The sequence below is a fragment of the Bidens hawaiensis genome, unplaced genomic scaffold (assembly GCF_021521415.1).
Source record: "Bidens hawaiensis isolate Kalapana, Puna unplaced genomic scaffold, B.hawaiensis_p1.1 tig00018669_1, whole genome shotgun sequence".
In the NCBI taxonomy this organism is placed as follows: Eukaryota; Viridiplantae; Streptophyta; class Magnoliopsida; order Asterales; family Asteraceae; genus Bidens; species Bidens hawaiensis.
Window position 1 is genome coordinate 137553 of NW_027492830.1, and position 144179 is coordinate 281731.

A 144179-nucleotide genomic window follows, 5' to 3' on the forward strand; every position below is an offset into this window, starting at 1 on the left:
ACATATACAAATGTGTTCGGTTAGTCATCACATTAGATTTCTCTAATCATTAAAAAACACTCGTTTTCTCTCAGTTTCTACAAACATGTTTACAAATTCTTAAATTTCCACAACTACACCATTTTTCACACTTCATCAAATTATGTTATGCCTAAATGAAATATGCAATATAAAATTAACCATAAAATAAGCAAATAAAAATTAAGCCATAAATAAGCAATAAATAATTTAACCATAAATAAAATAAAAAGTAAAAAATCCAACTACAAAAATAAAAATAAAAGTCTAACAATAAAACAAAGTATAACATAGTATAAAAATTAAAAAAAAATAATCATAAAACAGACATGATATCAGGTGTTTCCACGTTGTAAACAGAAAAAATCACGCGTAGGTATATAGAAACACTGTGGTTTCCTACTTTTGTACTATGAATACTTCCATATCTTGCTTTGTGTTTGTGATAGAGACGGTTGAATGGGTGTGCTGGAATGGGTTGAGCAACATGTCAAAACGGTCAAGTTTTAAGTGTTAGACATAACGGGTTGAGCCAACTTACAGTTCCCTTATCAACCTGGAGACTAGTTTGAAAAAAATATTTAAATAACTGCTCATAGTTATAAATAATCCTGCATGACATAGCTATCCGTTTTAGTTATTTGGTTATTTGCCAATACATGAACCTTCTGGAGAACCATTGCATTTTAGTCTTCGGGCGCTACCTGCATCCACAGTTGATGTGTATTACAAGCTATTTGTTTCTTTTTATCTGGACAGTTTTTTAAGGTAATTTTTTGTTTGGATATAATGCTATAATATACAAATTTGCACCCTGTTTCTAGAGATGATAGTTTTGATTATTTGATAATGGATTAGTTGAAGGGGGACTTGGGGATTGGTAGACGGCTAGACGCCCAATGCGTGTTATAAAGCATTATAGCTTTCAAACCACTCTATCCAATGAAGTAATAAAATAAGAGAGTGTTCCAGTCCAACCAATTCGATTTGTTTTGGCCCGTTACCGAGCCACTTGTTTAAGTTTTGCCACTTCTCCATGTTTTTCATCCATATTGACTCGCTTATTCGTGTGTTCTATGTTGGTTAAAATCTGTAACAGTTTTCAGCCCCCTAGAGGTCATGAAGCTAACAATAAAAGATGCATTAAATGCCATGAAGCACATGTTTGACAAGCAGCATGTAAGATTTGTTGGGAAAAACGACCACCTAGCCGCGAACGGTAAAAATTGAATTTAAATTTCTCTCAAAATCAGAAAGATTAAAGGTAGGCTTTAAACAAGTAATGTGGTGCAACACTCTAAGGTAGCGTTTGTTATACATGAATGACAAGTGGAATGGAATAGATCATTATGATGGAATGAAAAAAATGGATGTTTGATTGGTCAATGGAATGAAATCAACGATTACACAACGTTTGAAAAGCATTAAGTACATGTTTGAAAAGCATGTAAGTTTCATTTAGAAAAAGCTGCCTTTTTAAGTAGATTCTTTACTAAAAATAAGTTAAAAGTTCTCTTAAACACGCTTACCGTAAAAACGGACCAAAACATTTTTGACCAATATGTATGACAAACAGAGACGTATAGGATTCAGAAAAATATAGTATGATGACACTCCATTTTACCGTATCTTCATCTCCTTATTCCGTTTATATTAAAGTGAGCTCACCCCCATTGTCCAAATGGGCTATAAAGAGTCCAAACCAGGGGTAAAATGTTCCATGTATTAATTTTTGACCGTTTAGTCGCAATTGACCAAAGTCAGATTATGGTTTAATTTTGAAAGATTTGACTTTTGTAGTCAAAATAGACAAAGCCCTGGTTCATTTTTGAAAGATTTGACTTTTTTAGTCCATATTGTTCACTTCAAATTGCTTAAGATTATAACATATACAAAGGTGTCCTTGTTAGTTATCACATTAGATTTTTACTAATCAATCAAAAAAACTCATTTCTCTCAATTTATATAAACATCTTTACAAATTTTTACGTTTCAACATCTACACCACTTTTTACACTTAAAGCAAATTATATTTTTGTACCAAATTAATGAAATAAGCAATAAAAAATTTAACCATAAAATAAGCATATAAAAATTTAACATAACCGGGCTGGGTGAGTCATTTGACCCGTTTTCGAAAAACCCGGCCGGGTTTGGCGGGTGGCCCGGACCCGGTGACCCGGCGGGTCGACCGGTAAAACCCATTTTTTATTAAATCTAAAATGAAATGTGTATGGTGGGATTCAAACTTGGGTTATTTTCTAGATAGAAGCTTTAATAATTACCCATGAGTCAACCAACCAAGCTTCATTGATGTCTTTGTTGATAAAATATATATCATATATATTCTAAAAACAATGTATGAAACATAAATAAACATTAAAGTTTGTTATTATTATTATTTTTTGTTACTATTAATTTTTATATGTATATGAATTTTATATATAAATATATATATATATATTTAAATTATTTATGACGTCATCCGGGTCAAACACCGGTCCGTACTCCCGGGTCGGTCCGACCTTTGACCCGGTAAGACGTCCGGGTCGACGCCTGGGCCGGGTCTGAAAACATTGATAAATAAGCAATAAAAAAATTAACCATAAAACAAGCAATAAAAAATTTAACCATGAATAAGGGATAAAAAATTTAACCATAAAATAAAAGGTAAAAAATCCAACCACAAAATAAAAGATAAAAAAATTTTAGCATAAATTAAAGTAAAAAAGATTCAGCCAAAAAAATAAAAAAATGAAAAAAAAATTACTCACCAAATAGGTTAATAGTTAAAATAATATTAGGGTTAGAAAAATAAAATATGATGAAAGAACACGTAATAAATAGAAGTAACCAGATATGGAAACAACGTGGTTTTATGCTTCTGATCAAATACTTCCATAAATTGTTGCTGCCTTTGCTCATGATTAACTACATGCAAATAATTTCCTACGATTAATTCAAGCGTCTTCACCATTTTCTACGGTATTTATAATTTTCTTAATTTCTTATAAAAGTTAAAACCATACTCATGAGTTTAAACTTCTTTGCTTCTCAATTAAAGGTTTCAATATTTCACTTGATAATCGTAATTGTGGATTTGTTAATTCGAATGACGAATTTAAGTCACAGAGTTCGTTTATGGATGAATATGTAATTGTGTGATAATTAATAATATTATTATTGTACTTAAGCATGCATTGTACTTTCATCTTATGAAATTGATTATTTGTTTATATTTTGTTGCATGCAGGCACATCTTTCTTTTGCATAATATGTCTTACACAAACATCATGTCATCTTCATTCGGTTCCTCTTCTCCGGACCATTCACTGTCTGCTTTTCCTTTAAATGAAGAAGATCATGTTTTAAGCCAAAGAACTCTAAATGATCCATCTTTGACACCAGGTACTTATGATAATATCTGTTAGGATGAATTAGTTAAGTAAATTATAGGGACATATATATGTTTTTATTGTTGTAATACTGATGATGATGATGAACTCCATCTTTTGAGGTTAGATTTATATGGACAGCAACAGTACTTTAATGCATGTTATCAGCAGCAGCAACAACAGCATGCACTACCAAACACGCCTCCGGTGAACTGTGGACTTTTAAATCAGGCGCCACAAAATGAATTTTTTGGGCATAACCTTGTAAGTTTCTTACACCTTATGGTTGGTTATATATTATGAGTGGCAAAACAGGCGTGACGGTTGGATAACATGCCGGATTGGGTTCGGGTCAAAACGGGTCCTTTTAAAAAGGTATTGCTTTGGCTCATGTCAAAACGGGTCATTAAAAAAAGTATTACTTCTGTTTCGAGCCAGAACGGATCATTTAAAAGGTATTAATTATGGGTCAATTTGGGTTCACATATATTTTGTTTGGATTCTTGAGTCTCTTCAAAGTTCTTGATTGCTTTGACTTGTACAGGGGTGTGCTCCATATCCGTGTTATGGTGGAATGATGGGAGCTTACGTCAGCCCACCTATGGTAAGATACACGATTTCATCTATCTATATATGTTTGTATATCTTCAAAGATCATCACTCTCACTGTATGGACTTATTTTGACTTTCTTAACAGATTCAGCCTCAATCTATGGGTGTGCCACCAAGGATCCTCTTGGCAACTGAAACGGGCCCAGGGCCTGTTTATGTAAATCCCAAGCAATACGATGCGATCCTGAGGCGAAGGGCATCGCGCGCAAAAGCAGAGAATGAAAAGAAGTTAATAAAAACCCGGAAGGTGAATTATGACTTTATTATATAAAGATGAATTTGTTTGTGTAAAATGGCAAATAACATGTTATGTTGGTTTTTAACTTTTTATATACAGCCGTATATTCATGAGTCACGCCATCTACATGCAAAGAACAGGCCAAGGGGTACCGGTGGTCGTTTTCCCAAGAAAGAAGAAGTTGATTCCTCAAACACAACCGCTTCTGGTTCATCACAGCGCGTGCAGCCAAAGCCTTATGAAACACCAAGGCAGAGTAACCATGCATCACCAGGCTATCATTTTCTATCTTTGGATTTAGGAAATGATTGGCAAATCATATCATCACCTAACGACGGTTAGGTGTAGTGTTGCTTATTGTGTGCGGGTTGATGTCGAGACTCGAGAGTATTGAGGGGATGCAGGTGCATGCGTTTATGAAGAATTGAAGTTAATGTAGTTTTTGATAGAGAGAGGAGTTAATGCAATCTTGATGTTCAGACTTTTGTATGCATGTAGAATGTAAATAACTTTTGTATGTGCATGAAGAGAGATGAGAAACGATTATAAAAAATTAAATCCATCAAATTTCATTGCCTATCTTTGAAAGTAACTTAGCTTAGATGGATTTTCTGTGATATCAACATTACTCATTGTATAACCTTTGCTACTAACGCGAGCATGAATTTATTTTCTTTGTTGCAGTTTCATATATTTGTTTACTAGGTTATAAACCCGTGTATTACACGGGACTGCTTACAAAATAGCTAAACTTAAAATAATGTTTTTTCAATATCTTAGCAAGTTCCTTAACCAAATTCATTTATTAAGATGTTGCATGGAACATTGAACACTATAAAAAACAAAGCCATAGAAGTGGTAAGTGTGATGTCAAACAATAACTATTGATGTCAAATAATATATCAATTTTCAGATTGATGTCCCAAAGGAATGTGCCCATCAGTTAGAAGGCCACCGGATGGTTAAATTTTTGAAATGTTAACAATGATATGTTGCACACAATTCATTCATTATAAATAAGAATGGGGGCTGCATCGATTGATAAAGAACTAAGAACTTATAAAAGATGTAAATGACCAAAAGACGATAACTATACATAGATGTTCAAATCATTTACTTCCCCAGATCCAATATATTAACATCACATCTTCCATACATACATTGTCCACAACATAAAAACTTAACATTGTGGCAAGATGAACAAAAAGAATCAAAATTTAACATCACATCTTCCACACATACATTGTCCAAAACATAAAAACTAAACATTGTGACAGGATGAACAAAAAGAATTAAAATACTTAGAGCTACTAATAGAGTTTTATCATAATTAACTTCAAATACACAAGGGCCATGAAGTTACTTGGTCACCTGAGTAAGCAACAATGAACGTTGGTTTTGGTTACAAACTAACATACATTAATCTCCAAAAGATAAACTGAATTCCATTTCTTTAACCTGATGTATTGATAAAAGTTGACCAGTTTCCTTAAGCTTTAACCATTGCTATCATTATCATCTAAAATATATAGCGGTTCCCTCAACTTAGCTCTCCTGTCCTGAATCCACTATCAAGTAATTTATTTTTCCCTAAACAGCAACGTATCAAATATTAAAGTAAATTTTTGGTTCTAGAAGATATGTAAATAATTATAATAACTATAAAAAAAAATAACATTACTTTTCTTTATTTTTTTTAAGAAATGCAACTAATGCCACATTACACCCATTCGTGTATTTAACTAAATGAAAAAAGAGCTTTGTTCATGTTCGTTCATCTATTAAAGCAAAACGGTTCACTCAAACTTTGGTTCGTTAACAAGCCTACATTGTTTAAAGTTGTAATTGTTTACAGTTGTACTAATTAAAAAAAATAGTATAATCATGGCGAATAAGGACAATTTTGTGAGAAATGCGAGCAAATGCCAACTGTTAAGCTATTATAAAAGTCAAACCTGCAAATCAAGCAACCCTTAGAGTCATATCAGATGAAGTTTAATTCGTGAAGCCTGCCACTCCTGCATATTTAACACAAAGGAACACAAATTATTCACTTGATTAAAAATAATAATTTAAAAAATATATATAACTAACCTAGGATTTTAGATATACATATGTGGCATGCATAATATACGCATAAGAAATCTCATTATCAAAATATATCTAATCATCTACATGAACACAGAACACCAACCAGTTTCGTATGGTACATATGCCTTCTAGTAGTAGATTATGACATCCAATATATATAAAATAAAGAAATGTATTTAGTCAACAATATATCATAACTTTAGAGTTCATGCAAATATGCACCTGTTTTGATTTAAAACGATTCCAGGTAAATGTATACAATATACCGTCAAAATTTAGCAGTACCCTTTAGTTAGACGGATCTTTCAATTACTAAAAGAAAGATTGTAGAGTATAACTGGTAAATCACAAAAACGGATATATACTTGCTGTTTAAAAGCATTGATTACCTTAAAAAATCCATAAGCGTCACAAATTTGGCAAATAACACATGGGATACGCAAAAGAATGCTGCTAATAGACTATGACCACCACTTTAACATCCTGTCACAGTGTTCAACTTCACACATTAGGCACCAACTTTTTGCACAATCTAATTTAAAAGAAAGATACAGAATAAAAAGAGAAATCAATGAAAACAACAATCCAACTCCAATAAAAGTGAGAGAACTAAAGGTAGTAATTACATGACGTTCTTGAATGTGATCTATGAAGCAAATGAATAGTCATAGGCTTTGTAGAGATCAAGCACTGTATAGCAGCTGCAAGAAACACAGTCAATGAGAATTGAATTTGTCCTGGACGACAAAAACTTATAGTTGAGATGAGTGTAAATTACCTAAATACCCCCTAACATAATGGGCTTGAATTTCACTCATTTTTTTTTGAAAAAGATAGATTTTAAAATATGCATTATAGTAAAGTACATGTTTCCACAAGTCCTCTTGAAGGGAGATCTAAAACTTCATACTCGAAGAAGTTAAAAAATTCATGAATTGGCACAAGTGTTTCCGCCCTCCTTAACAATAATAAATTGCTTCAAGAGGCAATCAAGAAGATATGAACTAAAATCAGATTGCAATAGTTATGTAATTGCCCAGTGACAAAGAAGTTAAAGCCTAACAAAAACACAAACTAAAATGTGTGTAGAAAAGCTCCGGTTAATAAAAAATACACAAACCAAACATGCTTTCTCAAACCAGAATTAGTAATAGGCATGAAAATAAACCCTTGATGTAACATTTCTTGTAATATAATATATGATCATTGTCACATCTATTTCAGTTATGAAGGTAATTTAAGTTATGGCTGCAAAATGCATAAGCCCTAAACGAATTACATATATAAAGTAAAAATCCTAACAACATATCATGTTATTTTTTTTGTTGATTGTTTGACTATAAAAGTAAAAAAAATAATACATATTATATATTTCAATAGTTTTTGTTTCTATTCTTAATGCAAACACTGAGCAGGGATTAGGTGGAAATAACTTTGCTATTCAGGATTGTATATGTTTGTTTGACTATAAAAGTCAAAGGGTAATCTAGTTTTGTATTTGTTTCTTAATGTTAATGCAGACCGTAGAGCTCGATGCTGGTCCAGGCTTCACTACAACATCTGAAGGAGCTCCAATAACTGACCATGAGAAAGGGTTGGTTGGGTTTGGAACACCGTTCGTCTTTCTTTAGTTATAACTAACGGGTCATATGATTGCCAACAATCACATTATATTGTCTCAAATTAAATTCATCTTGTAGATTTTTATGCATTAAGTGTACACGCTGACTCGCTAGAACTTAATTGATTTTATCCGTTAGATAAAAGCACAACTCCTATAGAAATTGCCCTCCTCTACTTTACGTCTTTACATAATTATAATTGAATTTGTGGATGAACATATTCTAATCGTTTTGTCTGATGGTGTGTAACGCAGAATCTAGATGACGTTTTTCGCTCATTGGTTGACCATTGTCATTGAAATATTGGTTTGGGTATGTTCTTTTGGCCCATTAGCTAAAGGATGATAATGAGACTTATGATATTTATTTTAGCTGAATATTTTAAAATTTTACTGAATTAACCGAAGCCCACCCATGACTAAGATCACTAAAAACGATTAACCAAAAACAAAAAGGTGGCATTGCACTTTTGTAGGCTTTTGAGTAAAATAACAATTTTGGCTAATCCAAGCGCAACAAGAACATTTCTAAGAACAGTGCATTGTGACAAACAAAGTAAAACATGACCAATATGAGCAACATGCTGTTACCAACAACGATTTTCTCCTAACCATGACAATGAGCAACATCATAAACTACAGAAGAATAAGAACTCATATGAAAAGTGCCATTCGAGTCAGAAATCCTTAACCCGAACTACACGAAGAAGACCTGAGTGACTAGTGAAATAGTCCAAAACAACACGTTGAAGGTTTATAACTATAAAAGAAAAGACGTTAGTATGGGTGTAAACTTAATTACTAACTCTTTAATACTCAGAAATATGTCCAACTCTTAATAATTTTTTCAAAAATTCTTCATAGACAGATAGGCAGCCCAAATACTTTGTGGCCCTTTGGCCAATCTCAAATGGATTTCTATACCTTATTACAGATGGTCAAGTATTTACTACACACTTGAATGTGACTTTAAACAGCTTGTGCAATTAAGATAATACTAATTACATTAGACCAAAAAGGGTAAACTTGATAACGAGGTCGTTGTAGTATAGTGGTAAGTATTCCTGCCTGTCACGCTGGTGACCCGGGTTCGATCCCCGGCAACGGCGTTATGTTCTTTTTTATTTGACATATTTTGGTGTAAATATCACCAAAGTTAAATCAAATTCCAGATGAGCAGCACTGATCAAAGCAGTTCTGCAAGGTCATCAACGAATAATGATTATTCTAGTATCAAGAAATTTAAATACATGTATTGTTCTTAGCAACTAGTATTGAGTCTCGACCATCATAGCTTGAGCTTATCTTAAAGAAGATTTGAGCATGAGTAGCTCGAAAATATTAGGAAGAAACAATGTTTAGTTAAGTGAGCACAATGTAGTTTTGTCTTCCACTTTTTTGGCATCAAATACATGTCGAAAATATTAGGAAGAAACAATGTTTAGTTGCTTGACTCAGTGTTGTTATGGTGGAACCTATAAGCTGAATAAACTCGAGTGAAAGGTATTCAATATCAGCATATCTACATTTTGTTTTGCTTTCTGAACTACAACTTTTCAAATATTCTATAATGGTCACTAAATATTTTTAAACAAATACTACGTATTAAGTTGAGTTTGATGAAGAAGACAAGGTTTTCCAAGGGTTAAACTACTAAGTGCAAGAAAGTCGTTTTGATCCTTCTTATTTGCCTATCAAGGTATTATAAAATCATTGATTTTTTTTATTAATAATCATTGAATTTGTTCATTAATAATCATTGTTAAAATTTATTTAACCATGTTTTTTTGGCAGGTGAGAAAGGTGTGGCCCGAACTCTTTGCATTATGAGCCATCCAATCCCAAACATGAAAGAATTGCACTTGGTTCAGGTTATTCTTTCACAAATGCAGTTGGGTCACCGATCCGACATGTGGTTTGTTCTTTATTCTTGTGTTGTGTTGCACGTGCAGAGCATTTCTAGGATGCTTATTGAATGAAGAATTGCCATCAACACTATCAACCGCATGAAATTCTCGAGGTAAGAATGATAAATTCATTGTTTCTTTAGGATTTTATAAGATAACACGTGAATCGTTTAAACTAGTCTAAAAAATACAGCTACATGCATCATAATCATTTTGAATGACCACTAAGCTCGAACTCGGCTCGTTTAACTTACACAAAGCTCGAGCTCGACAAGTGAAGGATTTTATATACATTTATTAATAATTATATGTATTATAAAAATTATAAAATGATCGTTTAGGCTCGCTCGACAACTGAAGCTCGGGCTCGGGCTCATTTATCAAATGAGCTTACTTTTAGGCTTGAGCTCGGGCTTGGGCTCGTTTATATTTGAGTATTTTTATTAGTCAATTACTGGTCTTTAGGTGTTACATATTTTCCTGTTAGGTTACCTTACACCTTTTCTTGACTTTTCTTCTCACCTTATCTAAGTTTAGGGGTGTGCGCCATTTGGTTTGCGCCTTAACCGAAACAGAGATGAAGTTAAAGTTTAACAAATGTATTGTTCTTATATATTAATGTACTTGAGTAGACCTGTTTGTTTTTAAAAGTGCAGACCCAAAATTTTAAATGTACGAAAGCTGCATTTCATGAGTTGTTCCTGTTTCTCTTTAATGGACTTAACCCATTTGATTTCACAGAGTCACCCATTTGTTTCTAAACATGCAAATCCACAATTTTTATTAACAGCTTTAAAAACGAATCTGTTTTTAACCATGCAGACACACAAATTTTGGTTCATAGTCTTAAAATCGATTTGTTATTTTTTCGGTTCATTTAATTCACTTATAGTTCAGTTAAAGAGTATACATATAATTTATGGCTATGCACCATTCAGTTTGCAGCCCTTTTAACCGAAACCGGCCAGAACTTTTAACAAATGAGTTGTTTTCTAATGAACTTGACCAGATTGTCCCTCGCCCGTTCACTCTTTGAGTCATACACTGTTGTTCGCAATGCAAATAAAAGTTGTTAAAAAGTGGACATTGTTCTGTTTATAGAGTATAGACAGACATATAAGTTAGATTCATACATAGATGCCTTGATTAAAGTAACATCATATACAAAAACTTATATCTATTTGGTTTTAATGTGTGGCGATGGTATCGAAGCAACAGCTTCCTTAAATGACAAGGAATACTTCATTTAAGGCATACACATGAACAGACCTGCTACATGATATTGAATCTTATATAGTTATTCCATTATTTAGCATTGAAACTTTGTTTTAATGTTGTATATTGAATTTTAGGGAAAGAAAAGTTCAGGGCGTATCCAAGGATATCGAGATTGACGCTAACTATTCAAAGGTATGTTGTTTTTGTTTTTAATATATAACCGTTGGACCCTACATTTTTATCTATGGCCGGTTCTCGGATGGTATAACCTTTGCTTTTGGTTCTAACCATTTTTTATGTATATTATGTATGTACATGAAAATGGTGATATGGTGAAGTGAAGTAGATGCACATTTCTCCATTTAATTGATCAATAAGGTAAACATCGTGTTTAGAATGTCAAGTTATCTTTATGGGCTATGTTCGTTAGTCTAGGATTAATATCAAATTATTTGTATCTTATTATAGATTAACACGTGCTTCCAACTAGCCTCTGTTACAATGGCCCTTTTGCCGCCCCAGTTTGGTACTCAGGAAACCGGGTCATACCTTACATTAAGGTACTTTTAGTTAACTCTTTGGGTGAACCTGAACCACCAAATGATTGCCTCATGGACTGCCATGTTGTTGAATGCAAGTTATATTTTGCAATAATATATTAGTATTTATCGTTGTATTCACCAATTATTACACTTATGTTTCATGTTGTTAATTTTATTTTATTTTTATCCTCAGGGAGCCTACTGTTGCAAGTATCATGTGGAGGAAGTTATTAGTACACACTCTTGATTAAGTGTGTTACAAGATTATATATTCATGCACAAGACACCATACACTTTGTTTTGAATGTTTGGATAACTTGGGTATTTGACATTTTAGTCTAATTTCTTTTGTGGATATGTATAAAACCTTGAAATTATTATATATGCTTGGATTTTAAAAATATGAGCATATAGCAGGTTTGAAATAGAAAACTGCTGAAAAAAAAAAGTGACTGTCACAAAAGCGGTCGCAAGTTGTAAAAAAGGCAAGCGGTCGAAAAATGGTTGCAAGTTGTTAAAAATGCAAGCAGTCGCAACATTTGCGACCGCTTTAATCCGGTTGAAAAATTTGCGACCGTTCTAAAGCTGTTGCAACATTTGCGACGGTTTTTTTAGTTGCAAAAATGGTCGCAAAAGCGTAGAGCAGTCGGAACTTGGTCGCAAAAAGGCATTTGCGACGCGTGTTTTTCCAACCCCATCTGCAGTCGCAAAATGGTCGCAACAAGGAAGTTGCTACCGCAACTGTGGTCGCAAAAGCCCAATTTTGTAGTAGTGGTTAAATTTGTTATGATTCATATAATATTGTCGATTTAGTATCAAGAAAACAATGTATGATTAACTGAAACACAATTTCTTGGTTTGTATAAACTTAAAAGTCAGTATGAAGTAGGAATCTAGGATAATTAGGAGCATGAACAAAAATGAAAAGATAGCTTATAGAAAGAACTAAGTAAAAATTGCCAAATAAAAACAATTGCATAAGCCGCAATTATGACTCAGTATTATAACTAGCACCACGTTGTCGTCTCTGTCAATTTCACTTGAACTACTCCAAATACAACAACTCCAGGCCCAAACAAGAGAAACATTAACTTAAATAACTTAAATTAGGTTAGCCAGAGGATTAGCAAACCCCAAACCCTTATATGTTGTTCCAATGATCACAGCTTGAGCTCATCTTAAAGAAGATTTGAGCATGAGTAGCTCGAAGATATTAGGAAGAAACAATGTTTACTTAAGCGAGCACAATGTAGTTTTGTCTTCCACTTATTTGGCATCAAATACCTGTTAGCATTCAAGTCAATGTTATAATTTGTTATGATTCATATATTGTTGACTTAGTATCAAGAAAACAGTGTGATTAACTGAAACACAATTTCTTGGTTTGTATAAACTTAAAAGTCAGTATGAAGTAGGAATCTAGGATAATTAGGAGCATGAACAAAAATGAAAAGATAGCTTATAGAAAGAACTAAGTAAAAATTGCCAAATAAAAACAATTGCATAAGCCGCAATTATGACTCAGTATTATAACTAGCACCACGTTGTCGTCTCTGTCAATTTCACTTGAACTACTCCAAATACAACAACTCGAGGGCCCAAACAAGGGAAGCTTTGACTTAAATAACTTAAATTAGGTTAGCAAGAGGATTAGCAAACCCTTATATGTTGTTCCAATGATCACCCTTCAGTTAATAATTTGATATATGGCAAGCATAGTGTGTAGTGTTCGTAGTTTTTAAACAATTACAACCATGGATCAAATTTCTCTCCTTTTGGTACGCAAAACTCAAGATTACTTTGAAGTAATAACGAGTTAATTTAAGTGAAAATGAACGTATACACTTAAGACAATTGCTTATTTGGTTTTAAAAATCAATACATTAGAAGTACATAACTTTATAACTACTTTATAACACATCTTAATACTATCATAATAAGTGAACTCTCTACTATTAGACTGTTCTAACACGAAGATAATAACCCATAGTAAATTCTCAATTAAACGAGGTAAAAACAGGGCACTTATTTCCTAAAATAAAATGAAATGCTACCAATCAAGAAGAAGCTTTGACTCAAAATCCCCAAAACTACAAATCCTTTTAAGACAACTTCCACCATTGACCTTACGTTGACTTCTCTATTGAACAATAAATCTTTATCCATTTCCACTTCCTCTTTGGATTGAGTATAGATTTTTAGCTATTACACTTTCACATATACCACTTTTTACATCTAATCAAATTACTTTTTATACCAAATTAAACTACTTTTGAAAATAAGATATAAAATATTTAACCATAAAATAAGCATTACAAAATGTTGCAACAAAATATTCAACCATAAAGTAAGCAATAAAATTGTGCCATAAATAAGCAATAAAAAAAACTAACCATAAATGAATAAGAAATATAAAATTTAACTACAAAAAATATCCAGCCTACAAAATAAAAAGTAAAAAATCTAACCATAAAATAATATATAAAAATTAAATCAAAAAATAATAAATAATAAAATAACTTAATAATTAAAATATTAGGGTGAACACCTGTAAAATAAAGAAGTTACACGTAGTAATATGGAAACAACGTGGTATCTTGTTGCTTCTGATGGTATACGTCCATAAATTGTTGCTGCTGGTGCTTCGTTTCGTCTTCAATTACATGCAAATAATTTCCTCCGATTCATCTCTAGAGTTTACCATTCTCTCCATCATCCCGGTAATTTTTGTTCTTATTATTATTATTAACCCTCAATTCTTTGTTTCTCGCTTTCAAATCAAACATCAACAATTAATTACTTGTATATATATTGTAATCGTTCATGCATGCATATGTAATTAATTGTGTGATTATTTATACTTATTTGGTTATTGTTGCATGCAGGTACAACATCTTGCTGCTGCATTATATATTAATTAATTGTGTGATTATTTATACTTATTTGGTTATTGTTGCATGCAGGTACAACATCTTGCTGCTGCATTATATATTGCTTAATAAACACCATGTCTTTCCCTAACATGCACCCATCTTTATTCGGTTCGTCTTCTGCAAACCATTCACTAGACCGGGATACACGGTCTGGTTGTGCTCTAATTGAGGAGCATGATATTGCAAACCAAAGAACACTAAATGTTCCATAGGTTCCTTCAGGTTTTTTAATGTTTGTTTGGATGAATTAGTCAAGTAAATTATGTGGTCATATGTTTTTATTGTTGTAATACTGATGATGATGATGAACTCTATTTTTTGAGGTCAGATATATATGGACAACAGCATTTTTATAACGCTTTCAGCAGCAGTCGCAGCCACTACCAAGCATGCTTCCTGCCAACAACAGTGGATTCCTTAATCAGGTTCCACAACATGATTTTCTCGGGCATAACATTGTAAGTTTCTTACACCTTATGGTTGGTTGGTTTTATATTATGAGTGGCAAAAGCGGGCAGGTTGGGTTGGGTTGGGTTGGGTAACGGGACGGAATGGGTTTGGGTCAAAACGAGTCAAATTTAAAAAAATATTAATTTGGTTCCGATCATTTTTAAAAGGTATCAAATTTGGTCAAGGTCAAAACGGGTCATCTTAAAAAGATAGAAATTTGGTTCTGGTCATTTCAAAAATGATATTATTTTAGTTCGGGTCAAAACGGTTCATCTCAAAAAGGTATCAATTTTGTTCAGATCAAAACGAGTCACTTAAGTGTGTGTTGATTTGATTCGGGTCAAAACGAATGATGGGTATCAATTTGGTTTAAAAAGGTATCAAATTTGGTTCAAGTCAAACCGGGTCATTTTTAATAGGTATCAGTTTGCTTCAGCTCAAACATGGTCTTTTTAAAGAAGATATATATCATTATGTTTCGAGCCAGAACGGCTCATTAAAAAGGTGTCAATTGGTTAGGGTCAAAATGGCTCATTTTAAAATGTATCAATTTGGTTAGGGTCAAAACAGGTTATTTTTAAAAGTATCTATTTGGTTAAGGTCAAAAGGGGTGGCCAACTTGGTTTACATATATTTTGTTTGGATGCTTGATTTTCTTCAAAGTTCTTTATTGTGTTGAGTTGTTTAGGGATGTGCTCCATATACATATTATGGTGGAATGACGGGAGCTTATGGTGCACCTACGGTAAGATACACGATTTCGTGTCTATATATGTTTGTATACCTTCAAAGATCATCACTATAAGTGTATGGATTTATTTTGTTTGTCTTAATAGATTCCACCGCAATCTTTGGATGCGTCAACAAGGGTACCGTTGACACCTGAAACGGGACTTGAGCCTGTTTTTGTAAACGCCAAACTGTACCACGCGATCCTGAGGCGAAGGAAATCGCGTGCAAAAGCACAGAATGAAAAGAAGTTAATAAAAGGCCGTAAGGTGAATTATGACTATAATTTAAAGATGAATTTGCTTGTGTAAAACGGTAAATAACATGATATGTTGGTTGTATCCTACAGTCGTATGTTCATGAGTCGCGCCATCTGCATGCGGTGAACCGGGCTAGGGGTGTTGGCGGTCGTTTTACCAAGAGTGAAGAAGATGATTCCTTAAAGACAACCACCTCTTATTCTTCAACGCGTGTGTCTTCTGAAACGCCTAGGGGTGAATCTGCCAATTCACAGAATTACCATGCATCACAGGGCAATTATTTCATGTCTTCAGATTCTAGGATTTGCTAAACATATCTTCACCTAACCAAGGTTAGGGTTAGGTGCAGTGTTGTTTCATATTCTTGGAAGAAATGAATTTATAACATGAGAGCGGGTTGATGTCGAGACTGAAAGTATTGAGAGGATGCAAGTGCACGCGTTTATGGAGAATTGAAGTTTATGTTGTTTTTGGAGAGAGATGAGTTGATGCATTCTTGATGTTAAAACTTTTGTATGTATAAATTATGTGAGTAACTTTTGTAGTTTGTATGCATGAAGAGAGATGAGAAATGTCTTAAAACTCTAAATCCATCAAAACTTTGAAGTACTAATATTGATAGTAGTTAACTACTGCTAACATAAAGTGGTGGAAAAATATCAGATAAAAACACTGTAATTCATTTATTGTTTATAAAGAAACAATAATTGCAGCTTAAATGCTTATGCTCACCATTGTAACTTCAACAAGAATGCAGACATCCAAAACATCAGGTTTAACACCAGCACCAGTTACCTTTTATCTTATGAGGTCCTTCATAATCCAAAATAAAAATAAAAATAATAAAGCAAGAAAATTTACCTGTCTTTTACACTGGAGCAGGGTTCTATAGCTTCCAACGTGGCAGCGATAAGCGCACCACAACCGTCACAATCTTTTTAAGATAAACCATATGAGGGATAAAAGCATCAGATTATGTCAAAAATCTGAATTAATGTGAAATTAATGCATTCAAGATTGTTAAGGAATGGAATTACTTCGGTAACGTCTTCTGCAATTCCAACGTTGGATCCCATGTTTCTTTTGAGGTTACTGAATGATGAAACAACCGTATAATCAGCTGCATAAATGAATATGATATTCAAATTTCTAGTGTGTTTCTCATATTAATGTCAGTATCAAGAAAGTCAAACATAAACAGCTACTAAGAAATCATAATGTCAAAGTCAAGAAGTCTGATTCAATAGACCAGATTAACTGTGTTATTCCTCAATCCAAATAGGGCATCAAAACAAATTTTAATTTAAAAAAAAAAAAAAAACTCAAAATAATGTGCGTAATACAATAATTAAAGTAATTGTAATTGGTATATTTCCTTTGTGCCTTGACAGTTATAATGTGCTTGTCACATTTGCATTGTACTAGGGGTACAATGGTCCATGTATTAGTTTTGAAAGGTTTGACCGTTTAGTCAAAGTTGACCAAAGTCAGATTATGGTTCAGTTTTGAAAGATTCGACTTTTTTAGTCAAAATAGACAAAGTCAGTACAGTAGAAACTCGATAAATTAATACTCGATTATTTAATAAACTCTCTAAGATAATATTTTTTGCTGGTCCCAACTCAGGGATAGGGTGCTAAATTAATAATTCGCTAAAATTATAAGATAATACATTTTTGATAATTTCTTTAGATCCCATATAAAATATAAATTAATAATTCCTTATATATAGTATATTACATGAATGATTTATGATGGTTTCTTGAAAAATGACTCAATTGTCTTTTGTTTTTTGTTGTAATAAATTTCCCCTTGAATCTCGTCTTTAATTTTCCTTAGCATGGTAAGAACTTTTGGTGTTGTTTTCTCATAGCTCAAAAAGAAATTGTTTAATGTGATTGCCGCTTTAATAGCTTCGTTTCGCGAAGGGGGCTCCATTGTAGAACTTTCATCATCTTCTTCATCGATATCATCTTTATTAATTCCAATAACGCTTTCAATAATTTCTTCATCAGTCAACAACTGTGCAACTACATTTTCTTATGGGTGAGTCAGAACATCTTCGACATCCATTGCATTGCGATAACCCAACTCTTTGATCAAATTCTGGAGTTCTTGAGTGCTTTCACCACCTTCATCTGAGTTCTCAAAAGTCATGTTATCTGTTGATCGAAGTTTACAATGACGAAAGCAGTTCGCAATTGTATTTGCACGAACATCCATAGTCCATGCTGAAATTGCAAATTTACAATGCATTGTATATAATAATTAAGTGAAAGCTTTGAAAGGTGTTTGTAAACTAAGTATTCTCCTATAAATTAATAAAATATTAATTAATATATAAATTAATAATTATTAATTTATCGATTAGTTAATAACTCTTTTAATTAATAAATTTTGATGGTCCCAAGTGTATTATTTTATAGAGTTTCTACTGTATATGGTTTAATTTTGAAAGGTTTGACTTTTTTTAGTCTATATTGTTCACTCCATATTGCTAAGCATTAAAACATACGCAAAGGTGTCCGGACAGTCATCACGTACATTAACATTAGATTTATACTAATCATTAAAAAAAACTATTTTTTTCTTAATTCCTAGTTCCTACAAACATCTTTACAAATTTTTACATTTACACTTCTACACCAATTTTTACACATAATCAAATAATTTTTGTACCAATTGAAATCAACAATAAATTTTTTTAACCATATAATAAGAAAATTCAACCCTAAAATAAAAATAAAAATGTAAACAAGCAATAAGAAATTTAAACCATAAATAAGCAATAAAAAATTTAACCTATCAAAAAATAAAAAAATCTAAACACAAAGTAAAAAAAAAATAAAAATAACAATAAAATAAAGTATAAAAGATTAAATCATAACATGAAAAAAAAAATATATATAAACAATTATAAAATAACCATGATATCATGTGTTAACACGTTATAAACAAAAGATTAATCATTAGCCCATAGAAATGAGACCTCGTCATAAGCCCTTCCATATCCTTTATAATAAAGTTTGAGCAGCCTTAGTAGCAACGGTACCGGGACGGTAACGGTGAGGCTTCTTCACCCCTCCGGTTGTCGGGGCAGATTTCTGAGCAGCCTTAGTAGCAAGCTGTTTCCTGGGGGCTTTACCACCGGTGGATTTACGAGCAGTTTGCTTTGTACGAGCCATTACCAATCAAAAACAAATACTAAAACAGCAATAAAAGCAACAATTAGAACTGAAATTAACTAATTCAAGCAATTACAAAATCAATTTGGTAAAGTATGTACCTGACGATTGGAAGGTTGAAGAGAATTGAATATTTATAAAGGTGGAAACGTCGGGTTCAAGTCTTCAACGGCTCTTTGTGGTGTTTGAAATGGTCAATGATCCCGAGGCTTTGTTTTGATTGGGTGTAAATGTCTACGTGGAGAGTTGTGATTGGGTAAAAGGATTTCCCATGGATCGAAAATTTTTGTGTTTTTAGAAATATTTGGCTTCTATGGCGTAATATCGCCGTTTTAACGGTCTAAGGGGGGTGTTTGTTTACCTCTTAATGGAGCTATTATTCAGATGTAAGGTCTTACTCGCTCAGAGTTTAATTTGTTTGGTTGATGAAAAAGTAACCTCTGACAGCTAAAAACTATCGCTGAATGAAATAAATCAGACCTAATATACCCCACCGTCGGACTCCGCCGTCTCTCACTACCGGGCCTCGCTGCTTCTGTATTCTGTCTTCAGGTTTTCATCTTATCTTAAGCTTGATCGTCATATAATCGGTTTGTTGTTTCCAATTTCTTTGATTTTAATCGATCAAAAAGATATGGTTCGTTTTGCTTGGGTTCTAATTGTTTTGAATTGGTTAAACTGGGATCTATTAAATATGTCTGTCTGGTAGAGTGTATGCAACTCTTCAAATAATATTCTTTCTTTCATTGTGTTTGGTAGTGGTATATTATTTTATTTAGACTAGTCCTTTTGATCACAAAACTTGCAGAATTGCTCCAACTCATTACCTTTCCTTTCAAGTTTGTTGATTTATGAATGTATATATTAAAACTCTGTTGTACATCAATATGCATAAATATTTATAATCCATTTTTTTATATAATACTTGTTAAGATTTGATTCATACGGTATTTTGTTTTTATAAAGTTATTATGAAACCAGACTTATAAAGTACCTTTATCTCTTGTTATGTGATTTGCATATGCTAAAGTAATGACAGATTGATGCAACAATCATACTATCAACATATATCTTTTGAAATCGGGTACAACGGATGGGCCTGGTGGGTTGGGTTTCATCGTGGGATGCAACGGATTGGGTTAGGACTATGATAGCCTTCGTTAGGCTGCAGTATTCTGAAAAGATGGGCTGGGTGGGTTCAGTTTGTTTGGACAGTTCTAACATACTGTCACGGGCTGGTTGGGTTAGGCTGGAATGCGCATGGGAATTAGGGTGGGTTAGTGGCATAACATTGGAAGCAAGATCTGTTGAGCTGGATTGAGGTGTAACATGGAAGGAACGACATATAACGAATACTACTACTATGAAGATTGGTAATATTAGTTGTTGCCTCAACTAGAAAGAAAACGAAACTGTTATGAAGCCTATCTCACGGGAATACTATTTTATGGATGGGAAAATGAAAGAGAAGAGTATGGAATGTGTTAAATTCTCAGTGTTATTCAGCTATATTTTTCATAGATTATTCTATTTTACAAATTAGTCAAGGCTCTAATGATTGTGTTTCATGGTTACTCGGTGCTTTTTATGTGTTATAAGCAGGAGCGTAGCATGCGCGGCGTTGTATGATATTTTGCTCAAAAAAGTAAAAAATGGGCAGGTGAAGTAATGGGTCAAAACAAGTTCATATTAACCTGAGTTTGTTGTATCATGTTTGCATCAAGTTGTTTTGCTAATCCTTAAGGTGAACAACATGACTTTCTGGTCAAGGGCTCTATGCTTGCTCAACATATGTGCAAATATGCAATAGAAGTTCCAAAGCTAAATATATATGCAAGATGTTTTTGGTTGTATTAAAATAGGTGCTATGTTTGTTCGAAGGGTTTTGTCTACTTGTGGTTGTATTGTTAAGTTATTTGTGTCAGTGTTTTGTTGAACTATTTTTAAAATGTATTTGGATTTATTATAATAAAAGTTTGTTTTACGATGTATTTTGCTTGGTTATAACGAAGTTTGATCATTTAGTGCAATTATTATGCCTATGACTAAACAGATATATTTTATTTAGCACAAAATAGTTCAAAAGGGTAAAATAGTTATTCAGCACAGTCATTAAGATGTTCAACCAAACAGCACTTACTGGTTCAGAGTCTCTTAACCATTCAGACCCCTTAATGGTTTAGCACTTGCCAAACAGCCCCTAACTCATATAAGACATGTATTAACGGGTTATGGAGTGGTATTGTTTACTTGAAAGTTAAAATATGTGTCGGATAAGGTTTTTCTTATTATGTTTGTCAAATAAAACTAGTTTCTACTATATAATACTTTTGTCAAAATTTACAATACTCTGTTTTTTATAGTTGTGTTTTTATTTAAATATATTTTCTCGATACCTCACTCTTGTAACTACACATATTATTAATTTTGATCGAAACCTAGTTAAAGATGTCGAGCTTTAACATAAATTACTTTTACAATTTGTTATTATGCTTGTATTATTGTATGTATATTAACTATTAAGTCTACCCTACTATTGTAAACAACAATATATTTTTTTGGGGTTTTGATATCTCGTGAGTTGATAAAATGTATGTAAAAATATTTGTTGTGTACGCTAATAATAATTAATAGACAAATATGTAAAGAATTTAAGGTAAAAAATACATAACCAATTTATAGAGCTTCAAGTGAAACTTAACAAACCCACTCTGCGTCATCTTCCTGATCCTCCAATCAAGAGTAGCTTCAAGTGAATCTTAACAAACCCACTCTGCGTCATCTTCCTGATCTTCCAATCAAGAGTTTTTATCACTATTCATTTTTCTATAAAGGACTGAGGATCACCATTACATCGTCTCTCTAATCGAAGGTAGAGATCACATTCTTCAACACGCCATATCAAGATGACGTGTCATTTCAAATCTTTAATAGCCAAAAGTAGCGAGCACATTCTTCACAAGTTATACCAACTAACTAGCTTTACACGTTTTCACCAGTCTAACTAGCTTTGCACATTCTTCACAAGTTATATCAACTAACTAGCTTTACACGTTTTCACCGGTCTAAGATAGTGAACACATTCTTTAACATACCATGTTAAGATAGTGATCTTTACACTTTTGCGACACCTCACTTTATCAAGATAGTGAATTCTTTCAACTCAATGTCACCTTATAAAACTTATAAAGAAAGCAAGAAATAAAAAAAAAAAGAAGATTTTTACGAATAATTCCTCTAATGATGGACATCAAGATAGTGTATTCTTACAATTTAACTTCATATTGTATCAAGATTGTGTTCACACAAATATATATAAATGTAATATTATATCAAGATAGCACGTATTTCATAACCCAACATTATATCAAGATAGTATTTCACAAATACCCCTTTAAATATGGATGTAGCACAATCCTTTCTTTTTCTTTTTGGTAGTTCTTTTGATCTTGATCTTCTCTTCTATAAATGCCGTATGAGAGAGAGAGAGAGAGAGAGAGAGAGAGAGAGAACCTAGACGAGTATGTGCATTTTAGAGAAAATTCTCATCTGATGATGGTGATCTAGAGGCTGCTTTCCACTATCACTTAAGAAACCATGGACGCCCGTCCATGCCTCTTTAATATTTATATTTTGAACCTTGTGTGTAGTTTTTATCACCATTTTATCACAACATGATAAAAATCACATGGTTTCACCTTATTACTTTCTTTCAAGTATTAAAAGTTGGTTAGTTGTTTTTGTGTTTGACCATAAAAATCACTATACAATCTCATTTTGTCTTTATCCATTTGGATGCTAGTTTGGTTTCTTTTGAGGATCTCATAGAGGACCAACTCCATGTATTTATTACTTTCTTCCAAGAAGGTTTCTTTTTAAATTTCAAAATGTTTTTCAACCTATTTCGATTTAATTTTTCTAGCTTGTAAATACTTATTATGAATATTTTATATAATCTACTTTGGTTCTGATGTTTGTTCTAGTGATGTGTGATGTTTCTTGGTGTGGTTTATTAATTGGATAGATTGTCATTTTAGCTCTTTATTTGTGGTTTGTGCATGAGGATGTTACCTTCTAGGTGTCTCTAACTAAATTTCCTTAATCTATATGCCTTTAATAATATTAGTCCTAAGAGACATATTTAATCATCAATTCAAAAATATTAGTGTTCCCATGTGATGTGTAATTTACTTGACAATAATATATAATGCTCTCACAAATTATTTTGCAACATATATAGGAAAAAGAAAACTAGTGACATATTGCTTTCATCAAAAGCCTTAAAGAAACACAAGTATGTTTTTATATCTTTAATAATGTTAGGATGCACCATGCACAATCTCAATCAATTATGTTGTAGTCTTTCCTGAGTAAACTTTGGCTAAAAGACACAAGTCTTCCTTGTTGGTCATGGTTAACCCAGGCATAACCTCCAAATCTATGTCTTCCTTCTTAATACCATCTGGCAACCCCCAATCAAACAAGTAAACAAGATTAGCAAGCATAAGCTCCACTTCAAGAACTCCCATTGATATTCCGGGACAAATTCTCCTAACGGCCCCAAACGGGATCAACTCAAAATCACTCCCTTTAAAGCCAATATCACTATTCAAAAACCTCTTGGGTAAAAATTCCTCAGGATTCTCCCATGATCCGGGGTCTCTTCCAATGGCTAGCGCGTTCACATAAACTATGGTTTTCTTCTTGATATTGTAGCCATGTATAATTGTATCTTCATTTGTTTCTCGAGGTATGAGAAGTGGAGCCGCGGGGTATAATCGCAAGACCTCTTTTACCACCGCCTTCACGTAGGTGAGCTTCGAAAGATCATCCTCGTCTACTTTACCCTTGTTTCCAACCGCATTTCTCACCTCTTCTTGTACTTTCTTCATTTCTTTAGGGTTTTTCATTAGTGATGTCATCGCCCAAACCAATGTAGCCGCGCTATTATCAGTTCCGGCTACCAGTATATCCTAAAAGAACAAAGGATACAATTAGATAATTAAAATGAATGATATGAGAAAAAAAAACATGGTAATACCAATATACTGTGGTTAAAGGAAAATAATGTCAATTGATATTCATATATTTCATAAAGATAGCATTTAGTAATTACTGTAAGAATGGCCTTTATGTGATCATTAGTTAGCTCAAAGGGATCCAAGACTTTATCTTTCTTGAGTTGAATCAAAATGTCAATTAGGTCTTGGTCTTCCTCATTAGACTTGGGGGTTTGAGGGTGGAGGTGTTCATCAATTAGTTCTTGGTAAAATGAATCTAAACCTTTGAAGCACTTCTCTAGCCGATAAAATTTGCTCATCATCCTATCTATCAAACGAGCAAATATTGAACCAGGCCAAAGATCCGAAAGGAAGTAGTTCGTTATCGTTGCCTGGAGTTCATGAAGTAGTCGAAGAATCTTCTTACTTTCCTCTCCATCTTCATACCTCTTGCCAAAACCGACTCTCGTTACAATAGTACTCATCACAATGTGGGAGATTACACTCAAGTTTACATGTTTAGACAAAAGTGCCAATTCGTGTATCTTCTTCATGGCGCATGAGACCTCGTCTTCACGAATGTACCTAGAAGATTGTATCCTTTTTGGGCTAAAAAGATAAACACTAAAAACTTTTCTCATCTCCTTCCAATTCTTATTATATGGTGATAAAGCCACATCACGGCCATTGTAACCGATCGTTTTTATGCCATGAAGTAAAGGCCTACTACAAAAGGTAAGATCTTGGGTTTTTAAGATTTCTTTTGCTAGACTGGCCGAAGAAACAATGATGGCTGGGATAAAACCTATGTTGAGAGATAGAATTGGACCATAGGATTTGGAGAGGTTCCATAGGGAGGTATGGAGGCTTGAGTTATCGATCTGGTGCATGTTTCCAATGAAGGGTAGTCCCCAAGGGCCGGGTGGACGACTAGTTTTTGATTTGCTTTTGACGATTTTTGGAAGAAGGTAGATGAAAGATAGGAGGAGAAGTGACACAAGAAGAACCTGAAGGGAGTCCATGTCTGATATGTTGTTTTTGAGTATTACAATGTGTTATATATAGACTACCTAGAACTTATTGCAACTAGATGAATTAACCGAAAGTCTATTTGAATTTCAAAAACGCGTGTCACGATCGAGTTGAAAAATATGTGTTTAAAATTAAGCGTAGAGTTGTGTATCTTAATTATCCAAGAGTCAGGATTTTCTAAATAGAGGTCTTTACATATACATGCTTCAATAGACATAAATTTTTTTTTTCCAATATTTAGATGCTTATCCTAGAAAAAATGGACTAGATGAATGTTTAAGTTAAATAGTGAAGTATATCTGGATATTTTTTTGGTTAAAAATGCATGGAAACACCAGCACAAATAGATTGGTTTGGTTTGGTTTGATTTGGTTTAGTTTTGTGTTTGAAGTATATCTGGATTTAATGCTGATAATTACAAAGCATACTTACTCAAAACATATATTCTAATTGGTCGTTTTGGTACTAAGGGGGTGTTTGGGTGAGCTTCTAAAACTTGTTTATTTACTTTTTGTTTGTTGAAAAGCAAAAGGTGTTTGATAAAACATTTCCAAAAGCTTCAAAATGTAGCTTTCCAAAAGTTGCCTTTGTTTTTCAAAAAGCAAATAAGCAAAAAAACAATTTAAAAAGCTTCCCCAAACACCCCTAACTATATATAAGAATATGTAGTAATTTCTCTTTGATGCAAAGCCCCTCATATCTTTGCGTTTTAGCATTCGGGATATCCCTAAGCTACATAAGTGTTCAAAATTCCCTAGGAGAAAGGCGAAGTACTTTCATGCGGCTTGTCTTGTCTCGTTGTGCTATTTTTGGAGAGCGCGCAACGATATGATGTTTAATGGTTCGACGGTGACGCTGAAAAGTGTTGTGAGCGATATTAAAAGTCCTAGTTATCTTTGGGTTAAAAATAGATCGGAGGGTCTCATTTGTCATGGAGAATTGGTGTAGATTGAAAGTGTAATTAGGTGCGTTGTTATGGTGGTGTCAGACAGTTGGTGTGCGGGCTAGCTCCTTGCTATTCCGCCTCTCTTTGTACTTGTTCTTTTAATATAATGCGTTCGTTGACCGTTAAAAAAAATCTTATTGATCGTAAATAGATTAGATCGTGACTCATGTAAAAAAAAAAGTTCGGTCGCAGTTGCAATCTTGGTCAGTAAAGCTTTAGTCACAAAATAAGTTGCATTTGGTCGCTAAGTTTGGGATGGTAATTTCAATCCGCAAGAATGTTTCAGTCGCAAGGTGATTACTAACCAAGGTCTAACCACCATCAAATTAAACGATCCCAGAAGTGCATTTGTGACTGTTTGGCAGACTCAAATGGTAGATATTTCAAAGTTAGGATTTGCCAAATGGATGAATTCAATGCCAGGAAACAATTGTCAATATTCGGCTGCATATTTCTTGACGCCTATATTTAGGATCTACTACTAGCATTGAAATGATATTACGGCCTATATAATCCAAAAATTAATACACTATTTTGTCTTATATAATATACTAGCTTTTATCCTCCGTATTACGGGCTGATTTTACATTATTCGTTTATAGTATTTATATATTTATTGGATTTTAATTTTATTTATTGTACAGAAGTTAATAATATACTTAGTATTTGATGATGAAAGAGTTTCACAGATAAATGAGAAGTTGTAATCCGATTTAAAAGCTATTTGAGTTTGGTGAGACACATAACCCGCTTATTTTTTTTTACTATGAAATTGTTTTTTAATTATAAATAATATATATCTTTTTTTTAAAGAAATCATATATTATTTTTTATATCCCCCGTATTACAAGGTTGTTTTACATTATTCATTCTAATATTTATATTTTTTTGATTTTTTTAATTTTATTTATTGTAAAGGAGTTAATAATGTAATTAAGATTTGATGATGAAAGAGTTTCATATATAATGAGTTGTTATAACCAGTTTTAAAAGCTATCTGGTTTTGGTGAGACCCATGACCCGTCTACCTTTTTTACTACAAAATTGTTTTTTAATTATAAATATATTTTTTTAAAAATAGGATATTAATTTTTAGCATATCCTTATTTTATAGGAATTTTCATATAAAATGTTAGGTGAGATTAATTTTTAATTTAATGAGATGTTATAACTCGTTTAAGGTTATCTGGGTTTGGTGAGACTAATACCCGTGAATTCGGGTCAAATGCATGAGTAATCTTCATTTACAAATAAGGTAATCTGCTGCCTTAAAAAAATAGGAAGCAACCATAGAGCTTTTAAACGTTTTATTTATATATATTATAGATATTACCTATTAATAATTATATTTGTTATTTGAGAGTTTGTGTCATTGCCACAAGTTGTTACATATACACATGAACACTAATTCTCTACTACCTAAAGAAAATGTTGAAGGCTTAGATGTCATACATATATTCACTCCTAGTTTAATTTTATCTTCAAATTTTTAATATTTTATTATATTCGTCCTAGTTATTCATAAGTTATGAGTGAAAACATTTTGTCGATTTGATTATAACATAGTTGGGTGGATCGTATTCATTATTCAAATGTATATAAATGTCACATTTATAATCACCCTTCAAAAAAATTTATATAATTAGTTATTTAATTAACATTTATATTAATTGTGTCCGTTCATTGTTTTCTTTTTATATAATATTTGATAACTTTTTACACCAATTCAAAATTATCCTTCAAACCGTCTGTGTGAACCCGCATGAAATAAACAAATGCTCCGCCGATTTCTCATATTCCCCAATCCCCAGAGACAACCGAAACATTTCATCTAGACAGTGAACCCCTCGGTCTCATTAAAAATGTCCATATTTTTTCTTTATTACAAATTTCGAGTTTCAAAATTTATTACCCCCAATTTCCAAGCTCGTTGTACACATCTCCTTCTCCTTAGTTCATCACAACCCTAGCAAGAAATTGGTTCAATTAAATTAGTCGGATTTGGGTAATCGAGGTAAGAACTCATTCCACTTGATTCATTCTCATCCAATTGACCTAATTTTCATTTGCATAACCAGATTCTCGATCCATGTGACTATGCCTGTAACCGATCCAAGTGAACTATACCATGTTCCAAAACGGACCAGGTCACCCGAGTTCAGAGGGAACACCTCTGTACATGCTGATGCCAGAAGGTAGATATTATATTACTTGAAATATGTAATTTAGGGTCTTTCAATACTCCATATATCAGACTGTTATTATCATGCAGTGCCTGTTGTTTTACAACATAATATTAATAATAATAATAATAATAATAATCTCTTCTGGTTTGTTGTGTTGTCTAGGCCCTCTGTATCTCCTCCCAGATTAAGCACGAGGCTCGGAAGTAGTCGTGTCTGGAATCCACCGTATGATAAACCTGAAGAAACTAATTCAACCCAATTTCCGCTTCCAAAACGCAATAGGTCACCCTTTTAGTATTGTATATATCAGCTTGACTCACCTTTCTTTTTTTATATATTCATCTGGTGGACGATATAAGCATCTCTTGAAAGTTTTTGTTCCTGTTTTGTGTGTAGGCCTTCTGCATCCCCTCCCAGATTAAGTACGAGGCCCGGTAGTCGTGTTTGGACTCCACCGTATGCTGATCTTGATAAACCTGAACCCGATCCAAGTGAACTGTCTAGTCCAAAACGGACTCGGTCACCTTTATCAACTGATCCAGGGTCGCGGGGGCACAACTCTGTACACGATGATGATGATGATGCCGAAAGGTATGATGCTATTAAATAGGTCCTGTATTAGAATAAACTGATTCGTTGAGATTTCTTATCGTTCCTGGATAATCAACTGCAGAGAATTGCAAGCGAAAGCGAAGCGGTTGGCTCGTTTTAGAGATGAACTTAGTCAACCTGAGCCATATGAAGCTGTCAGTAGAAACCAAAAGCCACAGCAGGCTGATGTTTTGGGTGTGGATAAAAGAAAGTTCATGGCTGAAGTGTCGGATACAACAGCAGGGCATTTACGTAATAGCAACTTACAAGCTGATGGTGAAGATCAAGTTTCATCAACAGTTATTATTGGATATTGCCCAGATATGTGTCCAGGTATGTTTTCGTGTCTTCTAGCTGAGGCTAACTGTATAAACATTAAACACATGGCTTTAGTTTTTGAAGCTCAACTAATTGGCACATCTTGCATGCCTGATATACTTTCTTATGAGTAATGAAAATTCTAGTTAGGATCATACTTTTCTCCTTCCGAATAACAAATAGTAATTTCAGTTTTACGACATAAAGACGCCTCTGTTTGGATATAGGGGACACATATATTTAAGGCTTGGTGAAAGTGCCACATAGGCGGTCTAGTTAACCGCTCACTCAAGGAAACCGTTAATGGTTTCTTTTCATCTAGTCTTTTAGTAGAGCACAAATAGCTATGCATTTAAATACACAATGTTGATAATGGCATAAGGAAAAATGGATATATGGAACTGCATGTTAAGTTCTATTCATGTAAATATATCACATGTTTATAAGTATCCACTGGGTCGGGTCAACCCATCTGTTACCCACAGCTAGGGCTTAATTAGAGGAGAATCAAGTCAAGGAATCAAGAAGGGCTAAAATAATGGAGAAGCTTGAATATTTATTAGAATAAATAGGGTTAGAGTTTTATCTTTTTCTTGGTCTATGTCTTGTGGATTGTTTTTCCGCAGTGACATTTTTAGGGACTGCAATTCGGAGGTAGGTGAAGGTGAGATGAGCCAGTGACTTGAAAACAAGATTTATGTTTTATCTTGAATACTAGATGGCTGGTTAAGAACAGATTGATTCAGATGGTTTTGGCTCTGATACCATGTAAATGGATATGAGAACATATTATAACCATAGATTAGAACAGAGAATTGGGAGAAATAGACTTGTATTACACACTTCGAACTATAACATTCATTACATATTTATACTAGATGAAAACTAATATAATACTATACAAGTTGCCACATTATTGGAGACACTTGCTGGGATAATAATATTCTGTATTTGAGTTTGTTAAAACTAACAGAAATTGCTGCATCTTGCATCAGTCTGAGCTCTACCATGGGCCATGTCAATATTTTGGTATTATGAGCATCTAAACTATGAGTGAGTTGACCAGCCAGAGGTTGTGAATGTATGGTTGAGATTTGTATCAACCAACATTAAGTTATTTGACTGTCAGTTATATGGAATAAAATTAAATAATACGCAAGAAGCAGTGTTGCTTACATTCTTAGTAAGGGCAGCTCATCCGACGGTGTAAGGTGACGAGGGTACATATAGCTTTTTAGGTTATACATAAGAGGTTATTTATATATGTTATATCTAATTTTGCGTGTGATGATAGAAGCTCTTCATAATATAAAAATGCTAAATAAAAAGGGATAGACGTAAACCATTTACAGTATACACACACACACACACATATTGTGTACGTGATGTGTGCGTCTTCTCCTCTCTCCTTGGCACCGGGGAATCGGGGATACTATTGCCTCGGTGCATCTCGTGCTTTTAAAAACAAAGGGCACAGGTTGTCTCTGTTCTCCTTCCTTCTATGCAGTTATAGTCTGCCTTCTTTGTGGAGACTGGAGTGGAGAGTGAAGAATACTTTCTATTTGTTAATTATATATATTTTTTGGTTACACCTATCATTCAGTGTTCAAAACCAGCTCATGTTGAATTTTTAAATGATCCTCTTTTCAACAGCTTTTTTGTGTTAGAAAAGCCCTTTTGTTTTAGTGTAAAAGGTTTACGTCTATCCCTTTTTATTTCAAACACAGATTAAGAATAACACAAATTATGAAGCAGGCTCTATATTTCACCTAAATTTTGATTTAAATTGTTCTTTTATTAGTTTAGCTAACTGAACCTAAAAATATCTTTAGACTTCTTATTTATTTGACTTTTTGCTCTATTTGATTATCTAATTGAGGTACTTATTATCGATTGATAAAAAATAAATGTTTGGTGTTTACTTTTAAAACTTTTTATACCTAATATAAACATATTATCGACTGATAAAAAAGTCTCCAAGTTTAATCAAACAAATAGTTAATGCCTTCTGTTTCGAGTTTTAGTATGTTTACATGTATAGTTTCTTTTTTTTTTCTGAAAGACTGAAACACCATATCTTTGTAGTTTTCCAGTCACTTATATATTTATGTTTTTTTTGAGAGGGCATGACTTTTGTTAGTCACCATATCTTTGTAGTTCCAGACTTTTAAGTGTATTGAAAGCCGTTTAATATGAATGATCTTTAACAACCTTGCACTTATTATTTGCTGATTACGGTTTCAGAGCAAGAAAGAGCAGAACGAGAGAGGAAAGGAGATCTCGATCAATATGAACGTTTGGATGGGGATAGGAACCACACAACTGAATATCTTGCAGTTAAAAAGGTTAGCATGTTGGGCTTGCTTTTAACATCGGGCGGTGGACCCACAAACATTTTGTTGCTCTTCTACGCTTTCTTTTAAATCATCAATGCGTTAACTATGACTAGAAATATAATATTATTACAGTAGCCCAGTAGGTATGATCTTAATCTATGAATAAGCATCATTTAGAGGTTTACATTAAATACACTTTTCTTTCAACTTGTTTTGCTAATATTTTTGTTTGTCATTTGAGGTTAAAAAAAATTCCACACTTCCTTCTTTAATGAGTTCTGTTTCTATATATTGTTTAACGAGTAACAAAGTTTCGGTGCAATTTTCAGTACACTAGAACTGCTGAGAGGGAAGCTGCACTTATACGACCGATGGAAATCTTGCAGAAGACAATGGATTATCTTCTGAACTTGCTGGATCAACCGTATGATGATAGATTTCTTGGTTTATACAACTTCCTGTGGGACAGGATGAGGGCCATTAGGATGGACCTCAGGATGCAGCATATCTTTAATCTTGGAGCTATACCTATGCTTGAGCAGATGGTTTGTTCTCGTCCTTTAATCTTTTGAATAAATCAATTTAAACAACACATTCTTTTACAATATTATTGTTGTTAGACGCGGTGCTTTTAACTATTTTGAACCATTGAAATTTGAAACATATACTGTACAATGTATCCATACCCCGGTGCTATAATATGTAGGGTTAGGCTATAATACAAAGGGTCACAAAAATGAGAATGGTGAGAAGGATTTGTGACCTTAAAAAAAACCCCTCAAAAAGTTCAAGAAAAATAGAAAAAAAAACCATAACTCGAATATAAATTAAAAATGAAAAAATTAATTTAAATGTTTCCCTGTCGTCCTTGTTCATTAAAAAAAGACACGACGGAAAAAAAACACAATGATAAATAAAAAAGACACAATAGATTGCAAAATATAACACAATACCGAGAAAAATATAACACAATGTTGAGTAATATAACACAACATCTAGGAAAAAAGATACAATGTCAAGGAAAAAAAGACTTAATGACGAAAATAAACAAAAAACACAATGATAAATAGAAAGACGCAATCATCTTTTTTTTTATTTGAACAAGGATGATGGGGCAAACATTTTAGTTTAGTTTTTTTTTTTTAAACTTTTTTCATTTTGATTTATATTTTGAGTTATGATTTATTTATTTTTTTTGAGGCCACAAATTCTTCTCATCTTTCTCATTTTTGTGATTTTTTGTAGAATAAATCAACCCATATATATGTGGCAAATACAACATATTTACTTATGAATTGGCCAATGCAGGCTAATATTTTTGTTATAATGGGTCAAGCATGTAAAATAAAATAAAAAAAGAAAATGGAAAGCTTAAAAAGGGAACAGGTCAAAATGTGTTGAATGAATTAAAAGTGATTCATGCATATAACCTTCTAAACCATTTTATAAGAAAATGAAAATTTTGGAGAAAGTTGTTTTTGATGAACCTAATCCGTACAAAAGGTATATGTATGGCCACCTCTACGTATTGTATTGTATTGTATTGTGAGCTTAGTTATTACTTTTTACATTATGCTTTTGATGAATTTAGATCATGATTGGATTTCCGTTTGTCAATAACTTATTTGCTGTTTCTGGATGTCAGATACGGCTTCATATTATTGCGATGCATGAATTATGTGAATACACGAAAGGAGAAGGTTTTTCAGAGGGATTTGATGCGCATCTTAACATAGAACAGATGAACAAAACATCTGTTGAGTTATTCCAGTTGTATGATGACCACAGGAAGAATGGAATAGAGGTGCCCACAGAAAGAGAATTTAGAGGTTATTATGCACTTCTCAAATTGGACAAACATCCAGGCTATAAAGTAAGTCATCTGCAAACATGTTTATGCTACGTAGTTTATGTAGCCAATGGTATTTTGACACGTGGAAGTCATTGTAGGTTGAACCTTCAGAACTCTCACTCGATCTTGCCAAGATGACACCTGGGATACGACAAGCTGAACAAGTTCTGTTTGCTCGTAATGTAGCTAGGTTTGTATAATCCATTAGATTGTTAACATGTATGTTCTTTTAGCACGGCTCATTATATTTTCTTGTGTTGTTTCAGATCATGCAGAACCGGGAATTTTATAGCATTCTTTCGTCTGGTTAGAAAGGCTAGCTATCTTCAAGCATGCTTAATGCATGCTCACTTTGGCAAGGTCTAGTCTTCTTTTATTTATTTATTTTTTATATATATGGGCTTGTAGGTAACACGTTGAAACAGGTTTAGATCTGAATTTTTGAATAAAGTAGTTTAGGACGTTTGTCTTAAAAATAACCCAAATCGACCCATTCATAAGTAGTTAAGGGGTGCAATCATGTCTTGTTGGTGGGTTGAAATGTTGAATTGATGAACCAAACATGACACGTGTAACCCATTTATCTAAACGAGTCATACGGGTTGGTTGTAAATAGGTGGGTGGGTACTGGGTAGTAATCGGGTTGTAATTAATGTCATCGTGTTAACAGGTTGGCGTGCTATAGTGAATGGGTTAAACGGGTTGCCAGATTGAAGTGCGTAAATGGGTTGACCTATTATATTAAATTGGTTAAACACGACCGTTCTGTTTTTTTCTACTTGTGATGATGTTGACCCAACTGTTTCATAAACATGTGATGTTATCTAGTGGTGTCAATCGTGATGGGTTGGCGGGTTCGCGTGTTGGGATTTTTCAACCATAACCCAACCCATATAGTTATTTGCGTCGTGTCATGACGAATCCAATTTAATTTGTGTCATGTTCCGGTCGTCTTTTGTGTTGATCCGTTCAATGTTTATTTGGTAATATGAGTTACAACCAGTGACATCGTAGTAATTCAAACATTCAGTTACTTCTGAGTCAAATGAAACCTTTTGTAATTGGTGTGGTTTAATTTATTTTTTTTATTTCTTTACTTCTCATCTCTAATTACAAACTTTGATATATATATTTTGCTCGATATTAGAAGAAGTGAATGAAAATGATTAGAAAATGAGAAATTAATTAACTAGTTAAATAAATCTGTTGAAAGTGAACAGTTAATGAAAGAGTTCAGTAGGAAAAATTAATTTCACTTGTAGAAGTTAATAGCTAGAGGAAATTTATAAATCAAAACATTTAGCTTTAAAATAACATTTTTCATCTTCAAAATCGAAATATAAACTTAAAAAAAAACCTTTAAATGGGTTGACAGATTAACCCACATTTAAACTTGTATTCGGGTTAACCCATTTATTAAACTGTTAACAAAACGGGTTTTGCTAGCCAAACCAAAAGCTGTTTTGTTTTTTTTTTCAGAATTGCCACCCATGTTGACCCATTTATGAACTTTATTTCTCCAGTTACGAACTCAAGCACTTGCTGCTCTACACAGTGGCCTGCAGAATAACCAAGGAATTCCCGTTATCCAAGTCGCCAAATGGCTTGGAATGGAGGTAATTTTTCTTTCACTAATTTAGTTTCGTTAACCATTTGTAATCATTGTTTTATAGTTTTTGTATTTACTTAAATTCAGGAGGAAAACATGGAAGACCTTTTGGAATATCACGGATTCTCTATAAAGGAATTTGACGAGCCATATATGGTGAAGGAAGGACAATTTCTAAACGGAGACACTGAATACCATTTAAAGTGCTCAAAACTTGTTCATCTAAAGAGATCCACAACTATTGTGGCGGACGTTTTATCTTCTCCCACTCGTTTAATGGAATCTTTGCCTCCGAAAGTTTTCCCGGTTGACCATATGCAACTAGAATCACCCGTTTCTCATAAAGAAAAGATTCCATTTTTTGCAAAGGCCGTTGATAGCCAAACTCCAATTTTTTCAAATGATATGCAACAAGAATCATTCGTCAAAATCGACACACGACTGCGACCAGTGTTTTCCATTCCAGCAGTAGTTGACGGCATGAAACTTTCAAGTTCCTCACCACGGGATATTTTCAAAACTAGTAGTTCGTTTAAATCTCCCAAATCTGTGTCTACAAGTTTCACAAAACCAAGTTTTGATAAACCGTTTAGGAACTCTCTTGAAAAGCATAACCAGTTAAACATGTTTGCGAAGAATGTATATGTAGAAGAAACATTGCCAGATGTACAGCCTGTTGAAGAAGATCCAGTTATCCTAGAAGTGGCGGAACTCGAACCTGAAAACATGATTCAACAAGCGGGAAATGAAAATGAAAATGAAATTGATACATCCGTAGATGTACAAGTTGCAGAGGCAAAACTTAAGCTAATATTAAGGTACTAGTTTGTACTTTGTACCGTTGATTTAAAAGATATTTTCATGTGATGCATCTTTAAATATATTATTTTGATGTAGGCTATGGAGACGTCGTGCTTTTATAAAAAAAGATTTGCGTGACAAAAAACAACTGGCAGCAACTGCTGCATTAAGTTCCCTTTCACTGGGCCCTCCAGTGCACCAATGCAAAGAGGTGCACTTGTTTTTTCACTTTCATTTCATCTTACCATGTTTTCATTCGATCTTTTTTGTTCGTGAAGCAATTAGAAGTTGCGGGTGACTTTGACTTTGACCGTGTAATGCATGAGAGATACGAGAAACAACTACAATTGCGGTCTAGACTTAATGTTTCTAATGCGGTAGCCGCTACGCTCGGTAAACGTAACAAGTATCCTAATTGCATTTGCTGGAAATTGTTATTTTCTTCTTTGGATCGGGCTTCATGGTTGCTGTATAAGCTTATGCCTGAAAATATCAGTAACAATGATGAGGAGATAGTGGCTTCTTTGCCAGGTGTCACAATATGGAAATCATCTAGTGATTTGACTTGTTATTTTTCGGTGATTAGAAACATACAAGCTGATGATGATCTTGTTGAAGAAGCAGTTTTGGGTGCAAGTGCGGTCATGTTCTTAGCATCTGACTTGTTCTCATGGGAATCGCAAAAGATTCGCCTTCATAATATTATATCTTTAATTCCTCATGCGTCGCGGTTGCCGCTGTTGGTCTTAAGCGGTTGCAGCCCGTCAACTATAGTTGAAAATTTAGGGCTCAATCGAATTGATAAATCAAAAATCTGCTCGGTTTCTGTTCTCCCAATCGACAGTGACGAGAGTTTAAAAAAGGCACTGGATTGGCTTGCAAGTGAGAGCCCGGTACAACCCGTTGTTCACTATGTTAAAACAAGCGAATTAGTTATGGACCGCTTACACTTTAATCCTCATAAAACCAGCCCAAAAGAATGCATTTCAGCCATCAACAAAGCTGTAGATGAATCCGTTAAAGAGATTTGTGATGCTGTGAAGTCAAACCCTGCCAGCTGGCCCTGCCCTGAGGTCTTGTTACTCGATTACCAGATTTTGGAATCTTATCTGCCTAGTGTCGGATGGAGCTCGGCTTCAAGAATTGAGCCTCTCGTTCAAGCTTTGAATAACTGTAAGTTACCAAATAACAACTCTTGGTGCTCTTTGACCGGGTCTGATATCCACAACCAGAAAGTGCAACTCGAGCACCTGTTGGTGACGTACTTGAGTCCTTTAATCGGGTCACACATGGCCCAAAGAGAAGCGTCTACGTTGATACAAACTTGCGTGAGGCTTGAGCTGCACGGTTCGACCTACTACCTGGTTCCAAAGTGGACAGTAATCTTTCGGCGGATATTCAACTGGCAGCTGATCGGTCTATCTAATGCAACTGCGTATGTGTTGGACCGACATGACGATTCTTTACAAAGTTTTGAAGATGAATCGTGTAATCTGAAATCACCGTCGCTAGATGAAATGATGCAAGTTATGATAAGGCCCAGGTTGGAATGGGATTACAAGGATTTGGAAGCGGAGGCTCCGGTTGAAGTTGAAGAAGTTGAAATGGCGGTTGATTATGAAGAAGAAGAAGAAGAAGAAGAAGAAGAAGAAGAAGAGAGAAGGTGAATGTGAATGAGAGGAGTCTAAGCAGATTGTTGGAGCAGTGTAACATTGTGCAGGATATGATAGATAAGAAGTTATCCATATACTTCTAATAGGATGCTGATGCTGATGCTGATGCTGATGCTGATGCTGATGCTGATGCTGATGCTGATGCAATGTGAGTTATTTGGTTACTTTTGAAACAGGAAAATTTTATATCATCTTTTACTAGAGTTGAGAGCATTCACAAGGTTAATCTTTATTTTAAAAAAAAAATAGATATTTTCTATTTTTAGGATCTTCTATGTTTATCTTTATAAAATATACGTCTTTGTTTATTTGGTTAAAACGAATCTGGCTGTAATGGGATAACGAAAGTCAGAGATACAAGATAGAATCAATGTGCTTTTCTAGTTTGTGTAATAGTGCAAGCCTAATGTTGACGCACAAGAGAATCATCCTACTTTTCGATAGTAAAATCATAACTTTCGACAAAGATATTAACTAATTCTCACTTTAGTTTTCTGGTAAAATGACTACTTGCCAAACATTAATCATCAAATTAAACCTATTCAAAGAGATTCAAGCCCTGAATACTTGTAACTGACAAACTCTCTTAACAGCCAAAAAAGTGTACTTACCAACAACAGATTCAGAATGATGTGAAATATGAATGGAATCTAGGGTTTATAGTTGCAACAAATTTTATAGGTGAACATTCGAATGTGCACCTAGATCAGTGAGAGCAATCGAGTTCGATTTCAACGATAGAGAAGATTTCCATTGTGAGGGAGTCTGGCGAGGGTGCGGGGCGATATAAAGGCCGGACTTCTGAAGTTCTCTTGTGGGCGTCTCCCGTCTAGTTAGGCGAATGAACGAACTCCTTGATTTCTAAAACTTAAACACTGTATTACAAAAGCGTTTAGAAAAAATGAGGATTTCATACATACGTCGCCCTATAAATTTCTTAGATATCATGCAACTGTATATTTTTTTATTTGGATATATTATTTAAGAAATTTCACCAATCCAGGCAAATCATTATAATGGAAGTTTCTTACGGACTTGTCGTATAATTCCAGCTTTGATTTGATTGATTGTTATGAGTATACATTGTGTGATTTAGTGATGCTTTTAATATTGGTTCATGGTTCAATAATACTTGCCCGAATAAAATTTAACTAATTCTCAAAATTAGGATATATTTGATATGTAAAGTTTGGATTGGATATCTATTATATTTAATAAGTTTACAGGGATACTTATCAAAATTAGTTTCTTACGGACTTGTCGTATAATTCCAGCTTTGATTTGATTGATTGTTATGAGTATACATTGTGTGATTTAGTGATGCTTTTAATATTGGTTCATGGTTCAATAATACTTGCCCGAATAAAATTTAACTAATTCTCAAAATTAGGATATATTTGATATGTAAAGTTTGGATTGGATATCTATTATATTTAATAAGTTTACAGGGATACTTATCAAAGCCTTCCAAAAAATGTGTATTGGGAGAGGTTTGAGCCAACTAACTTATATAGGGTTTGGATCAAAATCTCAAATACAGATAAAAATAACGTGCTAATTGTGAAAATCAAGTAGAGTAATTATATATACAAGTAGAATAATTATGTAATTACATCATAATTACTATTATGATGTAATTACATAATTATTCTACTTGTATATATAATTACTCTATTTAATTCTCACAATTAACACGTTAATGTCATTTGTATGTTGACTTTCCCCTACCTTTTATTATAAAGCAAAGCCTTAGGGGTGTGTTTGTTTAACTCTGAATGGAATCAACATTCAGAGCTTAAGGTATGATTCGATCATATACATCTGTGCATGGTTGGTTACAGTAAAATCTCTTGATGGTTCAGTAAACATCTGAACCATTTAGCTTTAAAATATTTCTGAGCCAATCAACAGACAAGATACACTCTTCACCACCCATCTTCATCATGGATCTTCACCTCCGTATCGTCGACCACCACTGCCATTTCCATCCTCGTCGACCATCATCTTCATCACACAACGTCTATTTATGCTACGTTGATTCCATCTTCATCCCTAACTAGGTTCAATTTCTATTTTTTTTATTCGATCGATTCTAGAATTGATTTAGATTTAATTGATTTTTTATTTCTATTTAATCAATTGTTTGATTCAGTTTCTGACTGTTTTAGTGATAAATTCATTCTTGCAACACTCCTACCATAGATTATTTAAATTGTAGATTAGTTTTAGTGATTACAATAGTTGTTATTATTATTATTATTATTATTGAGGTAGTGACCTTTTGTTAACTCATAAAATATATAATAAAATGACAGGTAAGTGGGCAACAAGTTGCGCTGCAACCTCCCTTCTAAAGAGAAGGATAGGAAATAAAATCCTATTACAAAGAGAAGGCGACCGGGATTATAGACTTTCATCAACAAATTTAATCAAGCTTTACTTTACACAATACTTTATTCTTGTTTATAACTAGAACGTTTAACTTGTTTGGGGCTGCGCTAACCGGTTAACTTGGGCTCTTTGGCTGGATCGATTGGGCATTTAGGCTTAGATCAATATTCAATAGTGATCAATATTCAGTATATTTTTTTCAGCTATTAATTAAATAAGATATCAATTAACTAAGGAAGTTCAAACCATGTACTAAATCAAGAAGTATTCTTCTTAAATTTTATTTAAAAGCACACATGAGCTAGAAGGCAAAGTTCATTTCTCTTATGCATAGTTACTCCAGGCATAACGTCCAAGTCTATATCTTCCTTCCTCATGCGATCCGGCAAACCCCAATCAAACAAGCAAAGAAGATTAGCAAGTAAAAGCTCCACCATGGCAACCCCCATCGACATCCCTGGACAAATTCTTCGACCAGCCCCAAAAGGAATCAATCCGAGATCATTACCCTTGAAGTCAATGCCACTATCTAAAAAGCGTTCCGGGAAGAAGTCCTCTGGATTCTCCCAAAACTCGGGATCTCTTCCTATAGCGTATATATTCACATAAACTACGGTTTTCTGCTTGATTTTGTAGCCATGTAAAATAGTATCTTTAATCGTTTCTCGAGGGACTAGAAGTGGAGACGGAGGGTATAGCCTCATGGTCTCTTTCATCACTGCCTTTAGATAAGTAAGCTTGGGAAGATCATCTTCATCTATTTTACCCTTCTTTCCGATCACATTTCTCACTTCTTCTTGTGCTTTCTTCATTGCATTAGGGTTCTTTATTAACAATGTCATCGACCAAACCACAGTCGCTGCACTTGTATCTGTCCCGGCCACGAATACATTCTAAGATAAAGCAAGCAATTAATACAAGGAAACTATGAAAAAACTAAATAAGAATAAGTTCAGAATGTGTGGTGTAGGCCACATGTTATATGTTCGTAAGACAGAAGGTGTTTGTTGTAGCTTTATTGGTGTGATAGTTTAATTAGATAAGGGCATGTGATGTAGCGGTAAGACGATAACGAGATTAAATCATGTTGATTTTTGGAATACCCGTGATGAATTTCCCAAAAATCCCAAAATCCCACCCAAATGTCAAGGAAAATGAAGAGAAAATATTTTATTACTGAAATTCAAGTCCGTCCTTTCACATTACATAAACATCATATAAATAGAGTTTCTAATACGAAATAGGCCCAAAAAAGGCCATGGGCCAAACACAAACCCAAAAATAAAAATGTAAAAACTGACGAAAAAACATAAAAAGACCCATAACTTTATTTAGGAGGCGTTTTTGGGCTTCTGACGGGCTCCTTGTCTCAAGCTTCGATGACTGGTCGTGGGCTTGAAACGAAGCTTCGTAGGCCAAGTTATGCCCGTTTTGATGGGTCACCTTTGGAAGCACGAACATAGGCCTCCAAATATAACACGACACACTCCTTAATACTTGGGCCTAAAGGCCTCCATCAGCATGTTAATGGTCTAACACCCCTAGCCATATCATCTCCTAAAACACCCCAACATTACACACCTTTGTGAACTGGGCGTTGCCTCAAAGTTGGAGTGGGGTGTTGCCTATTGCCTCATTAAATTGTTTCATGCTTTTATCCAATGCGAGTAGGGATGACAATGGGTCGGGTTTAGGTATTCCCAAACCCATACCCGGTTATGAAAAACCGTCCCAAACCCATCGGGTTTTAATCGGATAATTACCCGTCGGGTTTCGGGTTTCTTATCGCGTTTTGATAAAATACCCGTCGGGTATACCCGGCTCAAATCCCGCTGGGTTTCTACCGAGTTTTGACAAAATATAACTAATCGATTACAAAGATAATTACTATAAAGTTAAAATGTCTCAAATATATTGACATAAATAAGTTTCGACAAATAATACATTTGGAATATAGTATATATATAATATAATAAGCTATATCGGGTACATCGGGTATATAATCGGGTAAATGGGGTTATGTTATCGAGTAATCAGATATATTAGAAATTCCAAACCCGTCCCAAACCCGCGAAAAATTTCAAAACTAATCCTAAACTTGTCCCAAACCCTAATGGGTCGGGTATTACCCGTCCCATTTATGTTGGGTTTCGGGTTTTCCCATCGGGTTTGGGTTACGTTGACATCTCTAAACGTGAGTCACTAATCACTATATCACTTTCTTTTTCTAATTAGTTATTTATTTAACTTACAAAAAAAAAAAATGGGAGAGTGAAACCATTATAGGAGATAGGGATTACCATTAGCATGGCTTTTATGTGCTCATGAGTAAGGTTGAAGAGTTCGTCTTTTGTAAGTCGTAGCAGAATGTCAATAACATCCTCCTCTTCCTCAAGTAACTTCAGGTTTTGACGGTTGATGTATTCATCAATGAGTTGTTGGTAAAGCAAATCAAAACCTTGGAAGCATTTCTCTAGCCGATCCAACTGGCCCGTGAACCTATCAATCAAACTTACAAAAGGCATGCCAGGCCAAATATCGGAAATATAGTTATTCACTATGGTCTCTTGGAGCTCACTAAGTAGCCAAAGAACCTTCTCTCTTTCATGTTCATCTTGGTACCTCTTGCCAAAAGAGACTCTCATCATGATAGTACTTGTAACACTCTTTGCAATTTCGCTCAAGTTTATATTCTTAGACGAAAGTGCTAGCCCATGTATCGTACTCATGGCACGTGAGACTTCGTCTTCACGAATGTACCTAGAAGACTGTATCATTTTTGGGCTTAATAGATGAGTTACAAAAATCTTTCTCATCTCTTTCCACTTCTCATCGTACGGAGAAAAGGCTACGTCTACCCCCCATACGAAAATTTTTGGGCGCCAAGCAATCTTGGCCTGCTACAAAAGATAATATCTTGGGATTTCAAGACTTCTTTAGCTAGACTTGCTGACGAAATAATGATAGTTGGGACGAAACCAAAGCGAAGAGATATGATTGGACCGTAGGATTTTGAGAGCTGCCATAGTGAAGTATGGATGCTTGATGGATTGATTTGGTGCAAGTTTCCAATGAAGGGTAGTCCAGGAGGAGGAGGACCTGGTGGGTTGATCAAGCTTGATTTGTTTTTGATGATTTTGGGAAGATTAAGGTAGAAGAGAGATAGGAGGGAGAGAGACAAAAGAAGAAAGAGAAAAACTAGTTCCATAGTTGAGATTATGAACTTGCACTCGTAGTTGTTACTATATTGAATAAATATAACCTAGCTAAGATCATAAGAATGTGTTGGATAAATGTTGGCCATACAATTACATTGAAGCCGTATGGTGTTTTGATTCCTAAGAATAAGTGGGTACCTTTGATCGCTACCAGGCTACGTGGGAGAGCATCAACATGTTGGCAACAATTGATGTTGACACGAAATAGACTCGAGAAGTCACGGATCATGACATGGGCCAAGATCAAAAAGTGTTTGCGGACTAACTTTTTGCCTCACAACTTTCAACGGTTGATGTATCAACGGTTGCAGAATCTGAAGCAGGGATTCAGATCGGTTGACGAATATACGACCGAGTTTTACCATTTGGTTGCTCGAAATGATATTCAAGAAACTGATGAGCAACTCACTGCTCGGTATATTGAGGGTTTAAGGATTCAGATTATGGACTCTGTAAATCTTTTTGATCCGCTAACAGTCCCCGAGGCGCACCAACGGGCCTTGGCTTTTGAAAAACAAAACCTCCGGGTGGGCGGTTCGTATTCACCAGCCCCTCCTGGAGGAAATTTGTAACATCCCCAAAATTTTGATCCAAATTTGACAACTTAGGAAAGTTGAGGAATCAAAAATAATCTCAAAGATAAGTAATGAGAAAATATTATATAAGGAAATATAAGAAAAATAAGAAAATAAAAATATTTCCTAAGTTAAGTTTACTTACATGAAAGAAATTTCATCCTACATGGAAAGATGTAAGAAAGTGGAAGCCTTACACCAAGGTATAAATAAGGAAAATGGAATCCATCCCACATTGGAAGTGGTAAAAAAATGGAAGCTCTTTATAAGAGATAGAATTTCCGTAGTTATATTCTTTTATGAATATCATGCACCAAGTGGTCCTAGCGGAGGGTGCGTAGCACCCGACGCGCACGAGCTCGGGCGATGGCGACGGCGACGGCGAAGGGCGCAATGCGGCGCTTTGATGGCGCACTTTGCACTTCGCACGCTTTAAGAGCCGCCTTAGTATTTTTGGATAACGAGAATTAGCCTAGAAATGACAAGCTATCAAAGACGAGGGGCTAAAAATGAAAAAATAATATTCAGGAACCCATCGCGCTACGCGATGAGTCCAAGAAGACGGCCATCGCAAATCGCGATGGGCCGTGATGACGCATCAACACGTGTCACACTCTGGTGACATGTGTCAGCATGACAGGACACGTGTCAGACCACGTGGCGACACGTGGCAGACGTGTTAGGACACGTGGCAACGCCTGATGACATGTGTCATCGCGATACGCGATGAACATGAAAAAGGAGCCAATCACATATCGCGATAGGATCCAATTTTGGCTATAAATAGGGAGGCTCACGGCATTTCCCACACACACATTTCCACTCTCTCTCTAGATTTTTACCCTTTCTCTACCTCGGTTTGCGTGCCGAACATCGTTTTGCGTGCCAACGACCCGAAAATCATCACCTCGTAATCCGTGCCAAATACCCGGTGTTTTCCTCGAAGTGCGTGCCATCCAAAAATAACCCGACGTTCCGTCTCGAAGTACGTGCATGACCCGGCGACCGAACATTGCCTCGATTTGCGTGCTAAGAAAAGGTGGATCAAGGACGCCTCGATAAACGTGCATAGAGTAGAAGTGCTGCCCGTATAAACTTAGGTATATCTAACTCCGAATACCCGTGTGAGGTAAGGGGTTCTGCCTAAGTTATTATTTTATTATAAATGGCTTAAGACCATAGTCGAAGTTATAGCCAAATCTTGATTACGATTAAGAATAAAATAACTTTTCTTAAGCAAAGGTTATAGTTAAAATAATATTTCTTTATGACTAAGAAATATAACACAAAAAGATTATAATTATGAAATTAATGTTTCTTCTTGAAGAAGAAACTCAGAATAGACGTTTCTTCCTGAAGAAGAAACATAGCATATGATTGGTAAATAAAGAAAGGGACTAGAGGTCCAAATGTTTTAAATAAACAAATGATTTTATCAAGGTTGAAGTTATACCAAACTAGACTAAAGGTCTAAAGCTAGATCGCTGATTTTAGTTATTTATACAAAGGTTATTCTCGTACTATAGGTCCGAGGTAACAAAACAAGAAGATGAGAATCAGAAAACAGGAATCAGTATCGAAAATTGATTATAAACAGACAAGGTGCATACGCCCCAAACCTTTTATATTGAGTCAGAATGTTTGCATAGGATTTACGAATCCTTAAAACTTTGTGTACAATAATAAGAAACGGACACTCTAATTAAGAGTATACATGTGTCTGGATCCAAACATACATGGTGACTCGGCATTTCCCCGAGGCCATGCATATCATCAACATGCCTCTGAAGGTCTACGGGACTGTTCAGAGAAATGATATTGTGTATATAATTAATTGTACATGGTACTTGGGGTAATTTGATCCCAATGTAGTTGGGTGCCTAATGAGTAGTCATAAAGGTATTATTGTTGGTTTCACAAAGGTATTGAAAAGAGATTTTAGAGTCAGCGTTATTCACCAGCTTTGTGCTGACGTATTTTCCCCCATGTTACAGGGAATCAAGAAAGGTTAGACTATACAAGCAAAGAGGAATAGAAGATTGGAGTTATAGTCATTAGATGCTATCTGATGGCTCAGATATTTTATTTTAAAATATTATAAAATAAATATGTTTTCGAAAGAAATGTATTTGAAACATTGAACGGGTATTTAAACCCGAGAGTTTAATAAGTTTTCAAAGTAATAATATTTTATTAAAGACTTCCGCTGAAATAAAATCCGCAACTCTGATTTATTTACAAAACGGGTACCAACTTACGGTCACACACTTAGGCCCTAAAAGTGGGGTGTGACAAAATTCGTGGTCGGGTGGTGGAGGACCTCGTGACGGGCCTAATCAGCAGAGGCCGGGGGTTAACAACACTGGGTCAACTTCTAAAGGGGCTAGTAGCAGCGGGGTTAAGTGTTTCAAGTGTGGTGAGACAGGCCATCGGCAAGTTGATTGTAAACAAGCGGGTAAGAGGCATTTGTTTGTTGAATCTGAGGATGAACAGTATGAAGAATATGAAAGGCCCCAAAATATGATGATGAACCCGAGTATGAGGAGGAGGTTGTGACTGGTGATGTGGGGTGAACTTGGTGGTCAGGCACTCATGTTATACACCAAAGGCTGATGGGGATGAATGGCTTAAGCATAACATATTGCACTCCACATGTACCATCCTGGGGAAGGTTTGCACGTTTGTTATCGATTCTGGAAGTTGTGACAATCTGATTTCTGAAGAGGCAGTCCAAAAGTTAGCCTTGAAGACGGAGAGTCACCTGAAGCCTTACAAACTTCAATGGCTTAAAAAGGGGGAGAGGTAACGGCCTCTAAGAAGACCCTTGTTTCTTTTTCTATCGGGTCCACATATAAAGATGATGTTGTGTGTGATGTGGTTCCTATGGATGCGTGTCACTTACTGTTGGGTAGACCTTGGGAGTATGATCGAATTATAGAACATGACGAGCGGTCCAGTTCTTATAGCTTCCTCTTTGGTGGGGTGAAGATAACTCTTGTTCCTAGCAAGCCCAAGCAGTTAGCCACAAAGCATTCGGGGAAGCAGGTGCCCGATGAAGTTCAGATTCCTAAAGCTATGATTCCTTTACTTGAGGAATTTTCTGATGTTTTCCCTGATGAATTGCCGGATGGACTGCCACCTTTGCGTGACATCCAACATCATATTGATTTGGAGCCTGGTTCACAATTGCCAATAGGCCACATTACAGGATGAGCCCGAGAGAGCATGAAGAGTTGCGTAGACAAATTGTGGAGTTGATTTCTAAGGGTCATGTTCGTGAAAGTATGAGCCCTTGTGTTGTTCCTGCTTTGTTAACTCCAAAGAAGGATGGCACCTGACGTATGTGTGTTGATAGTCGAGCCATCAACAAGATTACTGTGAGGTACATGTTTCCTATTCCTCGACTTGATGATTTGCTTGACCAGATTAGTGGTGCTACTATTTTCACAAAGTTGGATTTGAAGAGTGGTTATTACCAGATTCGTCTTAGACCTGGGGATGAATGGAAAACGGCCTTCAAGACTCGTGAAGGGTTGTACGAGTGGCTGGTGATGCCTTTTGGTTTATCAAACGCGCATAGTACTTTTATGCAGGTGATGAATCAGTTGCTCAGGCCTTTTATGGGAAGTTTGTGGTGGTGTATTTTGACGATATTCTTATTTATAGTGCTTCTTTCAGTGAGCACGTTGTGCATGTCAAGAAGGTTTTGGCCTTACTTCGCAGAGACAATTTTTATGCAGCAACAAATAAATGTGTGTTCATGGCCCCTAAAGTTTTGTTCTTAGGGTATGTTATTTCAGGTGATGGGATACTGGTGGATGAGTCTAAAATTGCAGCTGTTCAGAGCTGGCCAACTCCTACCACCATTACTGAAGTCCGCAGTTTTCATGCGCTTGCTTCTTTTTATAGACGGTTCATTCCACACTTCAGTTCCATTATGGCCCTATGACAGATTGCATGAAGGGAAAGACGTTTGTATGGACAGAGGGAGCAGAGTTAGCTTTTCAGGTTATCAAGGAAAAACTCACTACCGCACCAATTTTGGTATTGCCTGACTTTTCACAAGTTTTTGAACTTCATACTGATGTCTCAAAGGTTGGGATTGGAGGGGTCCTCAGTCAAGGGGGTCGACCTATTGCTTATTTTAGTGAAAAGTTAACAGGGGCAAAGTTGAGATATAGTACATATGAACTGGAGTTTTATGCGGTGGTCTTGGCTGTAAAACATTGGCGTCACTACTTGTTCCATAAGGAGTTTGTTCTTTTTACGGATCATGATTCCTTGAGGCATATTCGTAGTCAGGACAAGGTGTCTCATAAGCACGCAAGATGGATGGCTTTCTTGGAAAAATCTACTTTTGTGGTGAAACACAAGTCTGGGGTTTCAAATCGGGTGGCAGATTCTTTGAGTAGGAGGAGTAATTTGCTTGTCTGTATGAGGGTTGGTGTGCCAAGTGTAGACACCTTCATGGAACAGCTAACGGTGGACCCTTATTTTTCTGTTGTTTTGCAGGATGTGCAATCTGGGAAGAGGTCAGATTTTCTAGTGCATGACGGTTTCTTTTTCAAGGAAATCAACTATGTATTCCAGATTCAAGCCTTCGTCTTCAAATCATTCAAGAGATACACGGTGAAGGGCATGTTGGAAGGAACCGTACTTTACAATTGGTGCAAGTTTCTTACTTTTGGCCAACTATGCGCAAAGAAGTAGACCAGTTTGTGAAACGTTGTAGGGTCTGTCAAGTGTCAAAGGGAACCGCTACTAATGTTGGGTGCTATATGCCTTTACCGGTTCCTTCAGAGCCTTGGATTGATATTAGCATGGATTTCATGTTGGGATTACCGCGTACTCAGCTTGGTCATGATTCGATCTTTGTTGTTGTTGATCGGTTTTCTAAAATGGCTCACTTCGTTCCTTGTAAGAAGACGGCATATGCAGTTAATGTAGCTCAATTGTTCTTTCGAGGTATCTACCCGTTGCATGGGTTACCCGCCTCAATTGTGTCTGACCGGGACACTCGTTTTTTAAGTCATTTTTGGCGTAGTCTGTGGAAGATGGTGAATACTCAGCTCAATTTCAGTAGTGCCTACCACCCTTAGACAGATGGGCAGACTGAAGTGGTTAATCGTTCACTTGGAAATTTACTGCGGTGCCTTGTGGGTGAACATGTGAAGGTCGGGGATCAAAAGCTATGTCAAGCTGAGTTTTCTCATAATCATGATGTCAATCGAAGTACCGGGTTTAGTCCTTTTCAAGTGGTTTATTATGCTCAGTCACGGGACCCCTTGACCTGATGTCACTTCCTGTTCCTGGTTCTGTACCTAAGAATGTGAAAGATTTTGTTGAAGGGCTACATGAAATTCATAAAGATGTGCATGACAACCTGGTTAGAGTCAATTCAAAGTACAAGCAGGCTGTTGATTAAAAGCGACGACATGTTGAATTTGAAGAAGGTTATTTTGTCTGGGCTGTTTTGACAAAAGATCGTTTTTGTGTTGGGGAATACAACAAATTATCAGCTAAGAAGATTGGACTCGTGAAAATTGTGGAGAAGATAAACTCAAATGCTTTTCGTCTACAGTTGCCGAGTCACATTCGTTGTTCTGATGTGTTTAATGTGAAACATTTACTACCTTATTACGAGGGCACTTCTGATGATGAGGGTGCTACTGATTCGAGGTCGAATTTTTTTCTATCCAGGGGAGAATGATGTGGGCCCAAATGTAGAAGACCGGGCCATTATGTTTCTAGAGGCCCAAGATCGCGCTACAAAAGGGGCTGCACGAAAATGGGCATAACATGGTCACACTGAGTGAAACCATTATAGAGAGTCACTAATCACTTTCTTTTTCTAATTAGTTATTTATTTAATTTACAAAAAAAAATGGGAGAGTGAAACCATTATAGAGAGGAGATAGGGATTATTATTAGCATGGTTTTTATGTGCTTGTGAGTGAGGTTGAAGAGTTTGTCTTTTGTAAGTCGTAGCAGAATGTCAATAACATCCTCCTCTTCCTCATGTAACTTTAGGTTTTGACGGTTGATGTGTTCATCAATGAGTTGTTGGTAAAGCAAAACAAATATATATATATATATATATAATTTTTATTTTTGAAGTTTTATATGTTAGTTAATCTTAACAAAACAAAATAAAATTATAAAAATGTATGCAAATCGCATAAGTATATATATAGCTCGTAATTACATAATTTTTAAAAAAATATTATTTAAAAAAATTACTAGACATAAATGAAGTTTTTTTTTTTTACTTTTACTTTTAGTTAATTAGTAAAGTATCATTATATTAAAAAGGTGTTTTTTCAATCGAATATATATGGTCTGGTTGAGGTTGGGTCTCTCACCTATAATGGTTTTCCTTCTGGGGTTAAATGAAATGATCGGGTAGGTCAGTGATGACTATCATAAAAATAAATAGAAAAAAGAAGAAAAAGTGGTCGGGTTCAAAATGATTTTTTAATTATTCCGATATGTTGTTTTAATCAGTTCAACATGATGCCATAATACACATTCATGTATAATCTTATCAGCCAATAGAGAGGAGATATGGATTACCATTAGCAAGGCTTTTATGTGCTCGTGAGTAAGGTTGAAGAGTTTGTCTTGCATAAGCCGTAGCAAAATATCAATAACATCGTCATCTTCCTCATGTGACTTGAGGTTTTGACCGTTAAGGCGTTCATCAATGAGTTGTTGGTAAAACAAATCAAAATCTTGGAAGCATTTCTCTAGCCGATCCATCTTGCCCGTGAACCTATCAACCAAACTTACAAAAGGCAATCCTAGCCAAATATCCGAAGCATAGTTATCCGCTATAATCTGCTGAATTTCACCAACTAGCCAAAGAACCTTCTTTCTTTCATGTTCATCTTGGTACCTCTTGCCAAAACCGACTCTCATCATGATAGTACTTGTCACACTCTTGGCAAATTCGCTCAAGTTTATTATGTTATTAGACGAAAGTGCTAGCCCATGTATCGTACTCATGGCACGTGAGACTTCGTCTTCACGAATGTACCTAGAAGATTGTATCCTTTTTGGGCTTAATAGATGAGTTGCAAAAATCTTTCTCATCTCTTTCCACTTCTCATCGTACGGAGAAAAGACTACATCTATCCCCCATACGAAAACTTTTGGGCGCCGAGCAATCTTAGCCTGCTACAAAAGTTAAGATCTTGGGTTTTCAAGACTTCTTTTGCTACACTTGCTGAAGAAACAGCGATAGCTGGGACGAATCCAAAACGAAGAGATATGATTGGGCCATAGGTTTTTGATAGCTGCCATAGGGAAGTATGGATGCTTGATGGATTGATTTGGTGCAAGTTTCCAATGAAGGGTAGTCCAGGAGGACCTGGTGGGATTGAATCTTGATTTGTTTTTAATGATTTTGGGGAGAAGATAGAATAAAGATAGGAGGAGAGACAAAAGAAGAAACATAGAAGGCAGTTCCATAGTTGAGATATTATGAATTTTAAGTCTAACTTTTGTTATATGGAAGAAATAAACTAGCTAAGATAAGAATGTGTTGGATGCATGAATGCTAGCCATACAATTAAATAGAAGTCGTACTTTATTTTCCTATTGTTCTTAATATCTATAGACTATAGTGATTAGTGAGAATGATGTGTCCTAAGAACATTTAGTCCAACGTTTATATAACACACATACGATGAGAAAAGATATTTCATTGCATTATTGAACCATGCCAACGTTGTAAAACTACTCATCTCGCTTCATACGTGTCGTTCTGGTATTCGTTGAACCCTCTTATTAGGAATCAACACATTTTGTGTCTCTCACATTCTCAATCTCTAAAAATGAAAACCGAAAATTCATTACTTTCAAGGGGGGCCTACATACAAGATTTGGGAGGCGGTTTCCTTTTATTTGCTTGATCATAAGTGGATTAAAACTGATTCTCCAAAAAACAAAAAAAAAACAAAAAAATTGATATAATATCATGTTAATATAATTAATATAACTTACTTATTGTTGCTATATCTTTGCTTTCTAACTTAATTAAGGAAAAGTATTCAAAGCTGAGTGGAGATTGGAAAACACAACAGAGATAACAACATGAATCGCGTGCAGTGAGATAGGGATTACCATTAGCATGGCTTTTATGTGCTTGTGAGTGAGGTTGAAGAGTTTGTCTTGCATAAGCCGTAGCAGAATGTCAATAACATCCTCCTCTTCCTCATGTAACTTCAGGTTATGATGGTTGATGTGTTCATCGATGATTTGTTGGTAAAGCAAATCAAAACCTTGGAAGCATTTCTCTAGCCGATCCACCTTGCCCGTGAACCTGTCAACCAAACTTACAAAAGGCAAGCCAGGCCAAATATCCGAAGCATAGTTATCCACTATAGTCTCCTGAAGTTCACTAAGTAGCCCAAGAACCTTTTCTCTTTCATGTCCATCTTGGTACCTCTTGCCAAAAGAGACTCTCATCATGATAGTACTTGTAACACTCTTGGCAATTTCGCTCAAGTTTATATTATTAGACAAAAGTGCTAGCCCATGTATCGTACTCATGGCACGTGAGACTTCATCTTCACGAATATACCTAGAAGATTGTATCCTTTTTGGGCTTAATAGATGAGCTACAAAAATCTTTCTCATCTCTTTCCACTTCTCATCATAGTGCGAAAAGGCCACGTCTATCCCACCATAAGAAAACTTTTGGGTGCCAAGCAATCTTGGCCTGCTACAAAAGATAATATCTTGGGTTTTCAAGACTTCTTTCGCTACACTTGCTGATGAAACGACAATAGTTGGGACGAAACCAAAGCGAAGAGATATGATTGGACCGTAGGATTTTGAGAGCACCCATAGGGAAGTATGGATGCTTGATGGATTGATTTGGTGCAAGTTTCCAATGAAGGGTAGTCCAGGAGGACCTGGTGGGTTGATCAAGCTTGATTTGTTTTTGATGATTTTGGGAAGAAGGTTGAGAAAATATAGAATGGTGAGAGACAAAAGAAGAAACAGAAAGATTGGTTCCATAGTTGAGATTATGAACTTGCACTCGTAGTTGTTACTATATTGAATAAATAAACCTAGCTAAGATTATAAGAATGTGTTGGATAAATGTTGGCCATACAATTACATTGAAGCCGTATGGTGTTTTGATTCCTGTTGCTCGATCGATCTATCTATCTATCTATCTATCTATCTAGAGTGAGAATGATGTTTCGATGTACATCTTAAGAAAATCAAATATTCTCTCACTTATCTACATATCGTTTTTGATTTTTATTTACATTCTTCTCTTGAGTCAATTCTTTATTTATTTACTATGATGATCAGTGTTATTATTATTACTTTTGCAGCGGAAAAAATTGATAATATACAGCATTTTAAACATTTTATAAAGCAACCACTTAGATCCAGTTGCAAAAATACTTAATTAAAACCAAAAACAACCATATTATGATGTTATAATAGCTACAATATTTGAAGGGAAATGATAGTAGATGGAACAAGCATATCCTACGCTACACTACTAGAAAGCAGGGTAGTTTCTTGCAAATACACGAAAATGTTTATATGAAAATCTCCCTATAGCTTGAAACAAGCCTTAAGAAACTGGTATCAAAAGTTTACTTCGGTGCGTACTTCTTGAAATTGGTTTTACACAATCAAAGGGAAATCAATCTTTTTTCTTCTTTCGTACTAAAGGCATCTTCTTGGTAACTCTTAGCTTGTTGACATTGTAATCATCGTGGGAAATAGTTCCACCAACATCGATCAGACAAAGGATTTTCTCAATACCAAATGTGGGATGTTGGGTTGTCGGCCTAGTGCATTTCATATGGAACAAAATTTAAAGGTCGACAAGTTTGATGTAGAATGGGTTGATTATGGCCAATCATGTTGTCTTGTCGGACGACTTCTTTATCTACAAGCAACCATACCGGATATTGCCCACGCAGTAATGTTTTACTTTAGTTTGTCGTCGATCCTCGACAATCTCATATGGATGTAATCACAAGAGTTGTGCGTTTTGCTGTTCAGGCTCGAAGCTCGAGCTCGTGGCTCGCTCGAATAAAACTAGCTAAAAAAACTTGATTTGAAACATCCTGAGGTGAGTTGGCTCATTTTTGTAACCGAGCCAAAATCGATCTAGGCTCGGCTCGATCATGGCTCGAACTTAATCTCGTTTAACTTCAAAATCGAGCTAGAGCCTTAGTTGAGTTGCCCTATTTAATTTTAAGCTCGAGCTTGAAACCACCCTGGCTCGACTCGTGAACAGCCTACTTGAAAGCAACTCCAAGGCAAGGTATTCTTCTTCCCATATCCGGGGGAACTGATCTTGTTGCATACTTTGATTCGGGCTAGCTCGGGTTTCCTGAGACCAGAAGAGCCCGGACAGGTAATTCACTACTTCTAGGTAGGGACCGGCTTCATGGAAATCCAAGAGGCAATCTTTCATGTCAAGATCTTCCACTAAAGCTAAATATGGAGCTATGGATATGGTGAGTGAAATCATATGGATGCGTTGGCCATTAATAGACTTGGGTTTACTCAAAACGGTACAACTACTCTATTTTGTGACACTCTTGCCGTCAATCACATTACTAATAACCCATTTTTCCACCAAAGTACTGAACATGCATAAATAGATTGTTGCTTTGTTCGAGAATGGGTTGAGTCTTTTAAAATCAAGCCAATCCATATCAACAACCAAGTTGTTTACTAAAGCTTTGGGCTCACCATAGCAACCTTTATTTGACAAATTGGGCATTCGTGACTTATGTGCTTCAACTTGAATGGGAATAAAGAAGATATCGAAGATCCTATTATTTTTACATTTTTACAATTCCTTTTTATATTGAGGTTGTATATTTTTCAAGTTTATCTTTTTCAAACATTATTTTTACTTGTAATCCCCTTTGGTTAATCATTCAGAAAATAAGAAATGAAACCGAATGAAACCGATATCAATTTCTTCATATAACACCATTACTTCATCTAGATCATAAATGTGAGCAATGTGTGTTTTATCACCTACTTGAAGTATGATAACAAAATTAATAATCTTTACTTCTATATTGTATTCCAAAGAAGTTCAAACCATGTACTAGATCAAGAGTTATTGTTTTTTAGGAAATATCATAAAACTAAGTAATAATATCTTAAAAGCAAACATGAGCTAGAAGGTAGAGTTCATTTCTCTTGTGCATGGTTACACCAGGCACAACATCCAAGTCTATATCTTCTTTTCTCATGTCATTCGGCAAACCCCAATCAAACAAGTAAAGAAGATTAGCAAGTAAAAGCTCCACCATGGCAACCCCCATCGACAATGCTGGACAGATTCTACGACCAGCCCCGAAAGGAATCAACTCGAGATCATTACCCTTGAAGTCAATGTCACTATCTAAAAAGCGTTCCGGGAAGAAGTCCTCTGGATTCTCCCAAAATTCGGGATCTCTTCCTATAGCGAATGCATTCACGTAAACTAGGGTTTTCTGTTTGATTTTGTAGCCATGTAAAATAGCATCTTTAATCGTTTCTCGAGGGACTAGAAGAGGAGCCGGAGGGTATAACCTCATGATCTCTTTTACCACTGCCTTCAGATAGACGAGTTTGGAAAGATCCTCTTCATCTATTTTACCCTTCTTTCCAATCACATTTCTCACTTCTTCTTGTGCTTTCTTCATTGCATTAGGGTTCTTTATTAACAATGTCATCGACCAAACCACAGTCGCTGCACTTGTATCTGTCCCGGCTACGAATACATTCTAAAGACAAAGCATGCAGTTAATACCGCGTGGAAATTATGAGTAAAAGACAAAATAAATAAGCATATGTTCAAATTTTATGAAGTAGGTTACGTGTTATATCTTCTTAATGCAAAAGGTGTATTTGTTGTGGCTTTGCTATTGGTGAAACTTGCATAATAATGTCGTGCAACGGAGATGTAACCTGATTTTCTTACACAAGGGTAATAAATAGTGCAACCTATATGGGTTGTTTCATGTTAGGCATTTGTAGTGGAGCCACGACAAAGTAAATAACGCTTCTCACGTTGTTGTCATGTAGGTGAAAATGTCCCACAAAAAGAAGTATAATGGTTTCACCATCTATATAATTAAAATAATATTTAATTAAATAAAGAAAATTTATAAATCAAGTGATTTTTTTTACTTTTATTTTAGTTTAGTAAAGTATCGTTATATTAAAAAGGTGTTTTGTCAATCGAATATAAATGGTCTTTATTAGATCGGGTGGGTCAATAATAACTTATAAAAAAATTAAATAGAAAACAGAAAAAAAAATTAGTCGGGTTCAAAATGATTTTTTAATTATTCCGATATGTTGTTTTAATCATTTTAACATGATCTCATAATACACATATTCATATATAATAAGCCAATAGAGAGGATATATGGATTACCATTAGCAAGGCTTTTATGTGCTCGTGAGTAAGGCTGAAGAGTTTGTCTTGCATAAGCCGTAGCAAAATGTCAATAACATCCTCCTCTTCCTCATGTGACTTAAGGTTTTGACCGTTAAGGCGTTCATCAATGAGTTGTTGGTAAAACAAATCAAATTCTTGGAAGCATTTCTCTAGCCGATCCATCTTGCCCGTGAACCTATCAACCAAACTTACAAAAGGCAGACCAGGCCAAATATCCGAAGCATAGTTATCCGCTATAATCTGCTGAATTTCACCAACTAGCCAAAGAACCTTCTTTCTTTCATGTTCATCTTGGTACCTCTTGCCAAAACCGAATCTCATCATGATAGTACTTGTCACACTCTTGGCAAATTCGCAAAAGTTTATTATGTTATTCGACGAAAGTGCTAGCCCATGTATCGTACTCATGGCACGTGAGACTTCATCTTCACGAATATACCTAGAAGATTGAACCCTTTTTGGGCTTAACAGATGAGTTGTAAAAATCCTTCTCATCTCTTTCCACTTCTCATCGTACGGGGAAAAGATTACATCTATACCCCCGTATGAAAACTTTTGGTCGCCGAGCAATCTTGGCCTGCTACAAAAGATAAGATCTTGGGTTTTCAAGACTTCTTTTGCTACACTTGCTGATGAAACAGCTATAGCTGGAACAAAACCAAAGCGAAGAGATATGATTGGACCATAGGATTTCGAGAGCTCCCATAGGGAAGTATGGATGCTTGATGGATTGATTTGGTGCAAGTTTCCAATGAAGGGTAGTCCAGAAGGACCGGGTGGGTTGATCAAGCTTGATTTGTTTTTGATGATTTTGGGGAGAAGATAGAATAAAGATAGGAGGAGAGACAAAAGAAGAAACATAGAAGGCAGTTCCATAGTTGAGATATTATGAATATGAAGTCCAAGTTTTGTTATATGGAAGAAATAAACTAGATAAGATAAGAATGTGTCGGATCCATGAATATTGCTAGCCATACAGTTAAATAGAATCTTTTTTTCCTTTCTATTGTTCTTAATATCTATAGTGAGAATGATGTGTTCTAGGAACATTTAGTCCAACGTTTATATAAGACACAAACCATGAAAAAAATTATTTCGTTTATATTGAACCACGCCAACGTTGTAAAACCACTCATCTCGCTTCATATGTATCGTGTTCTGGTATTCGTTGAACCCTCTTTTTAGGAATCAACATATTTTGTGTCTCTCTCACATTCTCAATCTCTAAAAATGAAAACCCAAAATTCATTACTATCAGGGGCGGACCTACATATATAAAAGATTTGGAGGCGGTTCCATGGATCCACTGGGTCCGCCACTGATTACTATTGAAGATTAAGCTGATATGATATCATGTAATATAGTTATTATAACTTAGTTATTGTTGCATAACCATCCCTTGCAACAGTTCATGCATGCTTAGACTATATATATGTCAACAGATACGTAAACATTCAATACTAGTGTCTTACGAGATGCAGAATGGTATTTGCTATATCTTTGCGTCCTAACTTAATTAAGGAAAAGTATTCAAAGCTAAGTGAAGATTGGAAAACACGACAGAAAGATAACATGAATCGCGTGCAGTAAGTAAAACTGACAATTGTTATTGTTGGCTAGGAGATCTAAAAGACACATAATTTCACCTTCTTGACTTCATATTCAAAAAATACACTACACAATAAACAGATGTGGAACATAAAACTGACACCTTTAATTCCAAACCATGTACTAATCAATCAATAGTTATACTTATAATTTATTTAAAATTAGTACACATGAGCTAGAAGGCAAAGTTCATTTCTCTTATGCATGGTTATCCCAGGCATAACGTCCAAGTCTGTATCTTCTTTCCTCATGTCATCCGGCATACACCAATCAAACAAGTAAAGAAGATTAGCAAGTAAAAGCTCCACTATAGCAACCCCCATCGACATCCCAGGACACATTCTTCGACCAGCCCCAAATGGAATCAACCCGAGATCATTACCCTTAAAGTCAATGCCACTACCTAAAAAGCGCTCCGGAAAGAAGACCTCTGGGTTCTCCCAAAACTCGGGATCTCTTCCTATAGCGTATATATTCACATAAACTACAGTTTTCTGCTTGATTTTGTAACCATGTAAAATAGCATTTTTCATCGTTTCTCGAGGAATTAGAATAGGAGTCGGAGGGTATAGCCTCATGGTCTCTTTTATCACTGCCTTCAGATAAGTAAGCTTGGGAAGATCATCTTCATCTATTCTACCCTTCTTTCCAATCACATTTCTAACTTCTTGTGCTTTCTTCATTGCATCAGGGTTCTTCATTAACAGTGTCATCGACCAAACCACTGATGCGGCACTAGTATCTGTCCCGGCTGTGAATACATTCTAAACATAAAGAATATTGCAATTAATACCGCAAGAAAGTTATGAAATAACTGAAATAAGAATATGTTCGATTCTATGAATTAAGTAGGCTACAGTTAATGCAAAAGGTATTTATTGTAATTAGTGATTAGTGATGGTTTAACTAGATAAGACCATGTGTAGTCAAAACGCCCCACTCTTAGGCATTTTGCGCCATGTGGCATCCCCGTCATTAATGGAGAGTTTTGCAAAATGTGGCGTAGTGGCAAAACGCCACAACTCTCCTACAATAATTAGCTATATTCCTCTCTTTCACCCCTCCCCCACACAATTTTATCAAGATTCGTGCCATCATCGCGTTTTGTAGGAAACGCCAAGCCCAAAACGCTATGCCAAAAAGGCGGGGGGGGGGGGGGGGGGGTGCCCCGACGTTTTAAGCAAAAATGCCACAATTGTGTGCACTACGGATGGTCTAAGGGCATGTGTAACGCCCTTAGCCACATCATCTCCTAAACCGCCCCAACGACATTACACAACTTTATGAACTTGGGTGCTAGTGCCGTCTCGAGGGGAAGTAAACCAAAGCTAGCGTTTTAGGCTTCCATTAGGATAAGGCCTTTAGTTTGAACCAAAGTTAGACAAAAAAACAATTAAATGATGAAAATGATATTTAAGTTTTTTGAAAAAACAAACATATTCGTGGTTACTTATTGTGCTTTGCAATAATAAAATTCGAAAACTTCCTTGAATTCTCGTTTCATTTCGATTTCGTTTTAGGCCTCCTATGAAACGTGATTTTTTTTAATTTTTTTCATTCTTTTTATATGTTTTATAATCTTGAACAAAAATTCAATATATGTAGATCGCAAAAGTACATGTATGCAGATCTTGATCTACATATATTTACTTCGTATAAAACACATATATGTATTTTTGCGATCTACCTATTGTGTTTTGGTTTTTATAAAGATTAATAACATATGAAAAAAATAAAAAAGTATAAATTATAAAAAAAAATGTGTAAAAGTGATTCATTTTCACAAGTTTTGTAAGTTAAAAGTAGTTTTCGCTGAAGCTATTCTTAAATGTATGTATGTATGTTATATATATTATATAAATACATTAATTGATTACTTAAAAAAATGATAAACTAACAAAGCATGAGTTTAAAATTTTATTAATGAGAGGAGCTCAAGTGCTCAACAAGACATTAGTTAGCTACCACACACATAAGAAGATTAAGAGGAGTGGTCACGGGTTTTTAATTCCCGGTAATCATCATTTAAATATTAAATATAAATAACCTTTTTTGTACGTTGTTATTTTTTTTTTAATTATTATTCATAAAATGAAGTATTTTTATTTACTTTTAGTTTTTAAAGTATCATTAGATTTAAAAAAATGTTTAATAATCAAGTATAACTAGCCATTTTCAAAATACTTTTTTTATTATTTCGGTATGTATGATGTTTTAATTGTTTTAAAATGATGTCAAATACACACATTCATAATTAGCCAAAAGAGAGGAGATATGGATTACCATTAGCATGACTTTTATGTGCTCGTAAGTGAGGCTAAAAGGTTTATCTTTCATAAGTCGTAACAAAATGTCGATAACATCCTCCTCTTCCTCATGTGACTTAGGGTTTCGACAGTTGAGATGTTCATCAATGAGTTGTTGGTAAAACAAATCAAAATCTTGGAAGCATTTCTCCAGCCGATCCATCTTGCCCGTGAACCTATCAATCAAACTTACAAAAGGCAAGCCAGGCCAAATATCCGAAGCATAGTTATCCACTATAGTCTCTTGGAGCTCACTAAGTAGCCAAAAAACCTCCTTTCTTTCATGTTCATCTTGGCACCTTTTGCCAAAAGAGACTCTCATCATGATAGTACATGTCACGCTCTTGGCGATTTCACTCAAGTTTATAACATTAGACGAAAGTGCTAGCCCGTGTATCGTACTCATGGCACGCGAGACTTCATCTTCACGAATATACCTAGAAGATTGTATCCTTTTTGGGCTTAATAGATGAGTTGTAAAAATCTTTCTCATCTCTTTCCACTTCTCATCATAGAGCGAAAAGGCCACGTCTATCCCACCATAAGAAAACTTTTGGGTGCCAAGCAATCTTGGCCTACTACAAAAGACAGTATCTTGGGTTTTCAAGACTTCTTTTCCTAGACTTGCTGACGAAACGACAATAGTTGGGACGAAACCAAAGCGAAGAGATATGATTGGACCGTAGGATTTCGAGAGCTCCCATAGGGAAGTATGGATGCTTGATGGATTGATTTGGTGCAAGTTTCCAATGAATGGTAGTCCAGGAGGACCTGGTGGATTTAATCTTGATTTGCTTTTGATGATTTTGGGAAGAAGGTTGAGAAAATATAGAATGGTGAGAGACAAAAGAAGAAACATAAAAATTGGTTCCATAGTTGAGAATTGAGATGTTAGGAACTTGGAACTCTAGTCTTGTTATATGGAATAAATAAACTAGCTTAAGATAATTAGGATGTATTAAATGAAGGTTGGCCATACAATAAAATGAAAGCCGCACGTTTTTTTTTTTTTTCCTTTTTTTCTCTTGTTCTTAATTTCTGTGGTGAGAATGATGTTTTCTAGGAATATTTAAACAAGGTTGACAACACAAAAACCATGAAAACCGATAATATATGCATTATTGCACCTCGGAAACGTAAAACCACTCATCTCGCTATGAGTGGCGGACCTACATAGTACATACAACGTATAGGCCCCTCGACAATAATTTATTTTAGTGTTACATACCTACTAATAATTCCAATAGCACCTTATAAATTTTGATATATTGATTTCTCGAATATCATCTTTTGATTGTTGTCGGTTGCAATAAAAGAAATGGTTAGTGACTGTCTTACATTTTAACATGTTTGTTTCAAACGATTCACAAAGCGTAACTTCGTTAGTTTTCGGTCGTCGAAAAACTCAACATTTCAGATCCAAACATTTTTGAAACCTTAGATCAGTCCTTTAGCTTCATTATTTTAGTAAAACCCTCAGTTATTGAGGTCAGTGGCGAAGCTTGGTCGGAGATGTCGAGGGGGGGGGACGAAAATACACATTAAAAAGCCGTAACCGGAGGGGCCGGGATCAAATTTTCGGTTGAAAACGGATAAATTTACACTACGTATAAAAAATGTCGAACGAAAACCGGTAAAAATTTAGATTAACGCGCGAAAAATCGGAGGGGGCCGGGGCCACCCCTGGCCCCAACTAGCATTCGCCAGTGATTGAGGTTGTTGGAACCCTAGGTGATGGTCAGTCGAAAATCTTTTTCGGCCGGAAAGCTCCTTTTTCAGGTGGAAACTAACGGCGGTGGTGTTCGGGTAGTGGTGGTCAACGGTGGTGTGGCAATGGTGGTTGTCGTTCGGTGGCGATGGTGGTGTTTATGTGGTGGTGTTTAGATTGAATTTTCTGACGAAAAGAGGTTTTCGACAAAATAACGTTTTTCAGATGGCCGGAGACTTAGGAGTTCACTTTCATTTGGAGTGAGTCGATCAGTGGCGGATCCAGGAATGTTTTTCAGGGAGGGGTGCACTATTTATAAATGCTTCAATTTCATATAATCGGTTATAATGAAAAATCGGGCAAGGTTCATCATCAATTTATAAAACCCAAAAGTGTAGTCATAAAACATCCATATTATCGTTACCATTTTAGCATTTCTATCACTGGTTTGATTTTGAATAAGCATTGGCAGACTTGTTTGGGGAGTTTTAGATTATTAAACTCATCAAATGGATAGGGAGGTTCCTTTGCACTCCAATTTTATAAAGGGTTGGACTCCTGATTTAATATATAGCATTATATTATAATTTCAAACTCGAAAGTTTTCTGTACACCCCTTATCTAATGTAAATCCGTTTATGGAGTCAATGGAAGCAAACATGTTAAAAGGTGTGACTATTTGTTAGTTGGATAAACGTTGGCCATACACTAAAATGGAAGCCGCACGTTTTTTTTTCCTCTTGTTCTTAATTTCTATGTTGAGAACGATGTTTTCTAGGAATATTAAATCAAAGGTTAGCGTTACACACAAACCATGAAAACCGATAACTTATATTTGCATTATTGCACCAAGACAACATAAAACCACTCCTCTCCCTATAAGTGGCAGACCTACATAGTACATACAAATGTATAGGCATGAAAAAAAATGGCTAGTCCATTAATTACTATAGAAGATTAAGCTGATAGCCTGGCATAATATTTTGTTAATATAACTATTATTACTTAGTTATTGTTGCATAGCCACCCCTTGCAACTGGCGTGTACGGTTTGGTTTAGGATAAAATTGTAAGTTTTTTGACTTTTAAAATTGTTTGGTTTCAATTTTCGGTTTTCGTTTTGAATTCAGTATTATTTTGGTTTTAACATTTGAGCTTGAAACTTTTAGTTTTAAAATAATTTGGCCCAAATTAATGAATTTAGGTCTCACTTATTTATGTAAATTAATAAGTTTATGTTTTGTCTCACAATAGTTTCTTAACGGTTTTTTTTTTCAAATATAAAAGTTCATTCACATATTAAAACTAAACAAAATTATGACAAGAAATTTAAAACAATTTGGAACAAACAGTCGATGTTATTTTTGGTTTATCCGGTTCATTTTATTCGGTTTCGAATTTAACATGTGAGTTGACTTTAACATGTAAAAACTTTTAACCTACTTTTGTGAGACAAATAGGAAGTATGTTAGTTTTTTTATGTAAAAAAATGTGGTTTTTTGAACATAACAAAAATCGTGTTAGTTTTTTATGGTATTTGTGTTAAGCATATTGATTGCAACTAGAGATGCATAGCCAAACCTCTTAACCAGCCAATACCTGGTTTGTACCCGAAATCCTAACTGGTTACTAACCAATTCCCAAGAAATCGGTTGCTACCCAATTCAACCGGTTAGTTACAAACCTGTTTGTAGTATTAAGCTCTAAAATCATTTATAGGCCTTTTCCTTTTCTTTTTTTAATAAAATACCGGTTCTTTGGTTATTTACCGGTTATACTGGGCAGGGGCTTCCTAATTGAAACCGGTTAGTACCCGATTCGGTTATTGACCTAACCGGTTTTTTGACCGTGTTGACCATAACCGGTTAACTAGTTTTGGCACTAGAGGTGCACAAATTAGGTTTTTAAATACCCGGATTTGGGTATGAAACCGGGTTCGGGTATGATTGGGTATTGGTAATAATCGGGTCGGGTTTGGGTCAAGTATTGTCTCTAAAAACCATACCCTATTCATCAGGTTCGGGTCATGTATAGAACCGGGTATTCTAAAACCGAGTATTTGAGTACCCTATTATCGGGTATTGAAAAAAACCCTATTTACGGGTTTTTTGGGGGTTTTTTTCCAGGTATTTTTCGGGTATAGATTGGATTTTTTTTTAAAGTTTGCACTTTTTAGGGGTATTTTTCGGGTATACATCGGGTATTGGAAAAACCCAGTTCCGGGTATTGGAAAAACCCGGTTCCGGGTATGGAACCAGTTTGGGTTTTCGGGTATTACCGGTTACAAATCGGGTCCGGTTCGGGTTCGGGTTTTAGTGCCAAAATGCATACCCTATCTGTACCTTACGGGTAGGGTCGGGTATTAAAAACCCAGGTATTAAAAAACCGGTTCCAGATTTTTGTTTCGGGTTCGGTTCCGAGTTCGGGTTTGTTGTGCACCTCTATTTGGCACCACTAATTGCAACCAGTTCTTTCATACATGGGCTACTTTAATTCACAGTAAAATAAAACCAAGCCCACCAGCCCACAATAGCCTTTCATTGCAAACCCTAATAATAATAATAATAATAATAATAACTCATAACTCTTGTGTTTCAAAACCCTAACAATCCCATCATCAATGGCTCCAAAGAAAGGCGTGAAGGCAGTGGCAACGAAGAAGAAAAATGTAAGCTTTACGACAATTAATTCATGGGTCTGTGATTATTATGTAATGGGTTTGATTTGATTCATTTTGTTGTTCAGGAGAAGGTTGTGAACCCACTGTTTGAGAAGAGGCCAAAGCAGTTTGGGATAGGTGGAGCATTGCCGCCAAAAAAAGATGTGCATAGGTTTGTGAGATGGCCGCAGGTTGTTCGGATTCAGAGGAAGAGGAGGATATTGAAGCAGAGGTTGAAGGTCCCACCGGCTTTGAATCAGTTCACTAAGACACTTGATAAGAATCTTGGTAATGGTTTTATTATATTGGTTTAATTGTCTATATTATATTTTGTTGAATATTTGGAATAGACTATAGAGAGTGATTTGGACTAGAGGTGTGCGTGGTGCGGCTCGGTGCGGTTTTAGGATAAAACCGAACTGAAAACCAAATTTTCGGTTTTTGGATTTTTGAAATCGTTTGGTTTTGGGTTTTTGGCATTTGAGCTTGAAATTTTTAGGCTTGAAAGTAAGTTTACTGAAAATAATGAATCTAGGGATAAATAATTTTGTTAAATGTTTATTAATAGATTATTATACATTTGGCTGAAAGTATTTTAGTTGCATATTTATTAATTTTTTTTAAATTACTTAAAATAAAATTTTGAAAATTAAAAATCTAGAAATTCGGTTTGGGTTTTTCTGTTTTTATTACGTTCAAAACCAAAACCGAATCGTTAGTTTGGGTTTTACAAAAGCATAAAACCAAACCGACGGTTTTTATTTTGGTTTCGATTTTTCGGTTTTTTTGGTTTTTTGCACACTTCTAATTTGGACTAGGGATGTTTATTATTTATCAAGTTCGAAGCAAGTCGGACGGTTTTGTTGGTTTGAAATGTGGACGGTTTAGATTATGGTTTGGTTTTTTTAGCGGTTAGGAAGTTGGAAGTGGGCTTAAACTGAATTTTGATTTGAAGGGATCATTTCTATGTTATGGATTTTAGATGTCATCTTGATCTGCATACTTGCAACCAAAGGCGGAGCAAAAAATTTTGAACTTGTATTCGTGTCTAGTCTTGTGTTTACTAGGTGGGTAGATCGGTACGTTGGTGTGTAGAAAAAATAAATAGAGATGTTGGTGGTTTTGTCTGGCGGGAGAGGGAGAGAGAGAGAGGTATAAAAGGCTTACCATTTGTGTTGGTAGATAGTTGGTGGTTGGTGGTGATGATGTGTTTCCGGCGAGTGGTACAACTTGTGTGTTCATGTTTGTAATTTTTGTCACGTAATGATAACCTACAAATGATGACACATAACTGTCTCACACGCCTGAAACACATCATCACTATCTACTGCTGGCAGACTAGCAAACGGTAAGGTTCTTTTATTCCCCTTGTTTTTTTCCACTTTTTTACTCTCTTTACATTACCTCCACTCTCTCTACTCATTGATGGCAGCAAACACCTACATTTAGGCTCTACCCAAAAACCTGCTAATCAAAGCTCTATACTCACAAAAAAAGATATGCTAGACCCAGTCGCCGTTTCTTTGTTTTTTAGGTTTGATTTTGGTTACGTGTGAGCAGATTCAGACAACGTTTTTTTGTCTGTATTATATATATAATCTATCCTTTTGAAATTTAATACAAAATTACAGTTTTGAATATATATTTTTTCTGAAGCCAAAACTGTATACAGCAATTTGACCAATTTTTTTTGTCAAACCGGACAGTTAACGCCCTTTCTTTGGACATATCACGTATGTGTGGATTTTGGTTTGTTACTAAACCAACTAGTTGATACTTGTATACGTTTAGAAACATGAAAAGTTACTTACGGTTACTTTAGTTCCTCCAAATGGCCAAATCTCATTTGCATTAAACCTTTTCTTGTTTAAAACCAAAACTGTAGTCGGCGTTTGTAAATGAGTCGAAACTGATTTTTTATCAACTTGTTAAAGGTATGAAGCTTTTATTTGTTATTCCAATACGTATGAAAACTTGCATTGGTTGTTGTGGAGTAGCTGTTCGTCTTTCATCCAACTTTGTGAGCTTATATTTTGTATTTTCATCATTTGGTTGACTGTTATTAATATTGATTTGCAGCAACTACTTTGTTCAAGATGCTGCTTAAGTACCGACCTGAAGACAAAGCAGCTAAAAAGGAACGCCTTCAGAAAAGGGCACAGGCGGAGACTGAAGGAAAGACAGTTGAAGCCAAGAAGCCTATTGTTGTCAAATATGGTCTGAACCATGTCACCTATCTTATTGAGCAGGTTTGTCGTTTTTACCGACACATTCTAACATCTTCTGACAGTTTTTTTAAACCAAAAACTTATCTTTATTTTTATGTCCTGTTCTAGAACAAGGCACAATTGGTCATCATTGCTCATGATGTGGACCCCATTGAGTTGGTTGTCTGGCTCCCCGCGTTGTGCAGAAAGATGGAAATCCCATATTGCATTGTGAAGGGAAAATCTCGATTAGGAGCCGTAAGTATTATAAACTATTTTTTTTGTATGGTTTCATAAATTCACGAGGCTGAAGTAACATTTTGTTTTATTTCAGATTGTTCATCAGAAAACCGCAGCAGCTCTGTGTTTGACTACAGTCAAGAATGAAGACAAGATGGAGTTTAGCAGAATCTTAGAAGCAATTAAGGTTTTTCCATATAAAAAATCTTTCTTTAACATAAAGTATATAGTTGTTTGGTATGTTATTGAATATTATTGTTATGGCAGGCGAACTTCAATGATAAGTATGATGAATACCGAAAGAAATGGGGTGGTGGGATTATGGGATCAAAATCTCAGGCCAAAACAAAAGCAAAGGAGAGGGTTCTTGCGAAGGAGGCTGCTCAGAGGTTGACATAAGAGTTCTATGTTATCGTTAGTTTGGATTCCGGAGACAGTGCTTAAAACCTTTTTCGATTACTTGAAAGTTGTAGAAGACGAGATGCATGTGTTTGTTTACATGTTGCTTGTTTATGTCACAGACTTGGTTTATTCAGTTTTGGTCGGTTATATTAGTAAGAACACTAATTTTTCTTTTATGATTTCTGTTTTTTATGCATTTTTTGGTTAAAGATTATGGTTGCAAATGTGTGTTACTTATAATGAGCTCGTTTTAGTTGAGCTCTAGCAAATTAAATTGAGCTTAAAATATGTAAAGATGTAAAAGTAGCCCTGTTAAATGTAAATAATAACTGGTACAAACTGGTTTGTAACTGATATCAACTGTAGCTTAGGGACCGGCTAAGAATTATTAATAAGAACTGGTTAGCAACCGGTAATAGGTTAGCTAGGTTATTAATAAGGTTTATTCTAAAGTTTACGGATTGTTAAGCTAAACTAATTGGTTACACAAAATCTCTTAACAAGTTAGAGATTTGTCACTGAAAAAGTGGTTAGGAACCTAGCCGGTAACTGTTAGTAGCCGATGTTTTTATAACCAGTATTTGTGTCTCTAGTTATGTTGTATTCTTGTGAATTAACAAGAGAACTGACCAAATATTGTTATCAATTTAATAATTAAGTTTTTCATCCAAGTTATAATTTGAGTTGGCTAACGCGTTGATGTTGACCTTATCATTTCTTTTATATATTAACATTTAACGTGTCGTCGAGTCAACTGCTTATATAAATGAGTTAAACATGTCAATCAAATATGACCCCAATAAATAGCGAGTTATATTTTTTTAATTCAGTGTCTGATTACTTTTACTTTGTGTTTCGGGTGAAACAAAATGTATCACCCCAAATAAGTATATAATTATTTCAAAAAAGTTATCCAGTAGATATTATGTATTTTGTTCCACGCTAAAGTCTAAACCAATTTTAATCTATTTAATGTGTTTTGTTTTAAAATTTAAAATTGAAGTTATTAATGGACACAAGGCATCTTATTTGATTTAATAATGGAAACGAGGCAGTTTACGTGATTTAAACACATACGTTCAGATTCCGTCCACTTTGTTCCCATAGATGCAAATATTTTTATTGTCACGTTTTAAATGATTTTTTTATAGGAGGAAAAGGCCAACTAGAAGAGAACATATATCATTTACATAATTACAAGTTACAAGAAGTTGAAATTATATGATTACAAGTAATTTAAAATGATTTACTTAGATTACTAATTTCTTGAATTATAATTGTGTTGTCTTTGAGTTTAGCATCACAAGTTTTTCTTACTTTTCGAGATAGATGTATTCTAGATGCATAATGCATTTAAGAGGGCACATTCGTCTCTACTGAGGAAGCTTTATGAAAGCGGTTACTGTTGATGTGAAAAGCTTGATTGCTAATAGTATTGATACATGCTTGTTTCGGGTAATATGTTAATTACTCTATATGAGTCTATTCAAACCAAGTGAAGAATAAAAATAGACTACTTTCATAAACAAGTCCAGATAGGCAAACAACACACGTAACTATTGTTTGACATTGTAGTAGGAACACCATAGTAGTTTTATAATTATATTCAATAAAGCGAAAAAAAACAGATGCGTGAGCAACACAAGAGATAAGCACATGTCAAAGCAAGTTAGCATGCTAAATAAAACTGAGGTTGCTAAAATGAGTTACTAAATGGAACTGTGACACCAACATCCTTCTTTATACTATATAGATAGATAATTGCATTATTTATATAAGTGCATCACTGGCTCTTTTTATTAGCATATGAATCATTTATTAATTTCTACGTTTGATTCCATTTTCAGAAGCTCAACGAAATAAATATTTCATTAATCAAAAGTTGTACCAAAATACACATGACTTCTCATTAGTGAACTTTGACTAAATACTAAATAGACTATTGGAATGTGGACAGTTAGCATGAATCAGCACTAAACCAACAATGAGCCAGCAACCCATAAACAAAAATTGACTGATAAGAATGCCCTATGTAGGCACAATACATCGGTGGCTAGAAAAAAAGTGGACACATTACGTTATCTCGAATCATCCTCTAGCTCAACGAGCCATTAAAACCCTTCATTGAGCGCACACTTAGCTCTCTAACTTGCCCCACCAAACCAACAACTCATTTTGTCGCCAATGTCTTTTGAGAGTGAATAACTCGTTCAGCTCACCTACCCTACCTACTTGCTCATCAAGTCGCTCCCACATTCTCAACTAGTACAATACACCAAGCTCACCTACTCCGACTCTGTGTGCACCCCTCTTCTCATATACACGATTTCTTATTGTATTTCATGTAATCTAGTGTAAAAAGGTAACTGGCTAAAAAAATTTTAAAAGATACAAATAAGTGATTAAAATAATACTACTTTGATTTCTCCCAGACATTATCATTAGTTGTTTTTTTGTTTATCAATCGGCAAATGTGTTGGTCAAAATTATGTGGTGTGCTTTTATCAAGGATAGAGCCACATGTAAGTATGGGCCCGTTCATATAATAAAGACTAGACGACCATCATTCCTTATCTCGTTCAATATGAAGGAGAAATTGGAATAAATATTTTCAATCTACAAATTAATAATAAAATAAAAAAACAAAACCCATACCATAATTATGATGTTTGGGCATGTACCAAACCAAGACATCTAGTAAATTAATTTTATACTTGTAAATTGATTGAATTTGTGAGCACACTTCAATACTTCATATATCCGTATCTACATGACTACATCACATATATATATATACAATAAATGCCTAACAAAATAATTTATATAGTTTTTTTTAATCATATAATAATACATTAGACGGGTAAAGATTATTTTGAAAGCAAAAAATATACAATGCTAATGAATATCATAATTCATTCTTCTATATACCAATTTTTTTCGGGTGTGTTTGGAAAGTCGTGAATATTAGTTATCATAAATAGGAAAACATCTACGATCTACACCTAATCTACCCTCGCTCGGCTCCCTAGAATCTTACCTCTATGAATAGTTTAGACGTCCGCACACAACAATCAACGTCATCTCATAACAATTAACAAATGTGTTTAATATTCAAAAAGGGTTTGCAACGCAGCTTGTTGCACATTTATCCTATGTCTTACTATGTCTTGATGTAAACGCTTCATATTTAGACGAATTTAATAAATGAAGATTTATCAAAAAAATGTAATTTTTCTTAACAATCAATTATTTGTTGGATGTCTTTAACTTTAACAAACACTCTGTGTCTAAATGAGTTTCTTAAAAATAACACCGTCATATAAAGATTACTAAATGTAAAGGCAATTATTCTCCGGGTCCAAACTCCAAAGTTTTCAACATTATGTACAACCCATCCTCTTTAGGGTACAAAGACGACATAAAATTAAATAAACTAACATGATCTCCCGTAAAACATACCGAACGCTCAACCAATTTATAAAAGATGTGTTATTCTACAAGGCGAGCTTATTTGTATTTTTGTTTAGATTTGTTAATATAACTATATAGAATCAACTTTTACATCGAAAATTCGAAATAGAAGGCAAACATACCACATGTTGCATCTATATCCCTTTTGAATTTTAAAATTAGGTCTTTTGAAAAATACATTCATAGGTTTTTGTGGTTATAGCATTACCATGCATGACCTATTGGACCCAAGTAACTAACTCCACTGCCTCAGGCGCAAGGAAACCAAAAGTATCAAAAACTATTGATATAAACATATGTAGTTGGCAAAGTACATTTTATCATGTTTATAACTTTGTATGTAGCAACTTTTAAAGCAGTTTAACCCATCATGAAACCACTACTACCTATCTAGGCGAAACCATTGTTAGTTTCCCAAATTTTCACATAACGACACATTTCACACGGATAAGCCCCACTTCATTTTAAAACCCGCGTGGGCCCCATTCAGTTTTCCTTCACCGACCGAGAGACGATAAGAACCGGCGTTGCTTTTATTATTATTATTATTATTATTATTAAGCAACACCTGCCTTCTCTTACCCGCCACGTTTATTATTATCTGCGTTCTCTCTCTAAAACCATACACTCTCATTTCAATCGACTACAATAATAATCCGTTTTTTTAGGGTTTCGTTATCGATTTCGATCTGCTGGTTGGTTGGTTGGTTGTTTGTTTGTTTGTTATACTACTACTACTACTACCATTACTCATAGCCACCAATTCAATCTAATCTAATTTAAACATCATACATGATGCAACGGCTCGTTGACAACTTCCTTGCTGTCACCAAAGAGTTAGTTTTTTTTTCCTTCGTTTTCTCTCTCATTCGACTCAATTCAATCGTATTTGTCAATCGATATTCATGATCTGTGTAACCGTTTGCTTTATCATAGATTCATCGGTCTAATTTGGAGATAATTTGACGAATTTGGTGGATTTAGGGTTTGATTCGTTACGAGAATGAAATTAGATGTTTGTGACGGTTAATTGGATGATATACGTGTTAATTGATCCTTTTGATTGAAGGTTAATTTTGTAATTTATGTTAGGGTTTAGTGTTAATTACGTTTGAACTTTGAACATCCAGATTGTGCTTTAGTGGATAATGCAGAAGTTATTCTTCAATAGATGCTTTAATTTATTATTATTTTCATGGAGAATTTTGCAAATTAATTTTTTTAAGGTTTTTTTTTAATTGGAAAGATTTCTCATTAAACTCAAAACGATTACAATTAATTTTAGAGTTGTGATTGAAATAATATATGCCCTAAAAGTTTTATCTTAAAAATTGTAAAGAGGGAATATTTTGTCATGTTGATGTGAACTGATGTTATGTTGGTTAGTTGTGTCTATCTTAAAGATCTCTTGTGATATGCAGGTCTGTGAAAACGATTACTTACGAGTGGTTGAATATCATTTTGAGGCTGATAAATGGAGTATCAGCAATGTTGTTGGCTATAATGCCTGGCAAGACTAATATGCTTGAAGGTATTCATGGTTGGGAGCTCAGACCGTCTTTTCGTGGACCCCGGCTTCCTCGTTGGATGGAGAAGTAAGCAATTTCTTATTCTGCCTTAACGTGTGTTTTCTATATCAGGACAGAATCTAGAAATTTGGTGAAAATGAGGCAGCATTTTGTTCTCATTTGGTGTTTGTGTCATTTGTTTCTTAATTTAGTAAATTGGAAAGATTACTTGTCACTAGTGAGTAGTGTACCATATACTTTCACATATACTGTCATTTTCACTTGTTTTGTATACTTTTTTCTCTAATCGGGTTTTATGATATTTGAAACAAGTTGTGCTTCAATGTATTACCTTTTCTAATAGCATTCTGTTGTTTATAGTCGAGATTTGTGATACTTGTTGTTTTGCCTGACATTGTTAGATGCTATCAAGGTATAACCAGTATATAGTTGAGACATGAGATACTTGTTGTTTTGCCTGACAATGTTAAATACTATCAGGGTATAACCTATTTTTATACGCACATTAATGTGCATTTACAAAAGTTATTGCTTTCTTAAACTGCCATGCTTACTTTTTTCATTGCAAATAAGCTATCCTTAAAAAAATGCAGGAGAAAGTAACACACATTTTGCAAGTATGATAAATACCTGCTTCTAAGTTGTCAAGTAAAACAAGAATTTTAAGGGTATGATTGTTGATCCAATATTGATTTATTCTTGCAAGCTATCATTTTGTGCTAAGCATGTAATCAGTTTTACTTTTTAAAGTAAACTTCTATAGTTGCAGAGCAACTTGCGTCGTTTAGGTTTATAAAATGCACACATTTCAAATACTATTGCTTGATATATCTAGTTTTACACATCATGTTTGAAGGTATTCATGGTTGGGAGCTCAGACCGTCTTTTCGTGGACCCCGGCTTCCTCGTTGGATGGAGAAGTAAGCAATTTCTTATTCTGCCTTAACGTGTGTTTTCTATATCAGGACAGAATCTAGAAATTTGGTGAAAATGAGGCAGCATTTTGTTCTCATTTGGTGTTTGTGTCATTTGTTTCTTAATTTAGTAATTTGGAAAGATTACTTGTCACTAGTGAGTAGTGTACCATATACTTTCACATATACTGTCATTTTCACTTGTTTTGTATACTTTTTTCTCTAATCGGGTTTTATGATATTTGAAACAAGTTGTGCTTCAATGTATTACCTTTTCTAATAGCATTCTGTTGTTTATAGTCGAGATTTGTGATACTTGTTGTTTTGCCTGACATTGTTAGATGCTATCAAGGTATAACCAGTATATAGTTGAGACATGAGATACTTGTTGTTTTGCCTGACAATGTTAAATACTATCAGGGTATAACCTATTTTTATACGCACATTAATGTGCATTTACAAAAGTTATTGCTTTCTTAAACTGCCATGCTTACTTTTTTCATTGCAAATAAGCTATCCTTAAAAAAATGCAGGAGAAAGTAGCACACATTTTGCAAGTATGATAAATACCTGCTTCTAAGTTGTCAAGTAAAACAAGAATTTTAAGGGTATGATTGTTGATCCAATATTGATTTATTCTTGCAAGCTATCATTTTGTGCTAAGCATGTAATCAGTTTTACTTTTTAAAGTAAACTTCTATAGTTGCAGAGCAACTTGCGTCGTTTAGGTTTATAAAATGCACACATTTCAAATACTATTGCATGATATATCTAGTTTTACACATCATGTTTGAAGGTATTCATGGTTGGGAGCTCAGACCGTCTTTTCGTGGACCCCGGCTTCCTCGTTGGATGGAGAAGTAAGCAATTTCTTATTCTGCCTTAACGTGTGTTTTCTATATCAGGACAGAATCTAGAAATTTGGTGAAAATGAGGCAGCATTTTGTTCTCATTTGGTGTTTGTGTCATTTGTTTCTTAATTTAGTAAATTGGAAAGATTACTTGTCACTAGTGAGTAGTGTACCATATACTTTCACATATACTGTCATTTTCACTTGTTTTGTATACTTTTTTCTCTAATCGGGTTTTATGATATTTGAAACAAGTTGTGCTTCAATGTATTACCTTTTCTAATAGCATTCTGTTGTTTATAGTCGAGATTTGTGATACTTGTTGTTTTGCCTGACATTGTTAGATGCTATCAAGGTATAACCAGTATATAGTTGAGACATGAGATACTTGTTGTTTTGCCTGACAATGTTAAATACTATCAGGGTATAACCTATTTTTATACGCACATTAATGTGCATTTACAAAAGTTATTGCTTTCTTAAACTGCCATGCTTACTTTTTTCATTGCAAATAAGCTATCCTTAAAAAAATGCAGGAGAAAGTAACACACATTTTGCAAGTATGATAAATACCTGCTTCTAAGTTGTCAAGTAAAACAAGAATTTTAAGGGTATGATTGTTGATCCAATATTGATTTATTCTTGCAAGCTATCATTTTGTGCTAAGCATGTAATCAGTTTTACTTTTTAAAGTAAACTTCTATAGTTGCAGAGCAACTTGCGTCGTTTAGGTTTATAAAATGCACACATTTCAAATACTATTGCTTGATATATCTAGTTTTACACATCATGTTTGAAGGTATTCATGGTTGGGAGCTCAGACCGTCTTTTCGTGGACCCCGGCTTCCTCGTTGGATGGAGAAGTAAGCAATTTCTTATTCTGCCTTAACGTGTGTTTTCTATATCAGGACAGAATCTAGAAATTTGGTGAAAATGAGGCAGCATTTTGTTCTCATTTGGTGTTTGTGTCATTTGTTTCTTAATTTAGTAATTTGGAAAGATTACTTGTCACTAGTGAGTAGTGTACCATATACTTTCACATATACTGTCATTTTCACTTGTTTTGTATACTTTTTTCTCTAATCGGGTTTTATGATATTTGAAACAAGTTGTGCTTCAATGTATTACCTTTTCTAATAGCATTCTGTTGTTTATAGTCGAGATTTGTGATACTTGTTGTTTTGCCTGACATTGTTAGATGCTATCAAGGTATAACCAGTATATAGTTGAGACATGAGATACTTGTTGTTTTGCCTGACAATGTTAAATACTATCAGGGTATAACCTATTTTTATACGCACATTAATGTGCATTTACAAAAGTTATTGCTTTCTTAAACTGCCATGCTTACTTTTTTCATTGCAAATAAGCTATCCTTAAAAAAATGCAGGAGAAAGTAGCACACATTTTGCAAGTATGATAAATACCTGCTTCTAAGTTGTCAAGTAAAACAAGAATTTTAAGGGTATGATTGTTGATCCAATATTGATTTATTCTTGCAAGCTATCATTTTGTGCTAAGCATGTAATCAGTTTTACTTTTTAAAGTAAACTTCTATAGTTGCAGAGCAACTTGCGTCGTTTAGGTTTATAAAATGCACACATTTCAAATACTATTGCATGATATATCTAGTTTTACACATCATGTTTGAAGGTATTCATGGTTGGGAGCTCAGACCGTCTTTTCGTGGACCCCGGCTTCCTCGTTGGATGGAGAAGTAAGCAATTTCTTATTCTGCCTTAACGTGTGTTTTCTATATCAGGACAGAATCTAGAAATTTGGTGAAAATGAGGCAGCATTTTGTTCTCATTTGGTGTTTGTGTCATTTGTTTCTTAATTTAGTAAATTGGAAAGATTACTTGTCACTAGTGAGTAGTGTACCATATACTTTCACATATACTGTCATTTTCACTTGTTTTGTATACTTTTTTCTCTAATCGGGTTTTATGATATTTGAAACAAGTTGTGCTTCAATGTATTACCTTTTCTAATAGCATTCTGTTGTTTATAGTCGAGATTTGTGATACTTGTTGTTTTGCCTGACATTGTTAGATGCTATCAAGGTATAACCAGTATATAGTTGAGACATGAGATACTTGTTGTTTTGCCTGACAATGTTAAATACTATCAGGGTATAACCTATTTTTATACGCACATTAATGTGCATTTACAAAAGTTATTGCTTTCTTAAACTGCCATGCTTACTTTTTTCATTGCAAATAAGCTATCCTTAAAAAAATGCAGGAGAAAGTAACACACATTTTGCAAGTATGATAAATACCTGCTTCTAAGTTGTCAAGTAAAACAAGAATTTTAAGGGTATGATTGTTGATCCAATATTGATTTATTCTTGCAAGCTATCATTTTGTGCTAAGCATGTAATCAGTTTTACTTTTTAAAGTAAACTTCTATAGTTGCAGAGCATCTTGCGTCGTTTAGGTTTATAAAATGCACACATTTCAAATACTATTGCATGATATATCTAGTTTTACACATCATGTTTGAAGGTATTCATGGTTGGGAGCTCAGACCGTCTTTTCGTGGACCCCGGCTTCCTCGTTGGATGGAGAAGTAAGCAATTTCTTATTCTGCCTTAACGTGTGTTTTCTATATCAGGACAGAATCTAGAAATTTGGTGAAAATGAGGCAGCATTTTGTTCTCATTTGGTGTTTGTGTCATTTGTTTCTTAATTTAGTAAATTGGAAAGATTACTTGTCACTAGTGAGTAGTGTACCATATACTTTCACATATACTGTCATTTTCACTTGTTTTGTATACTTTTTTCTCTAATCGGGTTTTATGATATTTGAAACAAGTTGTGCTTCAATGTATTACCTTTTCTAATAGCATTCTGTTGTTTATAGTCGAGATTTGTGATACTTGTTGTTTTGCCTGACATTGTTAGATGCTATCAAGGTATAACCAGTATATAGTTGAGACATGAGATACTTGTTGTTTTGCCTGACAATGTTAAATACTATCAGGGTATAACCTATTTTTATACGCACATTAATGTGCATTTACAAAAGTTATTGCTTTCTTAAACTGCCATGCTTACTTTTTTCATTGCAAATAAGCTATCCTTAAAAAAATGCAGGAGAAAGTAACACACATTTTGCAAGTATGATAAATACCTGCTTCTAAGTTGTCAAGTAAAACAAGAATTTTAAGGGTATGATTGTTGATCCAATATTGATTTATTCTTGCAAGCTATCATTTTGTGCTAAGCATGTAATCAGTTTTACTTTTTAAAGTAAACTTCTATAGTTGCAGAGCATCTTGCGTCGTTTAGGTTTATAAAATGCGCACATTTCAAATACTATTGCATGATATATCTAGTTTTACACATCATGTTTGAAGGTATTCATGGTTGGGAGCTCAGACCGTCTTTTCGTGGACCCCGGCTTCCTCGTTGGATGGAGAAGTAAGCAATTTCTTATTCTGCCTTAACGTGTGTTTTCTATATCAGGACAGAATCTAGAAATTTGGTGAAAATGAGGCAGCATTTTGTTCTCATTTGGTGTTTGTGTCATTTGTTTCTTAATTTAGTAAATTGGAAAGATTACTTGTCACTAGTGAGTAGTGTACCATATACTTTCACATATACTGTCATTTTCACTTGTTTTGTATACTTTTTTCTCTAATCGGGTTTTATGATATTTGAAACAAGTTGTGCTTCAATGTATTACCTTTTCTAATAGCATTCTGTTGTTTATAGTCGAGATTTGTGATACTTGTTGTTTTGCCTGACATTGTTAGATGCTATCAAGGTATAACCAGTATATAGTTGAGACATGAGATACTTGTTGTTTTGCCTGACAATGTTAAATACTATCAGGGTATAACCTATTTTTATACGCACATTAATGTGCATTTACAAAAGTTATTGCTTTCTTAAACTGCCATGCTTACTTTTTTCATTGCAAATAAGCTATCCTTAAAAAAATGCAGGAGAAAGTAACACACATTTTGCAAGTATGATAAATACCTGCTTCTAAGTTGTCAAGTAAAACAAGAATTTTAAGGGTATGATTGTTGATCCAATATTGATTTATTCTTGCAAGCTATCATTTTGTGCTAAGCATGTAATCAGTTTTACTTTTTAAAGTAAACTTCTATAGTTGCAGAGCAACTTGCGTCTTTTAGGTTTATAAAATGCACACATTTCAAATACTATTGCATGATATATCTAGTTTTACACATCATGTTCCATATTGACATGCCTTCCATTTTTGGCAGTGGGGTTTCTTCCTTTAACCAGTTTGTTCATGAGCTCTCAATGGACTCTGACTCAGCATCAAGTGCAGATTATTCATCTGCAGAAGATGTAGATGATGATTATGATGATGGCGACATTGCTCCTGCATCTCCATCATCACAAAGTTCTAGATTCTCTAGGGCTAGCAGCTTTACAAAGCGTCGCAAGAATTGGACCCACATGATTTATTCCATGTGTGTGTGGCTTCTGCTTCCTGCAAGACTAATACTTGGGATACCGTTTTATTTGTATAGTGTATTCTTTAGTGGAGGCTTAAAGGGGACCACTAGTTCCCCAGGAAGATTTCAGACCTCACATGTCCATGCTGGCAGGAGAGCATTAGATCATGTTGTTCAACGGGCTACCGACAGAAGACGTGGAGTTATCAAGGTACACCTGTACACGATATAATTTTGATACATTCATAAGTAAATGTGTTGAAACTACTAACACTAGAATATTCTAAATTATGTAATTTCAGGATCTGCATCTTGGAATGGAAATTTGTATTGAAACCATATTTGATGGTATTCACAAGATAACAGATTGTTTTCTCTCTCCATTGGAATCTATCAGGGCGTTATTGAGGTGGTCTTCGTCTGATGATTCCAGTGCCTATGTGGCAACCGCCACTCTAGCAGAGGACGACCCTACCCCGACAGAAAGGATAACTAGATTGAACAATACTTTGAATACAGATGCTCGAACATGCCAAGACGTCATTACAGAGCTCGGGTAAGTTTTATTTTTTTTGTTTTTAACCTTTGATGAAAAAATGAAAGGTTTTGAGGTGCGATACATGAGGATCTTATGTTGTGTGACTAGAAGCATTATTTGTAACAACTAAAAACATCCTTTTTTACTTATTAGGTACCCATTTGAAGCTATCAAAGTGGTGACGGATGATGGATACGTTCTTCTTTTGGAACGGATCCCGAGGTGAATTATTCTTGTATTGACATTTTAAATTTACTTATTTTTGCATTGAGGTTTGCACTTTGCACTGAAGTTTATATTGGCTAATGACTTTCTTTCCTTTTAGACGTGATGCTAGGAAGGCAGTTTATCTTCAACACGGTGTCTTTGATTCATCTATGGGGTATGTAGTATATTTTTAATACTTATTGTGTGACATCAGCCCTTCTTATCAGAGATCATCTATATCAGAGATCATCTATAAATTAAATACTCCAAATATGTGGTTGATGCTGACTTATCTTCTCTCCAGATGGGTGTCCAATGGAGTTGTTGGCTCTCCCGCGTTTGCGGCTTTTGACCAAGGTTTGCAGTTTATTCTTTGACCAGCATGCGCATTTATTTTAAACAAGTCAACATTGTAATCTCTTTTCCTCTTGCAGGATATGATGTGTTCCTGGGCAATTTCCGTGGTCTAGTTTCAAGAGAACATGTTAACAAAAACATATCTTCACGAGAGTAAGTTCATTTTGGCTCGTTGAGAAATTTTACCTGTTTATACAAGTATTTCATATATCTGATACCTGTGGGTCCCATGATAACAGATACTGGCGTTACTCAATCAATGAAAATGGGATCGGGATATACCAGCAATGATAGAAAAGATTCACCAAGTGAAAACTTCAGAACTAAAAGAGATTTCAGAACGCGATACTACTGAAGAAACAAATACCAATGAGCAACCTTATAAACTATGTGCCATTTGTCACAGCTTAGGTGGAGCTGCGATCCTCATGTACATCATAACCCGCCGAATTGAACAAAAACCTCACCACCTATCAAGAATAATCCTTTTGTCACCGGCTGGCTTCCATTACGACTCGCCTTTTATATTCACAGTAGTTGAATACTTCCTCCTTTGGTTCGCCCCCATTTTACAACCTCTCGTCCCAGGTTTCTACATACCCACAAGGTTCTTCCGCATGTTAGTTAACAAATTAGCCCGGGATTTTCATAACGACCCTGCAGTTGGTGGGGTGGTTCAAACCCTAATGGGCTATTTATTAGGCGGTGACAGCTCCAACTGGGTTGGGGTATTGGGCTTACCACATTACAACATGAATGACATGCCTGGTGTTTCATTTGGTATCGCACTCCATTTAGCTCAAATGAAATGCTCACGGAGGTTCAGGATGTTTGACTACGGGAGTCCTTCAGCTAACATGCGAGTGTACGGTTTACCCGAGCCGTTGGATCTGGGAGAATATTATGGGCTGATTGATGTTCCGGTCGATCTTGTTGCAGGGAGGAAAGACCGGGTGATTCGTCCCTCAATGGTGAGGAAACATTACAGATTAATGAAAGACGCGGGTGTCGAGGCGTCTTATAACGAGTTTGAATATGCTCATTTGGATTTTACATTCTCACACCGTGAAGAACTTATGGGTTACGTGATGTCGCAATTGCGACTTGTGGCGCCTAGTACAAGGTCGAAGTTGAGATTGAAGAAGAAAGATGGAGAGGTGGTTGGTAAACAAGAGACCGGTTCTTGATCATGTTTGTTTCATTAGTGTTGTGTTGTATGAGACGTTAGATCGGTAATGTATATATGTAGTGTCGGGTTTTCGGTTACCCTTTTTAGTAGTGAGGCTGGGTTTGTTAGATGTGAATTTTATAGTTCTATATGAAGTAATGTCCTCTGTAGTTGGGACAAGCCCATGATATTGTATGTTACTGGCAAAATATATCACCAGTTTGATACCACGGAAATGTTTGTTGAATGTGTTTTTGTCACTTTTGTCATTACTGTTGGACCATTTTTGTTATTGTTTCAGCATAGAGACAGAAATGGCCAAATTAAGAACAAAGTTTGGTTTCTTTGGTTCATGTTTGTAACTACTGCAAATCTCACTTTCAACCTATTAACTGTTGCAATTAACTAGGGGTGTTAGGCCATTGTAGCATCTTATTATTGCATTTAATTAAGAGTGTTAGGCGGGTTGTAACAAAAGATATTAATTAGCGGGTGTTAGGCAAGTTGTTTGACAAAAGATTTTAACTAGGGGTGTTAGGCGGGTTGTAAGAAATTAAGAATATGCGTTAAGGCACATTTAAAATCACATTATGTTTCGTCCTAGCTTGCTTAGGTTGGTGTCTATTGACTTGTTTATGATTTGAATTAACTTGCGACTCTAGTTTAAAAACTCTGTTTTCGTTCTCCTATTATTGATTAACAAACTAAGGTTTATACAATGAGCTCGAAAATTGCAATGTTTTAAAAACCGGTATTTTATTTATACCGGATTGGACTAAAAAATGGTACAACCGGTTGAACCGGGTTTTACCGGGAGGTTCAACCAGTTGAATAGTTTACCTTATAATTTCCTATAAATGTAACTTCAATCCAAAAATAACCCAAAACTAAATGATTCCTATAACAAAAAATCATCAAAAAGTTAATCCATATTAAAAAAATAATGCAAACACACTCAATTTTAAAAAAATAGTCATAAAGTTTACACGTTTGAATATTAATTGTTGGGTTAAAAGTATTTTTGAAAAAATATGGGCCACAAATATAAAAAATCTCTCGGATTTCAAACCGATTTACCGGTAAAAACCGGTATTTTAGACAAAAACCGCCGGTACGATGTTCTAGCAAATCAGTCAAAAATACCGGACTCAAAATACCGGCTTGCTGTGTGAAATCCGGTTTAACCGGTTCAACCGGCCGGTTTAAACCGGTTTTTAAAACACTGCGAAAATTGAAGAACGGTTTGGGTAGTGAATAAAACTGATTAGAATGATAAACTGATGAAAAATTAATTTTACTATTTATTCAAGTAAAACATTTTGAATACTAAACTGTATATAAATATGAAATTCCAAAAGAAATTCCTTTTTTCTTATGTACCTAAGTACCTTTAAAAAGCTCCTAAAGACCTAAACTTAACCTTTCAATGTTTTTTTAAATCATTAAACCTAATGAATTAATCTTAATGTATGAACTCGTTTATCAAAAAGCCATGTTTAGTTTTGATTATAAAACGTGTCGTGTTTAGGTTGGTTCATGTATGGGATTATTATAGTAATCTATATTGTAGAAATCGCTAGACGTTTGTCGGGTGGTGGAGTAGAGAACGATTAATCAAAGATTAATGAGAATTATCTGGATTGAAATTTATTTATAATTTTTTCAGATATACATATACATATATATATATACACGCCAGATTTTAAGTTTTAACTGAGTTTAACTAAATAACGATTAATCAGTTGATACCTTCTAGCAATTAATCAGGATTACTAGCACCTACCATATGGTAATTATGTTAACCCCGTCTAATGCAAAGCAAGTGAACCAGATTCCGTTAAATTAGACGGAAAGATAACCCCCAAACTAACAACTCCACTTCCTTCGTGTAGTCGCGCCAATAACATAATATAAAGCTTCACGAGTTCGAAAATCCAAATCAAAGAACAAAAAATGGACGATTCAGGTGCGATTCTCGGCCAATTATCAGCACTCAAGGATATGCTTGATCAGGTGTATTTTATTATCTGTTGTGGAATCAATTTTATTAGGTCTTTTGCAGCTGATTTTGATGTATCCAGGTGAACGAAGAAATAGAGGCGAATTACCAAATCACTCGAGATATCGAATCGGAAATCGTCAAGTGTTCCGAGTTCGAGAGAGCTTTGGTGGTTAGAGAATCGGAACTGATGAAGACTATGTACGTTCTTCAGTTTGAAATTAAAGGACTAACGGCTATGGACGGTAATCAGAAATTCGGTTAAATTTTGTTGTCTTCTTCGTTTGATTTTAATATTTTATATTAGTAACTTTGTTAGTTTAGATCGGTAATAGTTGATATATTTCTGAATTGGATAAACACTAGCAACAAACAAAATGTAACCTAGAAACGGCTGCAAACGAACCGAACAAGGCCTTGTTCATGTTCGTTAAGCTTTTATCGGACATGTGAATGGTTCAAGAACACCTAACTGAACGGAATTTCTTGTTCGTGTTTGTTCATTAACGAAATGAATTTGTTCTTGAATGGTTCACAAACACAAATGAACCGAATAGTGTTTTATTTGATTTGGCTAACTGTGATGGTCAGTGTCAGTGGTTTGGTTCGGCTACCGAGTTTGTGTTGGTGTTTACTTTAATATTCATATTCACGTGTTAATTTGCATATAAATTAATCATGCAATACTCATATATAATTTTGTTTTATAGTTAATAATCTTGCTTAAATCTATATGATAAGATTCGAGAAGTCTTTAAAAAATATTAAAAAGCTTTAACGAACAAACATAAACAAACAAACATTAACAGACATAAACGGATGTAAATGAACACATTATCGAATGTTCACGAACACGATTGAACGAACATGGCCTCTATTCATGTTCGTTCATTTATCAAACGAACAAACATTCGGTTCGTTTACATCCCTAAACCTAGATCTAGAAGCGTTAAGATGTGTTCTGCTGTTATATAGCTTAATACTTGCATATTTGAATAATGATACTATACAGAATATATAAGTTAAGGTTCATCGTTATATCTGTACCATAGTTAGAAGATATGATTTAATATGTTTAATTAGCTTTTCTTTGTAATTATCCTCACTGTATTACTTATAAGTAGCTGATGTATCTGATATTAGATGAATCAAGAACGAGAAGGGAAAGCTTACAGAAGGAGCTGTCTAGCATGAAAACGACGCAAGACGAAATACTTGAAAGTATGAACAAAAAGAGGTGTTTACTGAGTTCATATAGGATATTCAATTGGTAACAAATGTTAGAATCCTTTTTAATATTGTTTTCATTCTTTCACACAGGGAAGCTTTCACTACAATGTGTTTAGTTTTTCAAAAGGAAATTGGTGAGGAAGCACAAGGTAAACTAGGGAAGTTATTAGCAGAGAAAGCGTACCTTGAAAATGAAGTTCATCATCTAAAGAGGAAAATTAGTTCATTGGAAAATTCAATGTCAGAGTTTGTTCAAGAGATTCTTGAAGGTCTCGATACCAATAATTCAGGTAATATTATCTTTGTGACCTCAAAGTTTGAACATCTATATCTAAATGATGTAGTAAACGTGTTCTGCTCGTCGTAACAGTAGACTTTTGATAACTTTGATTTTTCGTTTTTGTAAATTTCAGAATTGGTTATTGAGATAGAGCATTGTAATGCTGAGAACGGGAGATTGGTTAAAGATATTATTGAACTGAAGGCCACATTGCTTGCAACAATGTCACCATGACAGTCGTACAAGGTAACATTAGCTTCATTTACTAGTCCTTCAGATTTGTGAAAAAAATACACTGTTATAGATTTAGCTACTACAAAGCGATTTATGATAATTGACACAGAATACATTCACTCTCAAAATTTCAGAAACTAGCTCTACAAACATTGTCTTGCATATCGGTTGATATTTTATTGCTAGTGAGTGTACTTGTGCATAAAATACCTTTTTATACTTAGCCTTTGTTCTAAGTTCTACATTTATTTCTACTTGCAATGCTTTCTTCAGTGAATGTATAAATGTAGAACTTAGAACAAAGATGCAGTGTCAAAGGTGACTTTCTGATTTATGCCATATCTAAAACAACAAAAGAAACCATTTTTCGGATTTTACTACTAAACCCGATAATATTAATCAACTCATGCACTAAATCAGGAGATCACCACCCACGGTGTGTTAAAACGCTTTCATTCTCTTAAATTGGTTTATTCAAAAACATTAGATCATGATTTTAATTATATATTTGTAATCTATATAGTGAATTATTTATCTACAAAAATCAAGAAAATAAACATTAATTGGTATATTAGACATCAGTATAATACCTCACCTGATTCGAACAGTTGAAAATGTTGTATGATCTCTACCATGTACCAACACACCATAGACTCAAATATAGTTCATAAATCTTAACATTACAATCTATAGATTCTTAACAGTTGAACATTACATATGTTGCTATATTTGTTAAATCTTTAAATTTGGCATGTCACATGGATAAATGTCAATATTGAAAGAAATGTTGAAAGAAATGTTGTCAAACCTTATAATTGTCTGAACCCACTTGTCCATTTATAGCCATAGAAGAATATTTTATAGACAATATTAAAAGGAAAAGCTGTCAAATTTTTAGCTCCCATTGTTGTTACTTCTTAATACAATGGTAATCAAATAACAACTTTTTGAAAGAAAAAAAAATTCCCTTAAATAATATTGTTGTGTGTATTCAAAGAATGTGAGGAAGTGTATTAACAATCGGCTACCGGTTGTCGATTTCAACTCTCTGGCACCACCATCGTCGTTACAACCATTGTCACCGATGTTGCCACCACCGACGTTCACTGCCTCCACCACTGACTCTGCCACCTACCGGAGTACCAGGTGTCGTCACTCGTCAACCTCACCACAACCACCACAGATGTTGCCACCATCGCTGTCCGCCATAAAATTAAATATAGTGAATATTGAATAAACCTACCATGACCTGATTGTTCTTGCTCGAACATATTCGACATGTTTTAAAACCACTCGTTTTTAACCTAAATCGAATTCAACTCAAAACTTATTTAGTCTCGTACACTATTTTGCTAATGATAGGTTCTCAATGTGGTTATAGCTATTAAGTCATTGTGACGATGGCTAATATCTTGGAGTTCTTTGTGTGTGACCTTAAATGAATATTTTTAAGCTTGTTTTGATAAGTTATATATTGCCAGAGAAAGTGTCAAATTTTTATGAACATGTCATCTAGATAATAAACTATACTACTTTCGTTGTTTTTTTTTCTATTATATTTTGTAATTCAAATCAAATTTTGCAAGACACATGTATAGTAATATGTGTAATGAGTTAATCCATTTGCAATCTGCATTCATATTTTATTTGATAGAGAACTCTTTTTGAAGTTTTGTAACTCACCATTACAAGCAAAATGAGATTGGCTGTGATCAAACTATATGCTTGCAATGTCTAATTACCAATTGTTAGGATGAACAAGTGGTTTAGACAATTATGTTATGTCATTACTCATCTACAGCTATTAAAGGTGTATAATTGGATGAATTGACATAATTGATAATCCAATTCAAGTAGTAAACTCAACTGAAAGTGATAATCCACATAAGTGAATACTTGCTTGACCTTTAATTGCTGGCATCATTCTCGGAAGGGGTTATTCGCAAATTGCTTCCCATTGTCGCTTACGATGGAGTGCGGGAGCCCGAAGCGACATATTATTGATGGTCAGGTAAAAGTCGTGTATATTATTATATTAGTTGTATAATTTTAGTTTAAATATTATGTGAACTTTGGTCACACGCCTAGACCACAAGATGTGGGTGTGACAAGATAAACCAAGCTCTGCAAAGACAAAGTTTCATTCAGACTCGAAACAAGAAAGTGATCAATCTTGAAGAACAGTCAGCAATTCTAAACAAGCAAATGACTGAACAACAATTACTCGTCAAAGATCTTGAGAAGAAAGCTATTGAGCAACAATCTATCATTGAAAGTCAACAAAAGGCTCTTGATGATCAACAAACTATCATTGATGATTTAAACAAGACAACTGATCAGCTACATCAATGTACAATTGATGAAATTCGAAAGACTATAACAAGTCATGCGAAGTTCAATGAGAAACATGACACAATCTAGACAATTGGAGAGTTGTATAATACTTTGATTCTAGAATTGGCAAGAGAATGTTAATGCAATATGCAATGCCGTATGGCGTTCCAACTATTGGGTTGAAAAGGAGTTTCCGGTAAACACACTTAAAAGATTATCATGGTTTGTGTTTTGATGAGAAGACAAGTGAGGCAGCGGTTGGAAATGGGTGAAAATGAATATCGTTTTTTTGAGGAATTTGACTTGTTACAATATACAAAGGATTATATTCAGAAGCTATATGAAGACCCGTTGAGAAATCTTAAAGTTGAGGGTGAAGATTATACTGCTCTCTTTGATTGCTTCATTGAAATGGTTTTATAACATCGTTAACGAACAGTAGTGTCTTGTAGCGGGTTGTTTTGAGCACGTTACAGGTCAAGAGACGATAAGGGGATGGGGAAGAAAGCGTCTATCATTACCGAAGCCTAGAGGGAGATTGTAGGGCTAATGCATAGGCTTATGTAATGGATAGAACTATCGTCGTTTATCGTTTTGGGCCTAGTAACTTGGTTGTAATCCAAAGAAGTAGCGACTAGTTTAAATCGAATTATAAACATATGTTTTCGCATATGCTAACATCAATTAGTCGTACCCTTTTGTCTTTGTAACTTTATGTTGTTTAATAATAATTGTAATTGGATCCTTTTATTATAATACAATTATATTGGAATTAAAAATTTCTATTACATGATTATTTCATATTATTATTTTATGCAACTTCTATAAAAATCTATTGACAAAAGATACGTTTAGTTATTAAATTATAGGACTATTATTATCATAACTTTGTATGTCTTAAATTTATTACAATTTTTACCTGTGTGATACACGAGTCAGTAACATATTAATCATATACAGTTCATAAATGGTACATTAAAACTCTAAATTCTTAATAGTTACATGCTACATATGTTGTTGCATTTGTTAAATCTTTAAATTAGCATGTCATGTGTATGTCATGTGTATAAATGGAAAGGCTGTAAATATTGTGTAATTTTTTTCTATTTATATTGGCTTTAAATATTGAAAGGAAAAGTTGTCAGCCTTATAATTGTCTAAACCCACTTGTCCATTTATATCCATAGAAGAACATCCTACTGGCAATATTAAAAGGAAAGTTGTCAAGAACTCAAGAATGTAGCTTACTGTAAGAAATTTTTCATTAAATAATATTGGTGTTACTTGTTACTATCAAAAAATGTGTAGAAGTGTACACCTATTAACAATCACCTACATGTTTTCGTTGTCACGTCACCAACACCACCATCGTCATTGACGTTGCCACCACCGTCACTTATGCTGGTGTCACTGCCATCTGCGTGGTGTCGTCAACGTCACCACAACCACTACAGATGTCGTCACCACCACTGCCACCGCCTTCATTGGCTGCCATAAATTTATTTATAGTGAGTAAACATAGCATGACCCTGCTGTTCTAACCAGAATATATTCGACATATTTTTAAACAGACAGTGTTAACCTAAATCAAGTTCAACTCAAACTTATATTTTTTCTCTTATCACAACTATAACTGCCTCACTATTTTGCCAATGATCATCATGGAGTTCTTCAGATGTAACCTTAAATGGATATTTTTACTCTGCTTTGATAGTCATATTTTGCCAAGAGAAAAGGTTATATAATCGTATGAGCATGTCATCTAAATCTATGATAATAAACTATACTACCGAATCTATGATAATAAACTATACAGTATACTACTGTTGATGTGTAAATTTTTTTGTTGGCCGTTAAAAAAAAGAATGTGAGTGTCATGCATTATGACAAACTGAAAATTTTTCTTACTTTTTCAGACACTCATCACGACTTGACTCAAATTTTCGGGACGAAAATTCTTTAACATGGGAATGATGTGACAATCGTCAATTTCAGGTTAACTCCGTTAACTCAACTCCGTCAATTCAAACTTAAAGATCACTGAATCTATAACGCACACCTCATTACATTTAAACTAGGGTTTAAATGACGCTTAACACTTACTACATGTGTAGTCTTTCGGGAATTGCACCGAAACGCAAACGAGTTGACGCAAATGATTGGTGAATAAACGAAAAACGTCAAAACAGTAATTATGTGATAATTATGTGTTAGACTTATGTATTGTGTGATAACATCGTTATAAACGTAACTCAATGTACTAGAACTAGTTAGTTAAGCTAGAAAAGCAACAATCGAAAGTTGAGGGACTTGAGTGTAACATATTATTATTATTAATAATAATAAACCTAAACCATAACTCATTCTTTCTCTCCTCCCTCTACCCCGATCGGAACCCCTCTCCCTTGGCTCCCTTGGCTGCCGCCATTCACACACACACATACAACCAAGTTTTCAAGCTTTTGATTGAAGATTAAGGTGCTAGGAAGGTATAAACGACTATCCCTTGCATCCCTTATACTTAATTTCGATGTTTAATGGGTTAATTGAAAACCCTAGGGGCCGATTTATGTGTGTAATGTGTTCATATGATTGTTGTTGATTTGATGATGATTTGATAACTAGAATGGATATTGTTAGATGTTAATTGCTTGTGTCTTTGATTTGAGTTCAAACAAAAACCCTAATCATGTATGTAATGTGTAATTGATGTGCATGGATAGTGATTATGGAGTCTAGAGTGTTATATGAATGAATGATGGTCCATAGATAGTTAATATGTTAAGTTTGGATGCAAACAGTTTCTGGACAGATTGTGTTGTTGATGTTTAATTGACTGTAACGGGGTGTAAATGTGAAAATTGGTTGAGATTATTGGTACTACAGTAAACTAGGTTGAGTCTAGTTTCTAAAGAATATAAATTTGCAATTTTTGGACGTGTAAAAGTTAACTTTTATGATTTTACAAAAACGTTGTGCAAAGCTGAGTTGTTAGACCTGCTGTTAGGTTGTTTTGTAGATATTATATCTCATGAACTACGAGACCAATTGGGTTGGTTCCACTTCTGGAAGTTGACTTATTGAGTTAGGAACCTAACCCAAGTGGTCTTGCATTTATTGGATTTTTCGTTTAACGGGAATTTCAAATAACATTCTGTTGCGCATGAATTTGACTGTTATGAGTTTGCTGTAATGATTTGGTTATTGTGAGAAACCTATGTGGAATAAAAATATAATAAAGTATGTTCTGGAAACCTAAGACATATATGCTTTTGTGAAGATTTTTGATAAATTAATTGTGATGCTATGATCGGTGGGATAGACTAGTTTTTCAAGTAGAATTCTGTCGTTAAGAAACTAGTTGCTGAGCTTTGTGAAAGTTGCATGAAACAACGTGATTGCTAATTGATTGTCATGATTTGACCAAATTGCCCTCATGGGGAGTAATTGCTAGTGATGTACATTATGAATACATGACACGTAAATAATTGCTTACACGTGTAACGTATCACAACTACACTTGTTAAAGTCACACACGATTCACAAACGAAACACGAAACATGTTGTGTGCATAGGTATTATGTGCCGGGTCTAGAGACTCGATAATATTCCGACACTTAGAAAAATCTCTTTGTTGTTTTAGAACGCTAGAGAGAGTTTTTCTGTGACGCGCATCTTGGTGAATTATTTTGGGAATACTTCGCAAACAGTGAGTTTCACTTTCCCCTTTTAAACTTTTTAAACGCTTTTCACTTGGGGGAGATAACATACTCCGAAAACGCATTTAAGATTTTGTTAATATAGATTATATATCACTTGTAAAGACTAAGTGGCAAACGCAATAACTAAAGTCCTTCATTCACATCGAACCGTTTAATATTGGATAATAGCAAGTCATTGTTGAGTAGTACTACTGGGTTTGACAAACCCCACCCAACGCTAAACTCGACTGGAGGTCGAGTGGGTGTAATCTTGGCTAAACACATACCATGGTCGGGATAGACCTGGTGGCAAGGCAAATGATAAACAGTCAGCTTCGGTGTCGAACACTTAGTGATACTTGTTTTATAGGCTAGCTACCTATAGATATATAATTGACATAACACTATCTGGTAACGCAAAACGCTGTAACGCAAAACGCTTAACGCAAAACGCTGAACGCAAACGCTAAACGCTTTATTTTATATAAACTTGTGAACTCACCAACCTTGTGTTGACACTTTTAGTATGTTATTCTCAGGTAGCCGAGGCGGGCGCGCGGTTTAGGATCATGCATTGCTTGAAACACTTTTAATTATGCAAACTTATTTTAACTGTTATCATTGGGTTTTAAGTCGTCCTGCGTGACGCAACATTGGTTTCTATGGTTTTACGCTTCCGCATTTAATTACTCGTAAAGGTTTTCATGGTTTTGAAACTTTGTTTTATGGTTTGATTATAACTAATGAATCCGATCCTGTTAGTTCACACCCTCTGACGGTAAAACTCCGTTAGTGGATTTTGAGGGTGTGACATGCATGATTGGATAAAACATTTAATGTTGTGGAATTTTGGTGGGCAACACCACACAATCACGTAATTGTGTTCATGACTCCGAGTCCAACACCCTAGTGAAAAACACCGTAATGATGTACGAGGCTTGTTTACGCTGAGATGGCAGGGGTGTGTGAGTTGTGACGCATTATATGCCATTAGAGTATTCCCAACAGGTCTTCCATATTGTTGTAATGATCTTATCTATATTATATAGAGTAGTTGTAAGTGGTTGTGAATGAAGGGGATAAAGAAACTTTTGTTGATGAATAAAATTTGAAGAAACAATGTTCACACTCTATATTTTTTAGTGTTTTTTTTAAACGGATGAGAGAGAAAGAAAGTGATGAAAATATAAAAAAATATTATTTAATTAAAACTAAGAGATAAAATGTGGTGATTTTTAGTGTAACTATAGAAATGAATGCTTTTATACTTATTGGACTGTGTGGTGTAGGCGTTAGAGGGGGTGGTGCTGCCACGTCCTTGATGAACACCACAACAATGCTGAGCGAAGGAGGGACGCAATGGGCCAAGCGCGAGCTGGCTAGCGGCCGTGAATTGGAGTGACATGAAGTGATAGGGCCACTAACTACCTCGGGGTGTTCATGATTTGGTCGAAACCACAAAACCACCCAAAACTGTCATGGTTTGGTTTAACGGTTGGTTTTATTTCTTAACTTTCGGTCGATCGGTTTCAAAATTTTCAAATCGTAACAAACGGTTTGGTTTACGGTTTATACCCAAAACCAACTGTACAAAACTAGATCGCACCGTATGAATTAATTATATGTATTATCTAAATATATTATATTATATTATATATGTACGTGTAAAGAAATATACTAATAGATATAACTAAACAAATGTTATTAATGCTTATAATAACAATAAAGACTCTAAATAAGTAAATAAATAAATAAATAAATATGGGTTAAGCCCAATCTAAAACGCAAAAGACTTAAATTTGTCTTTCAAAATTTTAAATAAGAACCTAGAAATCAGTTGCTATAATAATATATATTAAATTAAATTCTGTAAACTATCGAGAGCTATACAATTACATATCATAAATTATTTTGGACAATTTATATAAAACCTCAACAAGCCCAACCCGTGAAATCAAATCAGAACCAAACCGTTACTAATTCGGTTTGGTTACGGGGGATAATAGTAAAAAAGCCTACAAGAATAAGACCTAGTTGCAAAATTCCCGCCAACAGAAAGCCAACTTCGCCTATTATTATTATTTTTTTATTAACGGCCAACTAAGTAACGTCGGGTACTCCGTACCCGGCCCCCATTGGCTAAAGGTAGCCCGAGCCGGCCACTAGTCCGAATGGACGGAGCCCCTAGCGGTCCACCTGTTGAGAAATTCACCGGATAAAACCCGACCTCCACGCCCGCCAAATGACACGACAGCGAGGAGCCGGTAAAACCGGATGAGATCAGGACTCAAACCCTGGTATCTCCCATATTTGGTGATAGTGAGGTTTGAACCCCCTACCCTCACTAATAGAGTGAGTGCTCTGCCACGAGCCACATCTAATTTATGATTATTATTATTATATCTTTGTATTTTATTTGTACCCCCAAATTCAGAGTCACGAGTTGAGCTGACTGAAATCAATCAGAGTCAGAGTTAACGTCCGTCAGTCTCATTCACCGTCAGGTCAGTTCAGTTCAGTTCATCCGTCATTCTAACTTACGATTTCGATTCTCATTATTATTCGTTACACCTTCTGTCATTTTTGCATTATTAAACCTAAACCTTTATATATGCGTAGTAATTTGAAACACCGTTGTTTAGGTTTAGGTCTAATTCAGTACCAAAACAGTTTCTTTCGGTGTTGATGGTTAATTCGTAGGCGTAATTATGGAACTGTTAGGGTTTAACCTCATTGCTGCAACATTATTAGGGTTTAGGGCATAATTGATTCATTGCTGATAAGGGGTGTGCGCGGATCGGTTATTATCGGTTTTCGATTAATCGGTTCGGTTTATTCGGTTAGTTTTTTGGTTAATAACTAATTTCAAACTTGGGCTAAAAGTCTTACTTTAAAGTATATGAAATGGATGCATAAATACATGAAATTGAATTCATAAATACATGAAATGTAGATATAAATATGTAAAATGGAGGTATAAAAACTAGAATTATATGAAATTATGAAAGGTTTGGTTCGGTTAATTTCGGTTAACCGTGGGTATAAAAAATAACCGATAACCACTTTTCGGTTAATTTTGGTTAACTGAGGGTATAAAAAATAATCAACAACCACTTTTCGGTTTATTCGTTTATTGGTTAATTTCGGTTCTGTTTCGTTTAATGGTTCAGTTATTTCTCACCCCTAATATTTGCTGATGATTGTGTTTTTAATGAAAGGATGGTTGTATTGGAGGGTGGTCAAACCAACCACAAATCTGTCTCGGTTACTAAGCAAGTTAACCGGTTGGGAAATGAGGAGTCGGAGAATAACGTTCGCGATCAAACTGTTTTAACTAATGGAGTGGCTGCCAAAGTAAGCAACTTTTCTTGCATGGAATTCTCCATTTAGGATATGTTTGTTCGTTTTACTACGTTGCGAACCAGTTCTTGATTTTTTGTTGCCTAAAATCTCTAAAGGAGTTTACTTTTAACATTAGTTTAAGGGTCCACGTGGAGAGACTTATATACTCTTGTTATACCGAAAGGAAAGTATTTAATTTTGAACTCTTGATTCTAATCTTGTTTTAACTTCCATTTTGGAGGCATTAATATGAACTTAGAGATGGTTCCGGCGAATTCTCTTCGTTTTTCTTTTTTGTAATTTGAAAATGCTTACTTATTTGATAACAAGGGACGGCGTCTTTTGCTCTTTTGTTATCCTTTTTTTTCTTTCAATTTTTGGTAGAGACATGTACATTATATACCAGCGATTGTGAGTGATGTGAATATGCTAAATTGCTAATTAAAGATAGAAAAAAATTTCTGTATTTATGAAAGGTGTCGACTTTGTAAGGATGATATCATTTTACACTCTTAATGTAGTCCTGTACGGCTGTACTCCTGTTTTAACTTTCTTTTTGGTAGTATTTTTCTAATTTAATTGCAATAAATGCTTTGAACTATGTAAAAGTACCAATTAATATATACATTGAGTTAGAAAAGTTTTATACTTGCTTTTGTAATTGTCAAACCTGATAATTATCTGACAAGAGTAACGTTTTTGAATGTTTTTATAAGCAGAAGTTTTTATTTTGGAAGTATTTAGCTATGACTAGTGTCTTATATAGATATGTTATTTCTTACCTTTTTTGGTGGATAATTTGCAATATATAATTTATGATACGATTTAATTACAGAAGCGTTCAGGGAATCACAAAGACATGACTCTTGAGGAAATGTATGGCAAAGATGGTGATTTTGATGACGAAGATGACAGTGATTGGGATCCTTTAGAAAAACGTACCGGGAATCACGAAGACATGACTCTTGAGGATATGTATGGCAAAGATGGTGATCTTGATGACGAAGATGACAGTGATTGGAATCCTTTACAAAAACATGTAACGGTTGCTACATGGTTTTATGTTAATTGTACAATGTTGAACCTTGATGCTATCTATTGCCGTGTAAGCTCATGTTAAATTCTTTTGTGATTCAAATTCTTTTTTTAAGCATTAATATTATGTATTTATGATTTATCTCATCCAGGATGTATTTTCTGCTATCCATGATTTTTAGTACTTGTTAATAATTTGCAAGACAATTTTTGTGCAGATATGCGGAGAGCATAAAGAATCTGGAATCCTTAGGCATGGATTTCTTGCATCGTCTTTACATGAGGCGGATTCGGTTATGAATAAACCACTGGAACAGAATGGAAAATCAGAAGGTGTAAATCGTAACTTTCTTTTATTTATGTTTATTTTCAATAGCAATGTTGCATTAGGTTTATTTATGATTAGTTAAAATGTCTTACTTTGTTTTTGTTTATTTAGTCATGGAAAAAATATTTTCTCAATTAAAATCTGTTCTTTTTATGCTAAGTTTTCTCATTGCCTTTGATCTATAATAGAAGTGTTTTACTGACGAGTGACGTGAATGCTTTTCAATAAATCAGTTAGATACTTAGATGACAATATCAGTAACTATTATATTCTTTTTATAACTCGTAAATCCTTAAACCTAGCTAAACCCTCTTTTCATTTTCATATGTTTATTGAATGTTGATGTTTCCTTTCCCCCTTTTCATTTTCATGCTAATTTTGTTCTATCAATGTAGCTTCTTCACGACCTACGTCGCCACATAAATTAACAGCTGTGGGTTTTGATGAAAGAATGTTGCTTCACTCTGAGGTAAGACCTGTTCTTGATGTCTCAATTTTAATAAATGCTTTCTTACAACCAACCACTACCCTTCGTTTTTTATCATTCTTGTTATATTTGTGTAGTTCAAAAATAATTACTTGGTCTTTATGTTGTAGGTTGAGATGAAGTCCCATCCTCATCCTGAAAGGCCAGACCGTCTTCGAGCAATTGCTGCCAGCCTGGCAAAGGCAGGTGTGTGACTTTTACCTTTGACGAACTATACCCTTCTCTTTTTTGGCTATTTTTCTATACTTGACCTATTATTTATAATACCATCTAATGATATTGTTCGGTTTATTGATTCCTTGTAGGTATATTTCCTGGAAGATGCCATCCGATTTCAGCAAGAGAGATTACACGAGAAGAACTGCTGACGGTAAGCATATTTCTCATTATATTATAGTCAGCTTGTAAGTTATTCAATATTGGACAGATAGATATTATATAAACAGTTAATGTGGTTTAACTTTGGCTATTGATCTCGAATTATCATGATCTTTGTTTTAAGGTTCACTCGAATGAAAACATCGAATCCGTTCAACTTTCAAGCCAATGTGTTGCTAGGTATACTAAATAATGATAATCACTATTGTCTGTCTATATAGAGTAACAATAATTAAATTGGTTGTAATTGTTTGTCTGGCAGTTATTTCACTCCTGATACTTATGCAAACAAAGATTCAGCACTTGCTGCAAGGCTGGCTGCAGGATTATGTGCTGATCTTGCTTTTGCAATATATTCTGGGCGTGCTAAAAATGGATTTGCTCTGGTAATATGAATTTGAAATCTTAAACGAGGTCACTATAACTCACCTCTGGATACTTTAATTAATATATGTGCGACGTGGCAGGTGCGTCCGCCAGGTCATCATGCTGGTGTGAAACATGCAATGGGATTCTGCCTGCACAACAATGCTGCAGTTGCTGCATCAGCAGCTCAGGCTGCAGGAGCTAAAAAAGTGTTGATTCTTGATTGGGTAATTCTGACTGATAGTTTTTCCATATCAAAGTTTTTTGGAAATAATATGAAAGTATTATATTAATTATCTACGTAATCTATTTGTAGGACGTGCACCATGGAAATGGTACTCAAGAAATATATGAGCAGAACAAAACGGTAATCCTTACTACCATTGATGCTACTTTCTTCAGTTTGATGATATTTTATATTTATATCTATATTGATTTGTTACAGGTTTTGTATATATCCTTACATAGGCACGAAGGTGGGAAATTTTATCCTGGTACTGGTGCAGCCCATCAGGTAGGTACTTGATCCCTTATTGCTCAAGATATTGGGCTGTAATCATGTGGATGCATTCACATGTATTCTGCATGAGCTATGTTTTTGTTTGCATTTTCCAATATTATAAAATTACTGGAATTCTGCCAGGTTGGTTCTATGGGTGGAGAAGGATTTTGTGTGAATGTTCCATGGAGTCGGGGAGGAGTTGGTGATAATGATTATATTTTTGCATTTGAGCATATTGTGCTTCCAATAGGTTACTTCTTTTTATCTTTTTTTATCCTAATCTGTGTATTATAACAAATTTGTTTATTTATTGTAATTCATTTGATTGCAGCTCGTGAGTTTGCCCCTGATTTTACAATCATTTCAGCTGGATTTGATGCTGCAAGAGGCGATCCACTTGGATGCTGTGATGTAAGCTTCTTATTGTATATGTTCTTATATTTATTATAATTAATAAAATCTTAAATCTTGTAGGTGACTCCTGCTGGTTATGCACAAATGACAAAAATGCTGTCTTCTTTATCCAGAGGAAAGTTGCTTGTTATCCTCGAGGGCGGGTTTGTTTTTCACCTTTTTAAATTTTTTTTTTTTGTAATTCTTTGATCAAAAGACTTAAAACACGTTATATATTTATATTTATATTTTTTGCAGCTACAATCTTCGTTCAATATCATCATCAGCTACCGCAGTAATCAAGGTTTTACTTGATGAGAAACCTGAAAACATGTTGGAGAATGTTATACCTTCAAAATCTGGGCTCCGGACTGTCCTAGAAGTTTTGAAGATCCAGAATACCTTTTGGCCCAATCTAGGGCTCATCTTTTCAGATCTGGAATCAAGATGGGGATCATATGCTGCTATTCAGGAAATAAGTGAGTTCATTGTTATCTTCTGTCCCATACCTTATTTTTTTAATATTATTCGAGCTATCAAATAAAGATCTTTTTTTTTCAAAACCAACTTTTGCAAAACGAAAGGTCTTTACATAAAATTGTAATTGACCTTTATCACGTAAGCGTGATATACACTTTGCATGATATTCTTGAAAATGATTTAGGGAATCTTTGGTGTTGTGTGGAGCGGACCACTTAAACGTCCTTTTTCAAGTTTTTAAATTACGTCGTAAAATGGAAATAAGAGATTCTGGAAATTTCTATGAAATTTGGGCTTACATTTATAAAATCTAGATGTAACATTTTCGTTTTCTGCATCTCATTATTGGTGTCAAATGTGGTGGTCGGTTGTAGAAGTGGCAAAGTGGGCGGGTCAAACTGATATCTTCTGCCGGTTGGGTTGTCCGAAACACTTTGTCCAAAATTTAAAAATTGTAAATCATCCGTGTGATAAATATTATTAGAAAAATATCGAATTAAAATAATGATAATAATAATATACTTTTTCGATTAACGTGATCTAGTAGGTTTTATGCATTAAAAATACCCCTCGTCTGCTTCCGATCGTTTGACCCATAATGAAACTGGTGCAGTTTTTGATTTTGCGGTATCTAGTCTAAAACAAGCTGTCCAAAATTTGTATTTTTAACCTAAATCTATTTTCAAGAATGTCGTCTTCACTGAAATCTTGACGGGCCTTTTTATTATTTTTATGATTTGTACATCTTGCAGAAAAGAAGAAAAAATGCCGATTTGTGGTACCAATATGGTGGAAGTTGGGACGAAAAAGTTTCCTACATCACACCTATTCCGAGCAGCTTCGTCTAAACTCAAGAAAGCGCATAAAGTCATCATTTTGGCTCTAAAAGTTCCCCAAGTAGTGTTTTCATTGTTTTTAAGGGGGGTTTAGGATTAATATTTAATTTTGAAGATATTATGATGGGGTATTTTTGTTTTTGATATCTTTTTGACATCCACAGACAATGATGTTTGACAGCTTAACTTTGGCAATCACCACCTCATTCTGTGTCACATTTTGGACCTCACAAAGTTGGAGGAGAAACCACCATATCCTGTCCCCTCATCAATCAAGTAAGGTACAACTTTCATTGCAAGTGGTACAACTCATTCTACCATTATTATTCTTTCTGGTACACATAATTGCAAAGAAGAAAGAAAAGATTGTGAGTAGATTGTACAAACAGTTGGTGAAAATTCTTTAACCAACAGAGATTGATCATTTGGTCCTTTTTGTCCTGATGAACCTTTCACAATCTAATTATTATTTGTGAAAGAAAAGCCCACCATTTGGACTGCATTGTCAAATGCTACCACTATGACTAGTAGATACTTTAATTATTGCATAAAGGGTAGTAACCAAAAAAAGAAATTAAAACTTCTTGAATTTTTTAGTGTTTTATTGATGCATTGTTGGTGGTGGAGCCATCGGGTACACAACCGGCATCACATACGGCGGATGATGGCTGTGCGGCATCATCACCGGTGTTCCAACCGCCGACGGCATATGCCCGGGAGCTGCAGCAACCGGGTGGCCCATCGGTGCTCCGTACATACCCATACCCGGGGGCATACTCGGTTGGTGGGGCCGATGTTTCATTGGCGCCCCGACCGTTGACGGGTTTGTACTACCCGATTGGCCCGTGATCGGGACATGGTGGGACGCCACGTCACCGTTATTAACGCTTGTAATATCGTGAATGCTCGTTCGCCTTCGGTCTCGGTTCATGGAGTTTAACCTTATGAAGTATTTCTGTGCATGACTAGCAACTTGTGTTGGTGTTCTTGATATCACATAGTTTCTTGAAATGCTTCTCCAGTCTCCTTTACCAAACTTGTCCAATCCAAGTAGAAACAACCTGCATTTGTAACACGTGCATAAGTAGTTGTACCAACAGCCAAGCTCAAACAATAGCATTATGGTTGTCTGGTTGTTGGTTTTAATGTTTTATAATAGGCTATGTTGTTCACTAGGCAATAGGAGTTGTACTATATTCATATGACAATAATTGGCTCCTGACAAATACATTTCCCAATTGTCATATAAGCCACAACTTGTACTGTATGTTACTTAAATTCTACATTCATATCTTACTCATTAGCATGGTACCTGTACCATTAAAGTAACATTCTTGATATTATTATGTTATGTTTAGATTTAGATTTAGATTTATCTATACTTTTGGCTTAGATTATAATTACTAGTTATATAAAAGTGATTACATACCTATGCTCTTCTTCGGTCCATGGGATTCCTTTTCGGCGCTCTTGTTCCGCCTTCGAATTCCCCTTTCCGCTGCTTTGGCCAGGGGAATCATGACCGAACCCCGAAAACCCGTTACTATAATTACAAGAGGAGCGTCGATTCGAATTTAATCCGCCTCCATTCGGGTTGGTAGAAGACGATGATGACTCCTCTCCAAGGTACTTTGGGACCAGAATGAGACCGCCTTCAATGTCATCAACATCTTCAACAAGTAATTGGTAGTGTTGTTTCAACTCTGGAATGGTTTTGGTAGGTACAAGTGAGGCAATTGTATCCCATTGGACTTCTTTGGAATCCTGATTCCAGTGGGTAGCAATGGCATTCTCAAAGGCCTTATCTTCTTCTTTGGTCCAAATTTTAGATGATGACATGGTTGTTGTACCTATGGCTTTAGTGGTTGTACCAAGGAGTTGAATGAATGAATGGATGGATGTTGGGTTGAAGAGTAGAGAGGTTGTGTGTGTAGGTTTGTAGAATAAAAGTAAAGGGGGGGGGGGGGGTGAAGGATAAGAATTGGGCATCAAATGTATTAATGGAATAGGACCACCTTGAAGTTGAAGGGATGGGCTTTCTTGTCATTTTTCATCAAATAATACTTCCAACAATTGCTAGACCTTTTTCCACAAATTCATACTTGTCCACAATTTTCAATTTGCAAATTCAATTAAAAAGTAAAATATTAAAAAAATATATATTATTTAACTAATTGAAAACATTTTTTTATAAAATATAGTTCTATATGTTTAAATATATATAGATTAAGGGGTGCGACGTATTCGCGCAGTGAGATAGTTTAACTGTGAAAGTCATCGTTCGAGAAAAAAAAAAGAGGAAAAATAGTATTCTAATTATTCTAAATATTGAGGTTGAGAGAAGAAATATTATTCTAATTACCCTCTACCTTCAATTATTCAAAGAAATTATATGGCCTAACAAATTTCACTATATATAGAACTATAAAGTAATATAAAGCAGCAAATTTTACTATTCAACTGAAAAATAACATCATCATTTCTTACCATTGCACTGAATTTGCATTTTATATTCTCAACGTTTTTTGACTAATATTTAGAGGTTATTAATTATATATTCTTAAATATTAAATTTATTCAAACGTAAAATATCATTATAAATTGTTAATAACTTTAAATTAAACCTAAAATCCAACATTGTATTTTATTTATTTTTTTAGTAATACTGATAATTGTTAATATTGAGAATGATAAATATATATTTCACAATAACCTGAAACGTAAAACACGATGATGAATACATATAACACAATGACCTGAAACGTAAGATACAATGGTGAATACATATAACACAATGATCTGAAACGTAAAACATAATGAAACTACATATTGCACAATGACTTGAACGTAATACACAATGAACATAATATTGTTTTTCTCAAATTAACTGAATGTCACATGTCAATTCCGAACGAAAGACAATGAATGTATTACAAAATGACTAAAACGAAATGATAAGTAAAAAAGACAAACGTTGAGCACAAAGATACAATGACGAACAAAAGACACAATGATGTAATTTTTGTTTTAATTCTTATCTTTAATATGAGTATCAATTGAAAAACACAATGACCAAAATCTATAGCACAATGCATAGAAAAACTCAATTAAAAAAATGAACAACCAAATAACACAATATAAAAAACTCACTATTTTTCTATATTTTTATTAACAATATGATATTCATATTAAAGATAAAAAACGTTTTTTATTATAATATATTTTTCAAATGTTGTATGAAAAATTTATGGACGTTTTAAAATGGTGGAGAAATTGACATGTGTTTTGCATGTGAAAAGAGAAAGTCATCATAAGTGGGTTATTACCTTAATGTCATTCTCATCAACGTTTATTCTTAAATTAATCCCCACAATCCAAATCTAAAATCAAGAAATTAAATTCTTTCTCACACTTCTTATTTATGTTGTATTTTGTATTTTAATCTTACCCTACAGATATTTACTTTTCTAATTTAAGGGTTTCAACAGGGAGAGCAATGACTCATGATTTGGTAATAAAACTTTTATATATCAATGAAGTTACATATTTCAAATATAGTTACATATATATCAGGCAGGGGAAAGTTAGCATACAAATGTAATTAACGTGCTAATTGTAAGAATTAAATAGAGTAATTATATATACATGTAAATTAATTGTGTAATTGCATCATAGAGTAATTATGTAATTACTCTATGATCATAAGGGCATGTGTAATGGGGCGACTAATAGGGGCGATGGGGGCTACAAAATTCAGGAACACCTCCCCCCAAGGCAATAATAGAGGCGATAAAAGGGGGGTGTTATTTGTCGCTTGCAAGATTTAAGAAAATGTTATTATTTTATTGTTATGTGTGTGTGTGACACACACACACATATGTGTGTGTATATATAGGGGAGAGATAATTTGAGAACCACTTGAGTTATTAGAACTTTGAGAACTCAATATGGACCACACATTTAATTAAATGAGTATGAAATATGTGGCTGAGAATAATTCTGATTAAAATATTAATCAGGAGAGAGAATAAGTATTTCTGATAATTACACAAGTTTAAATGTTAGTTACACATGTGTAATAGGTCGATTCGGTGTGTAAAAAATTACGGTAATTTTTTACACATTACTTACACTTACGTATTACACATGTGTAAAAAAATTCAAAAAAAAAGTTGTTAAGTTGAGTTCTTTCGAGTTCTTAAAACTCAAAGCGGTTCTTACAAGAAATCAAACATATATATATATATATATATATATATATATATATATATATATATATATATATGAGGCTACAACACCATTTCACCCATAAAACAAAATCCACCATTTACTGACGTGGCACCACATGTCACAAAACGTCTCATTTTGTAGCTCATCCATTACACATAGCCTAGGTACATAATTACTCTACTTGTATATATAATTACTCTATTTATTTCTCACAATTAGCACGTTAATTTTATTTATATTTAATAACTATAATACATATTATACCATAAACTTTTTTTAAACGACAATCTATTATACTCAAACTCTTACCCCCATAAATAATAACACTTGTCTGGCCCGCACCCTAAAGGTAATTATATCATTAAATTAAGTCAAATACCAATTATTGCATTATTTATTTTTTTTTATATGGATAATTCATGCATAGTGGAGCTACAAAATTAGGCAACAAGGGATGAGAACACCGCCCCTAGACGACAAAGGGGCAATAAATGGTGTGTGTGTGTTTGTGTGGGGGGGGGGGAATATTTTCGTTGCCTGGTTTGTTTATGATAATGATGATGTGGCAATCAACTATCAATTGGGGGGGGGGGTGATTTTTGAGCTACAACGCCGTCCTCCTTGGGCTACATATCACCCATTTTTTGCTACGTATCAAATCTCTCATTTTGTAGTTCCTTCACTGCACCTAACCTAATAATTATTATACTTTCTATACCAACTAGACATTATACATTACATCGTACATGACATCATTCTTATTATGCCTAATATAACTTTAGAATATTAATATTCTAGAAAACTCAATGTTAAAGTTATTTATATAAATACAGTTGCAAATTTGTGTTTTAATTGTTATACCTCGTGTTTCCTTTTTTGTATGTTATGGTTTCTTTCCATCTTTCTTACAATTCTTTTGGCTTTATTTCTTTTTTACTTTTTTATTTCTTTTTTATTTATTTTCATTCCTTTTTCATATGTTTTTTATTCCTTTTGTTATTTGTTTTGAGTTAACTTGTGTATCAACCTAACCAATTAACTAAACACATTATTTCTTTTTTAGTTTTGTTTTTTTTATTTTTTTAATAAACTTGCATATACCCTTAACCAAATTAGGTGGACACGCGGTACTTTTCTTTGCTTTATTTTTTGTATGGTATTCGTTGCAGCACGTAGGTTTAGACGTTACATAATTTAAAAAAATAAACTTGCATGTTTCGATACCCTATTGGTTACATTACAACTATAATTTTATGTACACGCTGCCCCTCATGTGTCTGGATTGGTTTATGTATAACGAAAGTGTGACAAAAAAGTTAGTTAATAGAAACACAATTAACTCAAAAACAAAAAATCACCTTTAAACATTATTATTTTGACTACTGATAAGACTTTATATAGGGGCTACTAATAATTTTGAAATCGACTTTTTTAACGTTTTTGTCACCGAAACTCTAATTCTAATTGGTCATTCCTTTTTTTTCAAGGTGCAAGGAAAAAAACAATTTTTACAATTGTATTTTACTAAACCATATTTTATTATATTTATATCCACAAAAGTTCCTTTCACGTGTCTTGTTTCTTATCTATAATTTCGTATGTTAAGAACTTAGACAAAATAATGATTTTGTGATTTATTTTAAGTTAAAAATAATTGATATAAGGTTATATTAAGATTAAGGCAATTATGGAATGGTATGGTGAGGCTGGCGATGCGCGACAATAAGAGCTATGCCTATGACATTATGAGTTTAAAACGGTAGCAACATGAGGCGTGATTGAAAGAAAAAAAACTAAAATTTATGTAATATCTGCGTTGTGAAACGAGAGAAGGAAGAAAGAAAAGTCGGCTACAATGTGGCATGGGGAAGAAAGATGGAGAAAGATAGTAAAAAGAGAAAAAAAAAACTTTTAGATTCTAATCCAATGTGTAATAGGAAAAAGCTATGTAGGCATTCATCATTACATATAGAGTGTAAATCTATAACTACACAAAGACATCAAATTCATGTGAAATGGCTTCATATTCTTTAGTACTATGTGTTTGGGATCATCTAATACATGAAAACTACGTAGGAGATCCATGCAACTAGATCATTGGACAAACGACAATGTAAACGTTAGTGTAGAAATTCCCTTCATTGCTGCGAAATAATACAACACATCTAGACTTCGATCATTGAAGAATTTGAATGACTGAGAAAACCTTTGAAATTGTGAGCATCATTAACACTATCCAAATACCACTGACGTGTTATGCAACTGTATGGTCCATTTAAGTCGACGACAGAAGAAAATGGTTAGATATTGACTGCATGATAGGCGAAAAATGGTCATATGGGCGTATGAAATGCAATTAAACGATTCATATAGTGTGTTTGACTACAAAGAAATAAACGATGTGATCACTAAGAACACCATATGACCCATATGAAAACTTGCACTGCCTGATTAACCTTGTTTAATTTGTAATTCATTTTCTCATTATTAGCATTCTCAGTTTTCAAAGCTTTAGTATTTTTCAACTTAATTGCCTTATAATTTAATCTCTTTAGCCCAAATTTCTTTAGCATTAAGGAATGATAACGACTTTAGTATTATGATTCTTTTACATCATCTCCAAGTCTGATAAACCCGAATCACTTATCATATCTTTCCTACTACTATTTATGTTGCACTTAACTATTTTCACACTGTCTATGTGTGTTTTAGACTTTAGTATTTGTATTTTAGTAATTTACTTTTAAATTTTATAACTTGTGTATAATGATCATTCATATTCATGTGTTCTAATTTTCTATTTACTATTACAACTATAGTCTTGAAAGTAGAAATTATTGAGCCTGAGGAGCTAATTAAGGATTAGATTATATTTAGGTGTATAATTAATGATAAAATAAAATATGAGGACCAAAATATCAAGAAAATTAAATGGTATTGCAAGTGAGTTTATGAAATGAATAATGAATAGTGTAGCTTTCCAATAGGGGCATACTCTACAAATACTATAAGCATTTGTCAATTAATGTTGATTGTTGGTATTCATAACATGGGTTGTGGTTCATGTTTAAACTTAAATATGTCCATTTACTCTCCTAGAAAGTGACATTACATTAAAATATCTTAACTAGTTAGGAAACCTTAGAAACAATCACAATTTTTCTCATAAAATAGAAGATAACGATATACATATATATAACATTCATCACACAAACAAACTTTACGCAAAGAACCACATAAACACTTGTATCGCTTGTGTATTTATATGATTCTCACAGTTCTCTACTTAAAACTGGTAACAAGGAGAAAAGATATGAAAAAAAAAACGAAAACAAACTGCTAAATTAAAATTGAAAATGTTATCAACAACTTGAAAGGCAGTTTAAAGAAAATCATTCTCAGAACATGGCTACTTCTAAAACACAAATTCCTTAGCTCTGTATATACACTAGTACCCGGAAACCTGGTTCTGGGCAGCACATTTGCATAATACACATTCCACAATCCCGAAAACACCCAAATCAAGAAAACCAAAAAACCCAAGTGATGCCAACATCTTTTTTTTTTTTTTTTTTCATATGACTTAGAAACATAGAACATTTGACCGAGGGTTTTATAGTCATCATCTGTGAACATAAAAGGTAAATTAATAGATGAAAAGATTAAAAACCATATGGTTACCGGGAAATAAACACTGACCTAGTATGAAGATCATGGCTTGAACATATGTTGAAGATGTAAACCTTTAACAGATTTTGAAGCAACTATGAGAAGATGATACATGTTATCTAGTGGGTGTTTACATCATTAACTATGTGAAAATGGAAAGTCCGTTTCCTTTTTTACTTTTTAAAGGGTATTATTGTAAAAGAGTGGCCCGCTCAGGGTTCATTAGCAGGAGATGTTGCATATCTTGGGGAAGGACATTGAAGACCGCCTGCAAATCTCCTTTAAGTTTATGGTAGGTTGCTTTGGATTGATCAACCGAGTTTTTATCTTGCTGCATGAAAAGAACATCATAAGATAAAAATTAGAAACAAGCATGGGCTTTTATGTTGAATTATTAAGTCAAGCATGTGGACTTCCAACATGTTAAAAACTGTTGAAATTTGTTCAACGGAGATATACACACAAAACCACTTTCACTAACATTTAAGATTACAAGAATCAATGAAAGTGGTAATAATGGTAAAATATCATAATCTACAACTTAATTATCAACCTAATATTGTAACATTTATTTCTACAAACATGTAATTATATTATCATTAACTGCAATGCAATGCAATCATTTATCTGTAACATGTCACAGAGTACTAGTGAACTAGACAACTATGTCTAATTCTTAACACAGGAAACAATTATGCAGCTGACAGTAGGATACAACTCTATGACTCATATGCCTAAAAGTATGCCTAACTATAATATAAAAGAAGAGAGAGAAAATGCCTAAGGCATGTGCCAAGTAATGATTTGATTAGGCATGTTTTAGGTATATATATCTACTCATCGGTTATATACAGCTTGCTTCTAACCAGAAACATTCAGGTGTTAAAACTTTTTATGCCATAAAAAGGTTAATCTGGTTGTCGATACTTGGTTATTATTTAATCTCTCTGTCCCAAAAAAATGCAGCACATAAGTAGTTTAATAAAAGTCCTACACTAATAATTAAACACTTATTATACCCTCAAAATGGTTCAAGACATGATAGACGCCGGAATCAAAACGTATGGCCCCAACTCCAAATATTATCAACGAGTTTTGTAGGCAATCAATATGCAACTTAAAAAATCAGAAAATAATGATGTAGGGATTATCTTTTTACTTGAATTTAGATTTTTATTATCTTTTATTATTTATTTAAAATTCAAGTTTCCTAATTTTTATCTTTATACGCAGTGGAAATGTGTACCGAGTAATAAAAAGTTAATTTCAGATTGATAGATGACCAAAAAAAGGTAACAATGCATGTTCTTAGAACAACCCAAAACAGAAAATGAACAAAGAAGAATAACAAAAATGCTTGCCTGCATTTCAGCATGAAGATGTCTTTCAATCGCATTAAACGTTTCAACGATTTCCAACTCAGAAGATTTGCTGATAAATTCTTTTATATCAGCATTCATTCTTGCTTGTCGCCACAATTTGCATTGTTCTTGCTCAGCCACAGCTCGTTTTCTTTCAAACCATGGCTTAAAGTTATGCCCTTTCATAAACCGCCTGAATTCATATCAAACTTCTTAATATCAGTTACGCGATACAATAAAAAAACAGCAAACAAAAGATACACCATATTGAAAGAGAGATTATTATTACCTGTAAAGATCTAGCCAATTAGATTTCATTCTCTTTGATAAGAATTTTCCCGGACCTCTAGTCGACAAACTTCCAAGAAACTCATCAGCATCAAAAGCATGCAAAGGGGGTGGGTCAACAAACGGAGATGACCCGACAGACGGTGTATTGGCCCTAAAATACGGGCCAAACGGGGCTAAAAAGTTAGTAGTAAGCTCCAAGAAATGACGACGCAATATCTCATTATTAACAACCGACATTGACTCTTCTACCCTTGGTGACAACCCTGCATCAACAAGTCGGTTTAAAATAGACGTGTCCGGTTTAGTAATTGGCACGTAACTGCTCCAAACAGCTTCTTTATGTTCTGTCATGAGACAAAGCGGACCCTCTCTCCTCAATTTCACAGCATTCATCAAATTTGAAGGTGAAAATTTCTTTAAGTTAAGCTGTGGAAAGCTAAAACCTTCGGGTCGGGTTGATATTCTACCGGTTGAAGCCCGTGAAGTGAAGGGGAGCCGGGTCGAGTTGAGTGTCGGGCTTCCAACCGACACTATGTTTGGAACTGTACGAAGCGATTTTAGGAAAAAAAGATTTGTAACGCCTAAAACCATTGGAGGGAAAATATCGCCTTCTTGGAGCGAGTTTAAACGAGCAAAATATGGGTCGTGTATGGTGAAATACGGTCTGAAATCAACACTAACGAAAAGTGGAGCAATTAAACTAACTAAACTAGCAACTGCTTCACAACATTGCGGCGGTGTCGGTGCTATAATTAGAATCGGCTCACCAACAAGTAATAACTCCCATAATAACCAAAGTTGTAACAAAATCCCTTTGAAAATCCCAAAAACATCTGAATCATGAAAAAGCCCATATGGGATTGACTGGTTTGTCGGCAGAAGCGGAGCCATTGAAGACGCTGACTCTTCAAATGCCACCTCACCATCAAAGGATAAGCTGTGTACAGGTGGCAGGTTGACTTTAAGCGTAGCATTACCAATAGGAAGCTCCATGAGTTGACCGGGTAAAGGTGAAGCCCATGTTGAAACAGAAGCAGCAATACAATCTAAAGCTTTCCTTCCAATGTCAAAATATAACGGACCCATAATTTGTAACAAAGGTTTAAATAAACTAGAATACGGACTGTGCGATAATATCACAACCGATTTCTGTTCACCCCCTCGTTTTAACCTTTCATCATGCCTCTGTCTGTTAAATACAAAACCATACAAGTACTTAGACTCATTTCCATCCTTCCTTTTCGGTACCTTTTCACCTGAGGAAACTTGTTCACCAACAAACCTCCCTCGTCTTTGTACTCTAAAGAAGAACATGCAGTCATGGATGCTCGATCGGTTATGGTGTTGGGAAACCGAATCAGGAAACGAACTGAAAGCAACATCAAGTTCCTCTTCGGGTGTAAGACAACCAGGCGGATAACACTCTTCAATAAGCTGACCCTGCTCAAGGTCAAACCTAATTATGCAAAACGCAACAATCCACTTTTGCATAGACTCAGGATCAACATCTGTATTGGACTCTGTCTTCGGCGAAAAAGATGGAGACCTGCTCATTTCCGGCTAACAATAGAAACCTATCTTAAATATTATCTATCAACTAACATGGAGATGTAACCAAGCGTTTGCATTCACCAGAAGCTATGCAATGCAGAAGCAATAACTTGAGAAATGCTGCTGCGTCAATTAGAGAAGATTCATAAATTACAACTTGAAAACAAAGATAATAAATCAAGGCACGGGATCGATAAACTCGTTAGAATAATTCTCTAGTCCATATTTATAGATCTAACCCTAACTTGGTGATTAAGACATCACCTGTAATTAGCAACAATAAACACCTGTTGAATTATTAGGGCTATGAATTGAACATCTAGTAAAGAAATGAAGTATATGAATCATAAGAGACTGAATCAAACAGGTGTGAAACCTAATTATGAAAATGCAAACAATTAATAGACTTGAAGTAGTAGTTTAGTTAAAAGGATTAGACTATCTATACAGATACATAATAATAATAATAATAATGCTGAAAACTAGACCTACCTAGAAATGAATGAAATTACAAATGATAATGCGAGATCAAATAAATAGTAAAGGATCGATTAAAGGTTGTGATTATTATTATTATTATTATTACCTGAATCGTAATCGGTGGTGTAATTAAGAGATAGAAGTAAGTTGCAGATCTGAGGTACTGCTAATGCTAATGGTGACGGTGTTCAATGTTTTGATTTTTGGCTGAGATTTTGAATGCTCAACAAGACGAACAATAACAAGATTTGGGGTTTCTTTTGCTTCAGTTAAGCCTCCACTGTTTATTCTATTACCACTGCTCGCTCGATGTGAAAAACACACGAAACCCGGTTTTACTTGCAGTAAATTTATTTACGTTACAAAACTATAAAAACCTTCATACTTCATCACTTTCCAACTAGTTTTATTAAATAAATAAAATAGTTATAATAACGTGTAAGTGAGTTCTCCTTAGGGCTGATCACAAGCCCAGCCAAGCCGAATGACTAAAATCGAAATGAGTTAAAATTAAATCGAGCAATTTTCAAGCATTATTTATTTATTTTTTCACCCTAAAAAGTTCAATGAGAAACAAGTTTGAAGGCTGTAAATAATATATTTTGTAAAGAAATTAATAGATGTTAGACAAACATGTAATATGTTGTGAATTTTAGGAGAAAGAAGTTCGAAGTGATATATAATTAACATGTAAACAAATTTCTAGTATTCTGAATACTTAAATCGAATTAATGAAACTATAATATTGACGAATAGGAAAAATTTTAAAAGGTTTAAAAAATTGTATGTATTTTATGTGTGTTGTCTATATATTTATATATTTGTTTATATATAATTATAATAAATTTACAATATTCGAGCCGAACCGACAGATCGGCTCCTTTACAGTCGAGCGAAAAAACGAGCGAGCATTTTCTGAGCAATTTTCGAGTGAGCGGCGAACGATTTGAACGACCCCTAGGTCTGTTTTTCAATATTTATTCTAGATGATCCCAACCTTGGGGCCAAGTGGTAGGAGACTTGGGTTCTTCAGTGGAGACCCAAGTTTGATCTCCGCGTGTGTCACTTTTGATGAATTATGACTATGAAGGATTTGAGCTAGGCATTGCGAGATTGTCAGTTCGAATCCTGAGCCCACTCGGGTTCTAGTCCCGCTGTGTGTTACGCTAAAGAGTTCTGCTCTTGTGGTGGCACGACAACTGCCAAGTGACGGCCGACGGTATGGTTTCCGGGGGAACGCTCAAGCCAACTCTGAAGCCAGCGTGTGTCCGGTTAAGCAACATAGTCTGGCCAGAGTGAGGCTACAGAACTATCAAGTTGACTTTAGATTTCACCAGGGTATCGACAGAGTCCTATAATAAAATTTTTACGGTTAATAAAAAAGTTCCATCTCAATTTAATCATGTTATGATTTTACCAAACAAATAATTTGATGTAAATCATTTAAGTCATTAATCTAATCATGTTCAAACAATATTATGCATATAAATTGTCAAAATCATTGGTTGAAATTTAGAGTTAAAAAGGCTTTTGAGGTCAGATTCATTGTTTCAATGAATTTGTTTGTGGCGGTAAAAATGGTGGATTGTGATGGATGGTGAAAATGACCCTCTTAAGCATTGTTCTCAAAACTAATCAAATCGGATAGTAAAACTAAACATCGTCTACAAAATCAACATAGTTAGGTACTCTTGAACCGTCTTTATTTATAATAAATTGATCTGGTCAAGTACTCTTGAATCGTCTTCATTTGAAAACAAGGGCCAATTAAACCGGACTAGTACTGCATTACTACCCTGGTAAAACATTTGACTAAACAAACAATACTTTATAAACATATATTTACAGTTTGTCCACCAAAATCAGCTAAACATTACAATTCCACTATCTAAAGTTAACATTTTGTTGTGAAAATCAGTCACCTCTCACGCTTCATAACAGTTATGCATCGACAGCCAAACGTTTTCCGATCATAACACGACAAATCGGGCATTTTTGACATTTTTCACCGCATATACTGCATACAGAGAGGCCATCAAAGTTAATATAGCAATTTAGAGATGACAAACTTATATCCTTTTACCATAATTAAAAAAAAGTACCTGCAAAGAATACGATGCCTGCAAGGGAGTAACACCGTGTTTATTTCTTTGTCGTAGCAAATCCTGCATAAGTTTTCATCCTGCAGTTTGCATATAAACATCAGATTATTATACGCACTAAATGAGTATGTTCAAAAGTCAAGATTCTAGATTCATAAAATCTCACATTTTGAAGTCTTTCATCGTCTTGCCGACTGGATTCCGTGATTTCCGCTTGCTTCTTCTTGGGAAACGTCTTTACACTTTCATGTGGATAAGTAGAAAACGTGTTGTATCTGCAATTCATATGTGAAATAAGTAGACAAAATGGCAAAATCGTAAATTCGTAATTAACTACAAAAATAGTAAATTAAACTTGCCTAGAAGACTCATTGCAGTTAATTCGTGTTTGTTCTCCCCGACTTCCAGTTGACCGCAAACCAAGCCTACATAGACACACGGTACAATATATAAACGGTGAAATAAAAACCAGGCTCTAGCCCATTTGACCCGTTTGAAATAAAACATAACTTGAGTCAACAAATTTATGAGTAAACGAGTCGGTTTACCTGGACCCATGCTGCAAAGAATCAAGGGTATCACGGGGTCTAGCAGCACGTCCAACGTATATTACCGTATCGGTCCTGGTATATAGTAAAATGACGATTTTCTCCCATAAATTAATTGCTGCACAAACTACTCCTAATCCTTGCACTAGAAATACGGGCGAGAATACAACAGGAAGAGGAATAAGTCTTGCAGCAGCAGGTTTACCCTGCAAGTCAACGTATTTATTAACTGTTTATTAACAATTAAATGGTTTATTTGCAATAAAAAAGTAAGTAAACTGAAATTTAAAAATACCTCCAAACGCATACACAGAAGGATTTGAAAACATATAATGAGAAATTTTATGAAACAGCCATACGTGCCTTGTAGACCACACATCGTATTCTCGGAGATATCCTCTGTGGACCGCACTATGCTACTATGAATCACTGGATTACACCACTTTGTACAAACTAGAAACACAAAACACTCTGCAATGCTGTAACGCATGAATATGTAACATGTTATAATAACTAGAGACGAAAAATTATTAAAAATTTAAAATATAAAGTAAACATGTTACCCGAAATAAATGAACAAGTTCCACCAGTCTAAAGAATTTGGTTCACCTGATAATTGGAAGTGATGAGAAAACAGAAACTAACACATCAAAAGTGATCTGACACGTTTAATATTTTGGACAGTCGTTTAAGGAGGATATTATATTACCGCATAGCTTTTTAAGAGTGAACACAGTACCGATACCAAAGAAAACCATAGAGATAGCTACCCAAAAATGCTGAAAATATAGAATAATCATTTAGCAGTAGTTGTTTCATCATGTTAATATTATAACGAGTTAAACTTACAGGAAGTGCCAGACATATTGCGTCACTCGAAATTTCATCATGTTCTGACAGTAAACCTTTGCACATTCTGCACATCATAAAATACATCAGAGTTCAAGGTGTTATTTATTTGTTTTACTTTTTAGATAAAAAGATAGATGACCTGAAATTGTCATAAAAAATAGCTGCTTCAAATGCCAACAATGGAAGAAAAACAATCTTCAAGCTTACTGCGCGAAACAAATTGTAAATTTTTTGAAATGTGAACATTCGAGATTAACGAAAACAAGTTTTGTATTATTAGATTTAATCAACATACAAAATGAATTCTGCAGAAAGACGTAAAGAAGCAGTTCAAATACAATAAGGAAAGGTACACGACGCGGCGCCACCTGTAAATATAAAACCGAGGTAATTAATTACCAATGTTATCCCCTTAAAAAATTTCAAAAGATAAAAATAATATCACACATAAAGTCCATGGAAAATGAACGGTCCACGTGAAGAAGACGTTCTTTGGGCAACAATTACATGAAATAAGAAAAGCGGGAAGAACACAACCCTGCATAATATATATAAACAATAACAAATTATTATTATTATTTCATTTTGTTTAAATTTATGTATCAACAGAGCATTCATAAGAATTAACATTTGATAAATCTTTTCTTGTTATATTATCCAGTTTACAAACTCATCAAATATTATATAATCATTCATAACATAACATAACATACCACCAAGAGTAAGATACAAGGTGATCGAGTTTGAGAACAAGTAAGAGTGTGAAACAGAAGAGTGAAGCATGAGCTGAGAAAGCCTGTGTGGAATCTAGGATTCTGTTCCTCCTCATGTTTTGCTTTCACCCTGACAACCAACAAAACCCTAAACTAAACTAAACTAAACTAAACTAAACTAAACTATTGATATACTTAATTAACAAGACACTGATTAGACGATGTATATTTCAATCTTACTTTTATTAGTTTATTTGAAAGTTGACACTCAAGTCTTTCTTTTTTAAAGTTTGTGACATTATTAAACGACTCTTAGAGCATTATGCTCTATTCATGTGATATAGGACAAGACCTTTTTTTTAAATGATATCGTTTTTTTTTGTCAGTGTCGGTTCTAACTAATGAATTGGCTGCGGACGGTTTCAACTTTTAACGTATTTGTTCCCCCGGTCTGCGACTAACAGAATCCTAACATCGTTAGTTACAGGTTGCCGGAAAAAACGTTTTTGGCCGGAAAACTCAACATTTTGTCCCAAACATCTTTGTGACTTTGTATCGGAGTTTTAAGAACATTTTTCTAGTAAAAGCTCCAATTATCGAGGTCGTCGGAACCCTAGAACCATCGTAAACGGTTGGTGGTGCTCAAGTGGTGGTGGTTGGTTGGTGGTGAGTCAATTGGTGGTGGTGGCGGTGTTCGGGTGGTGAGTCATAATAATGGAGACTGTTTCACATAATAATGTGAAACAGTCTCCATGTGAATGCCATAATGTTAACTTTGCAGTCTTGGTTTGGCATCATGTATAAATCCAAAGTAAAAGGGGTATTCAAAGTTAACATTTGTTAGGTATGCAAGTTATAGGGGTTAGTTTGGTAACTTTGGTTTGTTAAAACACTAACCAGGTTAACTTGGTTTGTTAAAAAACTAACTAGGTTAACTTGGTTTGTTAAAACTAACGCCGGTTAACGGGGTTTACTCCTAATCCGCTATTGGGAATGTCAGATTAGGAGTTGTCAGGTAAGCCGCCTTTCAGAATGACGGATTACATTTTCCATTTCCTCCTAAACCGCCATTTGGGATGGCGGATTAATCATTTTCCTTTCTTTTTTCCCACCCAAATATCCTAATATTATTTCTAAAATACACAAGTTTGAAAAAAATTTCATTAATAATATCAGGTTGACCTATTTAACCCGTTTAGTTATATATGTGGACTCGCCAACTTGTTTAACATGTTTGCAACTTGAATACAACCCGTTTGTCTCATTTAGACAGATGAGCTACAAGCATCATGTTTGGGTCGTACAATTCTGAAAGTCCGGGTTAGGCTATTTGACATGAATAAAATATACGAGGCGTTTTCAATTTCAAAGAATCAACCCGCCAAACCACCAATATGCCACGGTCGACACTCGTGTTTCGTTGAGGGTCACAATATTCAACCAAGCCACTCTACATCTTAAGCTCCTAAACTATCTCCTAACCGTTGATGGCTCATAAATTATGTAAACATTAGATAAAATCCGTTTATATATCTCAAATGCTGACAACTGAGCAACCAAAATTGTTATAAACATGTATTTACTCTCTGCAACAATATAAGCAATCTTATACGGATCAACCAAACATGTAATCATTAGTCTATGCACACATAGGATTATAGCTAGTGTGAGGGCTAACATGACAGTTTCTACACTATAAAGTAAACCTTTTTCTTTCGGAACTATAGTCACCTAGGTAATAAAAGCTATACATCATATACAGGCAAGCGTTCTTCGATGATAACACGACATATAGGGCATTTTTTACATCTTTCACTGCAAATACTGCAAATAGGGAGGGAATCAAAGTTACTACAACAATTTAGAGTTGGCAGATATATCTTTTTACCATAATAATATACAAACAAAAAAACAAGTAGTACCTGCAAAGGATATGATGCCTACACGGGAGTAACACCGTGTTTATATCCCTTTCGAAGCAAATCCTACATAATATTTTATCCTGAAGTTTGCATATTAAGATCAGACTATAACAACTCAGGAGGTTAATTCAAAACAACAGTATCAAGATTCATATAATCTTACATTTTGAAGTCTTTCAAAATTTTGCTGACTGGATATTGTGATTTCTGTTTGCTCATTAAGAGCTACTTGAAGTCTCCAAACCTTAAAAGAGTAAATTAATAATCAAGTTAGTTTTACTTTCCAACTTGGTAAACTGAATATGCAAAACGTACCTCCTCGGTTAGATCCTTCTTGGGCAATCTCTTTACTACCTCAGGTGGATAACCAGAAAACGTGTTGTATCTGAAATTCCCATGCAAAATAAGTAGAGAGAATGGAAGACTTGTAACTAACCACCAAAATAAAGAAAATGAACTTGCCCAGAAGACCCGTTGTAGTAAATCCGTGCTTGTTCTTCCCGGCTTCCTTCCTCAGTTGACCACCAACCAAGCAGCCTACATAGTACACACAATAACAGTACAAATTAAGAACGTTGAGGTGACAAAATGGGCAGGTCAAGCGGATCAACAGAAAGGGTCAAAACGGGCCAACAAACTTATGAGTAAAGGGGTCAGTTTACCTGGAACCATGTTGCAAAAAACCAAAGGAATCACGGGCTCTAGCAGCATATGTGAAGTATATTCCTGTACCGGCACCGGTACGTAACAAAGTGACAATATTCTCAATTAAATTAGATGCTGCAAAAAGTACTCCTAATCCTTGCACTAAAAATATAGGAGAGAAGACGACAGGAAGAGGGATAAATCTAGCAGCAGCAGGTTTACCCTGCAAGTCAACGTATTAATTGATAGTTAAAATGGTTTATTTGCTATAGATAATAAGTAAACTGAAATTAAATTTACCTCCAAGCGCATACAAAGGAGGATTTGAAAACAGATAATGGAGATTTTTATAAGATGGCCACCTGCGTCTTGTGGACCACACATCCTATCCTCAGACGTATCCTCTGTTGACCCCGCTAAACCACCGTTCAAACCAAGATATCTAATAGCTGTGGGTGATGAGCTTGCTACTGGTATTTGAGAATTTCTATGAATCACTGGATTAGACCACTTTGTACAAACAAGAAACGCAAAGCACTCTGCAATTCTGTAATGCTTGAACTTGTAACATGTTAGAATAGCTAAAACATATTAGATGCAAAGGTGGAAAATATTTAAAAAACTATACCCAAAATTTATGAGCAAGTCCCACCAGCCTAAAGAACTTATGTCACCTGATAGCTTTAAAAGGGTGAACAAGGTAGCAGCAACAAAGAAAACCATGGAGATAGCAACCCAAAAATGCTGTAAACAAAGAACAATCATTTAGCAGTAGTTTCATTCATCATAAGCCAGTGAGCAGATAAATGAAGATAAATCTCTTCAAAATCAAATATCTGAAAAAAGTGCATCGTGTTTATATTTTAATGAGCTATACTCACAGGAAGTGTCTCCCATATCGCCTCATCACTCAACAGATCATCATCTACCGGTAGTAAAGCTTTGCACATTCTGCACATCACAAAATTAGATAGTTGTGAGCCAGTAAACCAGAGTGATTAAAAAAAGGTAAAAGAAAGATGACCTGAAATTGTCAACAAGAATAGCTACTTCGAGTGCCAACAATGGAAGAAAGACAATCTTCAAGCTTACAGTGGGAGTTCTCTTAACTGTGCGATACAAATTGAAATGATTTCAGAAATATGAACACGCGGGATTAAAGAAAACAACTTGGTATCAATAAATCACTATACCATGTGCACTCTCCAGAAAGACACAAAGAAGCAGTTCAAATGCAATAAGCAAAGGTGTGGCAACAATCGCATGAAATGGTGCCACCTGTGCAAAAGGAAACATTATTATTCACCTGATTCACATATTTCCCAAGTTATCCCCTAACGTTTCATAAAAATAATAATTATAAAACAATATGGCACAAGAAAATATCACACATGACGGCCATGGGAAACCGACGGTCCAGGTAAAGAAAACATTCCTCGAGCAACAACTGCATGAAACAAGAAAAGCGGGAGGAATATGATCCTGCATAATAAAAACACAGCAATTAACATAATACCATATTGTAATTGATTAAATGCATTTCAATGTTTCTAATGTTAGAATTAGAAGAGTGAAAATTTCATTCTAAGTATCAACAGAGTATTCATAACTAAAATATTGCCTTTGAGAGTACTGTAAACGAACCAGCCATTCAGCAAACCGTACGTGAACCGTTTCGGCATGACGTTTGTTCGTTCGTTTAATAAATGAACGAACACGAACAAGAAATTTTGTTCGTTTAGTTAAGCGAACGAACATGAACAGAGGTTGTGCTCGTTCATTTGTGTTCGTGAACGTTCGGTAGTGTGTTCATTTATGTTCGTTTGTTTATGTTCATTTGTCAAAGTTTTGTTTTATATTTTTAATTCTTTACAATATTTTATTTGTAATAACTTACCTAACATTTAAATTTTATACTTTTATTGTTTATGTTCAGTTAATTTCGATAATGGTTTATTTTATAAAGTCTCGCTTCATCTAACAACAAGTATAACTAATTCGTTGACAATAAGAGAATAAAACCGCCGATTGGGGATGATTATGTTTATGATTATTATTATTATCTCAAGTTCTTAACTTTATATTTAAATAATAAGGTGATTATGTCTAATGTTTTGGATTAAGAATGTTGCTTTTTTGTTCTTAAACAATACATATTCATTTGTGTTAATGAACCGTACATGAAGAAGTTCAATTCCTTAACGAACAAGAGTTTCCGTTTGTGATGCAGCCGTAAAACGATAACGAAGATCGAATCACGTTGATTCTAAGAATACCCGTGATGAACTTCTCAAAAACCCCCAAATCCCACCCAAAGGTCAAGGAAAATGAAGAGAAAAATAATTATTGATAATATTCAAGTCCGTCCATCCATCTTACATCAACGCCATATTAATAGACTTTCTAATACGAAATGGGCCCAAAAAAGGCCATGGGCCAAACACAAACCCAAAATAAAAAAGATAAAAATTGACAAAAAAACACAAAAAGGCCCATAACCTTATTTAGAAGGCGTTTTTGGGCTTCGGAGGCGGTTTGCCACAATGTGCTCCTCGTCTCAAGCTTCGATTTGAGGCTTGAAACGGAGCTTCGTGGGCCAAGTTATGCTCATTTTCATAGGCCACCTTTGGAAGCACGAACGATTATGAGCCTCCAAATATAAATATAACATGACACGTTCTTCAATACTTGGGCCTCCATCATTTTGGTTAGCGCTCATGAATTATCATCCAATTAATAAACTCATCAAACCCTAAGTATTACCCCCCAAAACAGAGCAAATTAGAACAAATAACAGCATATTAAACAGAGATCATGTAACATATGATAATAATAAGTAACATAAATGAATTAAAGAATAATAAACATACCGCCAGGAGTAAAATACGATGTGATCGAGCTTGAGAACGAGTAAGAGGGTGAAGCAGAAGAGTAAAGTGTGAGCTGCGAATGCTTGTGATGAATTTGCGATTCGGTTCCACCTCATTTCTTTCTTTCTATCAATTTATATTAATAAGCAGATGATACGAAACCCTAATTAACTTATTTGCACATCGTAATGCTTGCTGCAAAATATCAAATTTTGTTGTTGAAGCCAATAATTTATGATATTTTCATTTCATGTTTTGTGAGTGTGAGGAGTTGGTTGTTTGTTTGTTTGTTTGTTTGTATATAGGTGGGTGGAGCAGGGGTTAAAGACAGATATTTATGATGAATGATACAAAATACACCCATAATACATTTTTTTTAACGGCCAACTAAGTAACGTCGGTACTCTGTACTCGGCCCCCATTGGTTAAAGGTAGCCCGAGCCGGCCACTAGTCCGGACAGACGGAGCCCCTAGCGGTCCGTCTATTGAGGGATTCACCGGATAAAACCCGACCCCCACGCCCGCCAAACGGCACGACAGTGAGGAGCCGGTAAAACCTGGTGAGATCAGGACTCGAACCCTGACAAGCCAGGGTCATCCCTCATATCTCCCATATAAATTGGTGATATTGAGGTTTGAACCTCCTACCTCTCACTTATAAAATGAGTGCTCTACCACACCCAAAATACATCTATAGAAAGTAGAAAACGGCTTTTGTTAAAATGCATATTAAAAAAAAAATCATATCGTGTAACAAAGTGAAGTGTTTTAGCCTTTTAGGGTGTTAATCGGGTCATGTTTGTAGATTAATTTGATACAAACATGACTTGTTTGACCTGAAAGTTTCTTAAATTATTTATTATCTATTATAACATATTAATACTTTAAAATTATACTTCCTCCGTCCCATTATAAGTGTCCTAGTTTGATTTTTCAAGTCTTTCTTTTGCAACCTTGACCGTAAATATTTTTGTTCGTGTCATATAATACTTGATGAAAATTATATCCAATGTAAAATACATTTAAAACTCAATCTATTCATATATTTTACATCAAGTATTATATAACACAAACAAAAATATTATCAGTTAAAATTAAATAAAAAAGATTTAAAATATCAAACTATGACACTTACAATAGGACGGATGGAGTACTTTTATAGTAAAAACATGTAATATGTATAAAGTTGTTACGTTTTGATTATGATATCTTTATGTAAATTGTTTTTCTTTTAAATTTGGGCTAAAACACTCGATCAATTTAATTTGCTACAAAAAAAAAATAATAAATTATATTAAAAAATAAATGAAGCTAACCGATTTTAGTGAAATTCTCATACATTTTTACGGTTTTTGAGGATTGGATGGTTCTTTAGTGGGCGCTAAAAATAAAATCCTATAAATAGAAAAATTATAGCTTAGCAATTGCTAATTTGGGGCTCAAGAATTATTAAATGCTAACAAAATCTAATAGCTAGTTTATGAAGAATAATATTGGCTAGCAATAAGTCTAATTTAGGCTCAATAATTAACAAAACACCCAATATATGGCTAAATTATGAATTAGTGTTAAACTGAGTGCATCAAGAAATTGAAAGAAAAATTATATAAAAATAAAACATACCTTAGTGGTCAACGATGCCCTATTGGTGGAGTCGACTGTGGCTAATGGTGATTGACGGTTGTGGACTAGGTGGTCGATTACTTGACTTTTCCGTCGCTTGTCACTACTTTGTATCTTATTTATTTATTTGTTATTCTTTTTTATCAAGTCCGCCCTTTTATGACAAAAATACAGTTTTCAGATTGGGACACGTGGTTTTCAAATAAATGGTTTGATTTTTTTTCCTGAGAATAATACATGAATATGTGTAGGTGAATCAGTGTCTTGTTAGCGATTCAAATTCCTGTTAAAAAGAAAAGAAAGAAACAAGGAAACCAGAATTAAAGTCATAGAACTAGGGATGAGCATTTTGTCCAAATACCCGTACACGTACCTGTATCCGTACCGATTTAGCTTATTCGGTACGGGTTTTGGTACTCATTTTTGTTAAATTTTGGTACAGGTACAATCGGGTACATGTACGGGTACGGGTACGGGTACATTTGGTATTTTTTACGTGTGTTTGAACTTACAATTAACCAAAATCAAATCGTTTAGATCATTATTTGGAGTTAAGTTTTATCTCATTCGACTCGTATCTTCCTTCTGATTAATAGCCCTAAAAAGTTAGTTTGAAATTCGGAAAAAAGTATAACGTCGTTAAGTCCTTTTTAAAGAGAGACCATTGGAGGCCAACTTTTTTTGAATTGGGACCGCCAGTGACGATAAAATGAATATGGATTATTATCGGCCAATACCATTCAATAGAGATTATTAAAATCCAATGATCCTATTTAATATATAAAAGACAAAATGGCAAAACTCGTCCTTTATGTTTTTACGTTTTTTCATTAGTTGTCCTTTAGCAAACTTAATGATATAAAACATCTTTTACGTTCAAAAAAGCCTTGCACGATTCGTCATTTTTATTAACGAGTGTTAGTTTTTCTCGTTAAATCCAGTCATGTGCATCTCATGTGAGGGCAATTTAGTCTTTTTACCCTCTCGGGGATTTAACTTAAAATTTTGGTCTAAAACTAAAATAATCTCTCTCTCTCTCTCTCTCTGAACCACCACCACTAACCTTCGCCGGAGACATAGCCAATCGCCACCACCACACCCATCTCCTCCTCCGGCCTCTACGCAATAACAAAACCATCTTCAACTCAATAGCAAAATAATATTCAACTCAACCCCACACCCATCGTCTCCTCCACCTCTACGCAACCACCATCTCTAACATCCACAGGCGCTACCATCTTCAACCTCCATCGCAGCCACCATCTACAACCTCCGTTAGCCGCCGTCTTCCCCCTCCACCACCGCCGCACTAATCATGGCTGTCGGAAACCTAATCACGGTGTCAAAACACAAAACCCTAGATCTTGATTAAAGAAAAAGAACAGAAAGAGAGAGACGATTATTCCGACGCGATATCTGGCAATGGCGGCGGGATGACGTGATTCAGTTGTCTTCTCCAACAACGAGGAAAGAGAAGGGCCACGAATCTGATGCAATAGAAAATTCCGAGCACTAAGGAAAGATTCCGACAGATGGTGGTGGTGATGCTTGTTTTGCTAGGATTAGGGCTTCATAAGACCAAAGATGATGCTGATAGTGGTCTGGGGTCAGGTGGAGACAGTCCCAAGTGAAGGTTATGTTCAAAGGCGGTGAGTTTTTTTGTTGGTGGTCAATGGTGACTTCCAATTTGGTTGCCTGGGATTTCATGAAGTTTAAGAGCAAGAGAGAGAGAGAAACGCTGAAACAAATATTATTAAACAAATATGCAAAATTACAAAAATACCCTCGTGTGACTTGCACATGACTAGACTTAACGAGAAAAACTAACTGGGTTAGGGCCAAATGACATAACGTGATAAGATTTTTAAACATAAAGGATCTTTTATGGCATTCATCTTTCTAAAGGACAACAATTGAAAATTGATGCAAACATAAAGGACGAGTTTTGCCATTTTATCTATATAAAATAAATTCTCCAACCATATAATTATTGAACATGTACCGAACGTTTCTTCGAAATTAAATAATATAACATCCAAGACTCGAACCAACAAACAAATCACTTAAAGTAAGCGACGTAATTAGGGTTCTTCAATACTATCTTATCATTAAATCGACGTCCAATTTGGTACCAGTACTAATTTGTACCCGTCACGTACTTGTGAAAGTACCGATACCCTAACTAATTTAGGTTGTTTGTTACTGGTACCGGAACCTATTTCAAGATCGTCGAAGATTTAGAAATAAAAAGGCAAAGTGGTACAAAACAGGTACTGTACCGAAATACCCGTACCAATACTCGTACCCGTACCATACCGAAAATTTGGTACGAGTATTGGTACGTGTTTTTATTGATTTTTGGTACGAGTACAATCAGGTACAGGTATGGGTACGAATACAGGTACTGTAGGTCCCGAAACCGGATCAAACAACAAAACAACCTAAGATACTAGTTGTTCTTGGATAAACCTCACAACTAGTTGACGGAAACAACTAGTTGGACCGAGATCTCGGATCTTGTATGTGTGTAGGAGAAAACCGAACTTGGAAGGAAGAAAGGTGTTGAGAGAGTTTGTAAGGACTTAGACAATATTATGCAAAAGGGTTGTTATGATGTATGCCATACACACCCAATATAAGATGTGTGTATTGTCATACACCTATCTCATTAACAAATGCCCAATGGGCTTCAAGTACAAGAGGCCTCGGGCCCAAAACTTACAACCGTAAACGAAACATAAACGTAAACTAACGATTACAAATACGAAAGACTTAAATAAACAAAACCGGGCCTTACAATCTCCCTCTAGTCTTTTGGTATTTGTCTTATTTCCTTCTCACCACTCGCATTCGGACTCATAGTCGAATACATCGTCTAGATCTTCTTCAGATGGTTGTTTAACAAGTAATCTGGCAAACTTGTTGAACTTTCCAACGATGGCGTCCGTGTTGTCACGACGAACATCTTCGACTGTACGGAGGGGTGACTCTATTAGCTTCTTGAGGTCCCGGGGTACAAGTTCTGCCAGTTCGTGCTCATCAAAGAAAGTGAGCTTGTGACTGCGAGTGTAATGCATGATGACATCACCGAATTTGTTGTTGGCTTTGACGATGTTTGCATGCTTCCCAATATGCTCATGCTGTAGTATTTGATTCCTCTTCTAGACCGACTTCTAGCAGAAGCAGCAACAGGAGCGACATCATACTTGTCAACAATTGGCTCAACATTCTCCCAGTTGGTGGTGTGTCGGGTTCGGGCGAATAGTTGATGTCGTCATCTTCATCTTAATTTTCTTCACCGGCTTTCTAAACTGAAGGAACGGTACTTGCAAAAGAACAAACGTTAAATAAAAAGGCGAGCTCGGCCTTTACCGCAGCTTCCGTTTCCCTCGTTTTCTCAGCCTCCTTTGACAGCTCAACATCAGCCGTCTTATTTTCAGTGGCATCACCACTACCACTACCACTTCCACTACCACCACCATTTCCATCATCGTTTCCACCATCACAAGGTTAATCATAACTATCGTGCTCGTGATTATCATCCTCGTCATCATTTCCCTCATCATCATCCTCGTCATCACCATCATCACCACAGCCTTGTTGCAACAAAGAGACTTGATTAACAAAAGTTATTTACAAAAATGACTCAAGACTAGAAAATTTTCTAAGTATAAAGTATTCCAATTGATAGAAAAATGTCTAAGTATAAAGTATTCTAACGAGATGAATTTTGAAGAAAATTTTAAGTTAAAAGTATTCTATTCAAAGCATTTGAATACAACTCCTTTTGAGTACAAATTACTTATCATTTTGAAGATCATTATATTTGAGGGCAAATGAATTAGATTACTTTGAACTTAGAATTTTCACAAGTCCATTTGAATATTTAGATTACTTTCCACTTAAATAAACTTTCACATAAACCCATACACATTCCAATAAAATAGACTACATTATACTTAGCCAATTTTCACAAGATCTTTATACTTAGCCAATTTTCACATGTTCTCCAATTATACTCAACCGAAAACACATCTTGATCTAACTCGAATACACAGTCCACAATACACATCCAAGGATCCATGAACTTAAATCACAAAACAAGTCAATTACACTTAAAAAACTTTGTGTAGTTGAATACATACTAGCACACATAGACTCGATTACAATTTATTTATTTATTTATTTATTTATTTTAAATGGATTACACTTGAACTCGAATACAATACACTTCGTAGAATACACAGGAACTCAAATACAAATACACTGCAACTCGACTCGATTACAAAGTGAACACTTAGACTCGATTACAATTAAAGAAAACTAGAACTCGATTACAAAAAAAAACCTCAGACTCGATTACACTAAACAAAAAAAAACGGTCAATTCGATTACAAATAAAAACCATAGAACTCAGACTCGATTACAAATTTTGATGAACAGTCAACTCGAATACAATTTTGATGAACAGTTAAACTCGATTACAAGTTAAGACACAGGCTCGAATACAATTGACTTCAAATACCCAGAGTCGATTACAACCTTAAACACTGACTCGATTACTTTTTGAACATAGGCAACTCGATTACAAATAACTTAGTGCATCTGCTGCCGATTTCAGTTCACCAATCCACCCCGTAGTCGATTACAATTGTAATTGCTTACAATTTTAATCGATTACAATTGAATTCGATCACAATTGTAATCGATTACAATTGAATTCGATTACAATTGTATTTGATTATAATTGTAATCGAACACAATTCCTTAAGATCTGAAGACTAAACGTGGATTGTAATCGACTATAGAAAGTAATCGAACCAGACGTGATCGATTATATGGATTGTGATCGAAATCCGAAGGTAATCGAACTCCCACTGTAAACAATATTAGCAGATCTGTGTATGTGTGTTTGAGAGTGAAACCCGGTTTAGGGTTTGATGGGTTAGGGGCGGCGATGGGGTAAGAGAGAAGAGAAGAGAGAGGGAGATAAGGAAGATAGGGTTTAAAAGAAAAATAATAATTTATGAACCCTTTTATAGTGTCAACCCATTTCATGATATGGTCAAAATAACCCGAGTTTTTAAACAATTTTCACTCCCGGCCCCGATCTCTGAATATCTTTTCAATTTTAAAAACCCATATAATGTTCACCCACTGAATCCAAGCACATCAAATATATACAAGATATAATTTTGTCGGGTCTAGACTTAACAAACTTTGCATGGAAGACCCGCTGTTAGTATAAACTCATTTTTTTTACAAGACACCTAAAAAAACAAAGTTTTAAACAAAAATTAAAAAATAGAATAAAAATTAAGATTTAAAATAAATAAAATGAAAAGAGAAACTTTTATACATACAAAAGATTTAGACAAAACTTAAACTAAGTTTAAAACAAAATGATTTAAAAGAATAAAAACAAATATAAAAGTTAAAGAAATTTTAAATTAAACTAATGTTAATATGTAAATAAAAATTAAAAAGAAAAACTTGAATGAGAACTAAAATTTTGAAGTTTAAAACAAAAAGAAAAAATTATATGATATTAATTATATTAATTAATTTACAAAATTCTATTATACTTGTTTTTATGAGAAAGATCGCGACATGGAATCATATTGTCTATAGCGTCCTAGATACACTTCTATTTGGGTATTATTATGCCAAGAACCCAAAGTCGATTGTAGATATGTTGGTTCATTATAAACTTAACAAGTATTTTGATTTCATTGTGATACGTTAAGGTATAGTTAGGCACATTACTTGTGTGGTCCCCTGTTAATTCAACATGTTACATACTCCATCATACCTCAGGCATACTTTGTGTTCATCGGTATCACCCCGAATTGACTCCGACCCCCTAATGATTGATCAAAACATTTTGAGCTTCATAGACTTTTTGCGAACTTTTCTTTCAAACAATATGTAAAGGTTGAACCATGGACTTATTAGCCTTGTTGACTTATGCCTTCATATAAAGTGTTTAGGACTTACTTGTTTGCCCCACGTTACGTGGTTCTAATATACCCCTTTTTGTTTGATAAAATAATCAACATTTTTGTTGTTGATTTTTGAATACTTTTTTGAGCATTTTGCAGTTTTTCTGCTTTTTCAATAATTTTTTTTATGTTTTTCAATATTTGAAGCTAAAGCAAGAAATAATTTTCATTGTGACCAATCACTAACGGGCTCGTGTATGACTGACTATTAGGATTTTTGCCTTCATTAATATGACTTATTTGGAGTCGGCAACCGCTTCATAAGAGTGTAACCACTAGCATAGGCAGATATTTAAGTTTATATCACTATGATACTTACTCATTTGTCAAGCCTATCTGCACATCAAGCAATGATCTTGTTGGCTTTTGATATACTCTTTTCATGTGCTAGGATCACCTTAGACAATTTTCTATCATTTTCCAAAGGTCGGATCAATTTTCTCAAAATTTTCTTTTATTTTAATTTTATCCGACCCCCTCTAAACAGGAGCTCTCTTTAAACAAGAGATTATACTTTTCAAACTTTTTCAGAATTTCTTAAACAAAATAAATAATATAAAATATTTTTGGAAAGTCAAGTGACTAAATTTTTGTTTTTCTTAACACAGGTAAAATCTTTTTGGTGAGTTAAATTTAACTCATTTTCTGTTTTTCTTAAAGCAAAAAGTGAAAATATTGAACCATGGACTTTTCTTTCAAACAATATGTAAAGGTTGAACCATGGACTTATTAGCCTTGTTGACTTATGCCTTCATATAAAGTGTTTAGGACTTACTTGTTTGCCCCACGTTACGTGGTTCTAATATACCCCTTTTTGTTTGATAAAATAATCAACATTTTTGTTGTTGATTTTTGAATACTTTTTTGAGCATTTTGCAGTTTTTCTGCTTTTTCAATAATTTTTTTTATGTTTTTCAATATTTGAAGCTAAAGCAAGAAATAATTTTCATTGTGACCAATCACTAACGGGCTCGTGTATGACTGACTATTAGGATTTTTGCCTTCATTAATATGACTTATTTGGAGTCGGCAACCGCTTCATAAGAGTGTAACCACTAGCATAGGCAGATATTTAAGTTTATATCACTATGATACTTACTCATTTGTCAAGCCTATCTGCACATCAAGCAATGATCTTGTTGGCTTTTGATATACTCTTTTCATGTGCTAGGATCACCTTAGACAATTTTCTATCATTTTCCAAAGGTCGGATCAATTTTCTCAAAATTTTCTTTTATTTTAATTTTATCCGACCCCCTCTAAACAGGAGCTCTCTTTAAACAAAAGATTATACTTTTCAAACTTTTTCAGAATTTCTTAAACAAAATAAATAATATAAAATATTTTTGGAAAGTCAAGTGACTAAATTTTTGTTTTTCTTAACACAGGTAAAATCTTTTTGGTGAGTTAAATTTAACTCATTTTCTGTTTTTCTTAAAGCAAAAAGTGAAAATATTTTTGGTGAGTTAAACTTAACTCATTTCCCCCCTCTAAAATTGTGACATATTTGAAAAACATTTACAAATTTTTATATACAAAAAGATAAAAGATATTAAGATAAAAAAAACTAATTTAGAAATAAAATGAAATGAAAATTAAAAAGAAAAAGAAAATTAAAAAAAATAAAAATAAAACAAAAGTTTCAAATTTTATTTATTTTTTAAATAAATTTGAAAATAAAAGTTGAAAATTTAAAATAAAAGAAAATTTTAAGCTAAACTAAAAAGGAAACTAAATTAAAAAGAACTTAGATAAAAAAAAAAATTTTAAATAAAAATAAAATGAAATAAAACAAAATAAAATTAAAATAATTTTAAAATAAAAATAAAGAAAAATAAAAATTAAAGCTTAGTTTTGTACAAAAGAGATCATGCCAAGTGACTCTACGAGAAACAAAAATCTGGCACGATCAAAGGCTTTAGTAAACATGTCTTCATAGTTGTCATCAGTATCGACCCGTTCAGTTAAGACAAGCTTTCGATCAAAACAGCAAAAGAAACGTAATGTTCCCACCCATATCACCAGCAAAAGAACCGTATCCACCATCGAAATGTTTAATGTCAAACAACAAGGATTCGTCTCCTGACATGTGTCTGGTACAACCACTATCCAAGCACCAAATACTATTTACAGAACGTCTTGACTGACCCTACACATTAGCAGTTTAATTAGATACAGGTTCCCGAGACTTAGTTGTCTCGGGAGGGTCAACCACAAGATTGTCAAATGTCCTTTTCTCGTTGTTGTTTATGAAGTTGTGGGACGTGTCAGAATCAGAAGAACAGTCTTTAGGATTCCATGCACGAGCAGGCTTCTTGTTTTTAACAGATTTTCGAGACTGTCTCCTTCTTGGTTTCAAAACGAAATCCTCGGATTTTTCAATCTTTGGATTTCTTTTATGCTTTCTTTTAGATGAATTCTCAGACTTTTCAGTCTTTGAATTCCTTTTTGCTCTCTCCTTTTTGGTTATCCAAAAAAGAGGTTTGCCATTTCTTTTATTTTTGGATCTCACGTCCATTTCACTGGCAGAACTGTCAGGTTGATCATTTCTATTCCTTGAGCTTGGTTTAGCTCTGGATCTGAATTAATTAAACCGACTGTTCGTTTTCCTTTTCATATCATGCCAGTTCTTGGAATGTCTTGCAAGGTGAGAAGGGTTACCACACACAAAACACAACTTTCTTCTATCTTTCCTATAGAAACCTTCAGAATGATAATACATGGGTTGTGGCGAATAAGGAGATGGTTGTACGGGAACAAACAAGCTGTCAGATCTATGACCCCGATCATCAAAAAACATTTGTATAGAAAGAGTTCACATAATCTTATGAATAATAACCATAGTAGCTATGATCAAATTGATTGTATAGTTGAGGTTGATAATATTGATTTGTGGATTGATAAAAATTGTTTCTATGAGGTGGCACATATTTACCAGATGTACTTGCCTTTTCCTTTTCAAAACGATTTTCATTAATTTTAGTCTCCTCGAATTTACAATATTTTGACGAGCAGCTGGGTAGGTTAGTATTCACAGAAACCGTTTCATGCACAGTTCTATCAATAATGGTTTCATCAAAAATAGTTTCACAATCACTACCGGAAATAGAAACATCATTTTCAAGAGTCGTGCCAACATGAACACTCTTATCAAATACACTATTGTTCAAAATGTTTTTGGAATCAACATTATTACAGACAGGGTTGACAATAGATGAATCAAAAAGTAAGTTTTTATCTCCACAACCCTTTTTTGTTTCCACACACTCCTTTTCTTCTACACAACCCGCTACAGAAGATGAATCACTATTAGGATTAACTGAAGAATTGGCTGAAATAACAATCTTGGGTGCTGCAGGAACAATTGTCTTTGATATGGGTACATGACCAATACCATAGACCATTTCTTCCTCAGGAGGAGAGTTAAATTCAAAGTGAGGAAGGCTGGTATAGTTATTGTTAAAGGGTGGTGGTATAGCAGAACTATCATAGCCTAAACCAGTCTTTAATCTTAATTCCATTTGTGACCCAATTAGTTTGTTCAGCTTTTCAGATGCTAACTCAAAGTTCTCTATGGCAATTTTCTTTTGAGATAATTCAATTTCTAACTTGGAAATTTTAGCATTTAGTTCATTTATATGATTTTCATGATGTTGAGCTAAATATGTAGCTATAGTGACCTTTTCCCTAAGTTTTGCCATATCGTTACCATGAGTGTTAATCCTAGTGGTATAAATCTTTGCAGCTTTCTTAAGATCATTATTCTGAACTTGAATGCTACAAATTTGTTCAAGAATTTTAGCATTGTGGTTTCTATAATGAAGAACTTTATCTATACATTCTTGAGTGCAAAGTTTGTGTACCTCGGGAATGAGCGAGGCAGGTGAAGGAATTCCATCAGTGGTGCATGACGAGGTGTTTGCTTGACTACTTCCACATGCAGCACACTCGGGGATGATAGGACTTGCTTGACTGCTCACACCCACATCACTTGTCTCATCTTTATTTTCTTTTGACTGATTGTTTATTCAAAGGTTGGCATCCATTGATTCAAAAGACTTGATGGTTGAAGTCAACTCTGAGAGTGTTAATGTATCTAGGTTTGTCGTTCTCCTGATGGTAATCACACTGCTATTCCATGCGTGAGGCAGTGAATCCAACAACTTCATGTTGATCTCAGACAACTCAAGGATGATACCGACACTTATCAGTTTAGTTACGAGTGACTCAAATCTGTTGATGAGAGAGGCAACCGATTCCCCTTGAATATGTTTAAACATGTTGAGTTCTTCTTTTAACATGTCGTTTTGGCCTTCCCTCATATTCATACTTCCTCCAAGCTCAGAATTGTAAGACATTTTTTTTATTTGACTTTGACTCTTTTGAAATAAACCAGAACACTTTCTTAGACCTTGAAATCCCGAGGAAAAATTGAAGCGTTAACTTTAATTCATTGTCTAAACTGCTTGTCAACCCATTTCAAACAAAACTGAAATTTCTTCTTAAAAAATATATGAATAACCAAACTTTTAAACTCGAACTGAACAACGAAACCACCAACTTAAAGAACTCTAGATGCCCAGACGTTCAACAAAATAAAGGCCTAAGTTTGAATGTAACGGGCATATGAGTATTGGACCCACAATCAAATATTCCAACTGTTGTATTTTATTTCTTTTGAAATACAAGGAATATGGACTTCAAATGAAACTCAACAAAGTAATAAACCAATCTTTTTATTAACCATCACCAGAATAATAGATGCAAACCCAACCTTCAATTATAGATCTAAATTCCCTTAACCACCCGTCTGAAGACAAAATCAACAACACAACTTCAACAGATTTGCGACAACAAGAGGCTTGCGAGACAGGAGGGTTACGAAATGGATGGATGGTGGTTACGAGATGGACGGCAGATGGTTGCGAGATGGATATAAGCGAGCCTGATGGAAATTGTGATTGAATTGTAATGTAAGCGAGTTGATGATGTGTAAGCGACTAGGGAAAATAAGCGAACAAGATGTGTGCGAGTTTGGATAAGGCTGAGATGTATGCGAGTTAGGATGGTGACTGTATTGTATGTGAGTCTTGGATATAAGCGAGTTGGGTGTTAGGCTGGGCAGATGTATGCAATTATGACTAAGGCAATTGTATGCGACTTGGAGAGAACAAATTGGTGATGTATGCGACCGAGAATTGAATATTGTATGAAAAGCAAATGTAATTGAATGAGAGATTAAAGTGATCGAGTCTCTCCACCTAATATAATGCATTCGAAACTTTTGAAACAAAAAGGAATGTCACCCACCACCTTTCCTTTCACCTTTCTCAATTATATCCTATTACATGAAAAACACAACTTTTCAACCAACTCAAGCACCATCTTTGATAATCAAAACACCAAAACAAACAACTTTTCACCCAAACTTCATCAAGAACACAAGAAAACCGAAAACCACTTATTTCCTTTAAAAATCTGTCCTTTCACGCACAAGACCAAAATCCAAGGTTGTGACCTAAGATCTACAACTAGTCGAGCCCGAAAGCTCTGATACCAATTGTAGGTCCCGAAACCGGATCAAACAACAAAACAACCTAAGATACTAGTTGTTCTTGGATCAACCTCACAACTAGTTGATGGAAACAACTAGTTGGACCGAGATCTCGGATCTTGTATGTGTGTAGGAGAAAACCGAACTTGGAAGGAAGAAAGGTGTTGAGAGAGTTTGTAAGGACTTAGACAATATTATGCAAAAGGGTTGTTATGATGTATGCCATACACACCCAATATAACATGTGTGTATTGTCATACACCTATCTCATTAACAAATGCCCAATGGGCTTCAAGTACAAGAGGCCTCGGGCCCAAAACTTACAACCGTAAACGAAACATAAACGTAAACTAACGATTACAAATATGAAAGACTTAAATAAACAAAACCGGCCCTTACAGGTACTGTCTCACGCTCATCCCTACATAGAACTGTGTAATGTTATACAATATTTATTTATTTAGTATTAAAACTAAGAAAGGAAACATCTTCCATTTCACATAGAGTAATTAATAAGGTATAAATGTCCATACTTGAAGTGGGAAAATGTAGTTTAATTCATAGATCATGTTTTTATATACTTTTAGGTATTTAACCTTCTTGTAAAGTTATGATTTAACAAACTATTTTACAAACTCAAGGAGTCAAGGGTAACAACTACCAATGATTTTTTTTTTAACAAAATTTATCTCAATAATAAACATTCACCATTTGAAATGAATTAATCCAACAAGACTCTTTTGGATGTAATATCTTTTTAATACATTGAATTGCTTTTTATATCAAAAGGATGTTGTTGGTGATTTTGACACATACAAAAATGAAAAATGAAAAGGTTTTCTGAAATCTTTTCTCCCTTGATCAACTGGGCTTTTAAAACCCTAATATTATGAACCAACGTTGACCAACACTTCACAGTTTTCTTCTGAGTGAAAAAAGTGAACGTACAATAGTTTGCTATACTTCAGTTGAAAAATCTTGATTACCCATATCTTCATTCTTGTTTATAACCATATCTTTAGATCTCAACTATTCACTGTGCAGCCACATATGTAATTGAAGTTCTACAGCTAAGTCCATATTAATTTCATATGAGTTTGAACAAGATTATTAGAAGACCAATGGCAATGCTAATATAAATCCATATAGAGTCCTAGAATTACTACTATATATTCAGGGGTAAGATCTGCATTATTTTTATTTGTGCCCTAATCCTTATTTCTTGACAAATTATTGATAATATTGCGGTGGAAGTGTGGATGGTTTGTTTTAGTTAAGCAATACTTGTTGTGGGATTTACTGGGTTCGATTGTTGTTGTTTACTCTTGTGTCAATAGTCTCCTTGATGCTATCATCCCTGATTGATTTTATCTGTTTATACTCTTGTAAAATAAGTATCTCACAGTAGTAAATATTTTTTGCTGTGATTTCATATAGCTCCAGTAGCTCATGATTTCTTGTTCACCATCTTTGGTACTTGTTTTATTGAGAGAGCCTAATACAAACTTAATTACTAGTGTTCTTTGCAATTTGTTTCTCATTTAGTGTAAGAAGCGCGATGCAAAAAAAATGGAGTGATCGTGGATCTTAATTTCGTACGTAGTTGGAACTTGGAACAACAGGGATTTATAGACGGTTTTATTAATTACTTGTAAAACTAGTTAAGTCGGAGGAGGAGGCGACTTTGGACAACAAGCTAGCTTTCATGAAAGTCACAAGAGGTTGCAACTTTGATGAATCTCTACAATCGTGAGTGCGATACCATTCCATGTACCTTGGGGCTTGCATCTTGGCTTAATAGAGTCATGTTCTTCCTTGTTTGTGTCTTGTTCCGCATGATCTATGATCTGCGATCAGCGGTTTGAGCAAATTCGCGCCCCCTTGTGACTTTCATGAAAATGCTCAATGCCCCCAACTAAACTACTTTAACAAGTAATTAGCAAAACCAATTAAAAAAAATAGTTATTAACAAACCATCTTGAAACCAAGGTGGTATTTCTAAACCATCTAAAGATACAAAAAGATTAAAAAAAAAAGTCAATCTGGTATTTGAAACAATTCAAATGGCAATACAGTTGGACACTGTTTCTACATCAAGTCAAGATATATCATCTGATGATCTTAGTTATAACTATTTTACATATACTTGTTGGGTGATAACTACATAATTGATGGCTAGGAAATATGTTAATATATCTCTTGTGACATTTTCTTCCTTTTGATTTTCGGGCGAATTCTCCATTTTCGATTCCTTTTGATTTTCGGGCGAATTCTCCATTTTCGATCAAGAAATAGTATCTCTTACACATATTGTAATGTTTCCGATACCCTCAAATCTAATTAGTACCCACATACATCCAAATTTATTGCTTAAATGATCAATAACTTGTTTGGTGTTTGATCAATTAGTCACTACTATGAGACGAACCCCAAAAAAATATTAGTTCATTATAAACATGCATGCCTATTAGGTGTTCATGAATAATAACATGTTATATATGAGTTATATGTTCAAATAAGTTGTAAGGAAGTCTCACCTAGCTAGAGCTGTTTAGACTTTAGAATTTGATTCGGATTTGAAAATTTCAAAATTCAACGTTCGATTATTAGACTCCTGTAATCAAATACAAATTTATAATTTTCAACTCCATTCGAATACAAATTATACACACATATACTTTGAATTTGTTGAATGTTAGACTATTCATATTGTATTATGTTATGTGCGGACATTTCAGTTTTGATCGAATAATTATGAACTATTTCACATATGGCATAGGCTACATTAATTTGTATTTGGTGTTATAATTTTGATTTTGGTCTTTTGACATATTGATAGTTTATTAGTTTTGTACATTAGTATATTTGATGTTGAAAATAATTAGTATGTAGTAGTTTTATAAATGAAAATAAAATAATTTATTATTTCAGATGAATTTGAATTAAATCGAATTTATTCGAATTCAGGTTTCAAATATGAATCAAATCAAAATTCAACTTGGGCATAAAATTCAAACATAAATTCGAATCAAATTACAATTTCAGATAAAAAAACATAAAAGTCCAAAATTTTGGATTCGATTATTTCTAAAATTTAGTATTCGATTCGTTGAACACTCTTCTCACAGACCTCCAATACGAGGGGGGGGGGGGGGGGGGGAGGGGGTTGGGCATCATGAGTCATGACCACCCTCCACATCAGCCTGCCAAACTTCTCCGCTCTCCTCACGGATATTGCTCTCTTTCTCCCTTCTCACAGACCGCGCCTTCGCTACATTCTCCCCTCTCTCTCTTCTTCTTGGAGATGATCTCTCTTCTATCTACATCAAACGAACTCTCTCACAGATCTTGTGTTTCTTAATAGGTATAAGTTTTTGGAGTCCTTATATGTTTATACATCTTTGGTGATTGGTATACCCATCTATAACATGTATACACACATGACACACTATGTTTACATGTATACCTGTATTGTCCCATGTCCAAATAGGAAAAAAGTTAATCATTAGACATACCCAAAAGAGTTTAAGCAGTAGAGTGGCAATGATAACAAGTGTGCATGTACATACATATGGTGTTTGAAATTAGATCCTGAACAGAGCATGGTATTTGGTTGTTTTCACAGTACACTATAGTACATTGAAATAGTATGGTATTTGGTTGTTTCCGCACCACACTTTAGTACATTGAAAGGGGCATGGTGTAGCTAATAAAGCAAATTGAAAAGAAAGCACTTATTAGGGTTATCTCATTGTCCTCCACCTCATTACATGCACTCATGAGACCAGGGCCGGCTTCGAAAAGACGAAAATTTTTTTGGGACAAAGACGAAAATTTTTTTAGGCTTAAGTAAAAGAAACATTTTGTTGGGTTTAAACAATTTAATATTAAATGGGCTTACTTGATTATGATTTGAGTTGTGTAAAAAACTTTTGTATAGAAATAAACTTAAAATTGTCTCAAGTAAGACTAGAACCCACAACCTTTTGGTTAAATGTCATACCACTTTACTACTAGACCAAACTAGTAGTTATGTAATTGTGTTGAAACATTGATTATATATTTTTTTGGTAAAAATACATATAATTTTTTTTTTGAAAAAAAAGAAAATCCAGGCCTAGCGAGATGTCGGGCATGTGGCCTTCGACTACCCTGCCATGCCTTTAGGCCGGCCCTGCATAAGACTATACGTAATGGGGCGATGGGGACTACGATTTTGAGGAACACCCCCCCCCCCCACACCACCACCACCCCTGGGGCGATGGAGTGGCGGGGGGATTGCTTTTTTGTTGTCGGCAAACATTTAAGGATTATTATTATATTGTGTTGTGTGTAGTGTGTGTATATATATATATATATATATTGAGCTACAACAACACTACACCTATAAAACAAAAATCATCATTTGCCGACTGAGCGTCACATGACACAAATCGTTTCATTTTATAGTCCCTTCATTACACATAGTTAGTGTGGGACCTCTTCTTTTACTTAAATCATTTCGTGAAAGCTAGCATGTCCCTACAACTACAACTGCTCCCATGTGGTCCTAGCTACTAAGTGGTCATAGTGCCAGTACAAAGAGATGTGAGCATAAACTAGGGTTTAGTGTTAAGAGAGAGATAGTAGGCTAAAGGTACGAACAGTAGAACATGGTGTATTAGTGTATATATATATGGATTTTGGACGGCATGTAAATATGGAAAGTATGTATACTTCTTTGTCTCAAAAATATAATTCATAACACCAATTTAGTTTCTTTTAAAAAATATGTGCTATATAAACTAATTTATCATTTTATGTACATAAGTTGCATAAAAATAATAAATTTTATATAAATTCACAAAAAATTGTTTTAAAACTTGCATTTAATGTTACGCACAACATATCACCTTTTCCTTTGACCTATTTTTTCACACATCCGAAAATTAAGCTTTTGCTCGGGCAATATTTCAGCTAACCACTTTTCCCATATAATGGTTTAATTGCATCTCATACGAGTATCACGATTTTAGAGAGGAAGGGAGGTGAGTTTTAGAGCTTGAGGACTAGGTTAAATGTGTTGATCCCTCTCTAATAATCTAGATCTATTTACATTAAAGGGAAAACCCTAATTAAAATAGTAATGGTAAATATTACGTTCATCGAATAATTACAATCATAGAACATTTTATGTTTATAATATATCTAAATAAATTATTGTGAGGGTCATATAATAGATTGATATAAATATTAAGGGAAAATTCTCAAAGCTCTTTATTAGAGAGAAAAAATCAAAATAACTTATATTTTTTTTTAAAATCCGGAAATAGCACTTCAAATCTCGTCTGCAATGCCATATTGGGAATCAATCCGACGAGATTTAAAATGTCGGCTCCGTCCAAATTTTCGTCTTTCCCCACCAAATTCTAGGAAATTCCATCTGCTAATTACCCAATTTTTTTGAACGACCAACTAAGTAACGTCGGGTACTTCGTACGCGGCCCCCATTGGCTAAAGGTAGCCCGAGCCGGCCACTAGTCCGGACGGACGGAGCCCCTAGCGGTCCACCTATTGAGGGATTCACTGGATAAAACCCGACCCCCACGCCCGCAAAAAGGCACGACAGTGAGGAGCCGGTAAAACCGGGTGAGATCAGGACTCGAACCCTGGCAAGCCAGGGTCATCCCTCATATCTCCCATATAAATTGGTGATATTGAGGCTTGAACCCCCTACCTCTCACTTGTAAAGTGAGTGCTCTACCATTGAGCCACAACCAATTTTCCATCTGATTACCCATATTTTGAGAAATTTTTTTTGTCCTTTTTTGTAACGCTATTTCTCTCTCTCTTCTCACCTCTTTCTTCCCTTTTCTCTCCATCATCTTTATCAATTTCTTTATCATCTTCCTTCAAAAACCTCCAACCATGTAAACCGGTTTGGACTTGGGTGACGTTTGAATCGCTTCTGGCGAGTACAAATCAAAGACTGGTAAATCCATCAATTGGCTTCGATTTTTGCTTGTTGAAAACGGTTCAAACGTCACCGGAGCCTTGTCCAGTTTACATGTTTGGAGGTTTATTTTTAAGGAAGATGATGAAGATGATTGATGGAGAGAAAATGGGAAGAGAGATGTGAGAAGAGAGAGATGTTAAAGAAAATGACAACACAAAATTCTCGAAAAATGGTAGAAGCAGGCGAAATTTTCTAAAATTTGATCGGGAAAGACATGATTACTTAAAATTTGAACGAAGCCGACAAGATTCAAATCATTTTAAATCTCGTCGGATCGATACCCAATGTGACGCCCCAGACAAAATTTGAAAGCCTATTTCCATATTTTAAGAAAAAAAATAGGTTATTTTGATTTTCTCTTTCTTAAAAAGAGGAATTTTCTCAAATATTAATCCCTCCAACTCACCTCCCTCCTCTTTTTACTAGTTGGACTACAAAGCTAGTACTACATCTTGTCAATCAGCTGCATGTATTCCCTCTTTTAATACTAAAACTAAAAATAGAAAAAAAAAATTATATGATAACTGGGAGGGTACGATGAAAATTTAGGAGGGATACGTTTAGCCTAGCCAGATCTATCATACATAAAGTAAACAGACAAGGAGAACTCTCCATAGAATAGACTAAAGAGATGCATCCTTTCTACATTAATAGCAATGGCAACACCTCTTTCTCTACTATTAATTACCAACAAAGAGTGACTTCTTTCGGATACTACAACCATGAAATCCCGAATCTTGACACCGCTAATATGCAGCCCACCAAGGAGAATTCCAGCTGCAATAATGGGAAATTTCTTGAAAATAAGCGTTTAACCGGCAAGAGATCTTCCAGGAAAGACCATCACAGCAAGATCAACACCGCTCGAGGCCCCAGGGATCGACGGATGAGATTGTCCCTTAATGTTGCTAAAAAGTTCTTTAAGTTGCAAGACATGTTAGGGTTTGATAAGGCTAGCAATACTGTCCAATGGCTGCTCATGAAGTCGCAGCCTGCGATTCGAGATCTCCGCCCCCAACCATTGAGCAACCCGAGCCGCAGCCTCATGGGTGTGTCACACACTCCATCTTTTGCTTCAGAATGTGAAGTTATTCTGCCTAGAAATTATGATCAATCGGTAATCACAACGAATAACGAAAAAATCAATTCTTGTGGTAACAAAGATAAGAAAAATGTTTCCCATATTGATCACTCTTTAGTTAAGGAAACAAGGAAAAAGGCTAGGGCAAGGGCAAGGAAGAGAACAATTGAAAAGAGAAATATAAAAATAGGTTGTCATGGTGCTAATGTAGATCAGCATCAAAATACAAACTTTGGAGAAGACCAATTAGTTGATTCAACTAGTCATATTGGTGATAATTCATCCATGATATTGTCAAGCAATTGGAGCCCATCCTTCAATTATCAAGATAATTTGGGACCTTGTCATGAGGTAATACTTTAATTAAACTTCAGAAATGTAAGGTTTGTACATAATCTGATATGTTAATTTTCTTGTTTGTAGAAACAGTTTAGTGATTTTCAGATTCTTGGTACACGGTGGGAAGATATTAACAATTAGGTCAGTTTTGCTTCTTCATAGTATTACCATTTTATTGGTTGAGGTTTCTGGTTGTAAAAATCATACATTGGTTTATTCTGGTTCATTAATGAAAACTGATTCTTGTGGTTTATGCTATTCTTTGATAATTAAACATGTAATACTGTGAATGCGCGGCTAGTTTTATTATCTTCTTTTTTTCTGTGGTTTTGTGATGCTTCATGTCCTTGTGTTTATACATGTATATACATAATACATGTTTGGGCAGGTTATTGTGCAAATGGCGCTTAACGTACAGAAGATACAAAGTCTTAAATATAGGTTGCGCAATTATTAACATAGGTTGCCTGATTATCTTAATGCCTAAGTAAGTATGTGTAATTATGGTGTGGAAAGACTTGGTAAAATTAGAAGCTAGCATTTGTATCGGATCATATTAAATTAATAAGACAATTTGAGATATAGGCATCAAAACTTATTATAGTAACAAATCGAACATAAGAAGTAAAGATGCATCACTGCAATGGGTTAGATGTTTGAATTTGTTTAATGTTGAACAAATTACTGTTATAATTAGTTTGACGCGCCACTACAGTCATGTATAACAAAACTCTTAACCACTAACCACAGTGTATTAATCTTGTGCTTACATACCGTACTCTCGTTTTTTCAGATGAATCATTGTATAGTATAATCTGCAGGGCCTTGTTTAAAAAAAGATAAATTGTTTCAAAAACTAGCTAATATAGCTAGACACATATAAGGAAAAGTTTATCATAAATGTTTGAGATTACAAAAAATTATTAAATACTAGTTTTTGTTCAATGCGTGTCACTTAATTTTGCATTTCTTGTTGCCTTTTCATGTATATTTTCCTTGATATTAGTTAATTACGTTTTCATCACCAATTCAATTCACACACATGATTTAAAGAAACCAGTGACTAGTTTTCCTGTTTACACTTCCTACAAGCAAATAAATATTAGGTACAACATTTATATGTGTTCTTTGAAACCGGACTGATCGGATTTTATGATCTCCTAGTTCGATATAGTTTAGACCACCCAACATGATGTAAACATTTAGGGTGTGTTCGTTTCACAGAATTCGTGGGAATTCAAAGAAATTGGAATTAAAATCCCATGACATGGTGTGTTCGTTTCGTTGGAATTGGAATCTTAATTCCATTTTGGTGAGTTCGGTTCAAAGAATTGGAATTCAATTCATTCAAATTCCTGTAAATATATGGATTTCAACATCCAAAATGTGGAGGAATTCAAGGAAATTCACTAAAAATCTTATCTTAAGGTTTTTTTTTGTTTTTTTACGAGGACAACGAACAAAACATTTTAGCTATTTTACTTTTTTTGTTTTTAATTTTTATTTTGAGTTTTTTATTATTATTTTTGAATATTTTTATGAGGGGTTTTTAATCTTAATAGAAAACCCATAAAAAATTCCAACAAAAAATCATAACGCAAAATATAAATAAAAAAACAAAAATTCTAAAAAACTAAACTGTTTTCGCCGTTATCATTGCAAAAAAAAAAAAAAAAAAAAAAGCTCATTGTTTCTCATTCTATTTGTTAAACGAACACATTAATAAGGTATTTGGATTTCAATTTTCCCCAATTCCAATTCTTATTGGAATTTTCAGATTCCAACTCCAATTCCTTCAAATTCCAAATCTTAAGCAAATTCCAATTCTATTTCATTCTGTGAAACGAATGCGCCCCTAGTATTTTTGTTCATTGGTCGGGTTATGTCTGTTGTACTCCATCTATATCAAATTTCATGTTATTGAATTCAAACTAAATTTAAGGATAGTCAAACTTGATTCTACATTACGTACAGTATTAGTATTCTGCTTTTTTACATAAGATACAATGTATGCCTATCAAGTCTTATTTTTAATCAATAAAAACTAATTCTATTTGTGTTACTATATAAAAATGTGTGGTCTCTTTCCAAGAGGAAGACATTTCACTCTGAGTTCAAGTAAATGAAAACTTGATAGGGATTATTAATTCTCTTCGCATTTAACATAAATTATTCGCTAACATTTATCTGTCTTGTTTGTAATGTGATAAATGATAAATCATATGCTATGTCGATTAGTTATGACACTTAATATTCTTCCACATATCTTGGTTCTATCTATGCATTTGGAGAAATGATATGACTTATGACAGGATTAATAATGCAACAGACTTTGATCTGTGTCGCCTTTCATTTGGGATCAACACTTTAGGAGATAAGGCGCAACCTTTTTTATTGCTCATCCAGGCATGAATTATAACTACTGATTGTACGTGATTAAAACACTAAAAACATATTATATATGACATGTAACTTTATTTAGGGAGCTCTATACGCGCGTAACTGAAATAAAGAAGAAAAAATGTAGAATAATCTGAAGATAAAAATACTAACGTACATATGTCATTCATAAGTTTTGATATGAGAATTATGTGTGAAAAGAACATGGTATACATAATATGAAAAACAATGTGTCAATGTGTAATACTAACACATAAATTTAAGTCGAAACATATAACTATATAATAAAATGAATTTTCATACATTAACTAGTGAATAAAATATAGTAACTTTTATATAAAACCATTCACTTCATGCAGGTGATGATTATTAAACTATTGTGACCTATCAAAATATAATCATATTTAATTTATAAATGATGAAATTGACTCAAGTTATAATAAACTAATGTGCAAAATATATATGTCTAGATTTGATGATGAATCTCTGTTGAATTTAGAAAAATTAGGTTAGAAAACAACCTAGCATGACAATTTCTGATTATGTGATGTATAAGATGTCAAGTTATGAGTTAGTCATTAGCGTTTTTTCTAGAAAGGTGTGGTGGGGGGAAATATCTACTAAAAAGCTAGAAAGGTGCAGGCAGCAAAAACATATACCAAAATAGGTAAAAAACTAAGACAATTTCTTATTTTCTCTTAAGGAAAAAAAATAGGTAAACAAAACGTAAGACAATTCTCATTCCAACCCAAACTATGCCTATTCATTGTTGCGGATCAATAGCTCCCAAGCGGCTTAATCGTTCAGCCTGACGATCATTTCTGGTTCTAATTCTAATCGATTTCAACGACTCCAATGAATTAAAAATTTATGTTTTATGACATAATTGTTCATATGAAACTTGGATGTGTGATACCATATGTGGTGTGCTATGTTTTCATCTATGATTACAAGACATAGTTGTATTGAAGAATGGGCCATACCATTCAAGAACATGTATGACCCTTCAGGCGTGTAAGTGTTTCAGGATGAGTGTTATGTTGGAAAGTCTTCACAGCCACAACCAAAAATAAAGCGAACATTACCGGTGGTACGTATATGTGGCCAGATGTAATAAATGATATCAAAACACACCTTATTTGTTTTATATTTATGGTGGTGGGACAACTTCATCGTGAACCATGAGTCCTCAAGGAGGGGAGTGGGGGTATTTTGTAACTTTTTAGGCAAATCTTACAGCATTATTCTAATT

General features: G+C 34.5%; 12 protein-coding genes, 1 long non-coding RNA gene, 1 other non-coding gene and 3 pseudogenes across 18 annotated transcripts; 7 read left to right on the forward strand and 10 right to left on the reverse strand.

The window, feature by feature from the left end:
- Positions 1 to 5327: 5327 nt before the first annotated feature.
- Positions 5328 to 7365, reverse strand: LOC143556678 (uncharacterized). The gene is made up of 2 exons (XR_013139415.1): positions 6744 to 7365; positions 5328 to 6281 (listed from the first exon to the last, which is right to left on the reverse strand). It is a non-coding gene; the product is annotated as an uncharacterized LOC143556678 (long non-coding RNA).
- A 1647-nt stretch (positions 7366 to 9012) lies between these two features.
- Positions 9013 to 9084, forward strand: TRNAD-GUC (transfer RNA aspartic acid (anticodon GUC)). The gene has a single exon. It is a non-coding gene; the product is annotated as a tRNA-Asp (tRNA).
- Positions 9085 to 23480: 14396 nt separating this feature from the next.
- On the reverse strand, positions 23481 to 25255 carry LOC143556679 (5-OH-xanthotoxin synthase-like). The gene is made up of 2 exons (XM_077045944.1): positions 24316 to 25255; positions 23481 to 24172 (listed from the first exon to the last, which is right to left on the reverse strand). Exons 1-2 carry the CDS (start codon positions 25219 to 25221, stop codon positions 23549 to 23551), a joined length of 1530 nt encoding a protein of 509 aa, XP_076902059.1. The 5' UTR covers positions 25222 to 25255; the 3' UTR covers positions 23481 to 23548.
- Positions 25256 to 28664: 3409 nt separating this feature from the next.
- LOC143556698 (SAC3 family protein B-like) lies at positions 28665 to 37626 on the forward strand (annotated as a pseudogene). Its single transcript, XR_013139420.1, has 11 exons — positions 28665 to 28954; positions 29037 to 29287; positions 31517 to 31617; positions 31938 to 32153; positions 33254 to 33481; positions 33559 to 33650; positions 33727 to 33820; positions 34984 to 35076; positions 35157 to 35887; positions 35967 to 36081; positions 36149 to 37626. The product of XR_013139420.1 is annotated as an SAC3 family protein B-like (transcript).
- A 2570-nt stretch (positions 37627 to 40196) lies between these two features.
- LOC143556680 (6,7,8-trihydroxycoumarin synthase-like) lies at positions 40197 to 52885 on the reverse strand. Its single transcript, XM_077045946.1, has 2 exons — positions 51852 to 52885; positions 40197 to 40827 (listed from the first exon to the last, which is right to left on the reverse strand). The coding sequence occupies exons 1-2, from the start codon at positions 52749 to 52751 to the stop codon at positions 40219 to 40221; spliced, it is 1509 nt and encodes a 502-aa protein (XP_076902061.1). The 5' UTR covers positions 52752 to 52885; the 3' UTR covers positions 40197 to 40218.
- LOC143556709 (6,7,8-trihydroxycoumarin synthase pseudogene) lies at positions 50202 to 51391 on the reverse strand (annotated as a pseudogene).
- Positions 52886 to 54810: 1925 nt separating the features above from the next.
- On the reverse strand, positions 54811 to 57060 carry LOC143556699 (6,7,8-trihydroxycoumarin synthase-like). The gene is made up of 2 exons (XM_077045959.1): positions 56149 to 57060; positions 54811 to 55492 (listed from the first exon to the last, which is right to left on the reverse strand). Exons 1-2 carry the CDS (start codon positions 57046 to 57048, stop codon positions 54884 to 54886), a joined length of 1509 nt encoding a protein of 502 aa, XP_076902074.1. The 5' UTR covers positions 57049 to 57060; the 3' UTR covers positions 54811 to 54883.
- A 505-nt stretch (positions 57061 to 57565) lies between these two features.
- On the reverse strand, positions 57566 to 61149 carry LOC143556700 (6,7,8-trihydroxycoumarin synthase-like). Its single transcript, XM_077045961.1, has 2 exons — positions 60064 to 61149; positions 57566 to 58544 (listed from the first exon to the last, which is right to left on the reverse strand). The coding sequence occupies exons 1-2, from the start codon at positions 60958 to 60960 to the stop codon at positions 57942 to 57944; spliced, it is 1500 nt and encodes a 499-aa protein (XP_076902076.1). The 5' UTR covers positions 60961 to 61149; the 3' UTR covers positions 57566 to 57941.
- Positions 61150 to 64384: 3235 nt separating this feature from the next.
- LOC143556681 (large ribosomal subunit protein eL8y-like) lies at positions 64385 to 67481 on the forward strand. The gene is made up of 6 exons (XM_077045947.1): positions 64385 to 64461; positions 64539 to 64740; positions 66532 to 66701; positions 66789 to 66917; positions 66994 to 67086; positions 67167 to 67481. The coding sequence occupies exons 1-6, from the start codon at positions 64414 to 64416 to the stop codon at positions 67296 to 67298; spliced, it is 774 nt and encodes a 257-aa protein (XP_076902062.1). The 5' UTR covers positions 64385 to 64413; the 3' UTR covers positions 67299 to 67481.
- A 3875-nt stretch (positions 67482 to 71356) lies between these two features.
- Positions 71357 to 81127, forward strand: LOC143556701 (uncharacterized; annotated as a pseudogene). Its single transcript, XR_013139421.1, has 9 exons — positions 71357 to 71608; positions 72194 to 72367; positions 78307 to 78715; positions 78807 to 79060; positions 79196 to 79264; positions 79368 to 79424; positions 79554 to 79606; positions 79684 to 79759; positions 79846 to 81127. The product of XR_013139421.1 is annotated as an uncharacterized LOC143556701 (transcript).
- Positions 81128 to 82600: 1473 nt separating this feature from the next.
- LOC143556682 (uncharacterized) lies at positions 82601 to 84517 on the forward strand. 2 transcript variants are annotated; one of them, XM_077045948.1, is made up of 4 exons: positions 82601 to 82787; positions 82856 to 83018; positions 83917 to 84293; positions 84417 to 84517. In XM_077045948.1, the coding sequence occupies exons 1-3, from the start codon at positions 82728 to 82730 to the stop codon at positions 84045 to 84047; spliced, it is 354 nt and encodes a 117-aa protein (XP_076902063.1). In that variant the 5' UTR covers positions 82601 to 82727; the 3' UTR covers positions 84048 to 84293; positions 84417 to 84517. The 2 variants fall into 2 exon arrangements, with proteins under 2 accessions (XP_076902063.1, XP_076902064.1); XM_077045949.1 differs by having other exon boundaries at positions 84094 to 84293.
- An 8458-nt stretch (positions 84518 to 92975) lies between these two features.
- On the forward strand, positions 92976 to 98915 carry LOC143556702 (histone deacetylase 15-like). Of its 2 annotated transcripts, none has more exons than XM_077045962.1 (17): positions 92976 to 93056; positions 93771 to 93906; positions 94730 to 94999; positions 95148 to 95262; positions 95653 to 95726; positions 95855 to 95930; positions 96050 to 96114; positions 96247 to 96302; positions 96385 to 96508; positions 96590 to 96715; positions 96805 to 96855; positions 96934 to 97002; positions 97132 to 97240; positions 97322 to 97401; positions 97465 to 97547; positions 97642 to 97862; positions 98616 to 98915. In XM_077045962.1, exons 2-17 carry the CDS (start codon positions 93772 to 93774, stop codon positions 98747 to 98749), a joined length of 1788 nt encoding a protein of 595 aa, XP_076902077.1. In that variant the 5' UTR covers positions 92976 to 93056; position 93771; the 3' UTR covers positions 98750 to 98915. The 2 variants fall into 2 exon arrangements, with proteins under 2 accessions (XP_076902077.1, XP_076902078.1); XM_077045963.1 differs by having other exon boundaries at positions 93029 to 93051.
- A 102-nt stretch (positions 98916 to 99017) lies between these two features.
- On the reverse strand, positions 99018 to 100575 carry LOC143556703 (transcription factor MYBS1-like). Its single transcript, XM_077045964.1, has 2 exons — positions 100129 to 100575; positions 99018 to 99760 (listed from the first exon to the last, which is right to left on the reverse strand). The coding sequence occupies exons 1-2, from the start codon at positions 100536 to 100538 to the stop codon at positions 99301 to 99303; spliced, it is 870 nt and encodes a 289-aa protein (XP_076902079.1). The 5' UTR covers positions 100539 to 100575; the 3' UTR covers positions 99018 to 99300.
- A 5547-nt stretch (positions 100576 to 106122) lies between these two features.
- LOC143556704 (uncharacterized) lies at positions 106123 to 110475 on the reverse strand. Its single transcript, XM_077045965.1, has 4 exons — positions 110388 to 110475; positions 108249 to 109924; positions 107960 to 108152; positions 106123 to 106929 (listed from the first exon to the last, which is right to left on the reverse strand). Exons 2-4 carry the CDS (start codon positions 109802 to 109804, stop codon positions 106789 to 106791), a joined length of 1890 nt encoding a protein of 629 aa, XP_076902080.1. The 5' UTR covers positions 109805 to 109924; positions 110388 to 110475; the 3' UTR covers positions 106123 to 106788.
- A 1752-nt stretch (positions 110476 to 112227) lies between these two features.
- LOC143556707 (uncharacterized) lies at positions 112228 to 114640 on the reverse strand. Its single transcript, XM_077045967.1, has 12 exons — positions 114497 to 114640; positions 114231 to 114321; positions 114079 to 114151; positions 113923 to 113989; positions 113781 to 113847; positions 113641 to 113710; positions 113495 to 113540; positions 113227 to 113410; positions 112932 to 113137; positions 112550 to 112808; positions 112384 to 112463; positions 112228 to 112298 (listed from the first exon to the last, which is right to left on the reverse strand). The coding sequence occupies exons 1-10, from the start codon at positions 114610 to 114612 to the stop codon at positions 112733 to 112735; spliced, it is 996 nt and encodes a 331-aa protein (XP_076902082.1). The 5' UTR covers positions 114613 to 114640; the 3' UTR covers positions 112228 to 112298; positions 112384 to 112463; positions 112550 to 112732.
- A 1442-nt stretch (positions 114641 to 116082) lies between these two features.
- Positions 116083 to 120202, reverse strand: LOC143556705 (uncharacterized). Its single transcript, XM_077045966.1, has 13 exons — positions 119934 to 120202; positions 118455 to 118545; positions 118257 to 118341; positions 118088 to 118172; positions 117945 to 118014; positions 117692 to 117807; positions 117364 to 117610; positions 117081 to 117286; positions 116881 to 116955; positions 116734 to 116803; positions 116582 to 116662; positions 116419 to 116498; positions 116083 to 116320 (listed from the first exon to the last, which is right to left on the reverse strand). Exons 1-13 carry the CDS (start codon positions 120047 to 120049, stop codon positions 116242 to 116244), a joined length of 1401 nt encoding a protein of 466 aa, XP_076902081.1. The 5' UTR covers positions 120050 to 120202; the 3' UTR covers positions 116083 to 116241.
- A 19501-nt stretch (positions 120203 to 139703) lies between these two features.
- LOC143556683 (transcription factor TCP18-like) lies at positions 139704 to 140668 on the forward strand. The gene is made up of 2 exons (XM_077045950.1): positions 139704 to 140539; positions 140612 to 140668. The coding sequence occupies exons 1-2, from the start codon at positions 139739 to 139741 to the stop codon at positions 140666 to 140668; spliced, it is 858 nt and encodes a 285-aa protein (XP_076902065.1). The 5' UTR covers positions 139704 to 139738.
- Positions 140669 to 144179: the final 3511 nt, after the last annotated feature.

Bases quoted from the DNA above. Each gene is read 5' to 3' on its own strand.
- LOC143556679 (XM_077045944.1), bottom strand. From the start codon at position 25,221: ATGGACTCCCTTCAGGTTCTTCTTGTGTCACTTCTCCTCCTATCTTTC. The intron at 24,173-24,315 runs GTAATTACTAAA...TTGTTCTTTTAG, and splicing joins ACATAAAGGCCATTCTTACA to GATATACTGGTAGCCGGAAC.
- LOC143556700 (XM_077045961.1), bottom strand. From the start codon at position 60,960: ATGGAACCAATTTTTATGTTTCTTCTTTTGTCTCTCACCATTCTATAT. The intron at 58,545-60,063 runs GTAATCCATATC...CTTTATGTTTAG, and splicing joins ACATAAAAGTCATGCTAATG to AATGTATTCACAGCCGGGAC.
- LOC143556704 (XM_077045965.1), bottom strand. From the start codon at position 109,804: ATGAGCAGGTCTCCATCTTTTTCGCCGAAGACAGAGTCCAATACAGAT. The intron at 108,153-108,248 runs GTAATAATAATC...ATATGAATTCAG, and splicing joins AATTGGCTAGATCTTTACAG to GCGGTTTATGAAAGGGCATA. The intron at 106,930-107,959 runs GCAAGCATTTTT...CTTTTCATGCAG, and splicing joins ATCTTCATGCTGAAATGCAG to CAAGATAAAAACTCGGTTGA.
- LOC143556680 (XM_077045946.1), bottom strand. From the start codon at position 52,751: ATGGAACCAATCTTTCTGTTTCTTCTTTTGTCTCTCACCATTCTATAT. The intron at 40,828-51,851 runs GTAATCCCTATC...GCTTTATCTTAG, and splicing joins ACATAAAAGCCATGCTAATG to AATGTATTCGTGGCCGGGAC.
- LOC143556681 (XM_077045947.1), top strand. From the start codon at position 64,414: ATGGCTCCAAAGAAAGGCGTGAAGGCAGTGGCAACGAAGAAGAAAAAT. The intron at 64,741-66,531 runs GTAATGGTTTTA...ATTGATTTGCAG, and splicing joins GACACTTGATAAGAATCTTG to CAACTACTTTGTTCAAGATG. The intron at 66,918-66,993 runs GTAAGTATTATA...GTTTTATTTCAG, and splicing joins GAAAATCTCGATTAGGAGCC to ATTGTTCATCAGAAAACCGC.
- LOC143556703 (XM_077045964.1), bottom strand. From the start codon at position 100,538: ATGTCATCATCTAAAATTTGGACCAAAGAAGAAGATAAGGCCTTTGAG. The intron at 99,761-100,128 runs GTATGTAATCAC...TTACAAATGCAG, and splicing joins TGGACCGAAGAAGAGCATAG to GTTGTTTCTACTTGGATTGG.
- LOC143556705 (XM_077045966.1), bottom strand. From the start codon at position 120,049: ATGAGGTGGAACCGAATCGCAAATTCATCACAAGCATTCGCAGCTCAC. The intron at 116,804-116,880 runs GCAAGTTCATTT...TGGGAATTTCAG, and splicing joins TACTACAACGGGTCTTCTGG to ATACAACACGTTTTCTGGTT. The intron at 116,663-116,733 runs GTACGTTTTGCA...TACTCTTTTAAG, and splicing joins AGAAGGATCTAACCGAGGAG to GTTTGGAGACTTCAAGTAGC.
- LOC143556682 (XM_077045948.1), top strand. From the start codon at position 82,728: ATGGACGATTCAGGTGCGATTCTCGGCCAATTATCAGCACTCAAGGAT. The intron at 82,788-82,855 runs GTGTATTTTATT...TGATGTATCCAG, and splicing joins TCAAGGATATGCTTGATCAG to GTGAACGAAGAAATAGAGGC. The intron at 83,019-83,916 runs GTAATCAGAAAT...ATCTGATATTAG, and splicing joins AGGACTAACGGCTATGGACG to ATGAATCAAGAACGAGAAGG.
- LOC143556683 (XM_077045950.1), top strand. From the start codon at position 139,739: ATGCATCCTTTCTACATTAATAGCAATGGCAACACCTCTTTCTCTACT. The intron at 140,540-140,611 runs GTAATACTTTAA...TCTTGTTTGTAG, and splicing joins ATTTGGGACCTTGTCATGAG to AAACAGTTTAGTGATTTTCA.
- LOC143556707 (XM_077045967.1), bottom strand. From the start codon at position 114,612: ATGAGGAGGAACAGAATCCTAGATTCCACACAGGCTTTCTCAGCTCAT. The intron at 113,711-113,780 runs GTAAGTTTAACT...CTATATTTTCAG, and splicing joins CAATATGTCTGGCACTTCCT to CATTTTTGGGTAGCTATCTC. The intron at 113,411-113,494 runs GTAACATGTTTA...CATGCGTTACAG, and splicing joins AACTTGTTCATTTATTTCGG to CATTGCAGAGTGTTTTGTGT.
- LOC143556702 (XM_077045962.1), top strand. From the start codon at position 93,772: ATGGTTGTATTGGAGGGTGGTCAAACCAACCACAAATCTGTCTCGGTT. The intron at 95,000-95,147 runs GTAAGCTCATGT...ATTTTTGTGCAG, and splicing joins TTGATGCTATCTATTGCCGT to ATATGCGGAGAGCATAAAGA. The intron at 97,863-98,615 runs GTGAGTTCATTG...TACATCTTGCAG, and splicing joins TGCTGCTATTCAGGAAATAA to AAAAGAAGAAAAAATGCCGA.
- LOC143556699 (XM_077045959.1), bottom strand. From the start codon at position 57,048: ATGGAACTGCCTTCTATGTTTCTTCTTTTGTCTCTCCTCCTATCTTTA. The intron at 55,493-56,148 runs GTAATCCATATA...CTTTGTCTTTAG, and splicing joins ACATAAAAGCCTTGCTAATG to AATGTATTCGTAGCCGGGAC.